The following is a 144,179-nucleotide window of genomic DNA, read 5'->3' as shown; positions in this document are numbered from 1 at the left end:
CAAAAGGGATACGAGAGGATCATGGGACAGGAGGTCCGGGAAGAAAGACAAGGAGGCGGCGGGGGGGGGGGAACCCAGAGGATGGGCAAGGGGTATATTCAGAGGGACAGAGGGAGAAAAAGGAGAGTGAGAGAAAAAATGTGTGTATAAGAATAAGTAACAGATGGGGTATGAGGGGGAGGTGGGGCATTAGCGGAAGTTACAGAAGTCGATGTTCATGCCATCAGGTTGGAGGCTACCCAGACAGAATATAAGGTGTTGTTCCTCCAACCTGAGTGTGGCTTCATCTGTACAGTAGAGGAGGCTGTGGATAGACATGTCAGAATGGGAATGGGATGTGGAATTAAAATGTGTGGCCACTGGGAGATCCTGCTTTCTCTGGTGGACAGAGCGAGATGTTCAGCAAAGTGGTCTCCCAGTCTCTCAGTTTTCGCAGACTGGGAGACCGCTTTGCTGAACACCTACGCTCTGTCCGCCAGAGAAGGCAGGATCTCCCAGTGGCCACATATTTTAATAGCAGACTGGGAGACTGGTTGGAGGAACAACACCTTATATTCCGTCTGGGTAGCCTCCAACCTGATGGCATGAACATCGACTTCTCTAACTTCCGCTAATGCCCCACCTCCCCCTCGTACCCCATCTGTTACTTATTTTTATACACACATTCTTTCTCTCACTCTCCTTTTTCTCCCTCTGTCCCTCTGAATATACCCCTTGCCCATCCTCTGGGTGCCCCCCCCGCCTCCTTGTCTTTCTTCCTGCATAGCTCTGTGTATCTCCTCTCTCCTCATTGTCGACTTCCCCTTAGCAAGATTCAACCGTTTGGCCACAGCTGCCAATTCCGCTTTCCTGGCATCCTCTAATGCCTCCAAGGTCGGCGCCTTTATAAATTCCTCAGCCTCCATTTCTGCTGTTTGTCTTTTCTTTCTTTCGGGAATTTTAACCCAATCAATTTACCCCGTCCCAAATTTAGCGTTCAAAATCGCAGATGAGAACCCCACTTATGTTACATACCCCGTAACTGGGTTGCCAAACCAGCAGAAATGGATCACTCAGTTGGAGTCTGGATTACTAGAACTAAGAAAGTTTTATTAAAGTAACAAGCAACACAGTACTCTAATCAAAAGGATAATAAATGCAACAGTTCAGCAATGATAAACACACACGTACACAGAATTAGGATAACAGGATCAATCAAGCTCTATCGTCGTCTAGGGGTAAATGACCAGTTTCAAAGTGACGCAAAGTTCAGTTCAATTGAATTCAGTTCAGTTCGCAGTATTCACTGCCGTGGGAGATGGACAGTGGGGGGAAGGAGAGAGAGAGCAAAATGAATGAATATTCAAACAGCTTCCACACAGACCTTCGATATTCTTCGCAGTCAGCTTTCGGGCGAGCCCTTTGTGATGTCTTCTGAGGTCACCGACCGTGACCCCTCCGTTTCCAGATACGATCGTTTCTCTGCGGTGAACCTGGCACCCAGGCAAGGGCGGACACACACACCAGGTTCCCACCGATCGTGCCTTTCCACCCTGTGCGTCTATGGCTTGGTCCCGCAACCAGCCCTCCAAAACTTCCCACCGACTTATGGGAGGCGCACCGCTTCCAGGGTCTCGTTACCTCGTGGTGTCGTGTGTGTCTTGCCTTAGCGAACCTGTCCCTTTTTATTCCCCTGCTGGGGTATCGCTTGTCCATCACTTCAAACAGTTCAGGGTTCAAAGGGGGAGCCGATCTTGACAGCTCTCCTTCCGTTAAACTCTCCCGTCCCTTCATTAACATCTCCAAATGCTGCTCCATTGTTTTCCTTATCTCTCTTTCTCCTGAAGACAGGTGGCAGACCAACTGCCGATCCTACTGGTGCCAGCACAGGACAGCTAACATCTTAATCTATGTGTATTCTCGTCACATCACTCTTCCTTTAGTTAGTCCTGACGAAGGGTCTCGGCCTGAAATGTCGACTGCACCTCTTCCTAGCGATGCTGCCTGGCCTGCTGCGTTCACCAGCAACTTTTAGGTGTGTTGCTTGAATTTCCAGCATCTGCAGAATTCCTGTTGTTTATGGAGGAGAGCTCCCTAGGTAAATAGAACGGATGGCATTTGACCATTAGTGGTCAAGGTCGAGGGACCACAAGTTTGACTGAACCGCCACATTGGAGCACAACTGAAGATTTCTCATGAAATACACACTTCCACCTTTTGCTTTTCCCGAATCAGCAGTTCAATCCGTTCTGTCAAGTGAGAAGCCTTCTGGTCTGATCACTGTATCTGGCGTGCTGGGCAGAAAGCCAAGTCTCACTCAGACATTGAACACAACACAAATAAGTTAATAAATATAATTCAAAATGTATGCAGTGCACATCACAGGTAAACAATAAGCAGTACAGTTAATAGTAAACAGCTTGGTATCCTAGTGATGGGACCTCAGTTATGGCAAGGTATTCACTAGTCTCACCGCCTGAGGGTAGAAGTTGTTACCCAGTCTGGTAATCCTAGTCAGGGTGCTCCTGTACCTTCTTTATGATGATAGTGGGTCAAAGGGATTGTGGAATGGGTGGTAGGGATCCTCAACAGTGCTTCAGGTCCTTCGTACACACTGTTCTCAGTAAATGTCACAAATACGGGTGCGGGAGACCCTGGTGATTCTTTCAGTGGTTTTCACTACCCTTTGTAGGGTCTTGTGGTCCGATGCCTTGTCGTTTCCATACCACACAATGGTGCAGCCAGGCAGGACCCTCTCAATGGTGCTCCTATAGAAAGTTGTTAGAATAGGGGCGGGGAGCCTTGCAGGCCTCAATCTCCTCAGAAAGTGTAGACATTGCCATGCTTTCTTGACTGATGAGGAGGTGTTGTCAGTCCAGGTTAGATTGTCCGTTATGTGCACATGAAGGAACTTTGTGCTCTTCACTCTCTCCATGGCAGAGCGATTGATGTGCAGCGGAAAGTGGTTGATCTGCACCTTCATGAAGTTGACAATCATTCCTTTTGACTTGTCCACGTTGAGACTCAGGTCATTGTTCTCACACCATTCGACAAGCCTCTCCTCCTCCTCTCTGTATGCTGATTCATCATTGCTGCTGACAAGGCAGAACATTGTATCAGCAGTGAACTTATCGACGCAGTTTGGGCTGGATCTGGTATGAGTCAGCAGTGAGGACAGCAGTGGACTGAGCACACAGCCCTAGGGGCATCAGTGATGGAGTGATGGAGTTTGAGATGTTGCTGACAACTTGGACTGACTGGGTTCTTTCTATCAAAAAGTCCAATTATCCAGTTACAGAAAGGGGTGTCGAGTGACAACAAGGACAGTTTACCCAACAGCCTCTGAGCAATGATTGTGTTAAACGCTGAGCTAAAGTCAATGAATAATGTCCTGGCATATGAGGCATTGTTTTCTAGTTGGGAAAGGACAGAGTGGAGAACCAAGACTATGGCATCAGTGGATCGGTTTGTACGGTAGGCGAACTAGAAAAGGTCCAATGTGAGATCTTATACGATCCATTACCAGATGCTTAAAGCACTTCATGATTGCTGAAGTCAGTGCCACTGGACAGTAATCATTTAGGTCAGTTACCGTCGTCCTCTTAGCTACCGGAATGATGGTGGCTGACTTGAAGCCTGCAGGGACAGAGGACTGCTGCAAAGAGATATTAAAGGTGACTGTAAAATCCTTTGTTAGCTGGGCCACACAATCCCTCACTCAGCACCTGACCAGGTATGTTGTCCAGCCTCACTGATGGCCCACCAATAGCCAAACCCTTCAGAGAACATCGTACTTGAATCTGCTAATTTGAACCACAGTCCTCCTGCAAGGTTAATGGTCACAGTCCTGCAAATGTGCATCCCATATAATTTCTACAGGCCCCAAAGCCTCAGAAATTTAAAGCTCTCTCTCTCCTGCGCCTTCTCTACCCCACACATTCATCCACTTTATCAGGATGGCACTGGGAGTAATCCTGAGGTCCTGCTTGCTAACCTCTTTCATCGTTACCTAAACTCTGTCTCAAGGACCTCACCCCTTTAGTTACCCAGTAGTTCTAATATGAACTAGGACTTTTGACATTTCATCTTATCATTTCAAGATGCTTTGCAGGCATTCTCTGGCATCCTTGGCCTGGCAAGAGAGGGGAGAACATACAATCTTGGAGTCACGATCACAGCCACAGAAACATCTTTGTATCCCTCTAACTGTTGGATTCCCGATCACAATTGCTCTTTCACTCTCCCTGCCCCTCTATGGAGCTGAGCCATCTGTAGTGCTATACCCCTAACTCTCACTGCATTTCCATAAGGAATCATCATTCCCAACTGTACTCAGAAAGGAAAATCTGTTCACAAGTGAGACCAACTCAGAAGGCTCTTGGACTATCTGTCTGCTCTCTCAAGTCTGACAGGTAGTCACCATGGCCTCTTTCCCATCTAGAAGTTGCAGTGAAGCACATTTTTGATGTTTCATTTTATTCTTGATAAATCAGCAAATTTGTAAACGCACTAGGTTTATAAACAATACACACTCTAAGTCTGGCAAAACATAATTTTGATGAAACTTCACAAAATGCTTACTTCAGTATTCAAACTTTAAACCTGTTTCCCAGATCATGAAGTTTTGTTTGGTGAACGGAGACAAAACAAAGTATTTTCGAGGGGGGAGAAAAGATAATGCAGGGTATAGCCAGCAGATCAGGCAGCAGTAATGGTGAGTCAAAGGTACCCTTTCTTGTATCAGACCTTTGGATCTAGTGCTTTCTCGGTGTATATGACGAATAAGCTCTTCTCGGGCTTCCAGCCGGGTATGGGCATTGACCTTAACCAATGTTTCAATGACTACCTCTGCCATCTTCGTCAGGGAAACATCGGGTAAAGTCGATAACTGTACCCAGCTGGAAGCCCGAGAAAAGTTTATTCGTTAGACCTTTGGCTTTTTCTCATTAAGTTCCCATCTGACATGATGAGTATTTCCAACATTTACTGGTTTTATTCAACATCTGCAGTGCTTTGCTTTTGTAATAAAAGCTTAATATATTAATTTTTTTAAAACAAAAACATTTCTGAGATTTGCTTTAATAAAGCAAGGTTGTGCAAATCGTGATGACAAAAGAATGGAATTGTTGATTGTCATAGTGACCATCTTAGGAGTTAAGAAGGTTTAAGCAACAAAATTTGTCAAGAATCCTTTACCAAAAAACTGAATGTTGAATGTTTCTCTGCTGTGGCTTTATTTATTTATTTATTGAGGTACAGAGCAGAACAGGCCCTTCCAGCCCTTCAAGCCATGCTGCCCAGCATCCCCTGATTTAACCCTAGCCTAACCACAGGGGGGTGCATGGGGTGTCTAGGGAGGGGTAGCACCTCTGGTGGGGGGCCTGCCGTGCCCTTTTCAGGGCTGTCCACCTTTGGTCCCCACCTGGCACTCAGCTCTCACCTGTGGCTCCAAGTAGCTGTAGCATGCGCAGCGGCCACACCCCGGTAAACCGTCTCGGCAGATGGGCCAAACCAGGTGAGGGTAGCCGACAGGTATTCGAACCTCGGTGAGGTTGGGGATTTGTCTATCCCAGCATGTGAAGTCTGACCCTGGCAGATGGAGCGGAGGAGACCGATTAATGGTCCAGCGGTCAAGAAGGCAGGCCAGCAGGCATTGGTGGAGTGCTAAGAGCACGGAAACGCACTTAGATGTCCTGGTCATCCTCCGCAAGAGGTGGTGACCTCTTTAAACTCCCCCGGCAGTAGGCAAAGGCAAACCACCTGCTGTAACTTGCCAGTACATAATTTCCCAGTATGTCAGAGTAGCGTGGAGGGAAATTATCCGCCAACTGGAATTTCCAGATGCGACCTAAAGCGAGCTAATCACAGGACAATTTACAATGACCAATTAACCTACTAACCAGTAGCTCTTTGGACTGTGGGAGGAAACCAGAGCTCCTGGAGGAAACCCACATGGTCTTGGGGAGAACTACAAACTCCTTACAGAAAGCATTGGGAACTGAACCTGGGTCACCTGAACTTTAAAGTATTGTGCCAACCCCTACGCTACTGGACCGCCCAATTTTACGTTAGGCTGGAGGAACACAACTAGATTAAATATTATTCCAGCCTCGCTAATCCACAGTGTCATGAGGGCATTGCCTAATTTCAAGTTGCTCTCATTAAAATCGCATGATGGAATGTCTATGAGTTCCGTTTGTCTCCACCAAGAAGGAGAAGCTGCTTAAAGCACCTTCGAAGCAGAGATGCAGGGCCTTTTGCATACTTCACTCATTGTCATTTGACAAATTATTTCTTTGGACTTATCTTGAAACATTTCCTTCTCATGCAGTGTTCACTGATAAAAGTAGAATCAGTCTTCTTTCCAGTATTGAAGTTACCATGGCAACTAATTTATAAGGCCATATTGTATACATTGAGCATCTGAGCCTGCATTTGAGAAGAAGACAGCATTGCTTCCAATTTAGATATCTGGATGTAAATCCTTATTTTTGTTTTGTTACTTATCCATTGATGCTTAAACTTCAAATGCATAAGGTTCTGTTAAAATGGCTTAGAACCTTTTTTTTTGCTTTCTGAGTAATTTGGGACTCCATATTTTCAGACTGACAGGAGAAACAGCAGTAGAGGTTTGAAAGGAAAATGTCAGAAGAAGGGACAACTGTGAGGGAAGGTGGGAAAAGAAAAGTCCAAGGGCAGACTCTCTAAAAGTATTAATAGATTTAGTAGGGTGGAAATAGGGAAAGGTTTTCTAGATCATAAATACAAAGATTAACATGACAAATATAATGTTAACTCTAAAATCTGTTGTTAGTCTGCCTCTTTACGTATTTTTCTGTATCCTCTGGGGAATAGATCTTCACAGGTTATTCAAATAAAAGATATGTGTGCTAGCAGTCTGAAACAAAACTTTCTAGTAATCTCGGAAACACTTAGCAGATCAAATTGCACTTAGGCAGATGATAAACAAATACAACATTTAAAAATTTTGCTCTTTTGGAGGTATTTTTATGACCTAGCCTGGTGGAAACGAACAGTGGGGTCTACAGCCACTTCCAAGCAAAGAGTACATTAAAAGAAAACAGTGGAAGCATGTGTCTAAGTCAGGTAGGTTCTTTAGCTCAATATGTGGTATCCTTTCAGTCTGATATGAACCTGAGATTAATTGGAGAGCCCAACAGCCCATGAAGTCCAATATTAAAGTTTCAAACAGCAAAATCAGCCAGCATAGTAGTGGAAGCCACACAGACAGAGGAGATTCAAGGTTGAACTGCAACATACTGTTCAAGTTTATTGTCATTCAACCATATCCAGGTATACGAAACAACGTTCCTCTGGACCAAGACATCAGTAATAGCACCACAAATAAACTACAAATAATAGGATATATTCCAGAAGATTGACATTTAGGCATAAGGTACATTCATGACATATTAAAAAGTAAACTGCATCATACTACTCCAATATCTTAGATTCCGTCTGGCGTGAACATTGATTTCTCAAACTTCCAGTAATGCCTCCCTTCACTATTCCCCATTCCACTGCCCTCTCTCAGCTCATCTCTTTACCTGCCCATCACCTCCCTCTGGTGCTCCTCCCCCTTCCCTTTCTTCCATGGCCTTTCGTCCACTCCTATCACATTCCCCTTCTCCAGCCCTGTATCTCTTTAACTAATCAAATTCCCAGCTCTTTATTTCACCAGTCCCCCCCCCCACAACTCCCAGTTTCACCTATTACCTTGTGTTTCTTCCTCCCCTCCCTGCACCTTCTGACAATGACTCCTCATCTTTCTTTTTCTCCAGTCCCGATGAAGGGTCTTGGCCTGAAACATCAACTGTACTCTTTTCCATAGATGCTGCCTGGCCTGCTGAGTTCCTCCAGCATTTTGTGTGTGGGTGTGTGTGTGTGTGTGTGTGTGTTGCTTGGATTTCCAGCATCTGCAGATTTTCTCTTGTTTGTGAGTGTAACACTACTGGTGCTCCATGTGTGATGAGACCTGGGTGGTGGCAGGGAGTTCAATACTCACAGCCTGGGGGAAGAAGCTATTTCCCATCCTAACAGTTCTTGTCCTAATGCTATGGTACCTCCTGCCTGATGAGAGGAGTCAAAAAGATTGTTGGATGGATGGGAGGGATCCTTGACAAAGCTAAACACTCTGCTTATGCAGCTCTCCTGATAAATATCTCAGACAGGTGGAAGAGAGACCCCAATGATTCTGTCAGCGTTCCTTGCAATCTTTTGTAGGGTCTTGCGGTCAGATGCCTTGCAATTCCCGTATTCAATGGTGATGCAGGACACTCTCAATGGTGCTCCTGTAAAAACTAGTTAGAATGGGGGCGGGGGGGACTCGTTGACCTTTATCTCCTCAGGAAGTGTAGGCATTTCCCCAGTGATTCCTGGGCACCTTTGTTCAAGGCTGCTCAAAATGGAGAAGGAGCATCCATTGAGAATCTCAAGGCCAAGCGTTGTTAACATACTGAAGGTCTGTGTAGATGGTGGAGGATGCATGCCACTCGCAGATTACCCACCTGCCTACACCATCGGCCATCTTTGACATGGCAGAGCCAAGGGTATAGAAAGGTTCTTTCAATCTGGCCATCTTACCATTTATATACAGTATTTTTTTCTGTATATTATGCAGTTAGCTGACACTGGGGTCTACCAATTGGCAAAATCCAGCCTCCAGTCTTCATTTTTCCTCAGATTTAGTCATGACGTTGGCTCAAATGGGCAAAATTTGGGTGGAATTGTGTCTTCTATCTGTCAATGAATCAGAGTTGCCATTTATCTGAACTTTTACACATGCATTGCTATAACCAGATTGCTTTCAGCTCTGAGGGGGTTAGCCTACGAGGAGAGATTGACCTGGGATTATACTAACTAGAATTCCAAAGAATGAGAAGGGATCTTATAGAAACATTTAAATTTATGAAAGAGACAGATTAGAGGCAGGAAAATTCTTTCCACTTGTAGGTGAGACGAGAACGAGTGGGCCTTGCCTCAGGATTTGGGGGAGTAGATTTAAGATGAGGAGAAATTGCTTTTCCCAGAGAGAAGTGAATCTGTGGAATTCTCTGCCCAAGGAAACAGTGCAGGCTACCTCATGAAATATATTTAAGACACAGTTAGATATATAGATTTACATAGCAGAAGAATTAAGAGTTATGGGGAAAAGGCAGGTGGGTGTAGCTGAGTCCATTGGCCAGATCAGCTACGATCATATTGAATGGCGGAGCAGTCTCAACAAGCCAGATGGCCTACCCCTCATCCTTTGCTTATGTTCTTGTGTATTCAGTCAAAGAGCCACACAACTCAGAAATATGCCCTATGGCACACCGTGCCTATGTTGATCCTTAACGTGCTAATTTCATTTCCCAGCAGTTGGTCAGTACGTACTATTCCTTGGTGACTTAAGTACTTGATGTCCTGATTTAGTCCTGATGAAGGGTCTCGGCCCAAAACGTCAACTGTTCACTCTTTTCCATAGATGCTGCCTGACCTGCTGAGTTCCTCCAGCATTTTGTGTGTGTTGCTTTGGACTTCCAGCATCTGCAGATTTCCCTCATGTTTGTGACTTAAGTGCTTGTCTTAATGCTTCTTAAATGTGAGAGCACCAATGTGTCTACCATCTTCTCAAGGAATGGTTTTCAGCAGCTCCCCAACCAATCATCTCTAATACATAGAAGCACAAGGACGGCAGGTCCACGCGAGTATTATCAATTCATGTTGCTCCCTTTCAAGGTTCTCTTGAAGAGCCTGACCTGGAGTTACTCTGACCTTTGGTTCTTTGCAGGAATGGGACCCGCTCTCGGGGCCCCATGACCGGCCACTTTTTGATATGCCAAGGATACAGCCTGGAAAACTAGCGCACCTTCAAGGTGCTGGAGTTTCTTAGCTCTGGAGACGGGCTGATTCAGGGCTAGTGCCCCCGACTAAGGCATTGCAGGAGAACATGGAAGATCAGAAGCAGTGGGCTAGCTGCCGTGGGCTGTGTTTCCAGAGAACTGAGTCTTTGGGCACAGAGCTCGGGAGAAGTGACACAACAGATTTTTAACACCATAAACCAGCGAGCTGTCTGTTACGTCTTCCCTCTCGCTGTGAAACGGGGACACCTCTTTTTCCCTTATTAGGGAGAGAGAGAGCCTGTGGTTTGTCGAATTACCGGGTAAACGAACAGTCTTTGGGGTACTGCAAGTCTGTGTCTTTATTGATGCTTTGCTGCACACTTGAGTGCTCATTGGAGAGTGCCGATGCTTTTTTGCTGGTGGGGGGGTGGAGAATCGTTAGGGTTCTAACATTTAACTGTCATTCATTCTTTGGGGCACTCCTCTGTTTTCGTAGATGTTTGCAAAGAAAAACTAATTCCAGTATGTATATTGTATATATTTCTCTGGCATTAAGTGTACCTAGGCTTTGAAACCTCCTCATTATCCTGGTTTGGAAATATATTGACATTTCTTCATGGTCATTGGGACAATCCTGGAACTCCCTCCTCAGTGACTTGATAGGAACATCTTCAGCAGATGGACTGAGGTTCAAAGAGGAGGGGCTCAGCTTCCAAAGGACTTTACAGATGGACAATAAATGCTAATTTTGCTGATATTGCCCATGGTCCCCAAAATACACATTACTCATACGTGCATGAAAACATACTTACAGGTGTGTGAAAATGAATAGATGCAAATGTCTGCGTTTATATATCCGGACATATGAATGTCATCGTCTGTACATTTATATATAAAATACTTATATGCAATACATAAACTGAATGACACTTTGCAATTGGGGTTGCATGGATCTGTCGGGCAGCCGCCGCTGCTTGGCGACATGCCGTAAAATGTGAGCGGTCGCTGAGGAGACGGGAAGAAGCCTCTTCTTCCGCGGTGCGGATGTTCTCAGTTATTGAGCGCAACATGTAAGTAAAAACGGGCCGTGGTAGCTGGTTTCTTTTCGTCATCCTCCCTCCGTCCTTTCTCACAGGGCGTGAAAACTGCGTAGTAATTGGCAGGCGGAATTCGGAGCGGGATGGGGGAGGTGGAAGAGCGGCCCGGCCCGGGTGGGCCCAGGGCTCCGCCAACCCTAGTCATTCCTTGGCTCCAGTTAGAATTATCCTTGCAAAATATCCTCATCTTCGGAGAAAGGCATCCCTTGTTTACGCGGTTGATTAGATTTAATTATAGTTCTTTATTTAGAAGCAGCTTAATAATATATTTGATGTGAAGGCTGCTAGTCTTTGCCCTTTGAACATGCCTTTGAGGGCTGGCTCCCCCAGATAACAGGACAAATGTGAATTTTGTTTTTAAAGTAACACTTGTATGCAGTTTCTTCACCCCTCTCCCCCCACTGCCCTTGATGGCCTATTTGTATTTTGTGTCTGTGATGAGCTTGTGTTTTTGTATTAATTATTTTTTTTATATATTTCTTTGTATGATAGTGTTTTGTGAAGAATAAGAGATGTTAAAGAAATATTGTTAAAATTGTAAAATTTCAAGTGGAATGAAGAAGCCAAACCAGTGATGCTACTAGCAGATATGCCTGGCTATTAGGAAATGCAGGTACATATTTGGCTGACAAGTGTCATGTCACCCAAAGTGATCAAATTTGACTTCTGGTGCTATCTGTATGTTAACATGTTCTCCCTGTTAATGCTTGGACTTCTTCCCTCATCCCAAAAATCTGGTTGTTGTTAATTGATATGTTTAAGTTGCTTGTAGTATGATTGGGTGGTACAGGATTTGGGAATCTATATGTCCAAGAGAAAGGGTTACAAGGAGAATATGATTACTCTGAAAATTCAGTGGGCCAGATGGTCCTCAAAGCTGTTAGAAAATATAAGGGTAAAACTTAAGGTTGATTGCAAGAGCCAAGGAAAACAGAAAAATAATTGTCCATAAGAGATACCTTTCTCTGTTCCAGCCACCTCTTCTTAAGCTCCTGTCCTCTGGTCTCTCCACCTTTGCCTTCAGTGATGGGGACAAGAAGTTAGCAGACAGGAAGATTGAGCCATAAATTCAGCTGAGTCTGCTGCATTGCTGCTAAATATTTTTTCACCCCTCCAGAAAGCACAGGATAAACTGGAATCTTTCCTTCCCCCAATGTAACTTTGTGTACAGTATATCAAGGGATAAGCTCAGAATTTTGCAAGGAGAAAGATGAAGTGGATTTTCAGGGAGGAGACACAAGAGACTGCAGATGCTGAATTGGGAGCAATATACAAAGTGCTGGAGGAACTCAGCAAGTCAGGTAGAATCTATGATGAGGAGTGGACCGTTGTGTTTGAGTCTAGACCCTTAATCTGGACTGGTTGTTCAAATAATGTTTCTCATGGCTTGGGGCATTTTTCAGTGTTCAAATTCAGGTTATCGTAGGAGATGACTGGATGTTCATACAATTCTGTAATCGGATTGACACTGTGTGGGAAATTGTCCTAAAGAGCAAACGATCTTCATTCAAACCAGCAGCAAATTTTCTGAGGTTTTTTATTTCACTGATACCACTCATCAATCCCAAATAATACAAACTTGATGGACCTATTATGTTTTGATATTTTTGTCTTTGTCCTTATCTAAATCATCATCATCATCAGGTGCCATGCCCAATTTGAGCTTTGACTGCCATGGCCCACACACTCCTGTTTCGGGTCAAGTGGATCAATTCATTGGTATTCATTTCCAGTTCTCTGGCTGCTGTCTCCATCATCATTTGTCTTTGTCTTCTTGCTTCCTTCCCTTCAATCTTTCCCATAATTTTCTAAATACAGTTCATTATATGCAACATAAAACTGTTGTGATTGCAATTTCACAATATACTTTCTCTTGTCCTTTTTCATCTGGAAAGGGAGAACAAAGCAGATAATGTAGAAGTGGGGGGTCAGGAAATTGCCTATTTAAATCATTTTCAAAATATACAGTAGGTTTAGAAATGTTGCTAAAAGCTAAGTTGGGCTGCAGTTTTATTTATGTTTATCCACAATTTTGTTTGTGCATTAACACATTATTATTTGAGTCTTGGCATACATTAGGAAAGCATTCTATATGATAATAGAGGTTCCTGTGGAGGACAGTTGGCTTCATCAGCATGGTTTTGGTTTAGACTTGCATTCAAAACAATGTTGAAATATGCTTGAAATAATTGAGGTTTATTCTCTTGAGCATAATACCTAATATTTGATTCACTTAAGACTGGCCGGCTAGATAGCAGAGAAGCTCACATCTAGAGCTCTGTTCAAGTGGAGTAAGTCAGTTCATTGCCCTCAGCATATCTTGAACCTGCTGTTCTCAAATGTATAAATGGATGTAGTTGTGGCTTATGTCCCACTTTTGTCTCCCAAGTGCACTGCTGCCCCTGTCCCTTGTTAATAATATCAAGAATCAAGGGAAAGTGGAGGTTAGATAGTACAGGAAAAAAAAGTACTTGCAGTTAGGGCCTTGGTTTGATATGCAGGTACTGTACTTGCAAGGCAAATCCTATTGAAATTAGAGGTTTTTTTGTACTGTAGGTAGATCCTGATATTGTTCCACACCAGGTGGCAACCTTGCCATTTCTTTAGCATTTGTCTGTTTTTTACGAGGCCGAGTTGCTAGCTCGACGCTCAACCCAGCACAGATGGGAAGTGTGCAAGGAGCCGGCCGGATTCAAACCCAGGACCACTCACCTCAAAGTTTGATGCGGATGCCACTACACTATCAGCCAACAATAGACCCTTGAAATATAGACTGTTATTCCAGACACGTTGAAGATACTGGAGATTCTCATTCATTGAGTACAGAGATTACACTGCCAGATTAGCTTCCATGTGTTTAGTTAGTTTTTTTTTTGCAGCTTTTCATGAAATTCAGCACTTCATATACTGTACAGATGCTAGAAATACAAAGCGACACACACAAATTGCTGGTGGAACTCAGCAGGCCAGGCAGCATCTATGGAAAAGAGTAAACAGTTGACGTTTCAGACTGTGACCCTTTATCAGGACTGGAGAAAAGATGAGAAGTGAGAGCAAGAACGTGGAGGAATGGGAGGAAGAAGTACAAGGTGGTAGATGATAGGTGAAACCGGGGGGGGGGGGGTGAACTAAAGAGGTGGGAAGCTGATAGGTAAAAAAGGTAAAGGACTAGAGAAGGGGGAATCAGATAGGAGAGGGTAGAAGACTTTTGGGGAAAAAAGGAAGGGGAAGGTGCATCAGAGGAAGGTGATGGGCAGGTAAGAAGATAAGGTGAGAGATGGAATAGAAGTCTGTTAGGAACAAAACTGACATTTTTAAACAATTTTTAAATAAATCTAGAATCGAGCAAATAAAATCTTTGTTGCTATCACATTAAAATATTCAGAAACTGTTAATCTGGCTACAAGGATAACTTTACTTTCACAGTCTGCATATTGAAAATGCTCATTGAAGAAAATGGCCTGGAGAAGGATTGGAGAAGTATTTTTTTTTAGAAGTATCTTTTCTTCTCCCCCTGTGCTCCTGTCCTCACCTAAGCACATTACTGAGGAGTCCCAATTGGATCAGACAACGCAACTGTATCTAATCCAGTGATGGACACAGTAGCTATCATTCCGCAAGTTTTATCTTCAGAGATGCTGCCTGACCTACTGAAAATGTTTAGTATTTTTTATTGTTATTACTGCTTGTGGTTCCGTAGTGGTTGCCAATTTGTTACCACATTTTCCAGTGCAGAATGAAGATTAATGCATTTCAGAAATCTGGCTCAATACACAAAATGCTGGAAAAACTCGGCAGGTCAATAAGCATTAATAGGAAATAGAGTTGAGTCCTGATGAAGGATCTCAGCCTGGAGTGTTGACTGTTTATTCCTTTCCATGGATGATTCCTGACTTGCTGATTTCCTCCAGCATTTTGTGTCTGTTGTTCTGGATTTCCAGCATCTGCAGAGTCAGGCTCTTTCATTTTATTAACACATATTTACTTACCTTTAATAAAATAATAACTTTAGTGAGAAGTTATTTGTTAGAACCATGGAAAAACATACAGGCCCTTCGGCCCACAAAGCTCTGCCGAATATGTCCCTACCTTAGAACTACCTAGGCTTTACCCATAGCCTTCTATTTTCCAAAGCTCCATCCTGGAGTCTCTTAAAAGACCCTATCGTTTCCGCCTCCACCACTCACCACTCTCTGCATAAAAAAAACTTACCCCTGCCATCTCCTCTGTACCTACTTCCAAGCACCTTAAAACTATGCCCTCTCGTGCTAGCCAATTCAGCCTGGGGCAAAGCCTCTGACTATCCACACGATCAATGCCTCTCATTATCTTGTACCAAGTCACCTCTCATCCTCCGTTGCTCCAAAGAGAAAAGGCCGAGTTCACTCAACCTATTCTTATAAGGCGTGCTCCCCAGTCCAGGCAGCATCCTTGTAAATCTTCTCTGCACCCTTGCTATGGTTTCCACGTCCTTCCTGTAGTGAGGCAACCAGAACTGAGCACAGTACTCCAAGTGGGGTCTGACCAGGGTCCTGTATAGCTGTAACATTACCTCTCGGCTCTTAAACTCAATCCCACAATTGATGAAGACCTATGCACCGTATGCCTTCTTAACCACAGAGTCAACCTGCGTAGCAGCTTTGAGTGTCCTATGGACTCGGACCCCAAGATCCCTCTGATCCTCTACACTGCCAAAAGTCTTACCAATAATACTATATTCTGCCATCATATATGACCTACCAAGATGAACCACCTCACACTTATCTGGGTTGAACTCCATCTGCCACTTCTCAGCTCAGTTTTGCATCCTATCAAGGTTCTGTTGTAACCTCTGACAGCCCTCCACACTATCCACAACACACCCAACCTTTGTGTCATCAGCAAATTTACTAACCCAACCCTTCACTTCCTCATCCAGGTCATTTATAAAAATCACAAAGAGCAGGGGTCCCAGAACAGATCCCTGAGGCACACAGTTGATAGATTTTGGCATGGTTCCAGAGGACTGGAAGATTGCAAATGTCACTCCGCTATTTAAGAAGGGGGCAAGGAAGCAAAAAGGAAATTATAGACCTGTTAGCTTGACATCTGTGGTTGGGAAGTTGTTGGAGTCGATTGTCAAGGATGAGGTTACAGAGTACCTGGAGGCATATGACAAGATAGGCAGAACTCAGCATGGATTCCTTAAAGGAAAATCCTGCCTGACAAACCTATTACAATTTTTTGAGGAAATTACCAGTAGGCTAGACAAGGGAGATACAGTGGATGTTGTATATTTGGATTTTCAGAAGGCGTTTGACAGGGTGCCACACTTGAGGCTACTTAACAAGATAAGAGCCCATGGAATTACAGGAAAGTTACATACATGGATAGAGCGTTGGCTGATTGGTAGGAAACAGAGAGTGGGAATAAAGGGATCCTATTCTGGTTGGCTGCTGGTTACCAGTGGTGTTCCACAGGGGTCCTTGTTGGGGCCGCTTCTTTTTACATTATACATCAATGATTTAGATTATGGAATAGATGGCTTTGTGGCTAAGTTTGCTGACGATACGAAGATAAGTGGAGGGGCTGGTAGTGCTGAGGAAATGGAGAGTCTGCAGAGAGACTTGGATAGATTGGAAGAATGGGCAGAGAAGTGGCAAATGAAGTACAATGTTGGAAAGTGTATGGTTATGCACTTTGGCAGAAAAAATAAACGGGCAGACTATTATTTAAATGGGGAAAGAATTCAAAGTTCTGAGATGCAACGGGACTTGGGAGTCCTCGTACAGGATACCCTTAAAGTTAACCTCCAGGCTGAGTCAGTAGTGAAGAAGGCGAATGCAATGTTGGCATTCATTTCTAGAGGAATAGAGTATAGGAGCAGGGATGTGATGTTGAGGCTCTATAAGGCGCTGGTGAGACCTCACTTGGAGTACTGTGGGCAGTTTTGGTCTCCTTATTTAAGAAAGGATGTGCTGACATTGGAGAGGGTACAGAGAAGATTCACTAGAATGATTCCGGGAATGAGAGGGTTAACATATGAGGAAAGTTTGTCCGCTCTTGGACTGTATTCCTTTGGAGTTTAGAAGAATGAGGGGAGACCTCATAGAAACATTTTGAATGTTAAAAGGCATGGACAGAGTGGATGTGGCAAAGTTGTTTCCCATGATGGGGGAGTCTAGTTCAAGAGGGCATGACTTAAGGATTGAAGGGTGCCCTTTCAGAACAGAAATACGAAGAAATTTTTTTAGTGAGAGGGTGGTGAATCTATGGAATTTGTTGCCACGGGCAGCAGTGGAGGCCAAGTCATTGGGTGTATTTAAGGCGGAGATTGATAGGTATCTGAGTAGCCAGGGCATCAAAGGTTATGGTGAGAAGGCAGGGGAGTGGGACTAAATAGGAGAAAATGGATCAGCTCATGATAAAATGGCAGAGCAGACTCGATGGGCCAAATGGCCTACTTCTGCTCCTTTGTCTTATGGTCTTATGGATATATCCCAGAAGAAGTATTCTAAAGGGAGGATGACTTGACTGTGGCTAACTAGGGGATTCAAAGACTGAATAAAAGTGAAGGCGGGGGGGGCATATAATATAACAAAAATTTGTGGGAAGTTAGAGGATTGGGAACTTTAAAAAAAAAACCAGCAGAAAGCAACTAAATTGCCACAAGGAGAGAAAAGGTACGCTAGCCAATAATATAAAAGGTACTGCACATGACATGCAGGATTGACAAAGGACGTCGTATACTTGGATTTACGAAAGGCCTTTGACAAGGTGCCGTGCTGAGGTGCTTAACAAGCTAAGAGCCCATGGTCTTATAGGAAAGATGCTAGCATGGATAGAAGGTTGGCTTACTGGCAGAAGGCAAAGAGTGGGAACAGATGGGGCTTTTTCTGGTTGGCTGCTGGTGACTAGTGGTGTTCTGCAGGGTCAATGTTGGGACCGCTTCTTTACATGTTATATGTGTATAATTCGGATGATGGAATTGACAGCTTTGTGACCAACTTTGCAGAACGATCCAAAGATAAATGGAGAGGCAAGTGGTGTTGAGGAAGCAGTGAGTCTGCAGAAGGACTTGGACAGATTGGGAAAATGGGCAAAAAAGTGGGAGATGGAATATAGTGTACGAAGTATGTGCTCGTGCACATTGGTCGCAGGAAAGAGGGCATAGATTATTTTCTGAGCAGGAAATAAATCTTTAAAAGTCAGAGCTGCAAAAGGACTTGGGAATCCTTGTGTAAGATTCCCTAACAGTTCATTTGCAAATTCATTTGGTGGTATGGAAAGCAAATGTAATGTTAGCATTTGTTTGAAGTGAACTAGAATACAGGTTTCCCAGCCATCCGAAGGTAGAGCATTCCTATGAAAAGGTTCGTAAGCCGGAATGTCATAAAGCGAAGAAGCAATTACCATTTATTTATATGGGAAAATTTTGTGAGCATTCGCAGACCCAGAAATAACCTACCAAATCATGCCAAGTAACACATAAAACCTAAAATAACAGTAACATATAGTAAAAGCAGGTATGATATGATAAATACACAGCTTATATAAAGTAGAAATACTTTTCCACAATCATTGCCTGAACTGTTCTCCGTAGCGAAAATCTCACGCAAGCGCCATCGGCAAAAACAGGTACAAGCGCTCTCCAGTAACATTTAAGATATGAAGCTGCCAAATCATACCAAATAACATGTAAAAATACACAGCCGATATAAAGTAGAAATAATGTATGTACAGTGTAGTATCACCTACCGGAATTGGGAAAGCACGGAGCACACTGATGATGGTATGTTAGACTGAGTCGTCGGAGTTTAGGTGGTGCAGTGGCCCCCACCGTCCAGGCAGCAAACCGATACTGATCCGCGAAGCGTGCAGCGGTAGCCGGGAGGCACACAGCACATCTTTAAGAAAAAAGCTGGAATAAACATGCTAATTAATTAGGTGCCGCCTAGCATGTAATTGTCGGCCCAGATCAGTACTGATTGCCAATTGCATCACCTCTGATCTGGGCCGACGATTACGTGTCGGGCGGCACCTAATTAATTAGCATGTTTATTCCAGCTTTTTTCTTAAAAATGTGCTGTGTGTCTCCCAGCTACTGCTGCATTCTCCGCGAATTGGTATCTGTCCGTGGCCTGGGTGTTGGGGTGGTGGGACACTGGGGTGGCATCTCGTCATCTGTTTCCATTAGAGCAGGCAGCTCATCTCCTATGACTGCCTGCCTCGATGTCGAAGGTTGAGGTTCGTCATCTGCTGTGGCTGAGTAGAAGGCTTGCTTGACTGCTGAGCCTCGTGCATTTTTCTATCATACAGTTCTTTGTAAGCACTCAAACCATCCTGCAAATATCCCCTAAACCGACGTACCCTTTCAAAATTAAAGTCGTACTTTATCATTACTCATTCGGTTTCGATTGTTATCCTTTCCTCTTCCAATTGCATCAGCTCTTCATCTATCAGTTCTTGGTCATGGGATACCAAAACTTGTTCAACATCATCTTCATCAGCTTCCACAAGCCAAACTCACTTAGTCCTTACTTCGTTCACCACGATCAAAACGCTTAATTATTTCTAGTTTTACGCTAAGTGTAACATCCTTACAAGCTCTTTCAGGCTTTTCCGATACCTTAGAACTCATCTTGCAAACAGCTGCTCACAGGCACGTGTTTAAACAATGCCGGCAAGAATGCAGTTCTGAATCCAGGGAAGAGCAGCTGCTTGGGGTGCGCGCTGCCTTTTATCGCGCGCTGATTTTTTTCGCGTGCTGCTTTTTTCGTAACAGTGAAAACACCTTCTGTTAGTGAAAACAGGGTACTAATGTAGGTAACACACATCAAAGTTGCTGGTGAACGCAGCAGGCCAGGCAGCATCTCTAGGAAGAGGTACAATTGACGTTTCAGGCCGAGACCCAGTCCTGATGAAGAGTCTCGGCCTGAAACGTCGACTGTACCTCTTTCTAGAGATGCTGCCTGGCCTGCTGCGTTCAATAGCAACTTTGTGTGTTGCTTGAATTTCCAGCATCTGCAGAATTCCTGTTGTTTACTAATGTAGGTCTTTCATAACAGTGAGGTTTTGTAAAGCGAACGTTCGAAAAGCGGGGGACACCTGTTCAAGACCAAGGATGTAATGCTGAAGCATTATAAGGCAATGGTCAGACCACACTTGGAGTATTGTCAGCAGCTTTGGGCCCCTTTAAGAAAAAAATGTGCTGACATTGGATAGGCCAAGAGGAGATTCACAAGATCGATTCCAGAAAGGAAAGGGTTAGTGTATAAAGAGTATTTGCTGGCTCTGGGCCTGTACTAACTGGAGTTTAGAGGAATGGGTGGTGGGGTGGGGGAGAGGATCTTACTGAAAGGCATAAATCGAGTGGCTATAGAAAGGATGTTTCCTATAGTGGGGGCGTCCAGGACCAGAGGGCACAGTTTTAGAATAGAGGGACATCAATTTAGAGCAGAGACGAGAAGGAATTTCTTTAACCAGAGGATGGTGAATCTGTGGAATTCATTGCCCCAGGCAGCTGTGGAAGCAGAGGTTGATAATTTATTGACTAGCCAGATTACAAGGAGAAGGCAGGAGAATAAGGTTGAGAGGGACAATAAATCAGCCGTGAAGGAAACACTGAGCAGACCTGATGGGTGAATGACATAATTCTGTCTTTAGTCTTATGGAGAGGTGGTAGTGAATTAGCAACTTTGCTTTATTAGCTATGACTTGAGATAAACATAGCGGTGAACTGGGATGCTCTACCTAAACTTGTGCTTGAAATTAAGATCCTAAAGGTGCATGCAGTTTGCTCCAGGTGCTAGGTAATTAAATATGAATAAAGGGTACAACAAAAATTACAGAAACAGATAACTTCCTTGCAATATTACTAGAGGCATGCACTCAATGGCGACTTTATTAGGTAGACTTGTACACCTGCTCGTTAATGCAAATATCTAATCAGTCAATCATGTGGCTGCCATTCAATGCATATAAACATGCAGACATGGGCAAAAGGTTCAGTTGTTGTTTAGACCAAATATCAGAATGGTGAAGAAATGTGATCTAAGTGACTTTGACCATGGAATGATAATTGGTGCCAGACACTGCTGTATCTCAGAAACTGCTGATCTGTGATTTTCACATACAATAATCTTTAGAGTTTACAGAGAATGGTGCGAAAAACAAAACATAAAATCAGTGAGTGGTAGTTCTGTAGGCAAAAACACCTTGTTAATGAGCAAGGTCAGAGGAGAATGGCCAGAGTGGTTCAAGCTGACAGGAAGCCAACAGTAACTCAGAAAGCCATGGGTTACAACAGTGGTGTGCAGAAGAGCATCTCCAAAATGCACAACACATTGAACTTTGAAATGGATGTCAACAGCAGCAGAAGTCCACACAGTGTTCCTTTCCTGTGGCCACTCTATTAGGTACACTCGTACAACTAATAAAGTGGCCACGGAATGTACGCTCCATTCATATCATTAACTGCCTTGTTCCAATATGATAACAACACTGGCGTGTATTCAATAAATGTGGAAACATCATCAAAGTGATGAAAAGTGTGGCCCACCTCTTACTAATCCTGTAATTTCTTAGCTCCAAACTCATCACAAACTGGTCAAGGTTTGGACCAAAGAATTGAGTTTCAGAGGTCAGTTGAGATGAATCTGCCTGCCCTGTCAGCAAAGCATTATTTGACTGCATGAGGTAGCATCAAGGGTGTGGTGGCATCAGGGAGGCTCATTAAAACTGAAATCAGTGGGCATTAAAGAAAAGGTGATTGGAATCGTAACCACTGTCACTTAACTGTCTTTCCAAATGGAGCTTTAATCAATGTTCTGGTAATATTTTGTAATTTAATATGGCATGTTTTCTGCACTTCCTCCAAACTCTACTATGCAGTTCTCAGCACTGGTGAGCCTCTAATCTTAACTGTTATTAGGAGAGAATCAAAGTGAATGGCTAAGGACATGAGTTAGAAAGCGAGCATAACTGAGGATCAAATTCAGATAATTACACTTAATGTTTTAAAAAATGTAAAATCAAAAATATGTGATATCATGCAATAATTTGTGGTAGGTAAGAAAGAAATGGGCCAAAATATTATTAAAGTAGTACTGATGCTCTCACTGGCATCTGCAGACAAAACAGACTGCATCATGCTTCTTCCCCTCATCTCCTTCCTACCCATTTTAGACTTAATGTGTGATGTTTGAGTTTAACCTTAAAACAGAAATAAATCCAGACTGTTAACTTCAGGGGATGAGTGCATTCCCCTTTTCTGCCACCTTCATCACAATTAACAAATCTAATTGTTCACGTTTTAATAAAAACAACGTAGCAATATGTGAGTCAACCATAAAATAAAATTATAAAACTTGTATTATGCAATCCAAGTTGTAGTAACCAAAAGGAGGTTATTCTTGATTGCAAACAGGAAGTTCAACAGATACTGGAAATCCAGAGCAACACACACACAATGCTTGAGGAACTCAGTAAGTCAGACAGCGTCTATGGATATGAATAAACATTCAACGTTTTGGGCTGAAACCTTTCTCTCAGCCTGAAACATTGACTATTTATTCATTTCAATAAATGTTGCTTGACATTACTGAGTGCGTCCGGCAATGTGTGTGTGTTATTCAGCCTGTTGAGTCTTTCATTTGTTCCTTGCAGACTGATCCTTTCAGAGCCATTCTTCCACACTTCCCCAAAGCCCTGCAAATTAATCTGTCAAATCCCCTTTTGGAAGATCTGATGCTCTTTCCATTAGCCTTTTGGGTAATGACTTTTAGATCATAACTGCTTTTTATGTAATTTTTTTAAAAAATCACTTTTTATATCTTTTTTTCAAAATTTTAAGCATGTGCCCCAGGTCCTTGTACTGAAACATTTTGTTCTTTCCCATATACTTCTATCAAATCTTCTATCTCAACCTCCTTTGATTCAATGATAACCAGTCCAGTTCTCTAGTCGAACCATAGAGCCAAAGTAAGCATTGGTTTATGATAATGTCAACAGAAGTACTAAATTTCACATTATTGCACCAATGATTGAGGAACAAATGAACCATGTACAGAGATAATATAGCTCTGATTTATTTATAGTTATCAGTTTCATTTGTGAAGTAAAGTAAGATTTTTTGCAGATTTTTCTTTCCTTTTATGATATTAGAGGCTCACTCCTGACACGATGCATTTTTATAAGACTGGCAGAAGGAAAGATGGGTTATGGTGGATGAGTGGTGTACAAAAACAATCTCATCTTGATTTGAGAATATTGCAATTGTGAACAGTAATTTCCCTTGCTGAAATTTCTTTTTTTTTCCCTCATGTCCCAGCATAAACCAGAAAGATCAGGAAAAGAATAGAAATGATTGGAAATTAAGCTGTTACTTGTTTTGATGCATTTTAATTTTTTTACCTCTTCTTTTGCAGACCTTTGAACAGGAAACAGTGGGGAGCTGTTGACCATTAACAGACGATGATTTGTTTGTTGTTTGCGAAGCCACATTTTCTCGGACTCCTGTCACTGAGAGAACATTGCAGCAACCTGCCTTGATGCCTATATTCCCAATCCCCCGTCGGGTGCGTTCCTTCCATGGCCCCCATTCTACATGTCTACATTCGGCATGTGGCCCAGTTCGGACAACGCACCTCGTCCGGACCAAATACAGTAGCTTCGACCTTTACTTGAAATCACGGTGGCTGTTTTGTTTCATCCGCTTCCTGTTGTACTTCAGCTGCAGCCTCTTTACGTCCATACTCTGGGTGGCACTGTCCATCCTCTTCTGTATCCAGTACTTCTTCATACGTGTGTCCCTGCGCTTTCAATACAAGCTTTCCATAGTGCTTCTGTTGCTGGGGCGTAGGCGTGTTGACTTTAACACAATGAATGAACTCTTTATCTATGGGATCCATGTGACAATGCTGCTAGTTGGAGGACTGGGCTGGTGTTTTATGGTGTTTGTTGATATGTAAATAAGAGTGCATGTGAGAAATGGTTTTGTGCATTATAGTGTAAAATATATTGTTTACAATCATGCAAAAAGATTATTTGATTTTTATTGAAAACAAAATCTTGCTATGTTAAAATATATGAATCATCAATCATTGCTTTGTTTCTTTTCCCACCTCTCACTCACTCTCTCCTCCCCGTCCATGGTATGTCTGCATCGTTTTGATGAAGCATTACACAAGCCAACAGTAAAATTACAGGAGTAAAGAAGTCTTACTGCAGTTATACACATCCAAAGCACCATACATGTTTTGGAAATGGTGGAGCAGAAGTTCATTAATTAATTGGATTAATATATAATAGAGGGAGTTGCCAAGTGAATGAAGTCAGAATAAAATAGCCTATGTTGTTCAGAGGTTTGAAGAAAGAGTGGTAATTGTATCCCACAAGGTTCTGATCAGGCATGATGAGGTGGATACTGAGGGCCAGTTTACTCTGTTGGGGAGTCTAAACTGGGGAATTTAGTCTAAGAGCAACAGGGTTGAGTATTTGAAACATACTTTCATCCAGAATCGTGAACATTTTGTATGTTGGGTGTCTACAGATGGTATATCAGGCTAGGTTGAAGGTTACAGAATTTTGGATTCTTGGAGAATCAGGGAATATAGGGTTTGTGCAGGAAAATGGAGTTGAAGTCATGGATTAGCTGTGACTATTTAACATTGGGCAACTTGAGGAAGCCAGGTAGTTGATTCCTATTTCTGTTTTTGTTTGGGTTGAAAACCCATCACTCTGTCTGGAGTTGAGCTCCATTGACGTAGGTGACACTTAGTATCCTTAGCTCAAATTAAATGATCTGATCTTAAAGCCTGGGAGACCAGACAGCTCCAAATGCCCTTGATAATCTATGATTCGACAAAGAGAAGATGTAATGAATCAAAGCCTCCCAATCTAAATGCATTTCAGTAAATGACTGTGCATCGAGTGAAAATGGGAGGGATACTCTTCTAATTCAGATAGTCTTTTTAGCAGCCGTAGGCTAGGCCTGGTAAGAAAAGAAAGGCTATTTAGCAACGAGTTGTTATGAACACTGGAAGAAAACTATCTCCTTAAAAGTAATTGGTATAAATGCTATTTAGATTATAAGAGCTAAGCTAGGGATTGTGAAAATGAAAGTGGAATAAACCAGCTCCAAGTGAGAAGGATTCAAAGTAATATGTGATTCAGAGAAATGGGAAAATTTGAGGATGTAGAAAGGATTCGGGCAGAAGATTAAGTACTGTTACCAGAGTTTGCATTGGATGCACTTTAAAAATATTAAAGATGCTAGAAGGCACAGTCGGGAATATTTTGAAATGATAATATAGAAGTGCGAAACATGAATACAATTGTCTTATGGTTATGTTGTGACACTGGCATCAATGACAGCATTAATGACTGAGGAAAATATCAGTAAGTTGCTTGTTGGATTTTCTAACTGGTTATTGGTGCCTTTAGAGGAATCTGCTACTTTGGGGATTTTTTGGTACATTTGTCTTCTGGAATCACAGATTCAATGGTTACTTTCAAATCAAAATTTAAATACTTGAAGTTAAATATGAACTATTGTGCTGATGGCCAATTGAATAGATTCTAGGGAAGTGTATGATCATGCACTTTGTTAGAAAGAATAAAGGCATAGACTATTTTCTAAAAGTTCAGTGAATTCAGAAATTTCAAGTGGAAAGGGACTTGGGAGTTCTTGTGCAGAATTTCCTGAAGGTTAAGTTGGTAGTAAAGAAAGCAAATGCATTTTGAGAGAATTAGAATATAAAAGCAAGGATGTAATGCTGAGGCTTTAGAAGGCATTGGTCAGGCCATATTTAGATTATTGTGAACAGGTTTAGGCCCCATGCCTAGGAAAGAATATGCTGGCATATGGCAGAGTCTAGAGGAGTCGAATAAGAATGATCCCAGCAATGAAAGGGTTAGTGTATGTGGAACATTTGATGGCACATGGCCTGTACTCAACTGTAGTTTAGAAGAATGTGGAGGATTTCATTGAAACTACCAAATATTGAAAGGCCTTGACGGAGTGAACAGGGAAGAGATGTTTCGAATAGTGGGAGAATGTAGGACATGAGGACACAGTCTCAGAATAAAAGAACATCCCTTTAACAAAGATGAGGAATTTGTTTAGCCAGAGTGTGGTGGATCAGTGGAATTTATTGCCCCAGACAGCTTTGGAGGCCAAACCATTTTGGTATATTTAAAGCAGAGTTTGATCGTTTCTTGATTAGTAGAATGTCAAAGGCTACGGAGCAAAGGTAGGCAAATGGCGTTGAGAGGGAAATAAATAAATCAGCCATGATTGAATGGGAGAATAACCTTGATGGGCCAATTAGCCTAATTCTGCTGCAATGTCTAATGGTCTCATAAAATTTGCAAGAATTGTGGTGAAAGTGTATGTCAGTGAAATTCATTGAAAATACTTTTAAAAAGTTGTAAATGCATATGACTTATGTTGTATGATTTTTTTTACTAGTCCATTCATCTGTTAACTTTAGGCATCGCAAGACATTTTAAACAAACACTGGAAAACTCTCCAGTGCTACGTTCTCTTGGAATGAAAACAAATATGATTGCTCTAGGTTGATCTATTTGCTGGTATTTTCTATACTGAGCATATTCAAAAGGGTAACAATTATACCAATGTCCAAGAAGAGTAGTGTGAGCTACTTTAATGACTACTCCAGCAGCACTCACATCTACGGTGATGAAATGCTTTGAGAGGTTGGCGATGGCTGGAATCAACTCCTGCCTCAGCAAGGACCTGGACCCACTGCAATTTGCCTATTGCCACAATAGGTCTACGGCAGACACAAGCTCAATGGGGCTTCACGCAGCCTTTGATCATCTGGACAAAACAAGCACCTATGTCAGGATACTGTTCGTTGACTATAGCTCAGCGTTTAACACGATAATTCCTACAGTCCTGATCAAAAAGCTACAGAAAATGGGCCTCTGTATCTCCCTGTGCAATTAGATCATTGACTTCCTAACTGGAAGATCACAATCTGTGTGGATTGGTAATAACATTTTCTCCACGCTGACTATTAACACTGGTGTACCTCAGGGATGTGTGCTTAGCCCACTGCTCTGCTCTCTATATACCCATGTCTGTGTGGCTAGGCATAGCTCAAACACCATCTATAAATTTGCTGATGATACAACCATTGTTGGCAGAATCTCAGATGGAAACAAAAGGGCGTATTAGTTGAGTGGTGTTGCAGCAACAATCTTACACTGAACATAAGTAAAACCAAAGAGCTGATTGTGGACTTCAGAAAGGGTAGAATGAGGGAATACGAACCAATCCTCATAGAGGGATCAGAAGTGGAGAAATTTCAAGTTCCTGGGTGTCAATATTTCTGAAAATCTAACTGAGCCCAAATACAGATACAGCTATAAAGAAGGCAAAACAACAACTATATTTCATTATTAGTTTGAGGAGGTTTGATTTGCCACCTAAAACATTTGAAAACTTCTACAGATGTACCATGGAGAGCATTCTGACAGGCTGCATCAATGTCTGGTATGATGGGTGGATGGGTGGGGTGGGGTGGGGGGGCTACTACATAGGATTGAAAGAAGCTATGGAAAGTTGTGAAATTACTTAGCCAGCCAGCTCCCTCATGGGTACTAGATATCCAAGACATCTTAAAGGGCAGTGCCTTAGAAAGGCTGCGTCCATTTTTAATGACAGCCATCACCCAGGGCATGCCCTCTTTTCATTGTTACAGTCTGGAAGGAGGTACAGAAGTAATTCAGGAACAACTTCTTCCTCTCGGCCATCTGATTTCTAAATGGACATTGAACTCATGAACACTACTTCACTTTTTATATTATTTGTTTTTGCACTATTTTTAATTTAACTATTAGACATACAGTATAGACTTAATGAAATTCATTTATTCATTTTTTATATTTCTCATGTATTGTACGGCTGCTGCTATGTTAACAAATTTTGTGACATATGCTGGTGATATTAAACCTGATTCTGATTCAACCAATTTCTGAATGCATCATTGAGATAGTCATCAACTAAAGTCTTTCATTTAATTTCATGCATGTACATTCAATTGCCTCACAGCTGAGTTTAAATACAAAATCAGAATCAGGTTTATTATCACTAATACTGTATATTGTGGAAATTGTTATTTTGCAGCAGCAGTAGAGTGTAATACATAAAATATACTACAAATTACAATAAGAGATATACGAGGGGTGGTGATAAGTTCGTGGCCTAAGGTAGAAGGAGTCAGTTTTAGAAAACCTAGCAAATTTATTTTTCAACATAGTCCCCTCCTACATTTACACACTTAGTCCAGTGGTCGTGGAGCATACAGATCCCTTCTTTGTAGAAGTCGGCGTCTTGAACCTCCAGAAAGTGGTCCACAGCAGGGGTGATTGATATGTTTGTGGCCTAAGGTAGATGAAGATGAGTTATACAGCTCTCGTTACATGCACATGCAGTGCAACTCCTTGAGTGATTATGCAGAAAGTTTGAAGTTAATAACTCATCTCCTACTACCTTAGGTCACGAACTTATCAATCACTCCTGCTGTGGACCACTTGTTAGTGATGGATGTCTCCATTTTGAGGCATCCCACTTTGAAGATGTCCTCAAGAGTGAGGAGGCTAGCATCCATGATGGAGCTGACTGAGTTTACAACCTTCTGCAGCTTTTTCCAATCCGGTATAGTGCTGGAATTCTGAATATATATATAATTTTTTTAAAATAGTGATCAGCACTGGCATACATTAGGAATCCAGATATTTCATGCTAGCTCACCTTTTGTTAAATGAAAGTAATTTGAATCTGAAAAAAAAATGTTGGAAATATTCTGGCTGAAGTAAACTCCTGTTTCTCTTCACAGATGTTCTCTCACCTGCAGACAATGTGCAGCATTTTTCATGTTACACTGTCCTTGGCAGTGACATCAACATGAAAGAATAATTTAAAAAATGTTTACAGTGTGGTGTGATCTATGTCACAGTTGATAGCTCTTTAATTTCTAAGTCAGAAGGACGTGGAACAGGCCCTTCAGTCCACGATGTTGTGCCAAACTACTTAAATTAGTAATCAAAATGCTCAAGTAAACAAATCCCTTTTTCCTACACAATCGTCACATCCTTCAATTTCCTGCACATTCATGTGTACTTGCACCACCTCAGGCAGTGTACTCCAAGCACCCACCACTCTTGGGGGAAGAAACACTTGCCATGCACATCTCTATTGAACATACCCCTTTTCATATGAAATGCATGCCCTCTGGTATTAGACATTTCACTTTGGGGAAAAGATACTAACTTTACTCTCTCTATGCCCTGCATAATCTTATAAACTCTTATCAGATCTCCCCTCAGCTTCTGCCACTCCAGAGAAACCAACCCAAGTTTGTCCAGCTTCTCCGAACACATGTCCTCTAATCCAGGTAAACTTCTAAAACATCCTCTCCAAAGCCTCAACATCCTTCCTATAATGGGGCAACCAGAACTGAATGCAATACTCCAGATGCGGCCTAACTAGATTTTTATATAATCGCATTGAGTATATAGTTAAATCGAACCATTGGAACCATTTGATTTGAATATTAGCTCTTAATTCTTGAACTCAGTTGCTCAACTATTAAAAGCAAGCACGTCATGTGCCTCCTCTACCCCCTGTCTAGTTGCGTAGCCATTTTCAAGTTTGGGTTGTTCACTGCTAACCTCAAATTGTGAGCCACCAAACCAACAATCTGCTTAGAGGAGCATGAAAGCTTCCATAGTGGTATTCTGGAAAAGTGCAGACAAGCCATCGATAAGGTTGAAAGACTACAAAGTTGTAGTCTTTCCAAGATTGAATAAATTAGGGCTTTATTCCCTGCAGAGTAGGGGATTGAGGGTAGAATTTATAGTGGTATACAAAATCATGAGGGGTACAGATGGGGTTAATGCAAGCGGGCTTTTTCCACTGAGGTTGGGTGAGACTAGATGTAGAGGTCATAGGCTGATGGTGAAAGGTGAAATATTTAAGGGGGAACTTCACTCAGAGAGTGGTGCAAATGTGGAACGAGCTGCCAGCAGAAGTAGTGGATACAAATTCAATTGCAACATTTAAGAGAAGCTTGGATAGAGTACATGGATGAGAGGGGTATGGAGGGCTATGGTCCAGGTGTTGGTTGATAGGCAGAATAACATTTCAGCATGGACCAAAGTTGAGCACTTTCTGTGCTGTAGTGCTCTAGGACTCTTAAATTATACCTGGCATGCTCAACACCGCCAAATTATCTGAACATCATCAAATTCCTGACTGTTGCTTTGTAGAAATTAGCAGTATAACAACCCACACGTTAAAACAATGACTGTATTCCAGAAGTACTTCACTGGTTGTAAAATACTGACATATCTTGAAAGGAATGTGCACATTACTGTACAAGTCTAAGTGTTTTTAACTTATTGTTCTCCCCTTTCTAGTCACTAGTCAAATTTCTCATGGTTTTTTTCTTTTTGGAGCACCAAGAATGTCTCCTTTCCTCTCATCTTCCCATCAACTTCACCTTGATTTTACAACCAACTACCCAGCTTAGGGGTAATTTAAATTAACTCTACTACTCGGCATGTCTTTGGAACTACATGGGGGAAATCTGGATGATCACAGGGAGGACGTGCAAACTCCACCCAGATATCAGGATTGAACCTGGGTCCCCAGTGCTGTGTGGCAGCAGCATTAACTGCAGTGCCACTTCACTGACCCCCTTTCTTATTCCCTTCGACATGGGAGGAGGCTATTGACCCCAGCAAGTCCAATGCTCTCAGAGGAACCCCCATCTGTGCTCATGCTTATGAACAGATAAAGCATACCTCCATGTATGACCTTGACCTCAACTCTGAACTGATCCACACCTATGGGCTCACCTTTTAAGGACTTTACAGCTCATTTACTCAGTAATTTTCTTGTTTGTTTATTCGTTTTGCACTTTTGTCCTCTGCACATTGGTTGTCTATCTTTGTACGTAGTTTTTCATTTATTCGATTGTATTTCTTGCTTCCACTGTGAATTGCTGTTCCTCTCCACACCTTTTGGCATGTCGGTTGGCAACCCTGCTGTTTCTTTAGTATTTGTCTGTCTTTACAAGGCCAAGTTGCTAGCTCAAAGCTCGACCCAGCACAGATAACCCGGGACCACTTGCCGCAAGGTCAGGTGCGGATGCCATTCGCTATCGGCTGGCATCTACTGTGAGTGCCTGCAAGAGACTGAATCTTAGGGTTGTATATGGTGACATATACAGTACATTGATAATTCATCTACTTACTTCAAGATACTGATTATGCTTAACTTCTCTCACCTATGTTTTATAGTTTTGCTGGCACAGTGCAGAATTTTATTGGCTTAGCTGCCATGCAATGTCCAGACCTGTTGAGTGTTGAATTTACTAATGTAAGGTTTCCTTTCATTCCAATAACAGCAACAACAGTTTTGTGATTTTGCAGGCCCTCATTCAGAACTCACAACATAAATATCAGCAAAATATCTTGTTATCGTAGAATACAGTGACAGTAGATTGCAGACGCTGGAAATCTGGCAGCAGTCCAGATGAAGGGTCCCGACCCGAAACGTCGACTTTCCTTTTCCCTCCACAGATACTGAATGACCTGCTAGTTCCTCCAGTACTTTACGTATCATTCACAAACATGTTCTTTAGCCTGTCTGTGATTGGGACCTTTCAGTCAAACTAATTTTTAATTAATTATAGGAAATTTTAGGTTTCTATTATAACTAGTATTTTATGATCATCTTTCACTGGCCTTCTTGAAATCCTTTAAAGTTCAAGCATATTCAGTCTAGACATCCCTTCTCTGAATGCTGAATATTTGCTCTCATTAAACTTTATGGCAACAGTTATGTTTATTTACTGCTTTTTAATCCTCTGAGGACCTTTCTAATATGTTGTGAATGTACCCCAGTGTAGCTCTCTCCAACAAGCAACCTTTGCCTTCATGGTTTCTATTGGTAATCTGCCGTTTCATTGCTTCTTTGTACATGATAAAAACAAGTATTACTCATGGGCATATAACTCCACCACTAAATGTTTAGGTGATTTCTTCCTCCCAGTCATGGTTCTGTTACATATGATATTTATACCATATGAAGTAATTGACTCTTGAGCAATTTGACTGGAGGGGTGGAAGGTACCTTTTCAACATGGCACAAAGTAACAGTTCATCAAGATGAATGCCAGATACTGTGTCCCACTAATTTTAATCTATGTGCAGTCGCCCTATTCTATAAAAAAAATTGCAGATTCATAACTCATTGATATTGTTTGACGTGCTTCTTTGAATGCAATCTCTTTTCCTTCTTAGTGTATCTGTTTTGCTCAGCTCTCCTTAAAGTTCTTTTAGAAGGTGTGTGAGATGACCAGCTGCATTGCATTCATTTGCCTTTCTGCCTTCTTTATCTGACCTCAACTCAATCTTTTTCCTCTTAGGAGATCCCTTGGGATCAAAGATGGCTTGAATGATTTTCAGCAAAATTTCATTCCTTACTATAGTGTAACATAATACAACAATATGTGATTGATGATCTCAAGTGCAATTGTGGCTCACAATGTTTCGATCTGTACTGAGTCGAACCCTTGTAATTCATGGGTTGTAATCTTTTGTGTCTGTTCCATATATTGATGATCCAATCCAAAACCACTTTATGTGCATAACGCTGCATACCAAAATATACAATGTATGTGTGTAGCATTTGAATCATCTACAGACAGCTGATTTTAGCTGTTTGCTTTATGCATGTGGAGTCTACTTGGGTAGTGCAAGTTGATTTATGGCCCATTAGACTAATCTAATCTCATTGTTCAATATCAGTAGAGCTAATGATTGACTCCTTGATTGGTGACATTATTACTTAAAACAAGATTGTCTTACAATGTTTTAATGGCTTGAGACTGCATTTCATAAGATGGTGGTCCTATCCAGCTTCAAATGTTATATTTTATGATTTGTCTTTTAAACAGACATACATAGACAAGATGCAATATGTCATAATGAAGAGAAAAGAATGCACAAAATTTGAAATAAAAATGGAAATTTCTCTAAATATGCAGCAGATCAGGCAACATGCCTGGACAAAGGACAGGATTATACTATGTAAGGATACATTCTACCTGAAATACTTGCAAACTCAGTTGTTATTTTTATTTATTTAGTGATACAGCACGATGATAGGGTGATCTGGCTATCCTAGCCCACACCGCCCAACCATGTGATCAATTATCCAACCAACAGGTACGTCTTTGGAATGTAGGAGGAAGCTGGAGCACCCAAAGGAAACGCACTCAGGCACAGGGAGTAAATGCAAACTCCTTTCAAACAGCAGCAGGAATCGAACTCAGGTCACTGGCACTGTGACAGTGTTATGCTAACTGCTACTCTACCATGTTTATCATCTTTTTGCTAAACATATAATTTAGAGGTTTTATTTTTATAAGATGTGGAGTGAAAAGTTAGAAGGTTTTCCTTAGGGTAGATGTGATTGGGAATTGCCGGTAATAACTAATGGATTGTTACACAAAGTGTGAGATTAAGCATTAAGTGTATAATCAGTAGACATTGCAAATAGAATTCAGAGTACTTTTACCAGTTGTTGATTATGTCCCTCCTATTCATTAATGACACACCTAACCTTCTGCCAGATGTGATTAGAGGTGTTTTTTTTAAAAATATTTATTCACTAAGCACCTCACATTTCTAATTTTGTAACAGACACCCTTCTCAAGAAAATGGCAACCTTTTGTTGTTTGCCAAGTGTCATTCTATCTTCTGCTTCACCTTATTTCAGAGGATCTCAAATGTGTCATAATCTGCAAAATTCATGTTACCTTATCTCTTTCTAAATCTCTATTTCTTAACCTTCTCAGCACCAAAGTTACTCTTTCACAGAGAACAGACATATTGACATTGCAGAACTTATCCTCCTCATTCAGCCTCCTGTATCCTCCTGTACCTAATAATAGATATTTTGATTTTTGTTTTTCACATCATTCTCTGTAAACTCTAGAGACTGACATATGTTGAAATCCCACAAGATCAGCAGTTTCTGAAATACTCAAACCGCCCCTTCTGGCACCAACAATCATTCCATGGTCAAAGTCATTAAATCACATTTCTTCCCCGTTCTAATGTTTGGTCTGAAGAACAACTGAACCTCTTGAACATGTCTGCATGCTTTTCTGCATTGAGTTGCTGCCACGTGATTGGCTGATTGGATATTTACCTTAACTAGCAGGTGTACAAGTATACTTAATAAAGTGGCCAGGATACGCTGGATCTCTAACGAACCTCCTCATTCACACTTAGTTCTTCTTTAAACTTAGTTTCCCTTCTTATTCTTCTTCGATCCTCCAAAAGGTGGGTTGAACCAAGTGGGTGTTGCTATTGTGTTCTAGTTTACCTCAGTTTTAACTTAAGCTGATGCCTCCTTAGCTCACTTAGCACCATGAATAGTAATTACTCTACTTTGCCAAATTTTGGAATAATGTGTCGAAAGGCACAACTGCCAATGAGCAAGTGATGAAAATCAAGAATGTGTAAGTTGCCAAATCTGTTTTTGGGGCCACATAGAACAGTAACTACAGGAGAGCTTTCACGATGCAACCCGTCATTTTTTTGTGTGTGTACCATACTCTGCCAGAGCCTCGGCGACCACTTTTCAAGTGGTTGTCTTGGAGGAAAGATTCTGTGAGTGGTCCCCCTTGTCCTTCTCACAGCGCAGTTTTTTATTTTTACGAGGCCGAGTTGTGAGCTCGACGCTCAACCCGGCAGGGATGGAAAGCATACCCGGGAGCAGCTCCACTGGGTTCGAACTCGGGAACCTTCGCTCCGGAGTCTGGCGCTGATGTCACTGCACCACCAGCCGGACCCCTCATTATTTCCTCTTAATCTTTCATTTTGCGAAGCAACATTTGCAAGGGAGAAAAAATTGTAATAATTATTCTTACTTGGATTAATTTCTTTATCATGTGTACATAAAAATATACAGTGAACTGTGTCATTTGCAAATGCAACCTAAGGATGTGCTGGGAGCAGCCCAAAAAAGTCGCCCCACATATCGGCGCCAATATTTCAAGGGGTGATTGATAAGTTCGTGGCCTAAAGTAGAAGGAGTCAATTTTAGAAAACTTAGCACATTTTATTTTCCCTCATTTACACACTTAGTCCAGTGGTTGTGGAGCATACGGATCCCTTCTTTGTAGAAGTCGGCGTCTCGGACCTCCAGGAAGTGGTCCACAACAGAGGTGATTGATAAGTTCGTGGCCTAAGGTAGAAGGAGATGAGTTATTAACTTCAAACCTTCTGCATTTTCACTCAAAGAGTTGAACTGCACGTGCATGTAACAAGAGCTGTATAACTCGTCTCCTTCTACCTAAGGCCACGAACTTATCAATCATCCTTGCTGTGGACCACCTGGAGGTCCAAGACGCTCTCGTTACATGCACGTGCAGTTCAACTCTTTGAGTGATAATGTAGAAAGCTTACCTCAGGCCACAAACTTATCAATCACTCCTGCTGTAGACCACTTCTACCAAGAAGGGATCCGTTTGCTCCACGACCACTGGACTAAGTGTGTACATGTAGGAGGGGACTATGTTGAGAAATAAATGTGCTCGGTTTTCTAAAATTGACTCCTTCTGCCTTAGGCCACAAACTTATCAATCACTCCTCGTATCATGCTTGGCAGAGCAACAGCAACAAAACAACAGTAAAGCAAGCCCCTTTCCTCCCTCCCTCCCACACAACCACCCACTCTCACAACAGATACTCCTCCAACCCCAGTGTAGGCCACCTCCAGCCTCCAGCCTCCATTAGACTTGTAGACTTATAGATGTTGAGCCTTTGATTTTCCCCAGTGGACTCGCAGACTCACAGATCCAGGGGTTTAGCCATCAGACCTTGACAGATGGACTTATGTGTTATGTTGAGGTTATATTGAGACAGATTAATACCTTGGCCATTGAGCTAAAATCTGTTGAATTGCCTTCAACATTCTTAGAATCATTGAAACTTAAAAGTTGTCTTCAGTTTAGAAAGAATGCTAAAGGCAGAAAGGAGAAAGTATTTTTCTGCACAATGTCTTAAAAATAGAAAAACCTAAGTATTACTTGTATTTTTTTGTCTAATTCATGCAAAACTCATGGCAGGAATGTCCATTGTAATTGTACTTTCTGCATAGATTATACACATAGAAAAAAACCCTTGCTTTGCCAATATAGTTAAATCACACTTTCTGTCATAGGGAAATGGAACCTTAAATGTGTGTTGATAGGTGATGAATTCAAAGTAAATTTATTGTCAAAATATGATTAGGTCACCATATACCAACTACCTTGAGATTCATTGGAAAGAGTTTTACATTGGCTGAATGACTTGAGGTTTAAGGAATGATTAGTAATGTCTTTGGAGAGTCAGTGCCATGGTCCTAGACTTGAATTCAGCAACAAAGTGATGGCAGTCATGTAGATCTTTAAGACAGCTGCCCACAATGAACTGGCGATGTCCTTGGCAAGGATTTCCAAGGATGTCAATTTTGTCCTGGCATCAGCAAAGGCGAGTCCCCATCATCCAGCAACAATGATGTCATGTAGTAGAATGAGGGGCCAATCACATTAAAGAATTCCCACGTATCGCTAACCTGAAAATGAATTCCAGTCTTCAACAAACATTCTGCAGAAAGTGAGTTGTGAAGGTGAATACGAGATCAAATAGAAAAATAAGTAAATGAAATATGAATAAATCAATGAATTTGGAAATAATTATTTTGAGGGAATAATGGTGCATTCGTAGTTGATTATTTTAAGGTCAGAAAACTTGTTCAACAGTAATTACTATGTCAATTAATCTCATTTACATCTTGTACAATAACCTTACTGCCCATTACGCTACTGGTGTTTAGGGCAGCAATGAAGGACCTCCGTCCCTACTGATGTTCAGGACTTCCTCCATCATATCAGAAGCTTCCTCTCAGTCATGCAAGTCCCAGGTGGAGACTCAGGAATACCATCACGCTCAGATGTAGAAGGATTTTTCATTGCTGTTTCCGTAACAACTTTGTTTTACCAGTCAGCGTTGTTAGCCCTGTGCTGAACCCTGGAACCTGGAGGATCACTCGTAGCCTGTCCTCTACCCTTTGACCTGTTTGGCCTGGGTGACCCAACCAAGAGCCTTGACTCCACCCACATAGCTCTCTGGGTCATTGCAACACGCAAGCCTCCAAACCAAATGGCAAGGTTGTGCTCCTCTTGGAGGAGTCCGACAAAGCATGCCATTTTAACTAGCATTCTCGTTTAGCAGGAATAGTTCTGAAGTATTTGAAATATTTGCCTAACCAGTGAAATCCAAATTATTCCCTGTTGTGGTAGAGCAAGGTATCACTGACAGCAGCTTCTGGGTTTTGTGGTTAACTGTGCATGCGCTGTTGCCAGAAATTACTGTCAGTTTCACAGAATATTAACAGCAATGTATGGTGGTTTTGTGATATTGCAGCCACAACTATAGGCTAATGTTCTTGATAAATGAGCTATTGTTTATTAAACACTGACTACATTTAGAAGTTGGTAATATGTCACTTTCATATTTCCCCCTGTATTGGTATTAAAATTAAAAATTAGTCCCTTGAAAGAATGGGGGGGCTAAATCTGATCACGGCACCTATCAATCTGACTGAGCTGGCTATCATGGTGCAGAATTCTCTCTGCAAATCATGAAGGGGAAACGATTCTAAAACAATGGACTACAGTTAACTGGGACATTGGTTAATTGGTGCAGGTGCTTATTTGGGACTACACTTAAAGAACAAAAACTAATTGAGAAAGTAGCTGGGATCCCTTTTGTTTATTTGGGACACTATGCTTCTTACTTGGGACAGGAGACTGTTGCCAACCATTTTCTAATTAGTGTCAGTCACCTGCACTTGTGTGGTCGATAGACTCCACACCATGCTTAAAGAGACCAGTTTTTAAAGGGTGCCATTTGCATGTGTTTGTGATTTTTGTCACTTACACAGTAGTTACAAGAAATAATTAGTAGGACAATTCAGAACTGTTTTGCTCACAGCACTTTCAAATATTCAGGCTTGGTGATACCAAGAAATGGCTGGGAATGAAAATGTAATGATTTCACCTCTTCAACAAGTTAGAAACTATGAAGAATTTGAAGGTACTGACAATCATTTTGAATGTTACAATGAAAATGGAAATTTGGAGAATACAATCATCCAAAGTATTGAATGAAGGCAGTCTATTATCTGCAATAGATGTCTGCACTGATTTTGTTCACTTACAGTCAATCAATGAACACAGCAGTATACACTGGGCAAACTCCTCCATTGGAAGTAATACAATGTAGGTTTTACAGGATTGTGGTAGTAATGTTAGTGCTCTAATTTGTTCTGAATTTCTTTCAAGTACATAATTTATTATTCATTTAAATGGTAGTTGGTCTTTTTATATAAGTTTTAAACTATTTCCATGAAACTTCGGCTAACCTGGACCCCTGCTTAATTGGGCCCAAAATGTACTGCCCCTGACGTGTCCCAATTAATCAGAATCCACTGTATTTTAAACAATTCACAGATTAAGACACATTTGTTGATCTTTCCATGGATGAACAGTGTTGGTGCTTTGGAATGCACAACATTGGGGATTGGATGTGACAGATACTACCTGGAGCATCTATAAAAAGTTCCAAACCAGGATGAAGAGACTTTCCCAATAACCACCAAGTAAATATGTAAATATGGTTATTTGCCTTAAAAAAAAAGAGAACACTGGAAGAACTCAGCAGGAAAACAGCATCCGTGGAGGCAGAAGATGTATGTCCTCATTTTGGGTTGAGACCTTGCATCATGGCTGAATGGGAGGAGGAAATACTGCTAGTGTACAGCAGTAAGAAGAGAAAACTAGGTGTGTGGGAGAATAATCAGGAGTGTGGGTTATCTGAAAACGGAAAAAATTCCGCCTTCATACCATTGTGAAGTAAGGTATTCAAGTGGAATATGAACTGTTGCTCAGCTAGCTTGATTTGACTCAGCCTCATGAACCCTTCCCAATATTCACGTGAGCATGCTTTATTCCTGAGCTGCTCAAGACAACTAAACCTGCCAGCAAGATGATTGTTTTATCACCATCCTCACTCTGAAGATTTATCGTGTTTCTCATCTTACTGATTTCATGTTGCTGTCGCTCACGTTCCTGAGACGTACCCTCCAACTACTAATGTGGTCAAAAGAACGGAAGCTTGGGGATAGATTGAAGCTTTTGCCATATCCATTTCATCTAATTACATTTCATAACACTCAGTGAGGAAAATGTGGGGAATTACATTTCTGATTCCATGAATAATGAATGGCACCTTTAACCAGTACTGACAAATCTGCACATTTACGGTATATATTAATGAAATTTCAAGATCTTTCTTTTGCATTTTGGAACAGGAATACAAAAATACCCACCATTCCAAATTGATATTTCATTGATTCTGTTATGGTTATCATACTATAGATTTATTGAGTATGCCCACAAAAAAATGAATCTCAGGGTTGTGTATGATGATATATATGTACTTTGATAATAAATTTACTTTGAACTTTGTTTAGATTTCAGTTAGTTCACATATAGGTTGAGGTAGAGGAGCCCATAGTGTGTAAGAAGCAGTTATGGAGAGGGTTCAAAGGAGGTTCACAAAAATGATCCTGAGATTGAACAGCTTGTCATATGAAGAGTGTTTGATGGCTCTGGATCTGTATCCACTAGAATTCAGAAGAATGAGGGCTGAACTTATTGAACCTATCAAATGGTGAAAGGCCTTGATAGAGTGGATGTGTAGAGAATGTTTCCTGTAGTGGGAAAATTTAAGACCGGAGGACACAGCCTCAGAATAGAAGAGTGTCCTTTTGGAAAGGAGTTAAGGAGGAATTTCTTTAGCCAGAAAGTGGTGAACCTGTGAAATTCGTTGCCACGGGCAGTAGTGGAGGCCAAGCTGTTATGTATATATAGGGCAGAGGTTGATAGATTCTTGATTGGTCAGGGCATGAAGAGATATGGGGGGAAGGCAAGAGACCGGGGTTGAGAGGAAAAATAGATCAGTGGCGATGAAGTGGCAGAGTAGACTCGATGGGCCAAATGGGCTAATTCTGCTCCTATATCTCATGGTCTAATGGTTATCTGCAGGATGGTGAAAACGTTTAGGTCAATGGCACCATAGTCATGCAGTTAGTTGAGTAATTGCACAAGTTCAGTCCAGATCTCAGATGCCGTTTGTATGGAACTTGCACATACTTGATCATATGGATTTCCTCTGGCACTCTGGTTTTCTCCCACATCCTAAAATTCTGTAGGTTAGTAGATTAATTGGCCATTGTAAATTGCCCCTTCTATGTCGATGAATGTTAACGTCTTGGCAGGAGGAATGCGTGGTGAATAAACTAGGTTATGGTAGGATTGGTGTACAAGTGAGTGCTTGGTGGCCAGCATGAACTCATGGGCCAAACGGCCTGTTTCCCTACAGTATCTCTCCGTGACTCCAAGAGTCTTTTGATCTGCAAATCATGGGGCTGAAGTACATGGGTTTAGCACTGAAAACTCTGAACTGGTCTGGCTCAAACTGCAGTTATGCTGCCCTCAGTAAAAGATTAAAACCTTAAAAGAAGGTTTTTTTGGAGATTTTCCAGGCATATTATGTGCTTAATGTCTTAAATATACAGTCCAAAGTGTTTTCTCTTGAAACTGAAACAAATAGCACGAGTTGGAATTCCAGTGTTTGCCAAACTGTCATGGAAATAGATGATTTGGTTTACATAACCCCATCTGCACTTACACACCAGAACATTTATTGATCCCAATTAATAATAATTTGCTACATATAGACATTAAAAATAATTTCTAGAAACAATTTTTTAATCATGTATTGAGGTTGAAAATCCAACTAGTTAAGTTTAATTGAACTGTGTATCCTACGGTAATAATTTGTTCATAATCTATTACACTGATAATATTTTAATGCAGACTGCCTTGCTCTGGAGCCATGTTGTGGTTCAGCATGTTGGAGTTACCGAAAACCTCACAATTTAATTGCAGGATATGCTTGTGAATCTCTGTAGGGCATGTTCCTGATTCCATTTGGATCACTGTTACTGTGTGTGGAGTGAAGGGAAGCTGCTTTCTATAAGCGAAAGGGAAGAAAGTCAGAGGAAGCCACCCTATTCCGAATGGCCACACCAGCACAATAGTGAAGTCAGCCTTGACATTGAGCACCAATGCTGAGAAGTTAAGATTCAAGATTCAAGGTTTACTGTCCTTCTTCAGTGTTCAAGTGTAAAGGAGGACAAAATGATTGTTACTCCAGATCTGGTGCAGCATAAAAAGAAACACAATATGTTCAAAGAACATAAAAATATAAATAATAAATGCAAGATACTCTACAAGTGCTGGAAATCCAGAGCAACAAACACAAAATGCTGGAGGAATTCAGCAGGTCAGGCAGCATCTATGGAAATGAATAAACGGTCGATGTTTTGGACCAAGACACTCTGTCAGGGCTCATTTAAATATAAATATAGATACATAAGATTGACTTATGTACATAGAGTGAAAGTGATGTTAGGTACAGGAATATCTGTACATCAGGTAACTGACAGGGGATGAAAACATAGAAACATAGAAACATAGAAAATAGGTGCAGGAGTAGGCCATTCGGCCCTTCGAGCCTGCACCGCCATTTATTATGATCATGGCTGATCATCCAACTCAGAACCCAGCCTTCCCTCCATACCCCCTGACCCCTGTAGCCACAAGGGCCATATCTAACTTCCTTTTAAACATAGCTAATGAACTGGCCTCAACAGTTTGCTGTGGCAGAGAATTCCACAGATTCACCACTCTCTGTGTGAAGAAGTTTTTCCTAACCTCGGTCCTAAAAGGCTTCCCCTCTATCCTCAAACTGTGACCCCTCGTTCTAGACCTCCCCAACATCGGGAACAATCTTCCTGCATCTAGCCTGTCCAATCCCTTTAGGATCTTATACGTTTCAATCAGATCCCCCCTCAATCTTCTAAATTCCAACGAGTACAAGCCCAGTTCATCCAGTCTTTCTTCATATGAAAGACCTGCCATCCCAGGAATCAATCTGGTGAACCTTCTTTGTACTCCCTCTATGGCAAAGATGTCTTTCCTCAGATTAGGGGACCAAAACTGCACACAATACTCCAGGTGTGGTCTCACCAAGGCCTTGTACAACTGCAGTAGTACCTCCCTGCTCCTGTACTCGAATCCTCTCGCTATAAATGCCAGCATACCGTTCGCCTTTTTCACCGCCTGCTGTACCTGCATGCCCACTTTCAATGACTGGTGTATAATGACACCCAGGTCTCGTTGCACCTCCCCTTTTCCTAATCGGCCACCATTCAGATAATAATCTGTTTTCCTATTTTTGCCACCAAAGTGGATAACTTCACATTTATCCACATTAAATTGCATCTGCCATGAGTTTGCCCACTCACCCAACCTATCCAAGTCACCCTGCATCCTCTTAGCATCCTCCTCACTGCTAACACTGCCACCCAGCTTCGTGTCATCCGCAAACTTGGAGATGCTGCATTTAATTCCCTCATCCAAGTCATTAATATATATTGTAAACAACTGGGGTCCCAGCACTGAGCCTTGCGGTACCCCACTAGTCACCGCCTGCCATTCTGAAAAGGTCCCGTTTATTCCCACTCTTTGCTTCCTGTCTGCTAACCAATTCTCCACCCACACCAATACCTTACCCCCAATACCGTGTGCTTTAAGTTTGCACACTAATCTCCTATGTGGGACCTTGTCAAAAGCCTTTTGAAAATCCAAATATACCACATCCACTGGTTCTCCCCTATCCACTCTACTAGTTACATCCTCAAAAAATTCTATGAGATTCGTCAGACATGATTTTCCTTTCACAAATCCATGCTGACTTTGTCCGATCATTTCACCGCTTTCCAAATGTGCTGTTATCACATCCTTGATAACTGACTCCAGCAGTTTCCCCACCACCGACGTTAGGCTAACCGGCCTATAATTCCCCGGTTTCTCTCTCCCTCCTTTTTTAAAAAGTGGGGTTACATTAGCCACCCTCCAATCCTCAGGAACTAGTCCAGAATCTAACGAGTTTTGAAAAATTATCACTAATGCATCCACTATTTCTTGGGCCACTTCCTTAAGCACTCTGGGATGCAGACCATCTGGCCCTGGGGATTTATCTGCCTTCAATCCCTTCAATTTACCTAACACCACTTCCCTACTAACATGTATTTCGCTCAGTTCCTCCATCTCACTGGACCCTCTGTCCCTTACTATTTCTGGAAGATTATTTATGTCCTCCTTAGTGAAGACAGAACCAAAGTAATTATTCAATTGGTCTGCCATGTCCTTGCTCCCCATAATCAATTCACCTGTTTCTGTTTGCAGGGGACCTACATTTGTCTTTATCAGTCTTTTCCTTTTTACATATCTATAAAAGCTTTTACAGTCCGTTTTTATGTTCTCTGCCAGTTTTCTCTCATAATCTTTTTTCCCCTTCCTAATTAAGCCCTTTGTCCTCCTCTGCTGAACTCTGAATTTCTCCCAGTCCTCAGGTGAGCCACTTTCTCTGGCTAATTTGTATGCTACTTCTTTGGAATTGATACTATCCCTAATTTCTCTTGTCAGCCACGGGTGCACTACCTTCCTTGATTTATTCTTTTGCCAAACTGGGATGAACAATTGTTGTAGTTCATCCATGCAACCTTTAAATGCCTGCCATTGCATATCCACCGTCAATCCTTGAAGTGTCATTTGCCAGTCTAGCTTAGCTAATTCATGTCTCATACCTTCAAAGTTACCCCTCTTTAAGTTCAGAAAAGGGAGTGGTGGTGGGGTGGAGTAATGGATGGAGGAGCTGATCAGCCCGATGGCTTGGGGAAGTAACTATTTTTGAATCTGGTGGTTCTGGTGGGACCACTTCCCTGATGGGAATGGGACAAACAGTCCATGAGCAAGGTGGATAGGATCACTTATGATGTTGCTGACAACTTTCTGTATAGATGTCCTTGTTGGTGGATAGGTTGATTCCCTACAAGGGAAGGAATTTGCTATTTTGCCTGTTTTAAAAGAAAATCCATTTTTTCATACATACATCGTTGAAGGAAGTTGACTGAATCCCATTAATTCAAAGATCTAGATAAGCAACCACAATTGGAACATGAACATCACTACAATGATTTGAGTTAAATGAAAAGTTAACTTGACTTTGTTGCTTCACACTCCCCTAAGCCACAGAATATGCAGGAGGCTGACCATCTCCTTGTGTCCTTAGCCTCAATGTTACATTGAGTGGGAAAGGGGCTTGTCTTGCAGTTTTTGTTGTTGTTTGTGTTGTTCCGTTGAACATTTTGGGCATGCCATGTTGGCACCTGAATAGGGGATGACACTTGCACAGGCTGCCCCAGCACATCCTTGGGTGTGTTGCTTGTAAACACAAATGATGCATTTCACTCTATGTTTCACTGTACATGTGATAAATAAATATGAATCCGAGTGCCAAATGCAGAATTGCTCTTTAATATCAAAGGAGAATATTTTACTTTTTTATATATGGAATGTACAAATTTCCTTCCCAAGGAAAGTATTGCGAATGATAGAAATTTGAGAATAAAAGTAGAAATACTGAGCTGGTTAAGCAACATCAGTGGAAAAAGAAACATTTAATAATTCAGATTTGCTGAATTCCCATCAAAACTAGCTTAGCCTTCTGTTCCTGCTCATGAGCTCTCTGGAGCAGTTTCTTGATATCTCATTAAGAAAATTCGGCTGTGGCTTGTTTACACTGAACTGCTGCTGTTGAAAAAGTTTTAAGGCATAAAATAAGACTGCTGAAGATATTGTATCAGTACTTGTGTTTTGTCTTATAACATGAGTGATTGCAAAAAATATACTTGTCTTTAATGATCACATCTGTACAAAAAGCTCCAGAGAAAATAAAGGTCTGATCTTCATTGGTGTGACAAATAGAATCAGAATCAGGTTAAATATCACTGCCATACTGTTAAGTATGTTGTGAGATTGTTGTTTTGCAGCAGCAGTACAGTGCAATACATAAAAAGCTATAAAAAGCAATAAAAATACTGTATATAAAAACAAATTAAATTATATAAACAGTGCAAAACTTGCTTACTGCCTGTTACATCTGCTGGCAGCAATGAAGGTCTTCTCTATCTGTCTGGTCTTGATCTTGGCAGGGTTCAGGGCATCCTTCATCGTGCCAGTAGCTTCCTCAGTTTTCACTGCTGTCAACAATGCAAGACCAGGGTGGAGACTGTGGAATATTGTTACACACAGATGTAGATGGATTCTACATTTTTGTTTCCATAAAAGTTTTGTTTGACCATTCAGGGTTGTTAGCTCTGAACTGAACCCTCCGAACCTGGAGGACCAGTGGACCACTCTTAATCTGGCTTCTACCCTTTAATCTGTTTGGCATGGCTGATCCCACCAAAATCCAAAGCATAAAGACTTGATTCCAGCCAGCATGGCTCTGCAGGTCATTGAGGTACACCAGCCTCCAAACTACAACAAGGTTGAGGCCCTCTTGGAGGAATTAATGCAAAAAGAGAGCAAAAAACAATGAGGTAGTGTTCATGAGTTGGTTCATTGTCCATTCAGAAATATGATGGCAGATGGGAAGAAGCTGTTCCTAAAACATTTTGTGTGTGTGTGTCTTCAGACTCCTATACCTCCTCCTTGATGGTAGCAATGAGAAGGTGGCAATGTCCTGGGAGATGGGGCGTTTAATGATGAATGCTGCCTTTTTGAGGCATCACCTTTTAAAGATGTCCTCGATCCTAGGGAGGCTAGTGCCCGTGATGGAGCTGGCCAAGCTTGCAACCTTCTGAGGCTTTCACCGATCCTGTGCAGGGACCTCTTCATACCAGATGGTGATGCAACCAGTTGAAATGCTCCACATGGTACGTCTGTAGAAGTTTTCTAGAGTCATTGGTAACCATCAGTTAGCATCATTTGATTTCTGTAGATGTGATACAGTACATGCTTGTTCAAAGTATATTTATTATCAAAGTATGTATACTATGTACAGCCTTGAAATTTGTCTCCTTACAGGCAGCCATAAAACAAAGGAAACCAATAGATCCCATTAAGAAAAGAAGACTATTATACACCCAACGTGCAGATAAAAATTGGGCAAACAATGAAAGGAAGCAAACATCATTCAGAACTAAAGTTCATGAAAATGAGTTCACAGCCACAAAGCCAGTCACAGTCGATCCAGAAGTCAGTTAGTTGCAGGCCACAGCCTCACTTCTGCACAGAGATGAGTAAACTTTGTGGAGTGGCAAGCTGAAGATGGGCCCATCCCTCACCTGTGACCCTGACACCATGACCTTTTCAATCTGGTCCAGCATCTAAATTGGTTAAACAGTGGATCGTCCCTCACTCTCGGACCCAGACCCTGCTGCTTCGATATGCTCTCGGGCCCTTAACCTGCGGCTTGATTCGGCCCATACCTGACCTTTCCAATCTGGCCCAGTGCTCAAGTCAGACAAAAATTGGCCCAATTCAATTCTCATGCCTGGGCCCTGCCACTTGATTCAGCACATACACACAACGCTGCAAAGGTCCTGCATCTTCTAGACTTCCAGTTCACACTGCAAAAAATGCCAAGTCATACAGGCAGTTCAAAACCTCAACTCTGAATGGGAAGTTACAGGCAGTGGTCATTTTTGAGAAACAATGTGATTAATAAAGTAATTCGTAGTTTTGTATGCTACCAGCAAGTCGATTCTGTGCTTCAGCAGCACAGTCTTAAACTGGAGGATTTCATTAAGATAAAAACCAAGGGTAAATGTTCCAAGGCACTGCTGTCTGATACATAACCAAACCGCCACCACATGAGTAATCATTAATTTTTTTAAAAAGGTATCATTGTTTGAGCACGTCATTTATGCTCTTATTTACACATTGTATGAAGGTAAACATGAATCTCCTTCCCTATTTGTTGAAGTGGTAAGATATAAAGTTTTTTAAAAATGTCAGTATTTTGATTATTCTAGATCCAATTTTTGGTGGTGAATGTAATGTTTATAAGTTATTCGTTAACTTACATCATTTGGTGTTTGAAATAATACTTCATACTTATATAGGTGCATATTGAGACAGCAATGCTTCTGGTTTGTTAACAATTTCTATTGGCTAACATTACTCTAAAAGTAAAATGCCATCAGTATACAGAAGTAAATATAATTCACTTGCATATACGGTGCACTTTTAGCTGGATACAGAGTTCATTGATTCATACAGCACAGAAATGGGCGTTTCAGCCCACCATGCCCATGCTCGGAACTCAAGCTCTCACTTACATGAATCCTGTTTTAGCCCCGCATTCCCATCAGCTTTGTCCAGATTCTACCACTCACTTGCTACACTAGGGGCAATTAACCCACCAATCTGCATGTTTTTGGGATGTGGGAAGAAAGCAGAGTGTCCAAAGAAAACCCGTACGATTACGGGGAGAACATACAAACTCTCCAGGAGGTTAGGGTCACCGGTGCAGCTCTACAATCTACACCACTCTCTACTCTAACTCTGCAACTAGCTTAGAAGATAAATGAAATAGTTTTACAATCATAAACAAAAGAAAATCTGCAGATATTGGAAATCCAAGCAACACACACACAAAATGCTGGAGGAACTCAGCAGGCCAGGTAGCATCTATGGAAAAGAGTTCAGTCGACGTTTCGGGCTGAGATGTTGCCTGGCCTGCCGAGTTCCTCCAGCTTTTTGTTTGTGTTGCTCAGTTTTACAATCATGACTTTTAACTGCTAGATTTTATAAAAACATCGTTGATTAAAGTGTAACAAATGTCATCAAGTTATATTAGTGTGGCAAAACATGTCTCTTGATCTTAAGATCAGAGTACTGCTCTGATTGAAATTGCTAGTGATTGCATTGATGTAAATTACATTAGCTTTCCTGAGTGTCTGATTAACTAATGGTGTTTCTATTGCGAATACTTAGAAATATATTTATCAACTAAAGACGACCAGCTAAAAAAGATATTTTATGCTTATTAAATGGAGGTAGTGTGAGCACGTGGCCAAGTGGTAATGGCATTGGACTAGCTATCCCTGAAGGTTGTGAGTTCGAGCCCCAGCCGAGGGAACGTGTTGTGTCCTTGAGCAAGGAACTTAATCACATATTGCTCTGCGACGACACTGGTGCCAATCTGTATGGGTCCTAATGCCTTTCCCTTGGACAACATCGGTATCATGGAGAGGGGAGATTTGCAGCATGGGCAACTGCTGGTCTTCCATACAACCTTGACCAGGCCTGCGCCCTGGAGAGTGAAGACTTTCCAGGCGCAGATCCATGGTCTCGCAAGACTAACGGATGCCTTATATAGTGTGTTCAAGAAGTCAAATTGTTGTTGCAGCTTTTAAAAGTGCATAATCATAGAATTATCTCAGTACAGAAGGGGATCATACAGCTAATTAGGTCCATGCTGCATCCAAGATTAAAAATGTCATCTGTCTTATTCTCCTACTTACCTTCTCATTATCCTGAATAAGATGTACACTCAGTAGTCACTTTATGAGGTAAACCGGTACACCTGCTCGTTAATGCAAATATCTTATCAGCCAATCATGTGGCAGCAGCCTAATGCCTAAAAGCATGCAGACGTGGTCAAGGTATTCAGTTGTTGTTCAGACCAAACATCAGAATGGGGAAGAAATGTGATTTAAGTGACTTTGACTGTGGAATGATTGATTGTGCCAGGTGGGATGGTTTATCTCAGAAACTACTGATCTCCTGGGATTTTCACACAGAGCTGTCTTTGGAGTTTACAGAGAATAGTGCAAAATGCAACGAAAAAAACAAAGCCCAGTGAGTGGCAGTCCTGTGGGTGAAAATGTCTTGCTAATGAGAGAGGTCAGAGGAGAATGGCCAGACTGGTTCAAGCTGAGAGGAAGGCAACAAATAACCATGTGTTACAACAGTGGTGCGCAGAAGAATATCTCTGAATGCACAACACGTTAAACCTTGAAGTAGATGTGCTACAGATGCAGAAGACCACTCCTGTACCTAATAAAGTAGCCTCTGAGTGTATTCTTAAACTGACTGGGAATTTCACTTAAGTGGTTGCTTGAAAACACCACGGAGGAAAAATATTGAAATTCTACTTATTTCAGACCTTGGAAGTTGACTTTTAACTGGTTGCTCGGTTAAAAAACCATTTATTTTATGTTAAAAATGATGGTGTTAGAAAGAGGCAAATCTTTTGGATCAGTTTCTTTGGCAACCAGTGATTTTTATGAAGTCCAAGAGTTTAATTCTGCTGATGCAGTCTGACATGTAGCAAGTAATCCATTAGGGGTTTCTGAATTGTGTTTATATAGTGTCCATTATTACTTTGCTGAAGGATTTCTATTTGTGGCATTTAAAATACATTTTATTTAATGTAGTCCATCAGCCCATCAGAGATCATTTTAACCTTTGCCATTACAGAGCAGGTATGATAGTATAATACAAGGCACTTAATTCATTAAGTAGTTTACTCTGTGTAAGTATTTGTGTATTCCTTGAGGAATGCAGTTTTGCAGTTTTCCTGATTAGATAAATATTTCTTTCTGTGATTCTAATGGAAGCAAGATTAGTTTTGTAAAATCAGAATTTTTCAAGGTTGGACCTGCATTTCAATCCTTCACCCTCTGAAATAAAAGGTTTCAAAGGTTTCAAAGATTTCAAAGGTACATTTAATGTCATGGAAATGTATACAATATACATCCTGAAATGCTTTTTCTTTGCAACCATCCACGAAAACAGAGGCGTGCCCCCAAACAATGAATGACAGTTAAATGTTAGAACCCTAAAGCCCCCCCAGCTCCCTCCCTCTGTGCGTAAGCAGCAGCATAGCAATGGCTCCCCCTCCCCCACCAGCAAAGAAAAAGCATCAGCACCCACCACCGAGCACTCAAGCGTTCAGCAAAGCAACAGCAAAGACACAGACTTGCAGTACCCCAAAGACTGCTCGTTCACCCGGTATTTGACATACCACAGGCTCTCTCTCTCTCTCTCTCTCCCCCTCCCTAATAAGGGAGAAAGAGGAGTCTCCGTTTCTCATTAAAATAATGGATCGACTGAGAGTACAGCAGCTAAATTAACAATCTCAATCTTAGGGCTCTGAAACAGCATTTGCCGCTAACATGTAGGGAATACATTTTATTTATTCAATCATTCGAGCTATCAGAATATCTAATAACTGCTAATTTATTCAGGAAATTGGATTTCTGTGTGGGAAACCATTGTTCAGAATCAGGTTTATTAACACTGACTTGTGTTGCAAAATTTGTTGTTTTGTGGCAACAGTACAGTGCAACACATTAAAATTACTCTTAAGTTTCAATAAGAAGTGTAGTAAAAATAAATAGAAGCGCAAAAAGTGAGCGAAATAGAGAGGTTCATGGACAGTTAAGAAATCTGATGGCGGAGGGGAAGAAGCTTTTTCTTAAAACATTGAGTGTGAGGCTCCTGTACCTCCTCGTTGGTGGTAAGAAGGAACGTCGTGGATGTTGAAGGTCCTGAATGATGGATGCTGCTTTGTTGAGGCGTCACCTTTTGAAGATGTCCTCGACGGTGGGGAGACTAGTGTCCAGGATGTAGCTGGTGGAGTCTACAGCCCTCTGCAACTTCTATCAATCCCGTGCATTGGACCTCCACACCTGGTGGTGATGCAACCAGTCGGAATGCTCTCCAAGGTACATTTGTAGAAATTTGCTGGAGTCTTTTGTGACACACCAAGTCACCTCAAACGACCATGAAATATAGCTACTGACATGCCCTCTTTGAAATTGTATCAATATGTTAGGCCCAGGATAAATACTCTGAGGTGTTCATGCCCAAGAATTTGAAGCTTCTCACCTTTTCCACTACAGACCCCTCAGTGAGGTATTATTTCATGATGCCATTTAGGATTTGAAGGCGTCTTCTGCCACAGGGGAACTTCTATATCTATATCCCCCTTGGTTGAGTGTAATTCCTATGATTAACAATGATGATGTCTGAAAATTACAGTGATCATACGCAAGGGTAGAGATATTATTTCACAAAGACAACTAAAGTATTTGTTACAATTTAATATCAGGTCCACTGTTGTTTGCCAGCTATACTGATGCTTTAGATGACTAATTTGTTAACAAGATTGGTAAGTTCATAGATGACTCCAAAATTGATGGTGTAGTTGTAGTAAACCATGTATATAGATTGTAACTGGGTTACCTGTCTGGACACGCCCCTCTGCTGACTGCTCCTGTGGCTCCTCCCGCAGGCCCCTGAATAAAGGTGATTGTGTCACTGCTCCTCCCTCAGTCCAGGACAGATACTCAGCATGGATGTTGGTCCATTTACTGTTAATAAAAGCCTTTCAGTATTTACTCTACTTCCAGTCTTTTGGAGTAATTGATAGTGCATCAGTAGTGAACAGTGAAAAAGGTTATTTGGCTTCGAGCCAGATCTGGATGAACTGGGGAATTGAGCCAGGCAATGGTAGATGGAATTTCACTTGGACAATTATGAGCTTTTGTATTTTGTTGAGTTAAAACAGGGTAGGGCTTGAAGAGTAAGTGGTAGGGCTTGATGAGTGTGGCAGAGCAGAAAGACCTAGGACTTTGAGGTATCTGATTTCCTGAAAGTAGAGACACAGGTAGACAGGTTGGTGAAGAATGCATTGGCCAGCTCTGCCTTCATCAGTCAAGGCACTGAGTATGGGAGTTAGGACATCAGTACAAGTTGCTAGTGAGACAACGTGGAGTATTGTGTGCAGTTCTGGCTGCCAAGCTGTAGGGAGGATACAGTTAAGCTGGGAAAGCTGCAGAAAAGGTTCACAAGGAAGTTACTTGGAATGGAAAGCTTGTTTTATAAGGAGAGGCTGGATAGGCCAGGTCTTTTCTTTTGCCTAGATCATAGGAGGTTGAGAAGTGACTTTACAGTGGCACATAAAAGCATGAGGGGCATATAAGGTGGAAGTATACAGTCTTTTTCCCATAGTAGAGGAGTCTAAAACTAGATTTGAGATGACAGGAGAAAGATTTAAAAGAAACCTGGCTGACAACTTTTTCATGCAGAGGAAGCTATGGAGGGATGTACAATCACAATGTCTAAGAGACCTTTGGTGCATAGATTGAAATGGCCAAGATGGACAGGGGCCAAATGCAGGCAAGTGGGATGAGCTCAGATGGATATCTTGGTCAGCACATTTATATCCTGTGAAACTCAATGTCTAAAAACACCATCAATCTGAACTTACAACCAATAAAAATTCTATAATTGGTCCATTCTATAATGGACCAATTGCTTTTCATTGATTCTGAAGAAATGTAAAAAATATTTTCAATTATTCATTCAAAGATGTCATTATTTCTGTGCAGCAAGTCAATAGATTTAATTATTTCACATCACTTTCAATTTCAATGTACATTCTTTCTGTGCACACAATTTTATTCAGGCAAACAGAGAGAAATTGTCCCCATAGGCAGGAGCATCAGCTTTAAGGTCCTTGCCAGAAGAACCACAAGGGAGATGAGAAGATGTATTTTTGTGCAATGTGTTGTTATGATCTGACATGTAGTAGCTGAAAGGGTTGTGGAATTAGACATATACGTGAAGGGAAAAACTGCAAGGCAATGGGAAAAGAGCAAAGGGATGTAGAATTAATTGGATTGCTTTTAGATGAATTGGCACAAGTCTGAAGGATCAAATAGCCACCTCCAATACTGTATGATTTCATGAAACTAACTCGGAGGAAGAAATAAAGTACTCAGCTGAATCTACTACAAAAGAATGCCTGAACTGTCTGGTAGATTTCACTAAATAGAGATCCAATCACATTTTTATAAGACTGCTCATCAGAAAAGTCAATGAAATCACTTTTATCTTTGATTCGGAAGATATTGCTCCTACTTTAATTAGAAATGGAGTGAATAATGAAACCTTGTGTTTATGAAGGTTTTGGTTTACTAAGCACGTCAGTTAATGGGAATGCTCTGAAAACAGTGATGTCTACATCATCGTTATTCATCTGAATTAATATGTATTCTCATATCCTGCAAAGGCAAGCTACAGTATTTGCATAATTATTGACCGTAATTTAGATACATCAGTGTATGGGGTAATCCTGTTAGAGTAGAGTAAAATCATTGACTTACATCTAATAGCTTTGGAATGCTTGTTTGATTTTGGAGTTATGCAATTTTTAAAAAAAAAATTAGGTAAAGGCATTGCAGAGGGTTGCATTCCTAGGAAACAGTCTTTATTGCATAAAATGAAGTGCGTCATTTACATACATGCCAAGATATGTGAGTTTAAAAAACGCTGTGTTTATTTATTTAGTTTTTATTTAACAGAAATTCCATGAGAGTGATTTTTTTCTGATTACGTTTTTTGGTTGTGATTTGTGAATTTTGAAAGAGTGAATTTCCATAACCCTAACAGCTGTAATGCGGGGATCAATGATTCTTGGAAGTATCTGTACTATCATACTTTAAATCATCATTTTAATATTAAAGTCCTAATCTGAACCAAGGTCTGTTCAGTCAATCTGTGTTTAATAATCTAATTCAGTGATCTAAAAATTGTCATCCTTGTTTTAGAATTCCTCCATGATCCACTGTTTATTGTAACTTCCTCTGGGTTCTACGCACCTCAACCATCCTGATTTGAATCACACCTCTTTTGTTCATCAAGCCAACATTCACCTGGACTTAAGTTCCATCTACAAATTTTTTCCACTGTCGACTTCTCTTTCTTTCTTTAAAATCATTACTAATTCTCCCTCTATCAAATATCTCTTTATCCATTACACAGAGACACATGCTATTGGTTAACAATTCATTGAAGATTTTGGGGCATCTCTGATTTTGTACACATTATTGTCTTGCTTACTGGAAAAGTTCAACAGAGATCCATAGCAGGTGCCCTCTACTTAAGGAATTCAATATTTGCACTGTAACTTTCACAATTATATTTGAAAGATGGATGCGGTCAAGAGTAATGTGTACCTATATATACTGATGATAATTATCATGTAAATTAGTAAACAGACATATTGTGTGATTAATTTGTACCTGCATTTATAGTGAAGACAGCAGATAACTTTCCGAGGAAACTAAAATTGAATTGGGGATGTGGACTTGCCAATATTAACATAAGCAAAATAACAACAATGAAGAAAAATATTGCCAGAAAACAGTGATAGTTGCCTTGGAGCAGGTGGTGTCCTTTCCAGCTTTTAAAGGAAGTAGGTTAAAACAATGGATGTGTTGCAACTATAATCTTCAAAACATTTTCTTGATTTGGAATGAGGCATTTCAGATTGGAAAAATGCACGTGATACTCCACAAATATGAAAGCGGAGGGAAACCCAGGACATTTATAGCCTACATCTTTTGCTAGGTAGTTACCCTCAGTGGCCACTTTATTAAGTACACCTGTACACCTGATCATTAATGTAACTGCCTAATCAGCCAATCACGTGGCAGCAGCTCAGTGCATAAAACATGCAGACGTGGCCAAAAGGTTCAGTTGTTGTTCAGACCAAACATCAGAATGATGTTTGATCTAAATACTGTAATTTGACCATGGAATGATTGTTGGTCCCAGACAGAATCTCAGAAACTGCTGAACACCTGGCATTTTCATGTACAACAGTCTTACTGTTTACAGAGAATGAGCAGCTGCATCACTGCCTGGTTCGGGAATTGCACTGTCTCGGATCGCAAGACCCTGCAGCGGATAGTGAGGTCAGCTGAGAAGATCATCGGGGTCTCTCTTCCCGCCGTTACAGACATTTACACCACACGCTGCACCCGTAAAGCCAACAACATTGTGAAGGACCCCACGCTCCCCTCATACAAACTCTCCTCCTTCCTGCCATCTGGCAATAGGTACTGAAGCATTCGGGCTCTCACAACCAGACTGTGCAATTGTTTCTTCCCCCAAGCCATCAGACTCCTTAACACCCAGAGAATAGACTGACATCTACATCATTTATTATTATATTGTAATTTGTCCTCTACTGTGCCTATTGTCTTGTTTATTAATTATTGTACTGCCCTGCACTGTTTTGTGCCCTTTATGTAGTCCTGTGTAGGTCTGTAGTCTAGTTTAGTTTTGTGTTGTCTTACGTACTCTATTGCAGCCTTGTGTTGTCTCACTTAGTCTAGTGTAGTTGTGTGTTGTTTCATGTAGCACTAGGGTCCTGGAGGAACATTGTTTTGTTTTTACTGTGTACTGTACCAGCAGTTTATGGTCGAAATGACAATAAAAAGTGACTTGACTTGACTTGGAACAAAAAACTAAAAGCAGCATCCAGTGAATGGTAGTTCTATGGGTGAAAGCACCTTGTTGATATGAGAGGTCAGAGGAGAATGGCTACACAAGTTCAAGCTGATGGGAAGGCAACAGTAACTCAAATAACTACATATTACAGCAGTGGTGTGCAGAAGAGCATCTCTGAAAGCACAAAACATCAAACCTTGAAGTGGATGGACTACAGCAGCAGAAGACCACAAACATACACTCAGTGGCCACTTTATTAAGTGCAGGAGGTAGCTAATAAAGTGGCCACGGAGTGTATTTGATGCATAATGAGGGATACTATAGCTAAACACCCTGAATATTTTTAGTTGAGTAAGAAGGAGCAACATCAGATCTTTAACCTAAACTTGATTGATTATTTTCAGCCGAGTTAATTAGGATCGTTCACATGGACTATCAAAAGCACTTGATGAAATACTACACAGAAGGCTTGTAGTTAAAGTTTAAAATTGTGGAATTGAAGACCAATTATTGGTCTGGTTATGAAACGTTCCCTCTGAGCATAGGGAGAAATAAACAGGTACTCAAACTGACAAGACATTTCATTTATATTGTCACTACTACCATTTTAAATAGGGCCCACATTACTCCTGGCCAATGTCTTCCTGTGAAGAAAATTATGTAAGTACAATGCTCAACTTTTCGCCATCTGTTTTAAAGACTGTGATTAAGGGATAGAAATCCAAATGTACAAGTTTTAAAATAATGCAGATAAGTGACATTTTGATATTTCTAGCTGGGTTTTTTTAAAAAATGGAAATACTGAACGAATACATAAGGTGACAAATGTAAAGGCATTAAATTTCAACACTAAAAATAGAATGGATGATAGTCTAAATATTGGTGTTGCATAGGGACCTAGTGGGGCCATGTACTTCGATCAGTAATATTTGAAGGGTTGTGAGTGAGGGGCCATTCATTGCTACTTCCTCATTTGACCCCTCCTTACTTTTACATAGTAAGCTCCACCTATGATTTATTCCCCTGATCATTTCAAAGCTTCCCGTGCCCTGCCCACGATTGAGACCACTCCTTGTCTGGACTTACTAAGCCCTTCATGTTTTCATTTATATCTATCTGAATCCTGTAACCTTCCCTCCACCAAATCTCTCTACCTTCAATCTTCTCCTTTCTGTTATCACCCTCATCCCATCAGTACCACTCTCTGATGCTCAGTTTTCTTCCATCAAAGTTCAAAGTGCATTTATTATCTAAGTATGCATACATTAAACAACCTTGGGATTCATCTCCTAACAGGCAGCTGCAGAACAAAACCCCAAAAAAGCCATAAAAAGATTGTCAAACATCCAACGTGCAGAGAAAATTAACTGAATCACGCAAATAATAAACGTAAGCAAATAGCATTCCAAACTGGTCCAAAAAGACAGTCCTGCCCATAGAACCTTAGTTCAGTGCAGAGTGGAGCAGTGAACTGAAATGGCCTATCCCTCACCATGAGTCTGAACACCCTGACCTTTTCAATTTGACTCGGTGCTTAAATTGTGCAAACAATCATACTGCCTGCTAACCTTCACTGTCTCTGACAGTATCCTCCTTTCTTTCTTGAACTCTCTAATGCTCCCATTCTCTGACACACCATTCCATGATTTTCCAACCCCTTCTGTTAAACTCCTCATTGCACTCAATTTCTTCTCTTCTCCTAGCATTCTCTTTGATCAACCCATAATCTTCCTGATCATCAATCCTCAAGTCAATAATGATTAGCTTCTGTCCTGGAGAGACAGGATTGGTTTGATGAGAATGACTTGCTTATTAAGGAGCACCTCAAGGAAGTCCTCAATCAAGGATCTGCTCTAGATATTGGTATTTAAGCCACAACTAACGATTCATTCCAGTCTGACCAAAAGGCTAGACCGATGAGGTTTACAAGGCCTTATGTTGAATGTAAAACAGGATTACGGGTGCACAGGGGTTCCCTAGAAGTTACAAAACTTGATATACTGGAACTTCTGATGCAAATTCACAGCCCTCCTCTGCCTTATGTAGGAAGAGGCGATATTCCAGGGGGTCTCAAAGAAATCATAACTGTAGCCATCTTCAAATAAAGAATCATTTGATTGCAATCACAGGGAGTTCTCCTGGGGAAGTCATATTAAGGATCCTCTGTGTAGTCAAAGAGCTACATCCTGTCCCTAATCAATTCTATCCATAACATGATCTTCACACTGTGCATATTTAGAGCCACAGTTGTCTGATTACTGGATACAAGTACAGACATTGCACAATACAGCTGCAAAGCAAGGTCCCCTGGCAACTGACTCCCACTGTGTAATATCACCTCCATAATCAGTATTCAGAATGAGAGCCAGCTCTCTGCAAATGAGATGCACCACAGTCTATAATGTGGCAACATTGTCTTTGTATGACTAAAGGAAAGGGTGTTTGAAGATCAAGGCCTCAGACTTGGCACAAAGGTCCTGGTATAGACAATAGACAATAGGTGCAGGAGTAGGCCATTCAGACTTTCGAGCCAGCACTGCCATTCACTGTGATCATGGCTGATCATCATGGTATATTAGACAGTAGTGGCCTGGCTTCCGAAATGGGGTGCCACGGTGGTGTAGTGGTTAGCACAGTTGCTTTACACCACCGGGAATCACTGATCAGGGTCTGCCACTGCCTGTAAGAAACCTTTACATTCTCCCAGCAACTGTAAGGGACTCCTCTGAGTGCTCCAGATTCCTCCCACATTCCAAACACGTACAGTTATGGTTAGGATTAGTAAGTTGTTGGCACTGGAAGCGTGGCGACACTTGTGGGCTGCCCCCAGAACAATCCTCACTGATTTGATTTGACGCAAGTGACGGATTTCACTGTGTTCTGATGTTTCAATGTACATGTGACAAATAAAGCTCGTCCTTATCTATAAAATCTTGAAACATGGACTACTCACAGTAGGCAGCAGAGAGGTAACTTGAACAGTGTCCCTGTAAAGCCCTTCATATCCTCAGGCAAAGCAACTCTGGATACCACATCTCTTGTGCATGAACCTTCTATATACTTGTGATTATGTACCATGAAAGCAGAATTCTCCGGAAGGTCAAAGTCAAAGTTGAGTTTATTGTTTTCCGCACAAGTACAAATGCAATGAAAAACTTGCTCACAGCAGCATCACAGGCATATATATCATATAAGCAGCATTCGAAAGAAAAAAGCATGAATTATACACAAACTTTACAAGAAAGAAATACAATTAGAATGAAAGAAGCTTGCTTGGAACATCACAGGCATAAATATCATATAAGTAGCATTCACAAGAAAAAAGCATAAATTATGCACAAACTTTACAAGAAAAAATACAGTTGGAACAAAAGAAAACTAAGTCCATTTTAGCGTAAAATAATCAGAGTGGTCATAGCCTACATAAACTGTAGTGATGATTAGGCTTTGGGCAGCTGGTTCAAGAACTGAAGAGTTGAAGAAAAGGAGCTGTTCTTGAACCTGGTGATATGAGCCTCATGGCATGGCCTGGATAGTGGGGATCCTTGATGATGGACGTTGCCTTCTTGAGGTGCTGTCTGCTTTTAATTCTACCGTTGGTTGGGAAGAACGTGCATGTCTAGTATTGGGCAGAGTCCACTGCCCTTTGCAGCTTCTTGTGCTCCTGCACATCCAAATTGCTATACCAGACCGTGATGCAACTGGTCAGAATACTTTCAAAGGTACATCTGTGGGTGTTTGTTAGAGTGTTCGATGACAAGCTTGAGCCTGCCTTAACCTCCTAAGATGCTGACTCTGTCCACCATCGATTCTCCAACATAGACTGGGACATCCTATCGGAAAGGAAGGAAGAAAGGAATGAACGTCGATTCAGACCATGAGAGGCCTGCATCGGGCATTCTCATGCCTTACAAGGCGCAGATTGGAAGTCTGTGTGGGGCGCCACTTCTCGCACAGGCATCTGAGCAATGTATGATTAAGTGCCTTGCTCAAGGACACAAACATGCTGCCACAGCTGAGGCTCGAACTAGCGACCTTGCGATCACTAGACCATGTGCCACGTGCCCACTATCAGAAAGAAAGGTTAAAACAATGCTTAAAACAGGCTAGTTGATCTTACGGGGAACATTTTCCATTTTGACATTATAGTAGGTGAGTTAGAATGCATTGTACAATCAATATTGAAATATTTCCGAACCGAGCAACCCATTTCTCATTAATACAGTGGTTGGATAAAAAAGGCCTTGTCTAGTTATTATCTTCTTTGGTGATTTCCGCTCTGTTGAATTTCATTTTAATTGCTTTTCTCTAAATTAAGAAAACCTGTTTTCAAACACGAATTATAAATAAATTCCCACTTCCCACTTGTAATTTCCTCAAGAATGTGTGAAAAAGTGATGTTCTGACAGTGACTGATCACAAATACAAACTCTCTGCTCTTACTCAATTAACTGGCTTAAAATGGATGTGGCACTTAAAAGATGAATTCATGTGAAACTGTCTTGTGAGTTCATCATATGACTGTTCTTCGAGTTGTCAGTCCTCATAGATACTGAGCTCTATGGTGCAAAGTTGGAGAATGAAACATTTATATTGCACAAAGCAGCTCTGAAGTGACATGTTTTCCGATAGCTGCTATTTCTAAGGTTGCTAATAAGCACAGCAGTTTGCTCCCTGATTCTTTTCGTGTAATTAATATTAAGCAACTTATTAGCATGGCAGCTATTTTAAGATTGCTGGAAGTAAATACCAAGCAATGGGAGTAGATCTGTTTCTAACAGGAACAAATGACTATCCCTTTACCTTTGTACATGAACTATGTATTGGTTGAAATAATGCCAACAGTGATGAAAGACAGTTGCAGCTTTATACAGACCTTTGACCAACTCCATACCAATAAAACCCAAGTGTTTTATGTACACATACTTTTATGACCAGGGAAGGTAAATGTCTCCGTTTACAATTAAAGTCACTTCCTGGATAATTAAGATTTTAAAACCAGGAGAGGAAATGTCAGGGGTAAGTTTTTTACGCAGAGAGTGGTGAGTGTGTGGAATGGACTGCCGGTGACAGTGGTAGAGACGGAAATGATAGGGTCTTTTAAGAGACTCCTGGACAGGTACATGGAGCTCAGAAAAATATAGGGCTATGGGTAAACCTGGGTAATTTCTCAGGTAAGGACATGTTTGGCACAACTTTGTGGGCCGAAGGGCCTGTATTATGCTGCAGGTTTTCTATGTTTCATATATATAATAATTTGAAGATCAGTATCATATCCCCCTTCCCATTCATTCAATGGGCTAGTATATGATAGGAATGTCATGCATATGGAGAAAATCTTCAAATTGTATAAGGAGAGTAAAAATATTTTGATTCAAATTACGTAAAAGGAGTTTATCTTGCTCATAGTGAGGGTAGTATCTGATGATAGGTTCCAAACAGTACTTTTCTTGATTTTTTTTGGAGTGTTTTTTTTGCAACGTCAGGTGTATACCTTCCTCAGAAACAATGCACCTGGAGGCAGGTACAGCAGTTTGATTGCCATGATATTATATCTCAGTGGTAATTCTGAGAACTTGTATTTCATGAAATCTGTAAATATGAAAGCTGGTGTCACTAAAGGGCAGTAGAGTGGCCTTGAATAAGGTGTAGCATCTGCTTAGCCCTCTGAACAGGGTCACGTAGCCATGGGAGCTGATGGTGCATGTCATAAGTCCTGGTTATCTGACCACTGACGCCAGGCAGGCAATCTCTGAAGAGTACTGATTATGGCTGAGCGTCACCCATCTTGTGAGGACCCTACCCAGAAGAAGGCAATGGCAAGCCACTTCTGCAGAAAAATCTGCTGAGAACAATCATGGTCAAGACCGCGATCACTCATGTCATACGACACTGCACACAATGGTGATAATTGCTATCACTAAAAAGTAGACACGAAGCTGTCAGTTCACTCGTAAAAGCCCTAAGATCCACTAATGTCTTTGGAAATGAATATCTGCTATTCTTACCCGAGATGGGTTATGTGTCACTCTGGTCTCAAATCAGAATGTGTTCATAAAAAGCAAAGCAGTCTTTGGAGATGGACAATAACTGACAACCTTGGCAACAATGAATATTATTTTAACCATGTATAAATGCATGTAATGTTATTTATAAATACAGTGAATCGATGCATCTTAAACATGCATCCTTTGGCCTACTGCAGATCAAATGCGTGGCAATTTGATTATCTGCCTATTATACATACTCTCTGCATCCTGCTGCTCAGCCAATTTTGCAGCTAAGTTGATACTTTTCCTTCAGTTCCATTAGTTTCAAGTGCAGTAAATATTCCTTAACAAGGTGCTTTATCAAATATCTGCTGTAAGTTTATATAAACAATGTTTACAAATATTACTCTGTTCAGTCAGTGAGATTATTCATCTCTTCAGAAAAAATCACTTTGGTTTGTCACACGTGATCTGACAATTAAAAACTGGTTCATATTCTCCATGATTAACTCTAAATGTACCTGATGGTTGGTCTCCCTGTTATTAATAGTATAGCCTAATAAATTACTAAGGGTAAGCATTAAGCTAAGTTTTATATATTCCCTTGGTTTCTATCTCTCACTTTTCTTAATAAGTGGCGTGCAATGCAGTTTCACAATTTAGAAGAATATTTCTCAAATTGAAGGAACTTCAGAAAATTAGTTCCAACATTTGCAGTTTATTCGTCTACTTTCTTTAAATCTTTGTTTGGAAATCATTGTCCAGATGTTTCTCTGTTTGTATTTTAGTCCAATGATTTCATTCTTTGGCCGATGAGGTGGTGGCATCCACACCAGACTTCAAAGCAAGTGGTCCCGGTTTCAAATCCGGCCGGGTCCTTGCATGCTTTCCATCCGTGCTGGGTTGAGCATCGAGCTAGCAACTCGGCCTCGCGAAAAACAGACGAACGCTAAAGAAACGGCAAGGTTGGCGCCTGATACGGCACAAAGCATGAAGAGGAACAAAAACTTTATTCTTTATTTGTCTTGATTTGTTAATTGTGATGTGCAAATATTTCCTCTACTTTAATACTAAGGTGTTCTGGACTCTCTTCTCTTCCTTTTCTTTTTAAGTACTGACACAAAGCAAGCCTTCAACAAGCCACCTATTTTCTTATTTGTATTTACAATATTCATTTTCGCATTAATCTGACCACATTCTTTTTGATCAAATTTATTGTGTTGATTTTCATACCTTTAAAAATGCTTTTCATGTTTCTTCCCTGTAGCCCTGTCATGTTGTCACCTTTCTTGTTCCTTGTAGCCTTCTCATTCTTGCACTCATCGAGGTTGCCTCTATCTTTAGCCATTGTGTACTGTATGCTTTCACTTCCTTGTTGGATCTTACCTTTTTAAAATTTGTTCTTTGGCCCTTGGACTATAAACAATTAAGCATCACAAATTTCTTTCAATTTTTACTATTAGGGCATTTGACAATTTCCTATTGAAAACCCTTGACACATCAGAAACCAAAATATTTTTGATAACTAGAATTTGAGGTGTTAAAAGAGACTTCCCTTTTGTTACACCTGATTTCTTCACTAATAATATTAAATATCTCGTTATCAATAACCTCTACCTTCTTTTGGCAGTGGAAGTCTTTGGCCTGGAAATGAATATCTGCTATTCTTACCCGAGATGGGTTATATGTCACTCGGGTCTCAAATCAAAATGTGTTCATAAAAAGCAAAGCAGTCTTTGGAGATGGACAATAACTGACGACCTTGGCAATAATGAATATTATTTTAGCCATATATAAATGCATGTAATGTTATTTATAAATACAGTGAATCAATGCATCCTCTCTTTTTCTACTCAGTCCAACATATCTTCCATTTTCACCTATCTGAAGTCATTCATCCTTGGTTGCTTTATAGTAAATTTCTTTCTGTAAAGGGTGACATTCATAAATCTTAAGATGAAGCAAATTAAACCAAATCATAATTGCACAAACAAGAGAGAATCTGCAGATGCTGGAAATCCAAGCAACACACACGAAATGCTTGAGGAACTCAGCAGGCCAGGCTGCATCTGTCTACTCAGGCCTGCTGAAGGGTCTTGGCCCGAAATGTCGACTGTACTTCTTTCCATAGATGCTACCTGGCCTGCTGAGTTCCTCCGGCATTTTGTGTGTGTTGCTCATAATTGTACACCAGCTTTTGGCGAATGGAGAAGAGGTGCTCAACAAAGCAGTCCCCCAATCTACGTAAGGAATCACTAGAGAGGAGGAGGCCACATCGGGAGCACCAGATATAGTAGACGGCCCCAGCAGATTCACAGGTGAAGTGTTGCCTCACCTGGAAGGACTGTTTGTGGCCCTAAATGGAGGTGAGGGAAGAGGTGAATGAACCAGCGTGGCACTTCTGTTGCTTGCTGGGATAGGTGCCAGGATGGAGATTAGTGGGGAGGGACAAAATGGACGTGGAAATCACTGAGGGAGTGATCCCGGCAGAAAGCAGTGAGTGGGGCAGACGTAAAGATGTGTTTGGTGATTTGGTCCCACTGAAGATGGTGGAAGATGCAAACAATGGTGTAGGATGCAGAGCTTCATGGGGTGGAAGGTGAATACAAAAGGAAATCCATCCCTGTTAAGGCGATGGGAAGATGGAGTGAGCATGAATATCAGGGAAATGGAGATGATGCAGGTGAGGGCAACCTCAATGCAGGAGGAAAGGAAAGCTTGCACTTTGAAGAAGGAGGACATCTCTGATGTCCTGGAGAGGAAAGCCTCAAACTGGGAACATATGTGGCGGAGACAAAGAAAAGCGAACAGCATTTTTACAGGAGAGTGTGGAAATAGGTATAGTCAAGGTAGTTGTGGGAATCGGTAGCTTTATAAAAGATATTGTACAGGAACGTACAGGAGCAAGATATATCAGCTAGTTGAGTGGTGTCACAGCAAGAACCATGCATTCAACATCACTAAGACCAAAGAATTGATTGTGGATTTCAGAAAGGGTAAGATGAGCGAACTCGCACCAGTCCTCACAGAGGGATGAGATGTGAAAAGGGGGAGCAATTTCCAGTTCCTGGGTGTCAACATCTCTGAGCATTTAGCCTCAGCCCAACATATCGATGCAGCTACAAAGAAGGCACAACAGCAGCTATATTTCATTTGGAGTTTGAGGAGATTTGGTACGTCGCCAACAACACTGGTAAATTTCTACGGATGTACCATGGAGAGCAGTGTAAGTAGTTATATTACCATCTTGTACGGGATGGGGCACCGTGCAGTATCAAAATCAGCTGCAGAGAGTTGTAAACTCAGACAGCTCCATCATGGGCACTAGCCTCAGTAGTATCCAGGATATCATCAAGGAGCAATGCCTCAAAAAGGCAGCATCCATCATTAAGGTACCTCTTCACCCAGGTCTTGCCTTGTTCTCATTGCTACCATCAGGGAGGGGGTACAGGAGCTGAAGGCACACACTCAATGATTCAGGAACAGCTTCTTGCCCTCTGCCATCAGATTTCTGAATGGGCATTGAACCCGTGAAAACTACCTCACTACACTTTTTCCCCTCTTTTTGCACTAATTATTTCATTTAAATTTTTAATATGCATATATATATATTTACTATAATTCAGTTTTTATTACTATATATTACAACGTACTGTTGCTGCATAACGAGTTTCATGACATATGCCCGTGATACTAAAGCTGATTTTTGATTCTGATACCAGTAGACATTTTATCTCCAAGATGAAGACAGGGAGGTTGAGAAGGAGTGGGGGAGAGGTGTCAGAAATGAACAAAGTGAATTTAAGGGCAGGATGGAAGTTGGAGGGACAGGTGATAAAAATTGATGAGTGCACGAAGCAGCATGAATGCAGTCGTCAAAGTAGTGCAGGAATGCACCGCCGTTTCATCTGCAAAAAGGGGAATTTTCCAGTAGCCAACCATTTTAATTACTATTCCCACTCCCCTTCTGACATGTTCGTCCATGACCTCCTCTTCTGCCATGAGGAGGCCACTCTCAGGCTGGAGGATTAACACCTCATATTCTGTCTTGGTAGCCTCCAACCAGATAGCATGAAGATTAATTTCTCCAACTTCCTCCTCCAGTTTTTTTCCTCTTCTTTAATTCCCAACTTTGGCCAATCCTCACCTGCCTATCACTTCCTCCCCTCTTTCCCTTTCTCCCTTGGTCCACTGTCCTCTCCTATCAGATTCCTACTATGCCAGCCCTTTGCCTTATCCATCTATTACCTTCCAGCTTCTTACTTCATCCCTCCCCTACCCACCTTGACTCACCTACCACTTCTCCTCCCCTTCTTTTTTATTCTGCGTTCTTCCCCCTTCCTTTCCAGTCCCGATGAAAGGTCTCGCCCGAAGAGTTGACTATTTATTTCCGCATATGCTGCCTGACCTGCTGAGATACTCCAGCATTTTGTGTACATTGTTCTAGATTTCCAACATCCGTAAAATCTCTTGTGTTTATGACTTACTCTGGCATTCTGTCATACACATTTAAAAACTCTTTAGAAACAAAATTACTCCTAAGACAGTGAATTGTTATGCTGTGAAACCCATCAGCCAATCTATTCCAAACTTGACCTACAATTAGAGTCACATTTATAATTACTGACCTATTGACGTGTAATTTGTTGTTAAAGTAGTAGAGTACAAAGTCATAAATTTGCTATAAATGCCTGCTTCGCTGCCGCTGCTACTGTGCGATCAAGAATCTCCAGAGACGAAAGCCCCAAATCCTCAGCTTTGCCTATTGCCTGTTGCCAGGGCTTGGGGTCGGGGCCGGAGTCGAAGTGCTCAGCAGAGATGGTGCTCGGTGCTCGGTGTCGAAGAGCTGGTCAGAGGCTTGGAGTTTTTCGGACGGACTCGGAGTCGGACTGTGGTCAGATGCTTCCACAATGCTGCATCGGCAAGTTGGCGGCGCTGGAGGTTTATCGTCTGCGTGGGATGATGGGACTTTCGAGAGACTTTTACTGTGCCATGGTCTGTTCTTATCAAATTACGGTATTGCTTTGCACTGTTGTAACTATATGTTATAATTATGTGGTTTTTGTTAGTTTTTAAGTCAGTTTGTCATGTGTTTCTGTGATATCATTCTGGAAAAACATTGTATCATTTCTTAATGCATGCATTACCAAATGACAATAAAAGAGGACTGTGTGTCATCATAATCATAATCATAATAATAATCATAATAATTACAAAATAAATATGCAAAAAGGGAATAATGAAGTAGTGCTTATGGGTTCATGGACTGTTTAGAAATTTGGTTCTTCAGCTAATTATGGACAGAGGTAAACAGTTCAAAGTGCTCAAGATGGTGCATAATAATTTCTATGTCCTTTAAGGTATTAACGTGATTTTTAAATGTCCATAGATGATTGATGGAAAGCAAATGGAAATCTTTGACATACACAACATTTATCATCCACAAAGATGCTTGTGATGGCCAGAAAGAACTACAATCTACAAATCTGTGAATTCAAATGAGTTGAGAACAGTGGAAGTTGACAACAAATTGTCTTTGTGCTTATCATGAGGTTGAAGAATTAAAGGCAGCCATTTGTGAAGCTGTTCTGTAACCTCAGTTTTGTGAGTTCTCTTGTGGACTGGTTTTGCTCAGGAATGGCTGTATTGAAGTACTTTAAAGTAGATGCAATGATGTTCCTGATAATCTGTTGGATCAGAGATCATTTATACTTTATACTTTATTGTCACCAAACAATTGATACTAGAACGTACAATCATCACAGCGATATTTGATTCTGCGCTTCCCACTCCCTGGAGTACAAATCGATAGTAAATATTAAAAATTTAAATTATAAATCATAAATAGAAAATAGAAAATGGAAAGTAAGGTAGTGCTAAAAAACTGAGAGGCAGGTCCGGATATTTGGAGGGTACGGCCCAGATCCGGGTCAGGATCCGTTCAGCAGTCTTATCACAGTTGGAAAGATGCTGTTCCCAAATCTGGCCATACGGGTTTGTGGGTGTGTGGCCAGGGATAATCGGGATGTGCCTAGGGTTTGTGGGGGTGTGTGCCCCCTTGGACATTAGGATTAGGTTTGAGTGTTGGGCTGGTGGATGTATATGTGTGAGTGGGAGAGGTAAGGCTGCGGAGTTTTGAGTGGTGAGGTATGAGGTGCTACGGCAGATAGGCGAGTCTTCAAGCTCCTGAGCCTTCTCCCGGAGGGAAGAGGGAGGAAAAGTGTGTTGGCTGGGTGGGTTATGTCCTTGATTATCCTGGCAGCACTGCTCCGACAATTCTTATTTCCAAATAAGAGGTTACTTGTGAGGTGCTCTTTGGTACAATAGAGCACGCAGGTGTATGAATGGGAGGGTTTGTGACTGACCTGCGTAACTCAAGCCTAGCACCTGGCTGGTTTGCTGTGATCAGAACAAAGAGACATTAATTACCAGTTATCATTTGCCAGATAGGGCAATAAATTGATGTTGGCTTGGACCCCAGCCAATAGGAAACTGACACACGCTAGCCAGATAGGGCAGAGCCAACAAGATTGAAACACAACATTTGAGCTGATAAGGAGAACAAAAGTGAGTAGCTTCAACTCTCAACAAAGCAGTGACAGCTCTCTGAAGACCAACCAACGCGGATATGGTGGACCCCACACGGGAGGAGGAATTCCTGGCTAGTGTCGGCTCTTTTTTTCCTGGTCTCTTTGACTGTACCGGAGGGGCAGGGAAAACTGTTGTGTGTGTGCACAGGTGTTCAATTGTGCAATCTCAAGTGTTTGTGAACTGAGCTAATAAAGGAATTTGTCAGTAAATTGAGATTCTCTCTGTGCCTCACCACCTTTATTTAAATCTTACATCCGTCCCACAACGCAAAGAAATAAAAATGTTTGCGTTATGTCTCCATCGCAATGTACAGACATGTGAATTTAAGAGTCTAATGGCTTGTAGAAAGAAGCTGTCCCGTAGCCTGTTGATCCTGACTTTTACACTGCGGTACCATTTGGCAGACACGAGCAGCTGGAACAGTTTGTGGTCGGGGTGAATGGTGTCCCCAATGATCTTCCAGGCCTTCTTTCTGCACCTGCTGCTGTAAATGTCCTCAACGGAGGGACATTCACATCCACAGATGTGCTGGTCAGTCCGAACCACTCTCTGCAGTGCCCAGCGATCAAGGTTGGTGCTGTTCCCCTACCAGGCGGTTCTACAGCCAGTCAGGATGCTCTCAATGTTGCCCCTGTAGAAGGTCTTGAGGTTTTGGGGGCTCATGCTGAACTTCTTCAGTCGCCTGAGGTGGACGAGACGCTGCTGTGCTTTTTTTTTGCCACACAGCCGGTGTGCACAGTCCAGGTGAGATCTCCGGTGACGTGTATACCCAGGAACTTGAAACTACTCACCCTCTCAAATACAGACCCACTGATCTGGGCGAGCCTGTCTCTGTTCCTCTTGTAATCCACAATCAGCTTTTGGACGTTACGGGAGAAGTTGTTATCCTAGCACCGCTGTGTCAGGGTGTTAACCTCTCCTCTCTAGGCTGTCTCATCACTGCTAAAAATAATGTTGTGTCACCTGCGAATTTGATCAGCAGATTGGAGCTGTGTATCGCAGCGCAGTCGTGGGTGTAAAGGGAGTAGAGGAGGGGACTCGGGACACCACCCGGGGGGGGGGGGCGCCTGAGTTGAGGGTCAAAGGGGCAGAAAAGCATTACAAGGGTAATCCTTGTTACACTTGCCTTGATCATCTAGTTTATTATAAGAGATTTTACAATTCAGTTTCAGAAATTTCCTTTTGTTTTATTATAATAACTCTTTGTTCTTTTATCGGCTTTGCCTATTAATGGAAAGGTATATGTAAATTTGTCTCCTTGGCCTTGGACATGTTTCTGGAATTAAAAAAAAATCTCTGTAAAGTAGGGAAAGGTTATAATGTTTTACATCGGTACCTGGTCATCTTTTAGCTTTCAGTGTCAAGAGGAATGTAGTAATATAGAGGTAGTTTACTTGACCTTGAGCTGTTTCTCCCATTTGACGACGACCTGCACTTGACTGTTCTAACACAAATGCTGGAGATCTGAAATAAATGTAGAAAATGTAGGAAATCGTTAGCAGGTCAGGTATCATCCATGGAAAGAGAAGAATTGATGATTCAGGTTGAAATCCTGCTGTCAGAACTGGGTAAGAGAGAAATAAGCGTAGTTTTAAGCTGCAAAGAGGCTGAGTAGGAGTGGAGAGGACAAGAGGAACATCTCTGATAGGGTGAAGTTAAATTATAGAGCCATATTGGATTAAAGGTGACAGATAGAGAATGAGAATACAAAGTAGTGTGAAATGTAGAATATGGAATGTATGTGGTATAGATTTCTAGATCAGTATTTTGAGGAAATGACAAAGCAACAACTTGAGTACACAAGTAAAGATGTCTTTCTTTCTACAATTATATTGGGCTTTAGTGAGACAAGACCTGAGTATTTTGTAAAACTTTGGTCTGATTGTGTTGAGGAAACTTGCTACTGGGGGAATTCACTGAAGGTTCACTAGATTGGGTCCCTGGATGGCAGGTCTGTTGGAGAAATTGAGTAGGGTAGGTCACTCATGATTAGAATAAGGTAAATTTTTTGAGGCATACAGGGTATATGTGGAAGGGACGTTTCCCGTGGCGAAGATTCTAGAAAAAAAATGGTTTCATTTATGATTGAAATGAAGAGAAATTTCTTTGCTGAACTGGTGGTGAATCTCATAATTCATGACCATGGATTGTAGTGATGGCCCAACCACTGAACACATTCCAACTAGAGACACAAGAGATTGCAGGCACTGGAATCTGGAATAATGCACAAAATGGTGGAGGAACTCAGTGAGTCAGGCTGACTGATCTGCTGAATTCCTCTTGCATTTCAAAGTTAAGTTTATGGTCATATGCACAAGAACATACTGTATATACATAGGTATAATGAAAAAAAACATTTGCCCCAGCAACAAAGGCACCTAGCATATTATACAAGTTAAGAAAAAGAATGAAAAAAGCATAAACCATTTACATTTTTACAGATATTCTGTGTATTGCTCCGCATTCCAGCCAGAGTTTGTTAAATTTAGTGGAAAAGTAGGGGCCTGGAAAATGGTAATGTGGTGAAAAATCGGCCATAATCAATCATACTAGTGCCCCTATTTCTCATATTCTTGCGATACATTGACACCTCTGCCTCCCCTTTCCGACACCTCCCGTCCGCACCTGGCTGGAGATAATAACGAAGCGACGCAGAACACGTTCAGGTCTTTGTTTACCAATGGGCGGGGCCTGTTGCTGGGATACTCGCATCACCCGCCGGTGGTGGTGACATCACGTCCGTTGTTAAGCGCATTGGTTTCCGGTGCGGTGCTAGCTGCGCTTGTTTCTCTAGCGCTCAGGCAGACAGTGAGAGGGAAGGAGGAAGGGCAAGAGGGACGGGCAGCGGCACTTTACGGGCGCAGAGAAGGTAAAGGAGGGTTCATGACTTGGCGGCGCTGGCCGCGGGGTGCTGGTCGAGGAGGAGGAGGTGAAGGGGTTGATGCTGTAGGCCGGGGGAGTTGCCGGGCAGTCACCTAGCGACGTGCAGACGGGACTTTTCTCCACCGATCAGACGCGCTCGGGTGTGGGCATTGCCACAACGAGCGAGCGCACCGTCCGACCAACAATTGGCGAACCCTGAAGTTTGTAATATGATGAACTTCAACAAAAGTTTCCTCCATAAATGCGCCCAACCTCCTGTTTTACAGACCCCGTTAGGGCTGCTGTAAATATTTCCGAATGCTGTAAATATTTCTGCTGTTGATCGAACTCTTCTCTCTTGCTATCACCTCCCACCCTGCTCTCGCTTCAGAAGTTACCCAAGTGCTTCCTGATCTCTGAAGCGCACTTGTTCAAGATCTGGGCATTTGTACGTTCCTGAGCAATACTAATTTTGAGGCAAAATATTTATTATTGTCAGCTTTTAAAGTCCTTTATCTCGGGCTTCTTAAAAGTGGCAGTAATATTTGGCTTATGAATCGAGGTATTAATGGTTTTTCATCGTGAAGGACCAACCATCATAACGCACGCTTACGGCGCCATACGGAGGAACTATTATTTCTTGTAATTATTATGATGGAGAAGATTTTAATTTTTATCAAGCTCGAAAAGAATGCGCACGTTCCAGTGCACGTACTTTAGCCATTGAATCACGTTTTACTGTAGTATCTGGTAAGGTCTCTTTTATAAATGACACTGACTTGATTTGTGCTAATGAAATACAGAGGAAAACTGACATCATTAACGTAAAATGTTGGAATTTCCTTTTACCATTATAAGGTATACCGTGGTGATCTGTTTATTCCTTTGTTGCTGACATTTAATTATCACTTTTGCGTTACGTTCCATTTGCTTAAAGTAAATTCATCAAGGTACTACTGTTGTAACATCATTTTAATTTGAGTTCTTTCTGTAATACCACCAGTAAATCACATGATGAGTGAGCCATGACGTTCTGTACTTCAAAGTCCAGACAACTTGGCTTTAGCTTCACTTAGATTTTCTGGCTTCTTCTGGTTTCCTTTAAATCACTTAAAACCAAAATGTGAGCACTAAGCTGGTTGTTACTCCCTGCCATAGCTTTCATTGTGTTTACTTTAACTGACCAATTAAAAAGATAAACCTTGGGACATCTTTGCTATAAACTGGTATCAAAATTCGCTTGTGAATCATTCCTTTCAGTTTACTGATATTATCTCTTCAGTTTTGTATGTAATGCTGCTGTGGGCAGGTTGCCATAGAATTGGGTTCAATACTTCTAGTGGATCTAAAAGGTGCAACTGGAGGTCACAGTGAATTTCCTTGGCAGAATGGTAACTGAGCTGTCAATTTTTACAAAATAGTTTTGCAGTTCAGTTTTGATACTGCGGCTGCAGTTTTTTTTCCTGGAAAGGAAGGAAGTTGCATTGACTAGACAGATTGGTACCAAGACTATAAAACTGTTTAAAAGCATATGCCTTGGAGATACTGAATGGGACTGCCTGAAAGATGATAGTACCTTGAGTTATTATCAAATCGCAAGAATATAAGAAATCTTAAAGGTAGTAAAAGGGCAGGTTTTAGCTCAAACTCCAGAGTTTTAATTGCAGTTTGAATAGCATTGGTATGCGAGTTATCTACATGTTGACATTTCTACGTTTTGAACAACATTTTAAAAGCCTCAGGTGTTAGCTGAGTATTTTAAATGAATTTTCTCCTCCGTGGATTAGTGACTTAAGAATTTGTACAATAACATTTTTATTAATAAGGAAGCTGCAGTTCCAAAAGCTGCTGATCGCAGGTGTTTCTGACTAAGCAGTCTACACTAGAGATGGCTTTCCAATTTAAATATTTCTGCATGTGTTATAGCCGAAATTTGAAAATTAAAATCCTCCAAACTGTATTAACACAGTGCTTAGATATGATGGGAACTGTGGGTCTTCATTCTAGAATTCATGAAGCTCTTGAAACCTTAAAATGAATTTATTTTAGGGATCATTAAAACATGCAAAAGACAGTATAATGTTAGAATTCAGTTCCTGGTGGAGGTGGTGTAGTTGGAAATGTGAAGTTTTAAAAATAATTTAATTTATTCAGTTAGTATTTTAACAGTGGGGAACATTGTTTTTCTAATATAAAAATTTGCATAAACTGCTGGCACCAACTTCAAGGCTTCTAGTTGAAAGTGTGTGCCTAAATATTTCCAAAAAAAAATTATTATTCTTTTCGGCATTCCATTTATTTCCTCTATCAGGCTCTCTTTCAAATGTTACCGTAGTTTTAAGTCTTTGTATTTGGGGTCATTCTTGCTGCTGTTTTTCCATCAACGCACACTTTTTTAAGATGTAGCAAGTATGTCTTGACATTTCCATCTGTGTACCACCAACTATTATTTTGCTGTTTTAATCACATCCCCATAGTTTTATGTTTAGCACTTCCAAGATTGTCTCCGTCTGTGAATAATTTGTCTTGCAGTTGTCTAGTTTACTGATCTTTAGCCCTCCTGTAAAGGGTTATCTATATGCTGGAACCCTTCAGATTAAGCTATTCCTGATGTGTTGGGTTGAAATTTTGCAGGCACACTACATGTAAAACAGGTTACATTTCACAGAGCAATGTTACTTTCCTGCCCTTGTCAGGACTTCAAAGAAAAAACAGTGCAAATTATGTTGAGCTCTTGACCTTATGAAAATTGATATGTAAATAATTTGAATGATATGAAATTTATCTTATTTCCTTATTAAATCCCACAAGTTCCCTGAAGTTTTTCAGAATAAATAGCAAGTTGTATTACATGAGATGATCCAAGTATTTTCTGTATTGTTTTCCACTTGGAAGTATAATACTTTTCATAAAATTTTGGCATGCATTTCAGTAAAATAGTTGTTTCAGCAGATCAACTGCAGAAATTTAGTCATAATACTCCTATATTTAGAGAGCAAAGTGCTGATACAATGATCTACAGCTAATTCTGTTGCAAAGACTTTTTTTAATGTTTGAATCCTACAAAACATCTCTGAATGTTATGATAGATGGAACCCATTATCAGTAGGAAGAGTGGTTAACTGCACTATGTTCATGTGGCTGTGTTGCTGTATGGTTGCTGTACTCTGTACTCAGAGAGAAATTGCTGCACAATTCCAGAAAGCAAGTTTAGTCAAATGTGTAACTGGCAAAAGCAAACATTCCAAAAGTGTCAAGTTTTGAGAAATGCTTCTTTCATTTTTCTCATTCATCTGCTTTCTGACCTAAGCTGTTGGAAATGCTGATGATTGGAGTTGTTTATTTTACATACAATATTTCATGTTAGTACAGAATTAGCATAGTTTAACTATAAAGAGCAGGTGTTGGGATGTTCTAAAGATTTTTATTGCCCTCTGCCTATACATGCTGCATAATACTGGTGAACTTCTTGCATCAAGAAAAATTCAAGTGAAAAACTCCTTGACAGATGTTTGACCGTATAAAATATAATTCTGAGTGGTTACTTTGTAAGACTTGAAGGTCATACAGGAGAGGGAAGGAAAGCTGAAGTCTTGTTTGCTCAGGTTGGTAGAATGGGCTTTGTAAAACTTGATTTTAGATAAAAAGAGAAATCTACGTTTCAGGTTGTCTGGTGAAGTTTTATCTTTAAAGTACCAACTTTTTAGAAGAAAATTATTCTTTTACGGGATGTGGGCGTTGCCAGCTAAGCTAGCATTTACAGTATTGTCCACCCCTAGTTGCCCTTGATAAGGCGGTGATGAGCTGCATTCTTGAACCACTGCAGTCCCTGAGGTGTAGGTACACCCACAGTGCTGTTGGGGAGGGAATTCCATGATATGTGTATACTTAAGGCAGAGGATGATAGATCCGTGATTGGTCAGGGCAGGAAAGGATACGTGGAGAAGGCAGGAGTTTGGAGCTGAAAGGAAAATTGGATCAGCCATGATGAAATGGCAGAGCAGACCTAATGGGCCAAATGGCCTAATTCTGCTCCTATATCTTATGGTCTTATTTTGACCCAGTGACAATGAAGGAACAGCGATCATGTTTCCATGTCGGGATGGTGGGTGACTTGGAGGGGGATTTCCAAGGACTGGTGTTCCCAGATATCTGCTGTTCTTGTCCTTCTAAATGGTAGTGGTTGTGGGTCTAGAAGATGCTGCCTTAGGAACCTTCCAACTGTTGTTGCAGTGCATCTTGTTGTTAGTACACACTGCTGCAACTGTTTGACGTTGATGGAGAATTGGATGCTTGTGGAAGGGATACCAATCAAGTGGCTGCCTTGTACTGGATGGTGTCAAACTTCTTGAGTGTTGATGGAGCTGCGCTCATCCAGCCGTGAAAGTACTTGAATTCAGGGACAGATAAATTGTTTAGTTATCCAAATGTTGCTGCAGACTAAGGTTAGGGAAGGGTAGTCAAGTCATGCCTCACTTGATCATCAAACTATGACTCATGGGTGATTATGAAGCTTCAGCTTGTAGCTGAGAGGATAGAAAGAAAGGGAAACACAAGAAACAGCAGGTTTATGCCATCTAGGCTTCTGCATTCTCTGCCATTCAGTAAGAACAAAGCTGATCCATCCTTGCCCTCAATACCACTTAATGTGTGCCTACTTTGTATGTTCAGTATGTATCGATCTCAGCCTTAAATGTATTAATGACTCACTCCACAGCTCTCTGGAGTGAAGAATTCTAACAAATCATGAGCCTTTAAAATTGCCCTTCCTCCATCTGAAATGGGTAACTCCTATTTCTGAAACTTTGCCTATCTATTTTTAGATGGCCCATCTGGAGGAAGCATCCCCTCATTATCTATTATCAGTTCCCCTCTGAATCTTTGTCTAAACAATCACGTTCTCCTAAACACAAATGAACTTGGGCCTAATGTATTCAACCTCCTTTTGAATGTCAACCCTTAATCTGAGGAATTAGTTTACTGAAACTTCTCTCCATTGCCTTGAGTAGAAATATCTTTTCTGTGGAGTTTAATCTTTCTTTACTCCATACACATTGCAATAGAGGCCAGCATACCATTAGCCTTATAACTTGATACAGGAGCCTGTTAACTTTTTGTTTGTGGTAGGGCCACCATATTCCTTTGTATAACAAGGTTCTGTGGTCTCACTCAGGGTAAATAATAACTGTATCCAAAGTGGATAACTTCATATTCTGCTGTCACTGCTTTGACGTTCGCTATATCTCTATTCCTTTTCACCTTTACATCCTCTTCACAGGATGCTAAACATCTATTTTGTTTCAGCAGCAAATTTGACAACGAGCAACTCTACATTATGTGGGTGAGGTGATATATTCCTAAGAAAATGCTTATTGTGATTATTGTCCATCCCCCCCCCCCCGCCCCGCCCCACCACCACCACCACCACCTGCGTGAAGCAGAGTTGTTTGAGCAAGTCTGGCTTAACCCGGTGTGTTTCTGTGAATTTTATTCTGAATTTAAAATGTGTCAAACTGTTGGGTACAGTAAGGTCAAATTTAGGTCGGGGATTTCCCAGTACCCCACATTACTTACTAGATTTGATTTTGGTTTCAATGTTGGAATTCTATCAATCTTTTAATAATCTATGCATTGAATGATATTTATTGTCAGCTGTTATATAAGGTTATGTAATCCAAAGTCTCAAGTAAAGGTATTTCATCATAAATTTAGGAATATTTGCCTTTATCAAAAATGTCCTATTCAGGAGCTGTAAAGTAGCCAGAAATTCTACTGTCCAGCAGTAGTCTTTGATGAATGAGCTGTATGTATTCTTCATTCTGCTGGCTTCTGGTAGAGATTTAAGATCCAATGTATTCAATGGGCAATTGTTGATTCTGTTGCGTCCTGGCTTGTACTCACAGCAATCATTAACAGTCCTCATGAAAGTGTATTTTTGTATCATATGCAGAAACAACACAATGCACTCTGGAAAGTATTTTTGTGATATATTTTGAATTAGCCTCTGATAGCCTGTGTTAAGTTTATAAAGTCTTAAATTACCATAGAGTAAAAGAATGCTTTAGTGATTGTGGATCTTTATTAAAGAAGTACAAGTCTTCCCTGATCCTGGTGTGTGAGAACATTAGGCAGTATTGATTTAATGTGTATATTTTTAGCAGAGCCAGGTCTAATGTTTTTATGTGAGATTGAGCTTGATAGTATGGCAGTTTCTATTTCCTTATACTGGTTGTGTCCTTGTGAAAAAAGATTAGTTTAGGTAATGGGGATTATTCTGGCTACTTGGTTGCAATATCAGGTATTTGGTGGTTGTCTTTCATATTCTCAGGCAATTACTGGGTGACTTGCTTGGTTACCTCTCTGCATTGGCATTTCAGCACTGCATTGCACACCTTTTAGAAGAGCTGTTAGTGTGACCTCTTATGTGGATATAATAAGTTCTTTGCCATTTTTTTGAAGAAAAGTTGTCTTTCTCCCTAGTGACATGGCTAATATTCATCCTCTTACATACTAAACATGATTTATTTTGTTTGCATGGACAGTCAGAAATGTAGGAGTCTTAGAATAATGTACACATTGACATCAGAGCACTGCCATAATCGGATGTGCAGGTTGTGATTTTGTTAAACCATTATAATTCAAAATTTATTAAAAATTTATGCCCTACTTTAGCTGATTTAGATATGAGCATACAGATTAAGATCCAGGTTTTAGCAAGAAGTTGCTTTCAAGTTTTATAGAGAAATTAAAATGACGGAATTCCAAGAAAATCAGCTGAGGTAAATCTCTTTAAAGTTCAAAGTAAAATTTGTTATTAGAATACATGCATACAACCCTGAGATTTTTTTCCCTGCAGGCATACTCAGCAAATCTATAGAACAGTAGCTGTAAACAGGATCAATGAACAACAAATTGTGCGAATACAATTATAAGTAAATAGCATGAAATAACAAGATAACACATCCTTAAAATGAGGTCATTGGTTCGAACACCAGAAATAGTGTAGTTATCCTCTTGTTCAAGAGCCTGATGGTTGAGGAGTAGTGACTATTCTTGAACCTGGTGATGTGAGTCCTGAGCCTCTTGGACTTTAAAAGAGCATGGTCTGGGTGGTGAGGATCTTTGATAGATGCTGAACAGGGTGTTTGGGAAGGCTTTTCTAGTGATATACTGGGCTGAATCCACTATCTTTTGTAAGATTTTCCACTCAAAGGCATTGGTGTTCCCATACCAGGCCGTAATGCACGCTGTTGTACACACAACTGTAGAAGTTTGTGAATTTGTCAAGGTTGTTGATGACGTGCGAAATCTCTGCAGACTCTGAAGAAGAGGCTTTACATCATTGTAATCACAGGCTAATTGGAATGAATGGCTTTAAATTTAATGTTATCACTAGAAGGTTACTTTATAGTCAGAGTTAGAGAAGCTAAAAATGGCATGTTTTTCTTGTGTGACTGTTCTATTTGGTCTTGTCTATAAATTGCTGTTCATTCTGAGCAGTATGGGAATCATCTGAATCTCTTGAAGTGACAGTCTGTTTTGCTGCAGATTAAACGTGCAGTCTTTTATTTGACTTCCCTGGAATAAAAGGTTAAATAAAATCTATGGATCCAGGAAGCTACCACAATTGGCTAGGATAATTTAAAAAGACGACAACGTCTCCCCTCCTGAATCGGTTTGCAACTTCTCAAATCAATGAAAAGTAACAGGGTGGTTTTAGTTTGAGCTGAAAATATCTTTTGCTGCTGGTTCTGTTATTTTTTTTAAAGCACACTGTGATCTGTTTAGATCTTTTGTAAGCACTTCCAACTTCCATCATGCAGCATAGCAAAAGTAGGGTTCATTGTTGACTATTAATTAACAGGAATTTGTATTTAAGATGCAGACAAACTGATAGAGGGACTTAAAGAGGTCAGGCAGCATCTGTGGAGGAAAATGAACAGTCAATGTTTTGAGTCGTATTTGACATGTCCTTTTCATAAAGTCCTTTCAAAACAAAAATTGCATCTCTTTTAACTTCTTGTCATTACTTGTTTCAATTCATGTTGATTATTGGACATATGCCGCCCAAAAATCTTAATGTTTTTGAAGAGGAGGTAATAAAGCAGTCACGGTGTACAAGATCATCCATGGGTGATGGTCTAGGAATATGTTTTTCAAATGAGATGCTGATCAGTACCATGTTGAAATAGTGTGTGGGAAAGAACAGCCAGTAAAGCAACTCTCAGCAGTTTTAAAATTTTTATTTAGAGATACAGTATGGTACAGGTCCTTCCAGCTTAAGGAGCCGCAAGGCCAAGCACCCACCTATTTAACCTTGGCCTAAACAGACCTGTTAGCCTACTAACTGGTATGTCTCTGGACTGTGGGAGGAAATCGGAGCACCCGAGGAATCCCATGTACACACGGGAAGGATGTATACTACAGTAATGGAAGTATCTATTTAGTAAAATGGCTGAAGAGCCATGATGTGGATTTTATATATGAAGATGTTTCCAGGTAATCAGTTTTCCGGAGAATATGCAGCACAGTATTTGACCATTCTGCCTAGTTGGTCCATGCCAGAGTTTATGTTCCACACAAGCACCCCCCCCCCACTACTTTATCTGCTGCTTCTTTCAGCATATCTGTGTAACCCAGTTTCTTTTGAATGTTAAATTAACAGCCCTTAATTGCATCTGTTTTTCAGCATGTCCATTCTGGAAGTTAAGTGCTATGTTAAAAAAATTTCTTCCAACATTTAAAAAAATTTCGTAAGTATCCTCTTGCTGGCAATTTATTTTATCCATCCAAGTTTCAGATGTTCATTTATTATCAAAGCACTACTCTGACACCGTGAAAGTCATCCAGAAAGAAACATCAACTCTTCCCCCCCCCGCACTAAAAAGAACGGCATCTCAATTATCAACTTCCAAAATTCCCCTCCCCCTGCAAAAATGGAACAGAAAACATCAACCCAAAAAACAACTCCTCCCCCACACAAAGAATCTAATGGAACACAACAAAACACCAGCTAACAAACAGCCTCCCCTCATGCAACAAAACAGAAAAGGAATGGGCGATTTAAAAAAAACACAATATTAAAACCGTAAGTCTGAAAAATTCCACAGTCCATAAACTCAGTCATCCAATCCATAAACACAGAGATACCACAGGAGGCAGTGAGCCACATGGCGATTGGCTGCTAGCAGACTCATTCTCTAGCAGTGATCAAAAGGAAGACAGTCGTCTCGATGTCTCAATCTTCCTTGATGCTTTAATCAGTGTTTATTGGATGCTTTAATTGGCAAAATGGAGTCGAACATTGGGTTGCACCCTGTTTCGAAGTCTCTTCGCACTGAGGGTAGTCCGAGTTTCACACTGGTTTCCAGAGACGACAAGGCGCTGGATGGCTCAGTCAATCTCTAAATTGTAAATCACAGGCTTTACCAGTCTCAGAAACACATTTAAGGTGAAAACAAATGTAAAAGAAGTTTTTTAAAAAAGATATTTTTTGTGGGCTATCTGGAAGATGTCAACTAAGGGAGCGTTGTTCACTAGTGCTATCTTGACCGGAAGTTCCCCAGTTGTCTTCCCCATAAAATCCCCTGTAATTATTAAGGACTTCAGTAGTATCATCCTTTAACTAAAAGATCAAAGCAAATTTATTAGCTACATATCTATATGTCACCATATACTACCCTGAAATTCATTTTATTGCAGGTATTCACAGTAGAACAAAGTAATACAATAGAATCAGTGAAAAACTGCACACAAAGACTGACATGCAAGCTGTGTGCAAAAGAAGATAAACTCAAATTACAAAAGAAATAATATTACAGAGAGCATGAGTTATACAGTTCTTGAATGTAAGTCTGTAGGTTGTGGAATCGATTCATTGTTGAGGTGAGTGAAGTTATCCACACTGGTTCAGCAGCCTGATGGTTGAAGTTTGTTTTTAAGAGATGTCTTGACCTATCCAATTTTTCTGATGATCTTAAAGTTCTGACATCTTTTTGAATGTTGTTGCGTTTCCTATGTTTCTGTATCACTTTTACAGTTTAATAACTAGTATTAAGCTCAGTACTCCAGGCATTGCCTAAACACATGATGTGTGCTCCCCTTTCAAGATGGCACCAGTGATCAATGGCAGTGTGTTGCAGAAAGCTCACAAACCACTAAATACTGTATTTCTAGATATACTTCTGATCTGCAATTGATTGCAGCCTGTAATTACCCTTTTAAGAATGTACTTTTGAGCCAACTAAAAGATCTGGTGCTTTTGTGATCTCCAGGGGGATTTGGTGAGCTCGAATCTCAGGAGTGCAAGTACAGACGGCGGGGGGGGGGGGCGGTTGTATGCTGTATTGTTGCCCGATGGTTGAACACGGATCCATGGTTGGCTCCATTACTCCATGGCGATAAAAGTGTTGAGCACAATTAAAATAGTCAAGGATGAGAGCAAAAACGAACGTGTTCAATGCCGTCTGCCTGTGTTTACCGGTCTCCCTCTTTTCTGTCTACTGCTATCTGGTAGAAAGTGCAGAAGTCTTGGATCCCACACTACCAGGTTTGGCGGTAGGTGTTGCCTTGTCACCATTAGGCTCCCGGGTGGGTCTCACTCGCCTCAGCGCTGAATGGGCTCCGCAGCTGTGGGCTCACTTTCGGAAATTCTGCAGTTCACGTTCTGTGCGTTTTTGTTATTTTTTAACTATTTGCATGATTTGATCAAGGTGAATGGACTCTGCAACTATCGGCACTTTCTTCAGTGCTGACCTGTCTCCTGGACTAGCTTCACTCGCCTCAACACTGAACTAGCTCTGTGGCTGCCAATTCACTTTTGAGGACTCTGCAGTTAATGTTCTGTGTTATTTGTTTACGTACTGTTTGCACAATTTGTTTTTTTCCCCCCCACACATTTGGTGGTTGACGGTCTTTGTGCTATTTTTGAAAATGGGTTCTGTTGTGTTTTTTTTTGTTGCTGTGTTCAAGAAGACACATCTCAAAGACGAATATATACTTGATAATGTACTTTTAACTTTTCAGTTCTAGTTAGTAATTTTCTGGCTTTTGCCACCAACTTCCAATAAATATTCCTGCAAAATCAATTCATATTTTCCTTGGGTTTTAATTTTTGAAAATTTGTGTTTACAAAATAACCCTCCAGGACGTTTGTGAAAGGGATCCTGTAATGTGATGAAACCAATCAAGATTGCTCTTCCCAGTACCTGTTATGGAAAATGCATCCAATTGCTCTAATTTATACTTAAATCTAGAACAGTTAATGCCAAAATAAAACTTTCACAGGCCATCTTGGGCATCCTTTTATCTGGGATATTTTTTCACCAACCTGTTCCCACCCTAATCTTATCTCTACTTCTTTACAATGCTGTAGTTTTGGTTTTATATATTTTTAAAAAATGGCTATTCTGCAAAAATTACCACTGGCCTCACTGACAGGTAATTACTGCAGCATGAATACTTTCATAAGTTAACTATATATTTATATTCACCCCATCACACAATTAATATCAATTGTAATCTGTATATATGAGATTCCCACAACTTAGAAAAGTTCTTGCACAGTTCAGAGCTAAATTAGGAGAAATTGTCATGGCTACATGAATTCTAGCTTCCATTCAGTATTCTGCCTCAGAAGCACTTTCTTAATGTTAATCAGTGTTCTTTGACTGAGGTAAAATCAACTTAATATCCATACATTTTCTCATTGCCTCAATTATTTGAATGCTTGGAGCAAGGAGAAGGCACCTGCTATATTTTTGGGGAATTTTCAATCCATTCACTCAACTGTTTTGCCTAAAACAAGTTTTTTTTTAAAATGCAGGGAAGTTAATAAATAGGGAACATTTTGTTATTTGCTGGAAGTATTAGAGTTGAGTGCAAAAGAAAAGATACCACCCGGAAGACTACCTGACATTTGTTGCCTGGAGGAGTAGTCATGATAGAGACCTTTCTTATAGTTTAAGGTATCCGTTCAAGTACCTTTTAGGGACTACAAACCAAGATGAGGAAGTGAAATTAACCTAGAGTAGTCCATGTTTTTAAAAAAAACTGAATTGAGACTGGACAGACTGGCTTCTGATAGAGGATACCATGTTTTCGATTTAATGACTGAAATTTAGTTTTAATGGATTGTCAAAAACGGGTCCTAGAATCATTGGATTATTAAGATGATTTAAAGAACTCACAGAAATAAAGGCTTTTGCAGATGATCAAATTAGAATAGACTGCTTTCAAGCCAAAAGTGTGAAATTTAAAACATTTGAGCCAATTTAAATTGAGATGAAAATGAGCTGTTGTGTACATGTTGTTGACTTTTAAAGCCCTCAAAATGGACACTAAATTCTTGGAGTGAAGAGTCATACAGTATAGAAACAGGCCCTTTGGCCCACCATGATCATGCTGCCCATATGGGTCAACAAAATCTGTGAAATTTTATTCCTGCTCTTCCAAGAAAGGAATTTGTTTTTCTATTATTAAAGCAAATGCTCAGTGAACAATTTCCAACAATAATTCTAGCTTCCATCCTGTATTCTGCCTAAGGGGCATTTTCTTAAGTCTATTCAGTGTTGTATGACTGAAGCATGGTCCTGGCAGTCTTCTGTTACGAATTTTCAATCTTTTGGTTATAGGCTATATATTTTAAAAACCTTTCTGCATGAGATCCACTACAGCTTTAGTTTAAAATATTGCGTTGCTCATAAAATCTGTGGTACTTGTTGACCCGTTCTTTTTTCCCCTACACAGTGTTCTCTTTTAAGATAAAATTTATAATTTTAGTTTACACTGGGGAAATATATGATATTAAAAATGGAGCTTAGTTACAGGTATTTGACATGTACACGGTGAGCAAGAGGGTTTTTTAGCTATACGTATATCTCCAAAACTAAATTTTCAAATATATTAGATGTAACAATTCCATTTCTCAATTTAGAAGTGATAAAAGTTGTAAACTTCAAATGTGGTTCTATTTGGTCTAGAAATGCTGCTTTATGTGTGGGGATGTGGCAGTGGTAAGACTGTCCTGAATAATACTCTTAAAGATAATGCTCTTCTAAAAGATAATGTCTGAAGAGTTAATGTTAATCACGTGATTAAGCCACTGCCTCGTATAATTTTAAGACTTCTCATTTTAAGCAGTAATTTGGCTTATGGCTATCACAGTAAGTACTTTAAATGTACATTTTCTGTCAAGATTGAGCAGGAAATGACATTTTCTATAATCTTGAGAAACCTGCATTGTTCTTTTTACGCGATTTTGTAATTTATATGCTGTATACTTCATGTGGGGTGAAAGTGTGGTGAATGCCTGTCTCAGTAAGTTCTTTGGCACCAGTGTTTATGACGAGGGGCTTTTGCTTCTGCTTTTTTTTCCAGTAAATGTCAGAAAGTTTCAAAGTTTTGCTTTTATTTGCAAAGCATCATTCTAATTCTGATTCATTGCTGAAATTAATTGCTCCACCATTGATAAACTTGCCATCAGCTGCAAGGTTTTAAATGTTGGAATTCCCTTTCTAAACTTCTCCACATTTTTCTTGTCTAGTAATTTTAAAAGTAACCTTTTTGATCAAGCTTTTGGTGATCTGCCGTAGTATTTCCCTGTATGATTCAGAATCCTTGGGTTTGGGATGCACTGCTGTAAATTGCTGTATGGGTTTTGCTATCTTGAAGTTGTATTTAAAATTTTTGTTAATGCTTTGCTCTGGTATTCAAATATAACACTTAGTTGGAGCAATGTTTTCTCCTTGTTAAGCTGGAGGTGTAGTTTCAGAGAAAAGGGTGTGTTTTTAAGAAAAGATCAGCCCTTCCTCAAGGGTTTAAGTGTCTTTCCAGTTGTCCAACCAATTCAAGGCCGAGACTTTTGTCCCATAGTGTAGTTGAGGGTTATGCAAAATGGTAGGAAAGTAGAATTGAGGTCCAAGTCAGACTGCATACTAAGAAGTAGAACAACCTTCAGGGGTTGTGCAACTACTGCTTCCATTTATTTTGTAGAATGGGGAATTTGACACTGAAATAACTATTAATCTGTGAATGAAATAACATTGGAAATTTCATACCTGTACTAAAGTTTTAAAATCCTTAATGTTCTACTCCTGTACTATCTTTGCCTCAATCCCAACCCTCACCAAGCAATTGATTCTTATTGTTAGGTGGCCATTTAAGTTCAGGAGTGTTTCAGTATCTTGATATGCACACACACACAAAATATAACATGCCTACAGATTCTGTAAATTAGTGTATTGCTTTACAGTGCCAGTGATCACCGGCATGTTCTTGTCATGAGTTTCCTCCCACATTCCAAAAGACCTTCTGAAAGGGGTAGTGGGTTATGAGCCTGTTTATGTTGATTGTGGAAGGGTGTTGGCACTAGCAGGCTGTCCTGCACAATCCTCACTGATTTGATTGGATGCAAATGCTGCATTTCACTATGTTTTGACGTAGATGTGACACATAAAGCTAATCTTTAATATAAACACCTTTTCTGGTTATTTTTTTGGTATTTCTATCAAAGAATACAGTAAAATTAAGGAGTTCTACAGTATTTTTTTCTCCACAATGAACCTACAAACATGTCATATCAATTTTAAATTACAAATCTATATGAGTTGTTCAATGGCTCTGTATCCCAAGTTTAGAATATGTGGTAAATTGGAAGGAACTTTCCTATTGGATCCTGCATTTCCCTTGATTATGAGAATAAAATTGTGCCATGATTTTGTTGCTCTGTTTACCCTCTTACAAATTACACACACTCGGTGGCCACTTTATTAAGTACACCTCATTAATGCAAATATCTAATCAGCCAATCATGTGGCAGCAACTCAATGCATAAAAGCCTGCAGACAGAATCAACGGGTTCAGTTGTTTTTCGGACCAAACATCAGAATGGGGAAGAAATGTGATCTAAATGACTTTGACCGTGAAATAATTTATTGTGCCAGGTGGGGTGGTTTGAGTGTCTCAGAAACCGCTGACTGTTGGGATTTTCATGCACAACAGTCTCTAGAGTTTGCAGAGAACAACAAAAAGAACATCCAGTGAGTGGCAGTTCTGTGGGTGAAAAAGTCTTGTTAATGAGGGAGATCAGAGAATGTCCAGACTGGTTCAAGCTGACAGGAGACAACAGTAACTCAACCACACTTTACAACATAATGTATGCATGTGGTGTGCAGAAGAGCATCTCTGAACACACAACACATTGAACTTTTGAAGCTGATGGGCTACAACAGCAGGTGACCACATTAGGTTCTACTCCATAACCTAATAAAGTGTCTATTGAATGTACAATAGCCTTTTTTGATTCACACTCTTCAGAACATGAACCATATGGGTTGTACAAACTGCTTTCTAATTAATTAGAAAGCTAGTTGTTTGTTGTGCAGTGTTACTTTCACCACAAGTGATGAGGGAATTTAGTTCTAATGACCTTTGAATATGTATAACATTTACAGAATAAAAGGCATTAGTTTGCAGAATCTCTGAAGGAATAGTATGAATCCATTTGATAGTATTTAATCCAACATAACCTTGTGTCGCTAAAAACTCTGGCAACTCCTCCATAACATACTTTTGGGCAATGCCTAAATAACTAATTTGAAATTGCCATAGAATGGAACTATTCATTTACCAGCCTCTAAGAAATCTGATTTAGTCGTTACACTTTAAAATTTGATTTCACATTGATAATTATGAAAAATTTAACTATTGTTAGTAGGACACAATTTCTAACTCCCCTATTTCCTTCCTAAAGCAGCCTGCACATTTAAAGCTTCATCTCTATGTCACCAAAGCTCTGTGCTTTGATTTATTTCCTCAACTCCTTTTAGTTGTGGTGTTTTGGATCTTTGCCCAAGTTTATAATTTAGAAAAAATGCCCAGTTCATGAATAATTCTGTGACTTGAGAATTTTTTTCTTGCCTGCATTGAATGCTGGTTGAGAAGGGAATCTGATGGCATGGTGTCAACTGCTCTATCCATTCTATTGCAGGAAAAAACTGCATCCTATATATCTGATTTTTTTTTTAGTAATCAAAACATTTACATAATGTATGCATGTAGGCTATATGTTGCTTGAATTTCCAGCATCTGCAGAATTCCTGTTGTTTATTACATCTAATGTATTTTGCACATTTTTCTCAATTTCTGTTTGCAGCTATAAAACACTTAAATTATGTTGACATGTATCTTGGTCTGACTGTATTGGTAGAGCATAACATTCATTTAGGAGTTTCTCCGTAAAAGTGCATTAGTGTTTTCTGAATAAAGTCAGTTCCCTTCACACTGTAGATGGGCTGGAAAACTGCAATCTGTGCCAGGAACCCCATAAAATCGATTTGCCTAATTCAACAATAAAAGCGTAACCAATCAAATACTGCAGTATCGCCGCCATTAAACTTGCTTGCAGCCATTTGACTATCCTTATAAACTAAACCAGTTTGAGATTAATCTTTACCAATTTTTAAAAGACTGCATTTTTAAGTTCCTGAACTTTGCATGGTTTATTTCTCTACCTATGATTTAGTTGTTAAGTTCCCTTCTCACAAATGCTTTGTTGCACTTTATTAAATTTTCTCCCTCACTTGGAGTTTGACGACTAGCTATTCTATTACTGTGACTTTTTAAAAATTTTAGTCTATTTTCATTTGCACTGTACTTTTAACAGTATTTGCATTCCTTAAAGGCTTTTAGTTTGACAGGCTGATTTTGTGACTACGACCTGAATTATAATTTTTTTGATTTTTTTGTTAACATTTGAAATTGCATAGTTCAGTGATTGTGCTATTGGACTTGGGTTTGGTATTCATTCACAAACACAAACCAGAGATTTTTAACTAATGGAATTATATGGAGTGTATTTTTTAAAATCATTTTTGACCCTGGAGGAGGAAATACAAGTTTATTTATCATTGGAAGATAACATATGCAATGTTACTATTTAAGAAAGGACAGAGAGCAAAGTGGGAATTACTGACCAGTTATTAGTAGTAGGAAACACTAGAATCTGCTATTCAGTATACAGTAATAGGTACATAAAGGATTGTGCAATGGTAGCAGGGATTTACAAAGGGAAATCTTTGAGCAATTTATAATTTTTAAAGATTGTGAATGAAAGGATAGTTCTCTGGCTAAATTGGAAACAAAAAACAAAGCAGTTTGTTTAAATGCTTAGAGATTGAAGAGTTGGTGTCTACGTGTTTTGTGAGTATTAACATGCTGTGGAGCAAGCAAATAAGCAGCCAAAAACTGAAAGTGCAGACTCTTCAATTGTAGTGAAATAGTTTCCTGTTCTTTCAGCACCCTGGGACATGCTTGATTTTTAGCCATCTTTGGGATCAATTCCATGTGGTTTGGAAAACCCTGTGCATTGTACGTTTGTATATCTGAGACAATATTTTTGCAGTGGACATGGTGGCATTATTTAATAACTAATAAACGTCTTGCTCTTTCTCTTATTTTAACTATCATGGTATATTGTAAGAGAATTTAAGAACAGGGATAAATTACTTTAGGCCTTTGCAAGATTGTACCTGGAATATTGCATTACATATCTGCCTCAGCAAGGACCTGGACCCACTGCAATTTGCCTATTGCCACAATAGGTCAATGGCAGACGCAATCTCACCACAGTTCTGATTGATAAGTTACAGAGCCTCTGTACCTCTCTCTGCAATTGGATCTTCAACTTCCTAACCAGAAGAGCACAATCTGTGCGGATTGGTGATAATATCTCCACCTTGCTTACGACCAACACTGGTGCACCTTGGGTGTGTGCTTAGCTCACTGCTCTGCTCTCTCTATAACTACGCCTGTGTGGCTAGGTATAGCTCAAATGCCATCTATGAATTTGGTGATGATGCAAGCATTGGGGGTAGAATCTCAGATGGAGATGAGAGGGCGTACAGGAGAGAGATGTACCAGCTAGTCAAGTGGTATTGCAGCAACAACCTTGCGCTCAGACAAAAGAGCTGATTGTGGACTTGAGGATGGGTAAGACAAGCGAACACAAACCAGTCCTTATAGAGGAATCAGAAGTGGAGAGAGTGAGCAATTTCAAGTTTCTTGGTGTCAAGAGCTCCTCTTGGTGGGCCATCTCATCATTGATGATGAGCCCCACCACTATGGTGTCATCGGCAAACTTGACAATGTGAGTACTTGTGTTTGGTTGTGCAGTCATGTGTGAGGAGAGTGTACAGCAATGGGCTCAGTACACAGCCCTGGGGAGCACCCATGTTGAAAGTGTTGGGGAGGGAGGAGCAGTTGTACTAACTATCTGAAGTCTGTTGGTTAGGAAGTTCAGCACCCAGTTGCACAGTGGTGTATTTAGACCAATGAGTAGGAATTGGTTCACCAAGGTCCATGGGGCAATAGTGTTAAATGCTGAATTGAAATCCAGGAACAGCATTCTGACACAAGTGTCCTTGTTTTTGAAATGTATCAGGGTCAGCTGCATGACAGATACTATGTCATCTTCTGTCGCAGAGCAATTCTGTCGGTAAGCAGAATGGTAAGTGTGCATTGTGGCAGGAATGGAGTTTTTGATATGTGCGTTACCAGCGTTTACAGCACTTGATTGGCGACAGTACCACCTGGCATTGGTTGGTTAGTTCTTTGGTACAGAGATGATGGTGGCTGATTTGAAGTATGTGTGGTCAGCAGCCTGGATAAGTAAAGTGTTGAAGTTGTCCGAAAAGACGTCAGTAAACTGGTGTGCATACTTCCTGAATGCTCAGTCTAGGATTGTTATCTAGCCCAGCTGCCTTATGGGGGTGTTTCTGCAGAGTCTGTTGCTCTTTGGGATGGGTGGGGGGGAGGGGGTTAGCTCTCATAGCCACAGTTTGATGGGACCCCGGTTGGACTTCCTCGTCATCCAGAATAAGTTTTTTTTAGGAAATATAATACCAGGTGAAGTTTCCTTGATCTATTTTTTTTCTATCCTATTAACATTAGAAATTTCTTTTGATCTCCATGTGACTTTAGAAGTCAATGCTGTTACTTCCCAACTCCAGTGTCTCAGATTCAGTCCAGACCTTGGCAGCTCTTCGTAGTTTCCTCTGTTTTCCTCCAGTATCCTAAATAGTTCTTTGTAGTTTAGTTGGCCTTTGTAAGTTAACATTGGATGTTGGTAAGTGATGAGATGAATCAAGGAGTCGTTGATGACAAAATAAAAGGGCGGGGGGGAGGGTGGATAGGAGTTGATTGCTGTCCTGGGAGCCAACACAGACCTTTGTCTTCCTGTGTCATTTGTAAACATGAAAAATAAGAGCATTTTCACTTCTGTTCAAAATTTATCTCAATGTACAATGAGAATTGGTCATTTTGAAAAAGACTAAAAGTACAAAGTTTATAGAATAGTGAAGTTTTTGCTTGGTAAGTAGTTTGAATAAAGGAATCTAAATATTTCTCGATGGCTATGGAAGAGAATCCCATTTTCCATTTGAAACACAAATATGAAAAGTGCTATGTAGTTCAGAGCTTTTATAGGCTCCAATTTCAAAGCGAGATGAATGGTAATTTAAAATGGGATTTTGCTCAGTTGATCAGCAAAATGTTTGAATTTTATTAAGGTATTTCTGTTAGTCGGGTGGACTGTATGCAATTTATTTGCTGTAACCTACTTTCTCAGTTTGAGTGTTTTCGATTAAGTACAAGTTTAGATCTTAATACACTTTTTCATAAGCCTTGTGGGCTTCTTCCAAACCAGTTTCAGACAGAAGCAGAAAGCACTTGAAATACAAACAGGAGAAAATCTGCAGATGCTTGAAATCAAAGTACAGTCAGCCCTCCGTATTCGCGGGTTCCGCATCTGCGGATCGAAAATATTCAGAAAAAAAATTTCAGAAAGTTCCAAAAAGCAGAACTTGAATTTGCCGCACGCCAAGCACTTCACTGAATCCAAGCGAATGAAATGATGTGTAGGCATGCCCTGCTGTAGCCTCCCACCATTTCACAGATCCTCAGTCTCTCTCCAGCACTCGTTTGAGCATTTTTCACCTCGCATCTCGTTCGTTTGCTACTTGTGTTGTGAGCGAGAGGAAGGAGTTTAAGGCTAGTAAGGGATGGCTGGCTAGCTATGTGAAGTGTTACATCCTCAAGAACTTAAAGATCACGGGAGAATTGGCATCAGCGTTCCCAGAAGAGCTACGATGGTTGCGTTTGTACTGAACATGTACAGACTTTTGTTTTCTTGTCATTATTCCCTAAACAATCCAGTATAACAACTATTTACCTAGCATTTACACTGTTTTGGGTATTAAAAGAAACCTAGAGATGGTTTAAAGTATACGAGAGGATGTGTGTAGGTTATATGCAAATACTACGCCATTAAATATAATAGACTCGAGCATCCGCGGATTCTGGTATCCGCGGGGGGTCCTGGAACCATCCCCCGCGGATACTGAGGGATGAATGTAATACACACAAAATGTTGGAGGAACTTAGCAGGCTAGGCAGTATCTATGGAAAAGAGTAAACAGTAGACGTTTCCGTCTGAGATCCTTCATCAGGACTGGAAAAAAGAGATGTTGGAGTTAGGTGGGAAGAGGGGAGGAAGTAGTACAACTTAGTAGGTGATAGGTGAAACCGGGAGAGGAGGAGGGGTGAAGTAAAGAGCTGGGTAGTCGATTAGTGAAAGAGATAAAGGACTAGAGAAGGGTGAATTTGATTTGGGAACACAGAAGGCCATGGAAGAAAGGGAAGGGGGAGGAGTACCAGAGGGAGGTGATGCGCAGGTAAGGAGATAAAGTGAGAGAGGGAAACAGGAATGATGAAGAGGGTGGAGCAATTACCGGAAGTTTGAGAAATTGATGTTCAGGCCAACAGGTTGGAGACTACCCAGATGGAACATAAGGTATTTCTCCTCCAACCTGACTGTGACTTCATCGCAGCAGTACAGGAGCCCATAAGCTGACATGTCGAAATGAGATTGGGAAGTAGAATTGAAATGGATGGCCACCGGGTGATCCCACTTTTTCTGGTGCAGGTGCTCAGCGAAGTAGCCTCCCAATCTACATCGGATCTCACCGATATACAGGAAGCCACACCGGGAGCACTGGCTACAGTAGATGACGCCAGCAGACACGCAGGTGAAGTGTTGTCTCACCTGGAAGGACTCTGGGAACCTGAATTATAGTGAGGAAGGAGGTTAAAGGCAGATGCAGCACTTGTTCCACTTGCAAGGATAAGTACCAGAAGGGAGATCAGTGGGGATAGACAAATGGACAAGGGAGTCGTGTAGAGGGTGATTCATGCGGAAAGTAGACCAGCCCTTGATCTCTTACACTTTGCAGCACTTTACTTCACCCCTCCCCCTCTCCCAGTTTCACCTATCACCCTACTACATTGTACTGCTTCCTTCCCTCCCCCCCACCCCCACCTTAGTGATTTCTCACCTTTTTTCCCAGTCCTGATGAAAGGTTTTGGCCCAAAACGTTGACTGTTTACTCTTTTCCATAGATGTTGTCTGGTCTGCTGAGTTCCTCTAGCATTTTGTGTGAAGTACTTGAAATACCCCCACCAGGCATCACATGTAGACAATGTTGATGGATCACTTGAGAACGTCAAAAGAAGAGATGAGGAATTGAAGTGTGCATCATGCAGGAATTAGCAAAAATAATAGAAAATCATCTACCATTTTGGAGGCAGTGATTCAAGGTAGACACTGAGGCAAAACTGGGCAGCGTAGGCATCCACTACAGAGAAATCCTTAGCTATGGGAGAAAGAGAATGTGGATTTAAAATAGGAAAGGAAAACGGGTTGTCAAGTCTAGCTTATTGTGATTTCACTCTATACGTATATACCGTTAAACATGACAATGTTTCTCCAAACAAGGGTGTAAAGCACAGAAGTACACAGAGCACACAATAACTTATGAAATTAACGATAAATCTACAAATGAATCTCACATAAATAACAAACCAAAGTGCATAAATTAAATACTATAGGGGACAAAACAGATTGACCATGGCATTTCTAATGCAATGCAACAGGGAGTTTAGAAGCCGAATGGCCTGTTCTTGTTTTTATGCATTGGAGTCTCCTGTTTGATGGTAAAAAATCAGAGGATGCTGGCTGGATGGATAGGATCCTGAATAATACTAAGGGCCTTGCATACACAACTTTCCTGATAAGTGTCCCTGATGGATGTTAGGGAGACTCCTATGATCCCCTCAGCCATTCTCACAGTCCTTTTTAGGGACTTCTGATCCGATGCTTGGCTGCTCCCAAACCAGTTGGAAGTGCAACTTGTCAGGACGCTTTCAAAGGTGCTCCTGCAAAATGCAGTGCAGATGGGTGGTGGGGCTCAGCCTCAATCTCCTTAGGAAGTGACGGTGCTGCTCTCCCTTGTACAGGGAGGTGATATTAAAGGACCAGGTGAGGTCATCGAGATGTGAACTCCCGGAACTCGGTGCACTTGTCTCTCTACAGAGGAGCCATGTATTTGCAGAGGGGGTGGTTCATCTGCACTTTTCTGGAGTCCATGATGATTTCCTCATCTTCTCCACGTTCAGACTTGTGTTGTTCTTTCTTCTCAGACCAATTTGCCATCCACTCCACTTCCTCACTGTACTCTGTCTCGTCATCGTTGTTGATGAGGTCAACCACTATTGTGTCATCCGCAAACTTAATGACAGGGTTTGAGATGAATCCTGTGACACAGTCATGCGTCAGCAGTGTGAACAGCAGCTGAGCACGTGGTACTAGGGAGCTCCAGTGCTCCGCGTAATGGAACTAGAGACGTTGCTGTCCACATAGACTGACTGTGGCATATCTGTTAAGTCCAGTATTCAGTTGCAGATGGAGGTGTTGAGACCCAGCGAAGACCATTTCCCCCCCCCAGTTTCTGGGGTACGATGGTGTTGCACACCACTGGAGTCTAGAAACAGCACACTGTCATATGAGACTGCATTTTCCAGGTGGGACAGGACAGATTGGAGGAAATATAGATCTGTAGCCTTGAATCCAGGTTCACTAAAACACAGCTGTGTTCCTGGTGCTTGTCTTGGTTTCTCTGTGGAGAAGAATGGGTCAAGCTTATCAGGCCATCCTAGCTTGAGAGGGTTTTGGTCTGCATTAAAAAGTTGGAAAGTTCATTTTGGAAGGTCAGTTAATTTTGGAGCTGAATGTCATTGCAGATGGTTGACTTTCTAGGTGCTCCATGATTTGCATAGTGACTTTGCTTAAAATTGCTTCTGGCAGCTTATTAAAGTGTCATTTCCAACAGAAAACAAGGTAAAGGTGTCATTGTTGCTGTTCCACTTAACTCATTGGCATGTACAAGTATACACTAATTGGTTTCTCTCTTTCCTCCCCTTTCCTGCTTTCCTCTGCATTCAGAAGCATGCCTTTTATTTGTTTAGGTGGCTAGACCGGTAAAGTTACAAATGAGATAGTTGATATTGGGGACAATTTATTCTGCTGCATTTAACTAGTATTAATTTTAAATTAAGTTTAGAAGTATGGAGCTCCTCATTTGTTTTGGCTTAGCATTGAATATGTTTCAGCCTGCTCTCTCCTTTCTTATTGACTTGCTGCAGTTGGCAGCTTCTGGGATTTCTGTTGGAATATCTCAAATTTTCAACAAATTCAGCATCTTATCCTGGTTAACAATATGATCTGTAATTAGTAATTACTAGGTCCAGCTAATCTTTGTTTTTAAACATGTCCTAAAGCCTTGTAGAGTTTCCTTAATAGATTAAAGCCTAGGTTGGATCGGACCTGAGTGATGCTGTGTGATCTTTGTGAGATTTACCCTAACATAATTGTTGCAAAATCCAAGTTATTATAAAGACTGCTTTGTGGTCTTGTGTGATGAATTGCAAGGTATTTTTTCCAATATGTTATGATGGAAGCTGGTTTATTATTGTTACATATACCAAGATACAGTGAGCTTGTTTTGCATACTGTTCATAAAGCTCAAATCATTTCCACAAGACCTACTGTAGGAGCAGAATTAGGCCATTTGGCCCTTTGAGTCTGCTCTGCCTTGTGATCATGACTAATTTATTTTACCTCTTAATCCCATTCTCTCTCTCTATACCCTATGATGATCTTACTAATTAAATATTTTCCAACCTCCGCTTTAAATATACTGTGACTTGGTTTTCATAGCTGTCTGTTGCAGTGAATTCCACAGATTCACCACCCTCTGGCTAAAGAAATTCCTTGTCATCTATCCTAAAAAGGACATCCTTTTATTGAGGCTGTGCCCTCTGGTCCTAGACTCTCCCGCTATTGGAAACATCCTCTGCATGACTACACTATCTAGTGGACCTTTCTGTATTTGGTAGGTTTCAGTGAAATCATCTTTCATTCTTCTAAACTTCAGTGAGTACAAGCCCAGAGCCATCAAGCACTTCAAATATGTTATCCTTTTCATTCCTGGGATCATTCTTGTAAACCTCTGGGTGCACTTCAATGCCAACAGATTCATTCTTAAATATGGGGTCTAAAACTGCTCACAATACTCCAGATTTGGTCTGATTAATTCCTTATGAAGTCAGAATTACATTCTTTTATATTCTAGTCCTCTCAAAATGAATGCTAACATTGCACTTGCCTTTCTTATTACCAACTCAACTTGTAAGTTAACCTCCAGGGAAGCGTGCAATAGGACTCCCAAGTTCCTTTACACTTTCGGTTTCAGAATTTGCCCCCTGCTTAGAAAATAGTCTACACTTTTATTCCTTTTACCTTACTCTTTCCTACACTGTATTTCATCTGTCAATGCACCCATTCTCTTAATCTGTCCAAGTGCTTCTGCAAACTTGCTGCTTCCTTAGTTCTACCTGTCATTGGATTATCTGGGGGCTTGGCCACAAATGTATCAATTTTGTCATCCAGATCATTAACATATAATATGAAAAGTAGTGGCCCCAACACTGATCCCTGTGGAATACCAATAGATACCAGCAACCAATCAGAAAAGACTCCCTTTATTCCCACTCATTGCTTGCTGCTGGTCAACCAATCTTCTGTCCATTCCCATTCTGATATGTCTATCCATGGCTTCCTCTACCGTCAAGATGAAGCCACACTCAGTTTGGAGGAGCAACACCTTATATTCCTTCTGGGTAGCCTCCAACCTGATGGCATGAACATTGACTTCTCTAACTTCCGTTAATGCCCCTCCTCCTGTTCTTACCCAATCCTTATTTATTATTTTTTATTTTTTCCTTTTTTTCTCTCTCTTTTCCCTCTCTCTCCCTCTCACAATTACTCCTTGCCTGCTCTCCATCTTCCTCTGGTGCTCCCCTCCCCCTTTCTTTCTCCCTAGGCCACTCATCCCATGATCCTCTCCCTTCTCCAGCCTTGTATCCCTTTTGCCAATCAACTTTCCAGCTCTTAGCTCTATCCCTCCCCTTCCTGTTTTCTCCTATCGTTTTGGATCTCCCCCTCCCCCTCCCATTTTTAAATCTCTTGCTATTCCTTCTTTCAGTTAGTCCTGATGAAGGGTCTCAGCCAGAAACGTCGACTGTGCTTCTTCCTATGGATGCTGTCTGGCCTGCTGTGTTCTACCAGCATTTTGTGTGTGTTGCTTCTGTCCATTCTAATCTTTCTTAGTAGCCTCTTGTGTGGCACCGTGACAAAGGTCTTCTGAAAATCCAAGTAAATAACATCTTTTGTCTATCCTGCCTGTTGTTTCCTTAATGAACTCCAATAGATTTGACAGGCAAGATTTCCCATTAGACCTGACTGACTTTGGCCTATTTTTATCATGTGCCTCCACTGAGCTCAAGCTAACTGACCTATAATTTCATGTCTTTTGCCATCTGCCCTTCTTAGAGTGGAGTGAAATTCCAGTCCTCCAGAACCATTCCAGAATCTTATAATTTTTGAAAGATAACTACTAATGTCTCCACAGTCTCTTCAACTACAGATTACAGAATCCTGAGATATAGTCCATCTGATCCAGGTGACTTACCTACCTTCAGATCTTTCAATTTCACAAAGCACCTTCTCTTCACTGCGTTGAGGTCGTGCAAAGTAAAGTAATAACAGAATGCAGAATAAAGTTTTAACAGCTACAGAGAAAGTGCAGTGCTGGTAAACTCATAATTTCAATCATCCTTAACAATAAAGAGAACATTTCATTAACAGCTGCTAAAATCTAATTTCTCAGGACTTTAGGTAAATTTATACCTTTTTGTTTCTGGCATTAATGTTTTGATGCAATTTGAGTTTTTATAATCCCCATGTATTGCTATAAGGCTATGTATTGTATTAAATTTTGTAAAGCATTGGATGAATGAATAATTTAACTCTTTCTGAACTCTTAGCGTGTGGGTCTGTTGGTGAATAATGTTTGCAGAATGTCTGGACGAGGTAAACACTTAATGTCTGTAGAATGTTTGCTGTTAGCAGCTGGATTCTTTCTTGGTCTTGTACCATTAACACGAGGATATCTATTAATGACTATATGTCTGGTCGGTTTGAAACTAGGTTGATGGATTCTTTCTTGGTGTCAGTCAAGTTGGCTTGATGGATTCTTTTTTGGATTCAGGCTTATTGTTTATATGTAACGTCCTTTTGTGAGTCTGAGGAATGTTGTGTCTAAAACATTGGACTTGTGGATGAGGAGTGATCATTAAAGTGTCTAATTGATTTATAAGGGAATGTGGAACACTGTGATTGACATGTTTGAATGAAATAAACCAGGCTGAGTTAATGGTATGAGCACAGAAGATCAAATTGTCTGTTTCTGGGTCTCCCTGCTTTGTGACGCTTGTAAATATGTTGAGCTGCCTTTCCTGGTTTATTGGGCTGTGCATGGACCAGGGATCGCAATCAATGCCTGGGACCCATGTGTGGTTTCATGAGTGAGTCGGAATTTGAAGTTCCCAATTAAGTGGTGACTAAAAAATCATGAGCCTGGAAATCTTTTTGGCTTGCTACGTAATATTTAGTGTAGTTTATTTGTGCTTTCTATTTTATGATAAATTAGGTTTTTAAGTTGCTTATTACCACATCTCCATCTTGGGCACTCACCTCCATGACATCTTCAAGGAGCGGTGCCTCAGAAAGTTGATGTCCATTATTAAGGACCCCATCACCCAGGATGTGCCCTTTTCTTATTGTGCCTTCAGGAAGAAGGTACAGAAGCCTGAAGGTGCACACTGAGCAATTCAGGGACATCATCTTCTTTTCTGTCATCTGAATCCTAAGTGGACATTGAACCCATGAACACTACCTCACTTTGTTTGGTTTTTATATTATTTCTGTTTTGCACTATTTTTAATCTATTCTCTATATAGATATAGATTTATTTGTTTATTTAGATATTATCATGTATTGCATTGAACTACTGCTGCAAAGTTAACAAATTTCACGGCACATGTTGGTGATGATAAACCTGATTTTGATTTTCTGGACACTCAAGTAGTTTGGGTCTGATCAACCCAACCCATTACAGGCTAATGAAGATTTTAATGCATTGCATTCAAATGGATTTCTTTGTGCTTGCAACATTTGTAGAATACCGTAGGTCATCTGAAATTCATGAAAGCTGCTGCCTAAGATTCCTCAGCGCATTTGGCCATATTGCCAATGAGTTTTTTCGTCAATAAGTGTCCAGTTCCCTTTGAAAGTACTTACCAATTTTACCCTCCCCCCCCTTTAGGAAAGCGCATTCCAGATAATAGCTTGCCTTTGCCCTCTGATTCTTCAGTTATTTGGAAAGCTTTTTCTGTTAAACCTGCAGTAGAAAACATAGAATCTTGATCTACTTAATTTCTTAATATTTTTCTTGGCAAGACTTTATTCACCATGTACTTACTTGTTCCCTGCTATGCATTTCTTCAAACACATTTATCCCTCGTGGTTCACTATAAAAGTATTAGTGTACCCTGATGTGATGGTTGTAACTCTGGACTAACAATTATTGTAATCCTGGTAATTTATGATTTAACCAAGTTGCCAGATAACCACAGTCATAAGCCCAATTGATTCACTCTTATTCCTCCACCCAGTTCATACCCAGTTTGTACAATGTTTAAATCTTACTGCCCTTGGCAAGACTGCTGGTTGCATTTTGAGAATAAGTGTCTTTAAAAAAAATCAATAGATACTATGAGTAGAATATTCAATGAAAAGGAAAAAAAAATCAACCATTGTGAAGACAAGTGGATGCAGAAATAAAGTACGTTACTTCTTCCCTTTCAAAAGATTAAAGACCTTGGTAAACCTACAAGACTGCAAAATTCACATCAGATAAACAACGTATAAATTGAGTAAAATAGAAAAATGATTGGCTTGACATCAACTCTGAAATATTTGCTTACCTAGCATTCTTAAAATTTGGAGAGGGTTTCCTGTAGCTTCAACAGAATATTCCTAGAAACACCATAATGATTTGTCTGGAAAAATCCAAAGTTAGTTGAAGGACATTGGATAGCCTTTGAGCATTGATGTTGGCTTGTTCTTTTGGGAAAGAGTTGCTCATCCATGTAACTTGCCCTTGTTTGAAAGGTGCTGTTGCAGAGGTCTGGATTTGTGGTAAAAGTGACTATCAACAACAAACCTAATATACTGCTTCACTGGAAGCCTATAGCTGAACAACCTTGCTTACGTTGACTTGAAGTAGTGGTTCAAGAAATGTATTGGCATGAATGTGCTTCCCTGCCCCAACCTTCTTACTCTGACTCCTCACTTTTTTTCTACAGTCCTGATGAACTGTCTCAACCTGAAACGTCAACTGTACTCTTCCATAGATGCAGCCTGCCCTGCTAAGTTCTCCAACATTTTGTGTATGTTGCTTGGCATGAATGTATTGAATTATTGTCATATGTTTTTCTGTTAACCAGGTTAATATACTCAGTCAGTTCCAAAGTAAATGTTCCTCTTGTTTATGTAATCCTGAGGTTTACAAAATGACTATCACATTTTGGCAGCCAAAATTAAGGGCCTTCATAGAGGATCTTAGTCTTGTTGAGTGCAAGACCTATCATCTTGTACTTTGACAAATCAAAGATGTCTTGGAACTCTCCATTCAAGCATGCACAATTATCTGCATTTTGAGTGCTGAGGTTGGAATTGCCTTCGTTCTGGTGGTAGGTTGTGCAACTTCCTCTTCGTCCTGAAGAATTCTTTCCACTTCCATGGAAAGTTTGTGGAGACAAGATTGATAAAGCATTTTAAAAATGTATTAAGATAATTGGATTGTGTGGATGGTCAGAGGCCTTTTCCCAGGGCTGAAATGGCTAGCATGAGAGGGCACAGTTTTAAGATGCTTAGAAGTAGGTACAGAGGAGATGTCAGGAGTAAGTTTTTTATGCAGTGTGTGGTGAGTGCGTGAAATGGGCTGCCGGCAATGGAGGTGGAGGTGGATACGATAGGGTCTTTTAAGAGTCTCCTGGATAGGAACATGGAGCTTAGAAGAATAGAGGGCTATGGGTAACCCTAGGTAATTTCTAAGGTTAAGGACATGTTCAGCACAGCTTTGTGGGCTGAAGGGCTTTTATTGTGCTGTAGGTTTTCTGTTTCTACAATGATGCTGCTTTATTGGTCTTCATAAATATTTTGTTGCATTACTGACCCATTGGTTAGTATTATGGCTTGCCTTCTGTTGTGGAAAAATGCAAAGTGGAGGCAAATTTCTGTGGACAACCTATTTTAGGTTGTCCAGTTCTTCCCACCCCCTACCCCTCTCTTTCCCAATGAAATCAAAGACTTCAGTGAGGTTAGGGGAAGTAATGCATAATGGGTTTTGAAATATCATTTAGTGAAATTTATTCCAGATAAATCATCTAGCAGAAGTAGTCATCTGCTGGTGGTGATGAGTTTAGAAAAGGGCTCTGCCATAAACCCACCAAGTAGTATTCTCAAAATAGTTTTGTTTAGGATCTGCTCAGGATATGGAACTTGTCGTGACCATCTTTTATCAATGGGATCTGTTTCAACTGGATGCTGTTATGGCACTGCTCAGGAATCACTAGATGGAGTTATATGAAAATCATCTCCTTTTAGGTCTTTTAAAAGTTGCCCATTCTCTTATCCCTGCGTATTTTTACTGAGTTACACAAGTCTTTAGAATGGAACTTAAAGTTGTTGAGCTATGATTTAAATTGTGATTGTTACGGACCAATTCAGCTTTCATTGTCAGGATACATCCAGCAATCTCGGTTGGATTAAAGCAGAATTATCAAATTATAAGCATGTGGCTGCTGAACAGGGCACAAGTTTTAACTAAATTTGGGTTTGCATTGTAGTGCTGCTGATCACTGTTTAGCACTTGGATGTTAAAAATATTCTTTGACAGCCATTGAAGTTAGTTCTCTCCCCCCCCCCACACTGGATTGGGACTTTCCCTTGTAAGAAATACAGAGCACTTAAAAGAGGAGGATTATTCAGCTTGATTTCATCGGTCTTAAAAACACCCAAATGTGACGATGTGCTGAGCAAATGGAAATACGCCTGTTAAATATCCTGCACATAATTAACAGTCTTTGTGCTTCATGAATGACTCTCATTTTTCTTTTATGAATCAACAAGAATTACAGTACATCTCTTGATGTTGCAATGAATGTCAGAGGAAATTCTGGTTTTGTGGTTGAATGTGTTACCATGTGTGTTGCATTTGATTTGCAGAATGGTTGAATATGGAAACTTTTTTCCCTCTTTGCACTATTGGGTTTCCTAGTACAAACAAGTGGTTTAGTTAAACCTCATTGATGCCTTGAAGCAGACACATTTTAGCCCTTGTTAAGAGTGTGAGTGTCTTCAGGTTTCTGCAGCAGCTCCATGACTGGAACATTGATTAAGGTGTGATGCTTTAATTGACAAATAGATTTTAAAGTATTATAGTAACTCGATATCACTGGAGTAGCTTAGTTAATTTTCCTCCCCGTATTGAAGTGTTCTGCAAGAGTACTGTCAAAATCATTGCCGAAACCACAGGTACACAATGCCTGAGCTTGTCTTCATCGCCCTGGTTAGCTGTAACATTATAATCTAAGATGAAGCATTACTTATCAAAGTTCTTTTGTGTCTAGCTGCTTTGTTTGCTTCCTGCCCGGACAATGGTTTACTTTATTTTTTTAGTGATCTTCCCGTGTGAGCTGAGAAAATATTAATTTCAAGTCGACAAGGATACTGCTATTGACACAAGACGACTGAATTAGCTGGTAAGGGGTGGGGGAGGGGGGGAAACTGTACTGTGTGAAGTTGTACATTGCTGAGCCAGTCCGATTGGAGCACAGTCTTCACTAAAGGAAGCCCAGTAATGATCAAAATGACAGTTAATCCTGTTGTCATCCTATGATTTTTCATGCCAGATTTGTCTGTGGTGGTGCAAATTCAGCATGAAAATGGCTGAATTGCATTCTAACTCAGCTGCACATCTTTCAAAAAGACCCACTGAATAGGCACTTGCATTAGTGGAGTATTGAGTATAGAGTCGACAGGAATCATCCATTGACAAAAATCATTTTGGGCTGTGATGGACCGTAATGTTGCTGCTTTAAGACTATTTATCATTATCTAGTCTATCCTCTGAGTAAACCTTATTATTATCTTAATTGGGTATGCAATTTTGCCATTTTCAATGTCTTTTAAAAATTCAAATTTATGGTACTTACTCAAGCTACATCAATGTCCTTGTTAATGTGCTTTTTGGAATAGTGACCAGTTCAGGTAAGTACAACAGCTACGAATTGAGAATTAGTGGAATACCTACAAAAAAAAACAAAGTGTTTATTGGATTTTGGTGACCTTGATATTTTTATTAGCAGATAGATCTACCTTAACATACTTTAAAAATGAAGTAGAATTCAACTTTTAAGTGTTGATTTTGGTTGTGCCTTTCTTGAATATAACAGACTTACAGTTGGTATTCAAAACTATTTGTAGTTCATTATTTTACACAAGATAGGTGTAGCAAAAGAAAAGAGGACTGAATGCTGATATGTTGTACTAGTAAAACTCCATTGTAGTGTAAAACATTAAGAATGAAGTGTGAGCTTTTTGCTTTATGGCATATACTTTCCCCAGAAATGCCTCCAGCTCCTGAATGATTGAATAGAAGGCAACACCATACAATTTTATTTCATTTGTAGATGCTTTCATTTCATGTAGATCATACTTGGCTGAAGTTTCTGCTTGCCCGCAATTACTGATCCAGACCAAGCTGTGCCAAAATGATGCTGGTATTTTTGACTCCCACATCTCCCTCCCCATTTTTATGCTCATTTATTTTCAGATTGACAGGTATAAATTCAAATACACTGTGTCAAGTAGACAGTATTATTACATTGAGTTTTTTTTTAACTTCTGTACGTGGTACGGGTTTCCCCCGCCAACCGAAGGTAGAGCATTCCAATGAGACGGTTCGTAAGCCGGAATGTCGTAAAGTGAAGAAGCAATTACCATTTATTTATATGGGGAAAATTTGTGAGCGTTCGCAGACCCAAAAAATAACCTACCAAATCATGCCAAATAACACACAAAACCTAAAATAACAGTAGCATATAGTAAAAGCAGGAACGATATGATAAATACACTGCCTATATAAAGTAGAAATACTTTTCCACAATCATTGCCTGCACTGTCCATCATAGCAAAAATCTCACGCAAGCGCTCTGGGCAGAAACATGGCGCAAGTGCTCTCGGCAGAAACACTGTCTCCAGTAACCTTTAAGCTATGAAGCTGCCAAATCATAACAAATAACACATAAAAATACACCGCCTATATTAAGTAGAAATAGTGTATGTACAGTGTAGTATCACTTACCGGAATCGGGAAGACAGCGCCAAGCACACTGATGATGGTATGTTAGGCTGAGTTGTTGGAGGTTGGGGTGGTGCAGTGGTCCCCAACCTCCAGGCCGCTGATTGATACCGATGCGCGAAGAATGCAGCGGTAGCCGGGACGCACCCAGCACATCTTTAAGAAAAAAGCCGAAATAAGCAAGCTAATTAATTAGGTGCCACCTGGCACGTAAATGTCGGCCCAGATCAGAAAGCGCCTCTGATCTGGGCTGACATTTACGTGCCAGACAGCACCTAATTGAACTAGCTTGTTTATTTCGGCTTTTTTCTTAAAGATGTGCTGGGTGCGTCCTGGCTACCGCTGCATTCTTCGCGGATCGGTATCTGTCCGTGGTCCGGGGGTTGGGGTGGTGGGACACTGGGGTGTCATCTCATCATTGTCTGTTTCCATCAGGGCAGGCAGGTCATCTTCTTCTATATCTGCCTGCCTTGATGTCGAAGGTTGAGGTTCGTGGTCTGCTATGGCTGGTGAAAAACAACAGTATGCTTGACTGCTTAGCCTTGCACATTTTTCTATCATACAGTTCTTTGTAACCACTCAAACCATCCTGCAAATATGCCCTAAACCTACGTACCCTTTCAAAATTAAAATCGTACTTTTCTGCAATCATTGCAGCGAAAATCTCACGCAGTTGTTTCACGTTCAGTTCCTGGACGACTTCACTTTTGGTCTGTTCACTACTGCATTCGGTTTTGATTGTTATCCTTTCCTCTTCCAATTGCATCAGCTCTTCATCTGTCAGTTCTTGGTCATGGGATGCGAAAACCTCTTCAACATCTTCATCAACTTCCACAAGCCAAACTCACTTTGTCCTTACTTCGTTCACCATGATCGAAACACTTAATTATGTCTAGTTTTACGCTAAGTGTAACACCCTTACGAGCTCTTTTAGGCTTTTCCGATACCTTAGAACTCATCTTGCTAACGGGTGCTCAAAATAAATCGAGATAAAGCACAGATGCTCACAGGCATGTGTTTAAGCAGTGCCGTCTAGAATACAGTTCCGGGGGGAGGAGCTTGGGTGCTTGGGGCGCGCGCTGCCTTCTTTCGTAACAGTGAAAAGACCTTCTGTTAGCGAAAACAGGTAACTAATGTAGGTCTTACATAACAGCGAGGTTTCGTAAAGCGAACGTTCGAAAAGCGGGGAACACCTGTACATGTTACAGCAGTACATGTAGCTGAAATGGGTTTATTGTCAAAAGCATTTTAAATGGTGGCAAGTTCGCCATCTTCATGTAATGCAATTTTAGTATAGGATCCTTGTAGGAGGCTTTTAAAAGTGAGATGGGGAGAATTCAAGACCAATATGTTCCTGGCGTTGTGAAGTGTAAGGCTGGCTGGATTAGAGAACCCTAGTTCATGAGGGATATTGAGGCTCTGGAGAAAAAAAATTCAGTTATATGCTAGATATATGCAGCTGGGATTGGCAAATCCCATGAGTAAAAGGGTTCTAGGACTACAGGAGGGAAATGAAGTGGATAAAATGAGGACACGATAGCTATGGCAGATAAGGTAAAGGAGAATCCCAAAAGATTCTGTAAATTTATTAATGGCGAAAGGCTAACTAGGGAGAGATCAATATGAAGCTGTGTGCAGGGTGATGTCTTAAATGTCTATTTACCGTGGAGAATATCATAGAACCCTGGGTATTCAGGGAGGTGAATTGTGATTGCTCTTTGTCCAGTGTGGATAGTACATTTCAAAATTTGCCTGGAATATTTATTGGGATGCCTCAAAGTCAGCAAAACATGAAAGCTATTCCTCACCCGGCCCTTGCTCCTTTGCTGTCACTGCTGTCAGCTACCAAGAATCTGCCAATATGCCAAAACCTTAATGAAAATCTTCCATTATATCATCTTTCACAACTCATTCTGCATTATTGGCCATTAGTGTGAACTATCTCCTTTACCATCCCTCACAGAACTACTACAGGATGTTCAAAAAGTTCAAAGTAAATGTATTATCATAGTACGTATATGTCACCATATTTACCCAAAGTCTCATTTTCTTGCAGGCATTCTCAGTAAAACAAGGAACCTTGCTGTTTTTGAAGTCAAGTAATTGCCTTCAGAAAGACCAAAACATACAAGGAGGATTTAAGAATTGAAATGTTTTGTGATTGGATGGTGCAGGAGCTTTAACAAATGTTTGTGCTGAGTATATAAGACGGGTTCTCAGCCTGGGGTCCACAGACCCCTCGGCTAACGGTAGGGGTACACAGCATTAAAAAAAGGTTGGGATCCCTCTGATATAAGGAAATAATAGAGCAGTTGACCAGAGGTTTCAGAGTCAGGTTTGTTATCACCGGCATGTGACGTGAAATTTGTTAACTTAGCAGCAGCAGTTCAATGCAATACATGATATAGAAGAGAAAAAAATACATAAAATAAAATAATAAATAAGCAAATCAATTACTGTATACGTATATAGAATAGATTAAAAATGGAAAAACAGAAATAGTATATATTTTTAAAAAGTGAGGTAGTGTCCAAGGGTTCAATGTCCGTTTAGGAATCAGGTGGCAAAGGGGAAGAAGCTGTTCCTGAATCATTGAGTGTGTGCCTTCAGGCTTCTCCTACCTGATGGTAACAGTGGAAAAAAGGGCATGCCCTGGGTGCTGGAGGTCCTTGATAGTGGACGATGCCTTTCTGAGACACTGCTCCCTGAAGATGTCCTGAGTACTTTGCAGATTTCTTCGGGCCTGTGCGGTAGCTTCCCCGTACCAGACAGTAATGCACCGTCAGAATGCTCTCATGGTACACCTGTAGAAGTTTTTGAGTTTCCTCAACTTGGAGCAGGGGATGAAAATATTATATTCCATTACTTTAGATCAGTATCTTCAACATCCCATTAATGAAAAAGTTATCTGTTTGGTAATATATAATTTAGGTTGCTCTTCTAAAGCTATCTTTTAATATTGAACTTGATGTTAGATTTCATGCCCTCTGTTTTCTGTACTTCGTTTGATTTGGAACAGTTTCAATAAAGTGCCCTGAACTGCTCACTTGGGTAATTGCAAGCTAATTTAGCATCATAAAGACACTGCTCTTGCTGGTTTTAGATTACGAAATGTTATTGTTCAACTGGTAGAAATTGTTGTTCATTCACAGATTCAGTAGAATTTACCTCTACCCAAGTACAATTTTTGATGTTACTTACCCAGAACTCAGTCGTGGCAGTTGATCACCCTCCCCCAGTTACTTTAAGGAACTCAACGTTCTAACTATATGTGCTGCTAGATAGGATAACTATTATGAATTACTTGAAGAATTTAAGCTCACAAAATGTATGACATTCACTAAATCCTGATTGTAAGTTTCTGCCTGACTATAAATTTCTGTGTGAGTGTAATATAATTTGGACAACTGGAAAACTCATAAATGTCTTAATACAGCATAATGAAGTTTTTTTTAGGCTGCTTTGTATTCTTATTGTTAATTACAACTTAACCTTAGTTCGGAGAGCTCGTTCCCAGCATTGCTGACCACTGCATAGTTTGAGAAAAGAAAAGGCATTGAAGGGGAAATGTTTTTTGCAACATGTCTTGAGTAGTAATTGTGCAAACTGGCAGATAAAAACGATCTGCAATGGAGCACAAAGGGGGAAATGTGTACATGGCACATGTCCCAGCCAAGCTCTGTTTTCACAACATTCAATGCAGGATAAATGGGTACTCTGTCCTGATGTTCTCATGTCCAGTAATGCTGACTCAGGCTGATTTGCTTATAAAGTACCAGGCTGTGTTGCCATAAATGGTAATGAAGCAATGAAAGTGACAAAATCTGATTCACTGATACTAGTTGCTCATTGACTCATTTTAAAGCTAAGTTTAAGAAATCAGTCTCCCGAGTAATACAAGATGAGCATTAAGTTGAGGAAGCATTGATTTTTTTTAAACCGATGGACTAGTGATTTATTTCACTAGTCTGTACCACATGATTGGATTGAACACGTTAATGGGTTGGAGAGTTTTCAAAAATTTAAAACAATGAGCAAGGGAAGGTGTATGAACAACTTGTTCATTGGTTTTTAAAGTTGACTGAGAGTTGGCTTTAGATGCTATAATATGTATGATGTATTACAATAATTTTCCCATCTGGAAATATTAATATAACTGGATGAAAAATTAAACAGACAATATATGATTTCCAGTCCTCAAAATTGTATGAAGTCACTCAATCCATTGTTTAGCAGGACTTTTGCATAATATAGGCAGAAATCATGAAGAAATTAGGCCAAAATAATCGCTGATGCTTCAAATCTATTTCTTTCCAGGCTACACATGAATCTGAAGCCTTACATATGGCTTTATTTCCATTTATTGATTCATTATGTTGATAAGTAGCATGGGTTTCCACCTAACTTTTTTAAAAAAAGCTAATATAGAGCTGCTTTACTATTAAGATTAGATTGCCTACTTGGTCTAAATCATTCTATTTAAAAGTAAAGCTAAACTGATCTCTATATTGCAGAGCAGTTGTGCAATATCTAACAGACAATTACAATAACTAATCACTTTCATCAGTTTTGGACGTGGAATGCAAGAGGTCATAGATAATTAGGAAAATAAATCAAAATTTAATTTTGAGTACTGAAAGGAAAAATTACTACATTCAACTAAATATTTTTGAAAGGTAGTGTATCCTCCAAGATTCTTGCTTCAGTTTCAACACTTACTTTGCAGTTGGATACCAAAAGCATGTAACCTATGTCTTATTTATTTACTGAAGGTTTTGTGATCTAACACAGTGCTGGTGAATTAACTTTTTCTTCTATTTACAGTGTGTTTTTGCCCCCTTTTTAAAGACGAAGTGAAGGTGTTTGTTTTCTCATTTCAGCCCTCTGTTTTCATAGTCATAGTCATAGTCATAGTCATACTTTATTGATCCCGGGGGAAATTGGTTTTTGTTACAGTTGCACCATAAATAATAGATAGTAATAGAAATACTACTATTAGAAAATAGTAATAGTCATGGAAATAATAAATAGTAGTAGAATAGTAATTTTTATGGTCATATAAACAAAACTCTTTCCATATCTACAGTTATTTAATCAAGAATTTTAAAAATTGCCCTTGTATATAGCTAATGTTAAGTTTCCTCTATTAAATTAGTTTGAAGAAATACAGTGTAACAGTGGTGGTTGATTTACATTGAAAGGAATGCTGGTTTGAAACCTCCATCTTCAGAATCAGATTTATTTACAGGCTTTGTAGATTTGCAGAACCAAAGAAACCTGTACTGTACATCAAGTAGAAGAAAACCTTTCTATACCACGCAGCAGTTGGCTCCAGAGTATAGATTAATAGAAGTTGATCATTATTTTGGACAGAAGACCAGAATGCAACGTAATATGTGATTAAACAAATTGTAATGGAGACAAATCTATTTCTAAGCTCCTGCAAAGTATTTGGCTATTCACAAGATCATTTCATGACTGCCAAGTATTAGAAGCCTCTCTCCATGAAGGAGATCAAAATACATTAAGCCATATTTAAGTTTTCAGTAAAGTTGCAAAACTTCTAAATGTAGTGTCATGGCATGTTCCCAGAAGCTGCAGACATAATGTAATCTCCTATCTTCAGATGACAAAACAATCTAACTTGCCAGAGTTTAGAAAGCTACCCTTGGATGCCTTGCTGTTGTCTGAAGCAGCTACTCTAATGCAACACCATTACATGGAAATGATGTTGTGTGGAAGAGGCATTTTTGGATGAAGCATTACTGTACTATTATTTCTATTTTCCCCATGAGCCTTTCTGTGTAATAATTTTTGAAAATACTTTTCATTAGTGCTTGATACTAGGTTAATGCCATCCGAACTACATTCAGCTTTCACAAACCAGGAGTTGTTCTGTAAATAATTCTCCAGTGCATCTCATGTTCAGTAAATATAGTAGAATCATTAAATGTTATAGCTCAGGACCAATTTATTCAATATAGTGGATACCAATTGATCCCTTGGTTAATTGGGGCAGCTGCTCATTTGGGCCAACTCTTCAAGAACAGAAACTAATCAAGAAAATAGCTGGGATTCCCTTCATTTACTTGGGATGCAATACCACTTAATTGTGGCAGCTTCTAACTAGTGTCAGTTGCATGCACTTGCGTGATACTACGCAGTGCTTAGAGTGAACAGTTGTTAAATAGCGTCAGTTGTGTGTGTTTGTATTCAAAAAGTGCTGATTTTTGTCGCTGATGGTTGCTGAGAAATGAGCAGTATGATAATTCTGAACTGTTTTGCTCACAGCGTTTTCACGCATTCAGGCATAGAGACGCCAGAAACAGCTGGGAGTGAAAGTGAAACCATTTCACTGCTAGAAGTTGGAAACCAAGAAGAATTTGAAGGTATTAACAATCATCTTGAATGTTAAGTGAAAATCAAGATTTGGAGGATATAGTCATTGAAAGAAGTCAATCCAAAGAAGATGGCAGCATACACTAGATTAAACACTAATAGTTTTATAGTACTCTAGTAATATTGATAGTGCTCTTATTTGTTCTATTTGTCATTTAAATACATACTTTATTACTCAGTGAAGTGGTAGTTTCTCTTTTTTGTACCTTTTTTATGTTTTAAGTTTCCATTAAACTTTGGCTAATTGGGCCAAAATGTACTGGTCCTGATATGTCCCAATTAACCAGAATCCACTGTATTCCAAATTTGTGCAACCATCCAGTCTAGCCACACTCTTTAGTACATTTGTCCATTTCAAACTAGGGTGGCCTACTTTCTAGGAAGCGGTTTTTGCTGGGCTATTTGTTTAAAGAAGAGTTCCTGTTTCTAATTGTACTCTTGTGTAAAATTCTCTTTCACTTTTATTAAATCTTTTTGCTCTATTAATATGCCTTTTCAACTGACAAAGTCCATCACTATTTATTACCCTTCATCCTTTTTCTTAAACTTCTCTATCTCATCCCTCAACATTTTATTCTCTACTGAAATACATCTTTAACTTCTAAGGTCTCTCTTTGACCTTTTATGCTTCAAGTTTCCATTGAGCTTGTACCATTTTGCAGTGGGCCACACAGTATTTCCTATGTGTTCTTGCTAAAACCTTTTACCATTTCAAGATTGTCCTGATTTTTATATTCAGTGTTGCTATTTATAAAATCTAAACCATACAACATGGCAATTCATATTTCCTTCGACTGTCTTTGATAAATTTCAAAAAGGGGATTCCTTGAAGGTGACATCCCTCACCAAAGACCCTCTCCACCCAGAATATACCATCGTATTACTACCATTGAGGAGGTAGTACAGGAACCAGAACACCTGCACTTAATGATTCAGAAACAACTTTTTCCCTTCCACCAACAGATTTTTGAGAGGTCCATGAATACTATCTCATTTATCCACCTTTTAGCACTATTTATTTATGGGTGTTTATAATTTTTGTCTTTGCACTGTACTGTTGCCAAAGAACAAACTTTGTCATTTAACTAACTGGTAATCTAATTCTGATCTGCACAAAAATTGTGCATTCAATTTAAAATCTTTCTTTGGATAATTTAGGAAGTATTGGACCAATTTCAAGTTTTCACATTTTTCACTAATCATACATATAGAAACCTACAGCACAATACAGGCCATTTGGCCCACAAAGCTGTGCCGAACATTTCCTTGTCTTAGAACTACCTAGGCTTACCCACAGCCCTCTGAGGCATTATTGGATCTGAGTTAGAGACATAAGCTTTCATTTATGGTTGATTTATTATTCCAGTCAACCCCATTCTCCTTCCTTTTCCCTATAATCTTTGACGCCCTTACTAATCAAGAACCCATCAAGCACTGCTTTAAATATATCCAATGACTTAGCCGGTACAGTCATCTGTGACAATGAATTCTCAGCATTGCCACCATCTGGCTAAAGAAATTCCTAATCTGTTTTAAAGGGAAGTCCTTGTATTCTGAGACTGTACCCTCTGTAGGTGGTTTTCTGATGGCATAAGAAGACATACAGCTTATCAGGTCTGTGCCAGCGCTCAAATCAGCCCCATTTATTGCACCCTCAATTTTTAATTCTTCTTTGCCATCAATTTGACCCTGAAATTTTCCTGCCACCTACCTACTTAGAGGCATATCTCAGAAGCCAATTAAGTTAACAGTTAACCCCTTTGAGATCTGAGAGGAAACTGGACAAGCTTGGGACAACTTGCACAATCATCTGAAAGAAGTGAAAACTACATGCAGCACAGAATTGGGATCAAATCTGGGTCACTGGAGTTGCAAAGCAACTTCACTAGCTGCTCAGATATGAGGAAATCTGCAGATGCTGGAAATCTTGTGTGCGTTCACTAACTGTTGATCTATTTGCTTTTGGATACTCTGTCTCTGCAATTATCCTAGCCATGCAAGTTACTATTTAAATGCAGAAAGCAAAGTGCTGGAAGTACTCTGCATTTCGTGAGGTGAGAAATTGTCGTTTTGGGTCAGTGATCCGTATTTAGAACAAGAGAAATGAGGGGCGCAGATAAGTGTTTTAAATTGCAGACGTGGAAAGTACAAAGGGAATGATTGTGATTGGATAGAGATCAAGTTTGTCCCATACCTTTAGCGCTATCCAGTTGATTAGTGAAAGCAAAGAAAGAATTAAAGTAATAACCAAGAATATGCTGGAATTGAGAGGCAGGGCACTGCAGTTGCTGGAAATGCCCAGCAGATCTGGCAGCATCTACAGTGAGTGCATGACCAACTTTAGTCAAACAGCAAAAGCTAGTTATCTGAAATACTGTAATTACACACACAAAATGCTGAGGAATAGTTGCAGAAAATTGTGAAATTATTCAGCTCCATTATGGGCATCAGCCTCTGTAGTATCCAAGGCATCTTCAAGGAGTAGTGCCTCAAAAAGGTGACGTCCATAATCAAGGTCCTCCACCACCGAGGTACTGCTGCCAGACATAAAACAAATTTCACAACATATGCTGGTGATATTAAACCTGATTCTGAATTCATTGTTAACCTCTGATCTTCAATGTGAATGAATGGAAGAGGGTCTTTGGCTAGAAAGTGTTGGAGCCCAAAAATGCAAGAATGGCAGTGGGATAGAGTATTAATGACAGGTGATTGACACCCGTTGCAGACTGAACAGAATTACTCTGCAAAACAGACAGTCTGCTTGATTTTTTTAAAGAAAAGACCACATGATCACATGCCATATACTAGATTAAAAATGATGCAATCACTGACATAATCCAATCTGAATTTGAAATTACTTCCGTATTTGACTTGACCCGGTGGATTTTGTAAAGTAGAGAAATAACTTGCAATGCTGTACCAATGTTGGTCTTCACAAATATTGGGGCACCTTCAATGCCCTGATAGGACCCAGTCAGGCCAGCAAGATCCAAGCTGGCCCAATCTCTAAATGTTATTGTAAAAAGTACATGGAGCTTAGAAAACAAGAAAAAAAAATTAGAAAAATAGAGGGCTATGGGTAAGCCTAGTAATTTCTAAGGTAAGGACATGTTTGGCACAACTTTGTGGGCCGAAGAGCCTGTATTGTGTGTAGGTTTTCTATTTTATGGCAGAATGTACACTCAAAGTTGTAAAATTGGTCGTCTCCATCTTGGGTACTAGCCTCAAGTAGTATCCAAGACATCTTCAAGGAACAGTACCTCAGAAAGGTGGTGTCCATTATTAAGGACCCCCCTGCCCCAAATCACCCAGGGCATGCCTCTTCTCATTGTTACCATTGGGAAGGAGGTGCAGAAGCCTGAAGGCACATACTGAACAGTTCAGGAACAACTTCTTCCTCTCTGCCAAATGGTTCATAAATGGACATTGAACTTGTGAACTCTATCTCACTATTTTTAATATATTATTTCTGTTTTGCACTATTTTTGATCTAAGTATTTAATATACATGTATATACTTAAATTGATTTACTTATTTTTTCTTTATATTATTATGTATTGCACTGTACTGCCTCTGCTATGTTAACAAATTTCACAACATGTGCTGTTGATAATAAACCTGATTCTGTTTCTGATTCAGCCCAAACCAGGCAATCGTTGTCAAGTCCAAATAAGCTAACCATTGAATTTGCACCGCATTGTTTGTATTTTATAGTTGTTTGTTTCTTCCAGTAATGTACTGTGTATTAGAATCAAGTTTATTATCACTGACATGTGTTGTGAAATTTGTTGTTTTGTGGCAGCGATAGAGTGCAAGACATAAAAAAAATTTACTACGTTTCAAAAAAATAAATAGTGCCAAACAGTAGTGAGGTAGTGTTTGAGGTGTTGAGAAATCTGATGGCTGAGGGGAGGAAGCCATTCCTAACAGAATGTGGGTCTTCAGGCTCCTGTACCTTTTCCCTGATGGTGGTAATGAAAGAGACATGCCCCAGGTGGTGTGGGTCTGCAATGATAGATGCCACCTTTTGAAGATCTCCATTGTGGGTACATTAGTGCTCGTGATGGATCCAACTGAATCTAGAACCCTCTGCAGCCTGTGCATTGGAACCTCCATACTTGGTGGTGGTGACGCAGCCAGTCTGAATGTTTTCCATTGTACATTTGTAGAAATTTGTTAGTTTTCGTGACATACCAAATCTCTTCAAACTCCAAAATTAATTTGTGACAACTTAATCATAGTGAACTATTTCAGAATAATTCACTGTATTTAGTTTTATTGCATATCAATCTTGATTGTAATGAGATGATGCTGATATCTGTCCTTTGGTCCATTTCAATTTAATGATGTGGTGATACATGCAAATTAAAACAGTGTGATATGTTAAAGCTATCTTGCTTTTTAAGAAAATTGAGAGGTATTGAACTTCCAAAGTTATACATTCTGATAAAGTGAATGCAGTGAAAATGTTTGTGCACCAGCAAAGAGTTTAACATAAATGACAAAAATAAGAAGAGCAATGAGAATTTTAATGATAAAACCTATCTTGAATATTTTTCAAAAGCATGCTGGAGCATATTAAAAATTTACTTGGATATATACTTGGAAAAGGGGGGCGGGGGAGAGAAGTGTGATTGGATATCTTTACAAGAACTGCTGAGCTAAAGTTCCTAATACTGTGAATCATTTGAGATAAAGCTAACATCTCAAAATTCCTATACTGCCTTTTCAACAATTGCAATACAGTTTAAATTATTCATTAATGTTATTGTACTGCATAGTTATTGAATAATTTGAATTATTGCTGCATTTCTTTGACAGCTTGCTGTCTGGCAAGACATGTGACACCTGTAGTTTAGATGTGTTTAGATATTTAGCTAGGTCACCTACTGTCTGTTAATACCAAAAAAGTTCGGTAAGTAATCTTTGATTCATCTATAGATGAATCGCTGAATTATTGTTAGTTGTCATTCTGTTAGCAGTTACATTTAATGCTATTAAAGATAAAAAGCCTGTTGGTCTAATATTTATCAATATATTGGAAAAAAATTGTGTATGGCTCTGTTGACCATACTGTGGTGGAAGCGCTAGGATGCATGCATAATTCAGAGCTATCTCTTTCTAGGCATGGTATACTGTGCCTATTGCCATCCATTGCAATGAGTCATCAGACTACAGCTTGTACCAATGCAAAACTTCACATCCGCAACAAGTTAACAGTACTGTGATTAGAAGTCTCATTTCTAATCTGGTTGGCATTTAGCTGCATCAGTCAAAAGGTTCATTCATTCAAGTGTACAGCCTGAATGTTAATAGCTATCCTGCTCATTTGTATTCGGTGCACAGCAGTACAGGGTCTTGACTTGTATAGATTGAGCTGGCTAAGAAGGGATTTTATCTGTTTTAAATAAAATTATAGGTAATTTGTGGTGTCAAGTTTTAAAATATTGAAACAACTATGCAAGATTTTGAAATTTTTGCTTTTCTGTCTTAAATTGTAGTGTAGTGTCAGCACTGATCTGTTGGTTTTCTTTCTTCCTTTGCCATTTTCTCTTTCCCCACCCTATCTTCCCAACTCTTTATTTGCAGTTTTGTTTTGATGCTGTCGTTGTGAGTCTTGCAAGGACCAGAACTTCACCTTTACCATGGCTCAGATCCTCCATCTTGAAATTCCAAATTTTGGGAACAATGTTCTGGGATGCCTGAATGAGCAGCGGTTAATGGGGTTATTTTGTGACGTCTCCATTGTGGTCAAAGGTCAAGCCTTCAAGGCACATAGAGCTGTGCTGGCTGCAAACAGCCTCTATTTTCGGGACTTGTTCAGTGGCAACAGTAAAAATGCATTTGAGCTACCTGCCACTGTGCCGCCTGCCTGCTTTCAGCAAATCCTTTCCTTCTGTTACACCGGCAAACTTACCATGGCAGCCAGTGAGCAGCTGGTGGTGATGTACACAGCTGGTTTCTTGCAAATACAGCGTATTGTTGAGAAAGGGACCGAGCTGATGTTCAAAGTGAGCTCCCCACATTGTGACTCTCAGACAGCCTCCACTGAAGATATTGGCTCTGAGCCGCAAAGCCCTTGCCCCCTCCAGCCGCCTGCTACCTTAACCGTTGTGTCCCCGGCTTTACCCATTCCACTGCTTTCCCGGGTGAAGAGCGAGCACTGTGAGCCAGATCTGATGGCACCTGGTATTCATGCTCTCTCAACAAAACGTTCACTGGAGACTAGCCAGCGTGAGAGTTCCAGTAACCAAAACTGTGCCACTCCTTTGAAGTTACCCAGAGTTTCCTATCCTGGAACATGGGGTGCTACAACTTTTGTACAACCAGTAAACTATGCTCCAGCAGAGCGCACAAGCCCAGGTGGAAGCAGTAATCAGACAACAGATAGTCCAACCTCTTACCATAATGAAGAAGAGGATGAAGAGGATGAAGCATATGATACGATGGCAGAAGATCAGTATGGACAGATGTACATCAAGGCATCAACAGCATACCATGGTAAGAAACGCTGTCTGGAACTAACTACGTTTGTTGCTAATTTGTTCATTTAAACTTTCTAGTGCTTTCCCGTATTTAGCAATTTCCTATAATTGCTGGGCTAAGAATGGAGTACTAGGCACACATCTGAGGAATACAAATAAGAAACAAAATGAAGAACATTTTTCACTAAAAAGATTGTTATATGTGGAGTATAGAATATGGTTTTCTGTAGAATATGAAAAGCATTCATAATGCTTCACATGAGAGAAAGCAGGAAAAATGTTTCATGTTCTTTCTATCTGATTAACAAAAAATCAATTGCTTCATTAGTTTAAGGTAAAAGTAAATTCACTCTTTGGTATTTTACAGTAGAAATGATTGATGTCCAGAGAAAGGATAAATTCTGAATCGCATGACACCAACATCCTTAAAGACTTGTTATAAACGTATATTCCGCATAGCTACCTGGCATGAAAAACATGAATGGAAAACGCATCTCACTCAGAAACGAATGAAATGGGAGATAAGATGTACAGTGCCCATAAAAAGTATTCATCTCTCCCCCACCCTCGGAAGTTTCATGTTTTATTGTTTTAAAACGTTGAATCTCAGTGGATTTAATTATGCTTTTTCAACACTAATCAACAGAAAAAGAATCTTGTGTCAACATGAAAACATCTCTACAAAGTGATCTAAGTTAATTACAAATATAAAACAGAAAATAGATTGCATAAGAATTTACCCCCTTTAATATGACACAACAAATCATCACTGGTGTAGATTTGTTTTAGAAGTCACATAATCAGTTAAACTGAGATCTGGTTTTAGAGACCTGTGTCCAGTCAAGATGTTTCAATTAATTGTAGTAAAAATACACCTGTATCTGGAAGAACCAACTGCTAGTGAGTCAGTATCCTGGCAAAAACTGCACTGTGAAGACAAAAGAACATTCTAAGCAACTCTGCTAGAAGGTTATTGAAAAGCACGAGTCTGGAGATGGATACAAGAAAATTTCCAAGACACTGAATATCCCTTGGAGTACAATTAAGTCAATCATCAGGAAATGGAAAGAATATGACACAGCTGTAAATCTGCCTAGAGCAGGCTGTTCTCAAAAACTGAGTGACTGTGCAAGAAGAGGTCTGGTGAGGAGGGCTACCAAGAAACCTATGACAACTCTGGAGGAGTAACAGGCTTCAGTAGCTGAGATGGAAGAGACTGCGCATACAATTGTTGCCGGGGTGCTTCACCCATCACAGCTTTATGGGAGAGTCGCAGAGAGAAAGCCACTGTTGGGGGGAAAAAAAACTAACCTGAAATATTAGCTAGAGTTTGCCAGAAAGCATGTGGGAGACTGAAGTCAGCTGGAAGAAGGTTCTATGGACTGGTGAAACCAACATTGAGCTTTTTGGCCATCAGACTAAGCGCTATGTTTGGGGTAAGCTAAACACCACACATCATCAAAAACACACTCTCCGTACTGTGAAAGCATGGTGGTGGCTGCATCACGCTGTGGGGATACTTCACTGCAGCAGGCCCCGGAAGGCTTGTGAAGGTAGATGATAAAATGAATACAGCAAGATACAGGGAAATCCTGATGCAGTCTGTAAGAGAATTGTAATTTGGGGAATTTGTTTTCTAGCAAGACGATGACCCCAATCGTAAAGCCAAAGCTGCACAGGAATGGCTTAAAAACAACAAAGAATGTCCTGGAGTGGCCAAATCAGAGTCCAGACCTCAATCCAATTGTGAATTTGTGTCTGAACTTGAAAAGGGCTGTTCACTCACGATCCACATGCAATCTGACAGAGCTTGAGCAGTTTTGTAAAGAAAAAGGGGAAAAATTGCAGTGTCCAGATGTGCAAAGTGATGGAAACGGATCTGCGTAGACTTAGGCTGTAATTACATCTTCTAAATTCTGACTTGAAGGAGGTGAATACTTATGCAATCAATTATTTTGTGTTTTATATTTGTAATTAATTTGGATCACTCTGCAGAGATCTCTTTTCTCTTTGACACATAAGAGTCTATTTCTGTTGATCAGTGTTTTTTTAAAAAAAGCCAAATTAAACCCACTGATTCAATGTTGTAAAATAATAAAGCATGAAAACTTCAGGGGGTGGGGGGTGAATACTTTTTATAGGCATTGTATGTTGAGGCTTATATTAAAAAAAAGTGTTCATTGGAATTGCAGCATCTATCTTTGGTATACATTTGCAGAAATTGTTAATGCATTAAGTTTCCAAAATTAGCTTAAAAAGTGTTTTTAGAGTTGAAAATTTAGCCACTCAAAGAATAGATGCTGCAAATGCATGCTGAGAGGAGGCTCATCTGAAGTATGAATGCCAGAATGATCCGTATCTACACCATAACTCTATGCAATACCTAAATCTGAGTAAGATTATATTGCAACATTAATTGTTCTTTTAAAATAAAACTCTTGTCGAGAGAGACGTAGAAGGCTTTTGAGATCTGGGAGCCATAGGAATGCTTTAAATTTCAGTCTTGTGGGCTAAGATGCTTTTGAACTCGTCTCTTCCAAATACAATTAGAATAGTGGAAATAGAACCTATCAAAATTGCCCTTTGATATGCACTGGTTGGACATGTGGAATGCAAAAAAGAAAAGTAGAAAAGTCAAAGTTGCAAAGTTATGACGGTCATTACTGCCTTAATCACAAATCTACAATAAATTAAGGCATATAGAAGGAATAGATCTTCAGTATCTTGACTTGAATATTGTACTTTCTGCACATGAAAGTTTTGTATGATAAAATGTTCCTTAAATATTAAATTGTACCTATATTCTTCAACAAATGCTAAGAACAGAAGAAATAAAGAGCAAAGGTCCATCTGGCTCTTCACCCCTGACCTACCAGTCATTAAAGTCATGATTGATATTTTTCTTCAGTGTCATTTTCTAGCTCGGATCTGTAATTCTTGATTCCCTTCACATCATAAAATCTATTCATCTTTGTTTTGAATGGATAGTAATAGAGGCTGCAGTGTTTTAAATCCACACAGAATTCTGTGTGAAGAAATTTCTCATCTTTGTCTAAATTGTCCATAAGGCATAGAAGCAGCAGGCCATTCGGCCCATCGAATCTGCTCTGCCATTCCATCATGGCTGATTTATTATCCCTCTCAACCCTATTTTCCTGCCTTCTCCCCATAACCTTTGATGCCCTGATTAATCAAGAACCTCTCAACCTCCACTTTAAATGTCTCCAAAGACTTGGCCTCCACAACCATCTGTATCCATGAATTTCACACATTTACCACCCTCTGATTGAAGAAATCCCCCCTCATCTCTGTTCTGAATGGATGTCCCTATATTCTGAAGCTCTGCCCTCTGGTCCTAGACTCACTCACTATAGGAAGCATCCTCTCCACGTCCACTCTATGCCTTTCAATATTCGATAGGTTTCAATGAGATTCCCCCCACCCCCCCCATTCTTATAAACTCTAGCAAGTACAGGCCAGAGCCATCAAACGCTCCTCAAATGTTAACCCTTTCATTCCTGGAATCATTCTTATGAACCTCCTCTGAACCCTATCCAAACACAGCAGTCTATTCTTTGATAAGGAGCCCAAAACTACCCTCAATCCTATGCTTGCAGTCTCAGCAATGCTTTATAAAGTCTCAGCATTACGTCCTTGCTCTTGTATTCTAATCCTCTCGAAATGAATGCTAACATTGCATTTGCCTTCTTTACCACTAACTCCACCTCCAAGTTAACCTTTAGGGAATATTGCATGAGGACTCTCGAATCTCTTTGCACCTTTAATTTTATAATTTTTCTCCTCATCTAGAAAATAACCTGTGCCTTTTTACCTTCTACCTAAGTGCAATGCTATACACTTCTCTACACTACATTCCATCTGCAACTTCTTTGCCCATTCTCCCAAACAAAGTCCTTCTGCAGACTCCCTACTTTCCTAACACTAACTGCCCCACAACTTATTTTTGGATTGTCTGCAAACTTGGCCACAAGGCCTTCAATTCTGTCTTCCAAATCATTGACATATAATGTAAAATGAAATGGTCCCAATACCATCCACTGCAGAACACCACAAGTCACCAGCAGCCAACTAGAATAGGCCCTCTTTTTCCTACCCCTTATTCTGAAATTGTCCTCCCTGTTAAAAGACTCCTCAGACAGAGGAGATGTACTGCATCTAGCCTGTCAAACCTTTCAGCAAATGTACCATCCCTGGAACAGGTGTAGTGATTCTTGGCTACACACATTCTTTGGCAATACTATCATTTCTTTGTTAAGTTAATCAAAACTGCACATGATGGTCCAAGTGGGATGTCAATAAAGTCCCATACATTTGTAATAAAGCTTGCCCTAGTATTCATATCCTCTTAAAAATAAAAGATGTCTGCCTTGGTGGTTTTCAGCAGCTTGTCTTACAGCAAGTAAGCTTGTTTTAGCATCACTGCTAGCCAATCTTTCTCACTTAACAAATACTTCAGTTTTCTAATGTACACCAATCTGGTTTGCCCCACTTTTTCCACATTATATTCCATCATCTTTGTAATCACCCACTCTTCAAATTCAAAGGTTCATTTAATATCAGAGTATGTATACAATATACAACCTGAAGTTCGTACCCTTCGGACATCCACGAAACAAGAAACCTCATTGAATGAATGATAGAAACTTAAAGACCCCTCCCCCTTCCTTTTGCACAAGCAGCAGCAAAAGCATTGATGCCCCCCCCCATGCCAGCAGAAGCGCCAAAGCCCCAAAGAGTTCTTGACCCAGAGTCCATCAAAACTACGGTTCACAAACCAGTACTTTGGTACCTCAGTTGAGAGGAGGTGAGATTTTCATGTCTATACATTATGAAAAGCTAAGCCCCAAGCACTGATCCTGTGGTATCCAACCAACTGCAGCCTACCGACCTGAAAATTCAGTTGATCGCCCTTTTTGCTTTCTGCCTAACCATCAAACCAAATCCCAATCCACGTGAGTATATTGTCCCTAATTGTATTTGCTTTGACTTAGAGCCACACGGAAAGGTGGTTATTAAATTGATTACCACCGTAAAATCCAAATACTGCATTTCTGCCAAATATGAACTGTATGCATTGTGGTCAGTTTCAGTTAAAACACTTTGATATTGATCTATTAAGAGTCAGGCAAAAACTTAGAAAAGCCTGACCTAAAGAGGCAATTTATTAAATGCAATGACATTTTTTGGTTCAAATTGTGCAAGTACTGCCAATTTCTATGCACTTCAGTATTTCATGCTGAATGAGCTGCTGTGGATTTTAGAATTAATAGCAAATTTCAAAAATGGTAATCATTTGTATAAAGCTTTTAACAAACTTCCAGTGCTGACTTTATAATCTATCATTGAAATAATTGAAATAAAAAGTTAATCAGACATGTCCTTGCAATGCATCCAGCCTAATTGCATGTTCTGATTAAAACATAACTTTCTTGTATAATGGCTAAAAATGTAAACCAAATTACATGGTCTAAATAAAACAATTATTCCTGCAGTCACATGCAAATGGAGATTAAGATACAGGTACAAGTTGAAACAATGGATGATCAATTTGACACAACTATTTGGTAGTTAACATGTTTTTGACCTACCTGTTCCATCTTGTTGCTTTCCTTTTCCTTTAATCCTCCATTTGACCTAAGCAAAATATCAGAACCAATTGTTGGAAAATAACCTAAAAGTATAAAGGAATCATGCATTTCATTAAACTTATTAAAATTTATTAAAATTTTCTTTTAAAATTTGATATTTATAGACTGGAGCAGAATTAGAAGTAACTTAGATAATTGGGGGTGTCTTCGATTCTCAGAAAGTTTCAGAACTAGCTGTTTGCTCCCAGCCAGTGACAAAGGAAGGCTAAAGATGAATTCTGAGATCTAATGACTACCCAGAACAATTTGGATATAAACCAATCAAATTTGGTGTAAACAATGAACAATAGTAATTTGTGATCAAGTTGGATAAATAGAGAAAAAACTATTTCTAATTCACAGGCATCTTTTCATTTCTGTGGATTGTGAGGTCTTGATGCACCAGAAAATGCATGAGCTTTAATCTTTTTCTTTAATCACTGTTCCAGTAAATTCTAGGTCTTAGTCAAAAGACTGGACTTAATGAAGTTTTCATCAATCCACAGTTAACTTGCTACAGAATTTCAAGGTTATCATCGGAGTGGTAAATTATTAGCATCTGGGACTGACAGTGTTGTGGCAAGAATGGTAATTAAAAGGAATTTGCTGTGCCTCTACTGTTTTTTCTAATAGCTCTTCAAAAGCCAGTGAGAGAAATTTGTAAACAAAGAGGATGGACTTATCCTAAGCATTACAGATACTTGCTAGCCCCCGTATAGCTGGCACTGCATGTGGCCAGTCTGGATCCCATTGGGCTTTGGAAGCAAAATATTAGATTGGGAACCACACAATTTCTTAAAATTATTTTGAGAATGCTAGTTGCCATCCCTGGATTTAATCAGAAGGTAATATCCAAATTAAATAAAGGACTTTTTTCCCTTTCTTTTGAAGTTTCTTCAAGTTGCATTTTTTTAGAGAAAAAAAAGCTTAAAAATGGCAACTTAGTAATTTAAGTCCTCTATTTCAAGTTTTTGTTGCATCATGCAGTAAGTGGATTATAGGAGAAAGTGAGCTAATTTAGGCAAAGCTGGAAAATATATTTTGTAACTATTTGTCAATGAAGAGATGCCATGATGCCATAATCTCAGTAGAAGCTCAGGAAGGAAAAGCAAGGAATGAAGTCAAAGGTTGTTAGGCAGTTGTGCCCCTGATGAGGTCAATTAGTCTAGATTGGGTGCTTGAATTGTTGAGACAGGTAAAGATGGAGATTGCAGAATGATTTTACTGTAGCCTTCAAATTCTCCAGAGACAGCATGCCGCATTTGCTTTTTCCAAAAATTAAATCTGTCAATTAAATCTCTAGTTGTGGAGATGTTTCAGTTAGTAAAGGAGTAGTATAATTTGTAAAAGGATTACATTTGACTGACATGAATTTTTAGGAATAACAGAAGTTTACTGAGGGAATGTGGTAGATGTCACTGTGGGTAAATTTCAAAAAGCACTGACATAAATCCATAAAAAGCTGGTCAGCAGAATTAAGGACTGCATTAAATGTGTTAAAGGAGCATGATTAAAAATTGGCTTAAGGACAGATTTTTAAAACACAATCCAGTTTAATTCTCCTTTCCAGCTATTGGTCCATGGCATTTCAGGTGTATGTCAAGACAATAGATATGCTTGTCTATATCTGTAGTACTTTAGACAAAATGTTCCCAGCTCCCACAACCTTCTAGGGTTTTTTCTTGTGGATGTTTTTATAATTTAGATTTTGTTATTTGTCCAAAGTGAGTGATTTCCTAGCCAACTTCAGGGCATATTTTGCAAACTTTATCTGATCATGAGCTAATTTTGTAATCTCATTCCATATTACTAATATTACAATTCTGTAATCACCTCCTTAATCCCTTCCGCTATCCTTACCTCTCCAATCTGTTGAAGTTTTTATCCAGGATTTAGGTTTTGTCAGATTTAACTGTTCCAATGTTTTCTTGCTGGCCTTCCATCTGCCATCATTAACCATGACCACATTAGTTGTCTATGGCCTCTATCCTACTTTGTATGGTCTCCATCCATTACCCCTTGATTTGTTGGCATTTGATCCAATTTAGCAATGCAATTCTGAAATGCGCATCTTTGTTCACATTTTTACCCATACCTCCTTTGTAGTATCTTTACAACCCTCCAGCTCCTCACTGCTTAAATTTGATTTTTTTTTCCCCCTGTGTTTCTGACACCCTATGCTCCATGTCTGTAGTTTCCAGTAGTCTAGGCTGAGAAAACTGGAACTCTCTCCCTACATTTCATTTTCCCTCTTCTTTTAGTGCTGCTTTAAAATCCATCTCTTTCACTAAGCTTCTAATCACCATCTCAGTTAGGGAATTGTCCCAAGGAGTTTTGTCAAATATATTAACAATGTTAGAAATGTTTGGGTGGGTGAAAGTAAATTCCTTAATGGAAGGAATTGAAATGTATATCCACTACTGCCAAAACAAAATTGAGTTTGATTTTAAGGAAAAAGTACATGAAGTGGAAAGAATAAGCTGTGGGAGCTGCGTGTAATACAGGTAATGGAAACATAGCTGAATGTTTCCTGTGCTATAAGCATCACTAAATAGCTTTACACAATATTGGTCTTTCAATAATCAGCTCATTTGTGGCTAAACATTTGCAGTAATTTCAGAAAATCAGTTCTTGAATTTCTGAATGAATGTGGTCAGTGGATTGTTCTCTTGAGCCAGGGGCTCCCAAGCATTTTTTATGCCATGAACATCTACCATTAACTAAAGGGTCCATGGACCCCAGGTTTAGAATCCCTGACTTCAGCTAACTATTTATTGGTTTGGCAGACTAAGTTTAGTACACTTTTAGCATTGGCAGAAAATATCTGAGCAAGAGGTGTTCAACCTGAACTTTCAGCTTACCATAAAATTATTTGTGAATGACAGGATGTGACTCAATGGAACATAAAGTTGAATGCCATCATCAAACTGAGAACAGCTTATACCTAATCATTAATCTCAAATGGATTTAACTACAAATTTTCATTAAGATTTCTTCAAGAATATCTTTTTTCCAGTTTGTTTAACATTCTTGTATTTCAAGGTGATTGAAAAACAAACTTAAATATGCTTCTGCATCCATTCCACTTGTGGAACAAATTGAATGTCCTATCTGCTTTATTATCATGTATTGTAGTTTTAACCCTGCAGCTTATTTCTATTTCTTGTAGCGCAAGAGAAAGTTGGGCAGTTAACAAACCACATGACGGTAGAAAATCGCTCTTGTGTGCTTGTTCGTCGTGATTTAGTTGCACTTCCTGCTAGCCTCATCAGTCAGATTGGTTACAGATGTCACCCAAAGCTTTACTCAGAGGGTGACCCTGGTGAGAAATTAGAACTCGTCTCAGGTAAGAATGTAAAACTTTGATTGGTCAATTGTGAAGAAGGTACAGGGCTCAGTAAATTATTGAAAAATAAGCTATCATTAGACTGCTAATTAAGTTTTGGGAAGTTTGTTTATGCTATAGCCATTTCTGTAATCAGTTAGCTTTATCAAATGAGCCCTTTTTTGTTTTTTGTTTTTGTTCCTAACTGCTATAAACTTATGTGAGTTCCAAATGAGGAAGAGATCCAAGAAATGGAACTGCTGAGAATGGTGATTGCAAGGTCCACATTGATCAGAAATTTATCCTAGATTTATTTTTCCCTTAACGTGAATGCAGTGATTTTCAATCCAATCCAGAGTTGAGTTGGTCATTTATGTGGCCTAAACTAGAGCTTGGTTCAACATCTCAGTCCTACTTGTAGTTCTCTTTGGCTGCAAGAGGCTGATTTCATTCCATTTGAATCCACACAGGTCTCCATTGCCCATCAAAGTCTTTCCCTAAAAGAGCACAATGATTCTAAATTCTCGTTACTCTTTCAACTTTGTCCTTTGTTCTTTTTCTTCAATTTACTTTGACTTCCATGCCTTCTGTTGTCAAAAAGTGTGGTTCAAAAATGCTTTAGAACTCCCTTCAGAAATCTACTTATTTTTCTGCCTGCCCTGCATAAGCTGCACCTACCTTGACCTGAATTTCAATTGCCCATACTTAGTCTCCTAACGGTGTAGGGTCTAAATCTGAGTTTCCATAGGATAATCTTTTCCATATTAAAAATATGATATGAATGCAAGTTATTCTTTCAAACCTTTTATCCAGGCTCATGAGGCTGTTTCTGAATATTTTGTGGAGTTTCTCCTGCAAATTTTATCACCGTAGTTTCAGCACAAGGTTCCTAGAACTAAAAATAACTATTTTGTGTTTGCACAAAGAATACAAAATTCTAATAATCCTGGGCAACTCTTTGACTTTTGTATACTGGGTGGTTAACTTTTTTTTATTCATAACTTTCCTTTACCAATGATTATTTCAAGGGACAGGTATTTCTACCAAGTGGAGATGAGAATCCTAGTCTGTATTCCACTCAAGATAAGAGGAATTAAGAAATTATCATTTATGTGCAATACAAGTATAGATCTGCATCACCCTAGTGCGATATTTGTGCTATTCTTTTTTGGTTTCAGTGGATTAAATTATGATCCAACAGAGGTTAAAAAAGCAAATGAAAATGTACTTGACTTTGTTTTGAGTTTAAAAGGTTCCAAGAGCAAAGTGAACATTTGAAAGCTGGAATAATTGCTATTTATATCTTTTCATACTAATTAGCAAGCACCTGCAAGTTCATGGGCAATATCTTTAGGCCGTATTTGTCTAGATCTCTTGTACCTCTTGATTCCAGGCAAGCTTAGTGCATCAAAACACTTCAGACTAGAGTGTGTTGTACAAAAATCATTTTCATAATTAATTTTAAACATGTTGTAGAAGTGTGTTAGAATAATTATTTTTAATTGTTATACGGTAATCTGATTTTGTCATTTAAATCAGTTGCTTGAGCACAGAGTACAGTAAGTTTCAAATCCCCTTGTAGTTTAGCTAGTTGAAAGGTGCAACAGACATCACATTGTTAGATTTTAAAAAGTGCTAAATACTGAACATCTATACTGAATAGATGTAGTAGATGTTTATTAAATATCCAGTTGATGAGATTTTACTTAATTCAAGGAATCTCTGGGGTAGCACACTTTCAATTGCCTGCAAATCTTTCACCTTACTCCTCGTAACTTTTTTCTTGCTTTTCTTGTATGGATATAGATTTCAGTAGTGAAATTTCTAACCTTAAAGGAGGCTTTACATTTATTTTCTCTGTTGGCTCCTCAACAGTAATGGAATTTATGACCTGGTGGATGTTAAACATTCCACATAAAGGAAAAATACTACAAAGCATACATGCCAAGCCATAAAAACTAATTTTAAAAAAATGCTTTTCTGACACATGAAGTTGAGGAACACTTCTTGAAATATTGCAATTTTAAACAAAGTTTTTTTTTGGGGGGGAAGAAAATGTGCAGTGAATAGGTTATTAATTTAATCTGAATTGCAATGTTGTGTTATCTTGTTTACATTTTTTAAATGGTTGTAAAGCCTGTTAGCATATTTTAAATTAGCAAACCAAGTCACACCAATACATTTTTACATTTGCATATAAATAACAAATATGTCAACTCATGATTCAACTGACCCACCCACCAGTACCATGTAAAGGACTCACTAAATGGAATGTTTTCTAGTTGTCGCGACTGTGCAATTGCATCCATTCTCTTTCATTTATTCCAGGTCTCAACGTTTCTCTTGATTGAAAGATAATTTAAGGCGTTCATGTTGAAGGAAGCCAACTGGCTCTCATTGATGTGGTGTATATTATATGCAGAATGTAATGGTTGCTTTGATAACTTACCAAACCACACCCTACCCACAAGAAGGGAAAAGTTAGTGAGAGCATGGGAGCACCAACTTCTAAAAGTCACAAATAATCTCAATTTTAAAATGCTGACTCCAATTGCTTCATAGTTATTGATTCACAAATCTTCAACACTTCTTGCTAAGAGCACTTTTGGAATTCCTTTAAAGGAACGCCGTTGTTACTTGAGCAGTGGTGTGCAGTGAATGTCCTCAAGTCCTCAGAAAAAGGTGATAGGTCCTAGAGCAGAGTAAGCCATTTGACGTAATGCTTCACTGGGACAAACACCAAATCTATTTGGCCTTCCCTGCCTGGTCCCTCATACATGCTGAATTCTCATTACTGCAATCTGGTCTTAAGGTGGAAGGAAATGTTGCAAATGAGACCATCCACCTTTTTCTGGAATATACATTTGCTAAGTTATTCAGGAAACGTGTACAATGGTCTCTGTCAAGATTCATCCTGAGCAGATGTTTAACACCGGGCCCTTGCTGCTGTAGATTTTTCAAGGTGAAATCCCATCCAATTACTGACTTGGTCTTTGTCTACTCAAATGAATACTTACAGGGAACATAATGAGAACACTTGAATCATGGCTCCTGACCTTTAAAATCTACTCCTCAGCTTTTTTTCTCTAGTCCTGCCAAAGGGTTTCAACCCGAAACACCAGTTGTACTCTTTTCCATAGATGCAGTCTGGCCTGTTGAGTTCCTCCAGCATTTTCTGTGTGTTTCTTGGATTTCCAGCATCCGCAGAATATCTCTTGTTTATTGATAACCTTTACTTATTTATACCTTGTCTTTTTAAAATCAAATAGTAACAGGTTTAGAATGACTCCTATTGTAATTATTTGTAGTTAATGTCTGAGCCACATTTAAGTGATCTCTTGGGTTAAGGTGGACAATATTGCATCAAAGCACTGGCAGTCAGCTTCTGTGCCAACCCTGCTGATTCTCCTGTGTCTGCTCCCTGTTGTCTCTAGTTCCCAGTGTTGGCTCTGCAAACCTTCGCGAGACCCTGTTCATGATGAAAAGGATTGGAGGGTGAGAGAAATGTGTTCCTGCAGAAGGGACTAGTTTCCATGTGCCATACCTCCTATAACGGGAGGTTATTTATCTTGTGTGGCACATCTCTGCTTGTTTCTGGAAAACAGCCTGTTAATGTGCAGCACCTGTTTGCTCCAAGACAACCACAAGTTGCTCTTGTGACATCCACATTTCCATTTAGTTATGACTGGCATTGAACTGCTATCTTATGACATATTGCTGTTACTTCAAAGCTTTAAACCTTTCTCTTGCAGATTAGGCAGATATCCAGCTGTGTTAGAGCAAGAATGCACAGAAACAAAGATTTGATATGGCCTCTGAGCCAGTAAGTGCTGAGTGAAGGAAATGACACTCGCTGGTCCCTACCACAATATGTATCGCATCCAGAACGGAGCTCTGTGTCCTTGCTCAGCATACCAACTGCCAGAACTTGGATACCCTCCAAATGGATGTGCGTTTTTGACGCCAGCCTTAACAATGAACTATCTTGTGCATTCCTATCTGCTTTTTTTTTACAAGTGCATCCAAATTGTGGCCCTTATTTGAGTCTGGTCCATGACAGATATTTGCATCCTGCATTCTTCCCCCTTCTTCTAACACCAAGACCAGTCTCCATCCCAGCTTCCTGATGCCAGTCCGCCAGCTATTTTGCTCCTCATTACTTGTTATGTTAGTCTGTGGGGTGTTGGATGTGGTGCTGCATTGTACTTTTCTTCAGTTGTTTCTTACACCTCCATTCTCTTCTTTATCCCTTGCTACTCCACCCCTCTCTGTATTTTATGGGGAGAGAAATAGTTGAGCTATCCTATAAGAATGAACTAAGTGTTAGTTCAAAGTTAAAAGTAAAATTTATTATCAGAGCACCACATACAACCCTGAGATTCTTTTTTCCTGCAGGCATACTTATCAAATTTATAAAACAAGATCAATGAACAACAAACAGTGCAAATGCAAATATAAATAATAGCAATAAATACTGAGACAATGAAATAAGATAAAATGTCCTTAAAGTGAGATCATTGGTTGTGGGAATGAGTATAGTTTTCCTCTTTTGGTCAAGGGCCTGATGGTTGAGGGGTAGTGATTGTTCTTGAGCCTGGTGGTGAGAGTCCTGAGGCATCTATACCTTCTACCTAATGGCAGCAGCGATAAAAGAGCATGGCCTGGGTGGCGAGGATCTTTGAAGCAAGCTGCTTTTCATGTAGATGTGCACAATGGTTTGGAGGACTTTTTAATTATATAATTATAGTGATGCAAGTTTAGATAGTAATAAGGGGCACTTGCTGTTGATTTTAAGTTAGCGAGGTAGCAATCACAATGAAACATTATTAATGACCGTATTTCATAGATTACGGGTGACTGGCCTTCAGTAATCATTGGGTGCAGGATATTGATTTGGGTGGTTGTTGTATTCATGAGGCGCTCCCAACTCCTGCCTCCTTGCCTCCTATGTAGCTAACTTTACCTGAGGCAAGTGATGATGGATATTGGGTAAACTTATCATTATCTATTTTGAGGCTTGACCTCATAGGGCAGATTCTGAAGGGGATTAAATTCAAGGTTGGATGAAGGTGGAGCATATTCTGCCTTATTACTTTGGGAATACCACTCCTAGCTCTCATTATCCCAGTTATTGTATTTCAAGGGAATTGTATGGTGTGTTATCTGACTGTGTACGACTTAGAGGTGCCTAAGTGAGTTTTTTTGCTCTTTTTAAAGAAAACGAGAAATTTTAGTTCATTTGAGGTAATTAGTTCTCCTATAGAATACCATGAAACATCCTGATAATCTTTCATTTCAGTAGAACATTATCTGTGTCAGTTGTTTCTGGAACAATTCAACCACAAGTAAAGCTATGGACTACAGTGATTTAATGCATTTCTCTCTTGGCAGGTTCTGGAGTTTATATCACCCGAGGTCAACTGATGAACTGTCACCTGTGTGCTGGGGTCAAACACAAGGTTCTCCTCCGCCGCCTACTTGCCTCATTCTTTGATCGGTGAGTAACAGATTCCTGACCACGCCATCTGATTTAACCTTTCCATGTTTGCTTAGCCAGCAAACTTTAGGTCTTCTAAGGGTAATCAGTTGGTTTTGATTATTTTGCAGCAACACACTGGCAAATAGCTGTGGGACTGGAATTCGCTCCTCCACTAGTGACCCCAGTAGAAAGCCTTTGGATAGCAGGGTCTTGAATGCAGTGAAATGTAAGTAACAGTCAATAAATTATTCTTAAAATGAAATGAATATTCTTAAAAATGAAGGCAGGAAATGTACTCAAAGCTGTAGGGTTTTATTTATATATTTACATGATATATTTACATTTTAATATAATATGTATTTACAATATTTACATTAATATTGACTTAAAGAACGAGAATTAGATAATTATTTTGTTGTACATGCTTCAATTTCCCCACCCCAGGTTCTTTTTCTACTACTTGTAAGGTCTGTAGGTTTGACTACAGTAACACGAGGACTCCCATGTCTCTTTGCACCTCTGATTTCTAAATTTTCTCCGCATTTAGAAAATAGTCTTCACCTTTATTCCTGCCATCAAAGTGTGTGACAATATACTCCGACACTGTATGCTTTGCTAGTTCTCCCAGTCTGACAAAGTTCTCCGCAGACTCCCTGCTTCCTCAACACTACCTGACCTTCCACGTTGTCTCATCCACAAACTGTCACAAAGCCATCGATTCCACCATCCAGGTCATTAACATGTGAAAAGTGGTAGCCCCAATGTCAATCCCAGAACATCAGCAGCCAACCAAAAAAGGCCCCCTTTATTCACACTCTGTGTCTTTTGCCAGTCAGTCAATCTTCTATCTATGCTAATACCGTTCCTGCAAAACCACGATCTCCCATCTATTTTAGTAGCTTCATGTGTGGCAACCTTGTCAGAGGCCTTATGAAAATCCAAGTAAACTACATCCACTGACTCCTTTGTTTACCTTGCCTGTTATTTTCTCAAATAATTCAGACAGATTTGTCAGCCAAGACCTCCCCTTAAGGAAATGATATAACTTCTGCCTATTTTATCGTGTGGCTCCACGTACCCCAAAACTTCATCCTTAATAATGGACTTTAAAATCTTACCAATCACTGAAGTCTGGCTAACCAGCTTACAGTTCCTGTATTTCGCCTTCCTTAAAGAGTGGATGCTTTTCTATCTATGGAATGCCTGTCGAATGATACTATTAAGTTTGTGGATAAGATGCAATCTAATGAACTGAGTAAACGTGATTTTTATGCACTAGAAAGCCATCTTTTGACTTGGAACCCATTAGCAAGCATTAAGGAGTCCTTCATGTTATAGTATGGGTTCAGAGTTCGCAAACAAATGAATTCTGTATTTAAAACAATTTTTATTTTTCTCGTGCTAAATTGTTTCCTTAATCATACTTTTTAAATCCTGTAAGTTTCGGTATTTTATGTTAAACTAAACTGCTGATTCTATGCAGACAGAATGTTTTTAGAGGATAATATTTTGCATTTTTATTCACTATTTCTTTACTATTTTAACAGTATATTGTCAGAATTTTGCTCCCAATTTCAAAGAAAGCGAGATGAATGTGATTGCTGCCGATATGTGCACTAATGCTCGAAGAGTTCGCAAGCGCTGGTTGCCCAAGATTAAATCGATGCTGCCTGATGGGATGGAAGTGTACCGCACCGTTATTGGAGATGCTGGTGGCGGAGACAGCTTGGACCCAGAGCTGTATGGAACTGGACTGGCATTTGAGCAAAGTAGTCAAGCTGAAAAACGTAGTGATCCTGGGACTGTACTCAGTGAAAGAACAAACCCTGTAAGCATAGATGTGGAGTCCCCCAGCTCGAACCAGTCCTGTGAACAGACTGAAATGGCAGAGTCAGTAATAAGAGAAGCCACTGGCACTAATAATTTGGCCTCTGACACACCCAACACAGGTTCCACTTTCGATGAAGATGAAGCTTCTTCTAATAATAGATCTGAAACAGCAATGCGAAAACTGGATGGAGCATACGCAGGGACCGTGTGAACGTTTTCACTGTCAAAAGAAAGCGCATCATGTTAATTGAAATGGCTTGCATGCATACTAACCCTCTCAACATTTGGCAGTGTTATTAAGCCACTGACCTGTACCTGTTGCCTGAACACATGACTTTTACCTTACCTGTATACAAGTTGCCATGAAGGAATGAAGACACCTTTTTAACAGTGAAATGGATGTTTCTAATTCAACTCGTCGGGGTGACACGAGGATGTAGTCTCTCCCCACTGAAGACCATAATTATGGAACAGCAGGGTGGTTTGAAAATTACCCTTATTGCTGATATATATATCTGATCCTGATTGTTTTAGCACTGTTAGTCCATTAACAAACTCTTACATGGAACTGACCTCCTAAAAACACACTAACTTTGATGGGATTGAAAAGTAGAATTTGAAAGAAAATAATGTTGTCATCCATGTATCAATATCTGCTCTTTCAAAACGATGATGGCCAAGGTTACTACCACAGTGTGCACTAGCTTAGCTAGCTGGAGTTCAAATATTTAGTATAATCTGACTGATTATATTTTTTTCAGACACTTATATATAAATATATATATATAGCTATAAGTGATGCTGTAAGAAGAGTGACTGAATGACATTTGGCTCTGAATGAATCTTGAAGATTCCACTGATTGCTGGTAACGTTATGGTCATTTTTACCCTCTCAGAGGGCAGCTGTTTCAGGAACGCGGGTTGGGCTTTAATCCTTCAATCATTCCTTGAAGTCAGGAGGTACTTGCTTTTGGGGTTGATTGTGGGAGATGGGGAAGAACGCCAAACAGAACCTTAAAAAGAGCATACGAATACGTTGCGTAGGGTGTTTGCATGATGTGATAAGACTGAACATTGATCATGCTTAAGACATAGATTGTCATAAAATGTTACTTAGATTGTAAACATGTGGAACCATGTGCCTTAGACATTTGATTTACTTTTTCTCCCAAGAAAGAATGATCTCATCATATTTTGCTGATTGTTTTGTTAATTGTAAAAGAGCACCCATAGTATTTAAGTGACTTAACAGTATTTACGTATAAATACAGATTTGTTCACCAATGTGTGAATTTTCCAAATAGCTCCTCACTTTGTTTAAGTAGCACTGGCGTGAACAATGCCGTTAATATGACTGTTGGCTAAATGCACTTAGTGGAAAATATTTTTGTTTTTCTTTTGATGAAATTGATCATTCCCTGAACAAAAGATTGCAGAAGTGCCATTTGAAAGTTTGGCTACATAACCCTTACAGCTTGAATACTGTATGTTGGGTTACACTGTTTTGATGCACTTTATTGTACATGGTAAATTATCAAAAGTTCTCATCAATCCAATATCTTCTTAAAATAGTAATATTCATAGCCTCTCTACTTTTATTTCTGAAAAGCAAGTTGATTAATTCATAGCTTTTGTTTGCATTACTAAAACAAGACTTTGTCATTTCTCCATAAGGGGATAGCAATGATATCACTGCTTGAAGTCTCTTCCGAATACAGGTTTTTTTGCTTGTGGTTCATTGACATGTAATAAGATCCTTCTCCCTCCAGGTTCATGTTGTTAGATCACTCAAAGTCATGGGGCAGGCCAGTACATTTTCTTCACTTCTCTGCTCCTTTCCTGTAAAATACTTAAAATCACTGCATATGATCATCTGTTACTTTAAAAGCTGTTGCCCTTTTCAGTGTTATTCAGCCTTATCTTATTGAGCACTTCCAGTCAGTTGCTGCTACAACACTGCTCCAAAAATGTCATATTTTCAATGCCACTCTTTTTGAGAGGAAAGACTGAGCTAGTGTTTCATCCTTCCATTTCGAACTGTCAGAATCTGCCACAGCCTCCACTTCTTCTCTTCCCCCTTCTCTTTTGCCCCACCACACCCCTCCCCCACCCTTGGGAGTAGAGATTGAAGAAGGGACGGATATCTTCCTGCTCTTGTCACTTCAATTGCTTGGAGTGATTAAGCTATCCAGTCCTCTGTTCTGGTGTTCATCTTTCAAAATGACACTATTTCTACTTGGGATAGCGCCATGTATGCACTGTTGATTCGGTGATTGTGAATATACAGTGAGTCTGAATTAAATGAGCTGCTGAGAAGCCCTGAAGGTTCCATTTGGAAAGTCTGTGGGTAAACAATTCAACTATACACCCTTCTATTTGAATAGGATGAGCACACAAACTTGGAATTGAGAGTTTTTTTTTCCAGCCAAGTTGAATTTAATAGTCAAGTAGCAAATTGCTTTTGGAATAAACCATTTGCATATTTTTTTAAAAGTCTCAAAGGAGAGGAACTTGCACTCAGCAGTGTGGAACTTTTCCTTTGAGCTTGTTGGAATTGTCCGTTATCCACTTCACTTCAGCTTCCTCCCATCGATACAGTGGTTTAACAATCGCAGTTCCTTTTATAAGATGTTGATAACTCTAAAGCTGATGTAACTCATTTCTTTAAATTCTCCCCTTTCTCCTTGCCAACTGCAAACATCACCACAATCCCAGCATGAAAAATACATGTTTCAGACTAAATTGCTGATGTTGATCTTGAGCTGAGTTGCCCAGCGCAATAACAAAATCTTAATCTCTGGAGATAAAATTTGTGGAACTTGCCATTTTAAAAAAAAATGGGTAAATGATGAAACAGCATTGTCAGAAATATCACCAAGTATAGACACTGAAAATTTCAAAGTAAATGTTATGCCTTAATCCTTTGTGCTTGCATTCAGTTCAATGGAAAAGGAAGAGCTGTTTCATCTGGAGGAACAAGTTGCCTCCAAACTATAAAGTACGTGCTTTCCAGTTTCAGATTTGCACAGTGCCTGTGTTCAACCATTAGGATCAACAAGGCACCTTCACTTTTCCAAAGGATAATTTGTTGGAATTGTTATTGCTTTGACTTTTGTTTTGACAATCTTGAACTTTTCTGTAATACTGAATAGCAATGAGATAATAGAAATCAAATCATAAAAGATGTATATCTGAAAAATACATGAACTGCTGAAGACAGTTAGTTTGTCATTTCTGGCTACACTGTTCAGGAAGGTGATTTGGCCCCATACTTTATCCTTTCGGGCTTAATAATCACATGTTCACTGGGGATTTTTTCAGAGAAGTGTGTTTTTCAAAGAAATTATTTTGTTATAAATGTGCCTCCTTTTACTGACCTGAGGCAAGCAGTCTTGTATTACATTTTGAAAAGGGAGAGTGTTCTGGTTTGGATGGAGCTTTTATGTAGCTCAGTGGCTTACAAGCACCTTGTCTCCAAGAAATTCCTGTTGTCAAAAGTTTTGAATTTAAATGGTGCCTCACTATGTTGGGCCTGAATGGATATGATAATTTGATCCATAAACAGCAAGTAATTTGAAATATTAATTTAAAATATCAAAACAAGTGCCACTTGGTAATCATGAATTGTGGTGTAGGTGGTTTAAAAATGTATCAGTATCACAATACATTTGATAGCGCTGAAGTATTTTGGTGGTTATGCTGAAATGTTTTAGAAAGACATTAACTTACAGTCATTTCTTAAAGTTGATTATTGGGAGTAGTATTAGCCTGATGATAAAAAGCAACAGTTGAAGTGGAATTAATGCAGCTCTAAATTTAGTGACCTGAGTTTTGACATGAGGGTTTTTGTATCCTTGAATCCCAAGTGTAAGAAAACTGATTTTTAACAAGAATTCTTCAGTTAACTGCAGAGAAACAATGAAATTACACTAATTAAACTACAGTAATCATGGATGAAAATTAAAACTGAACAGCTTCAAATTTCTGGCATTAAATACTAAGGATAAAATTTTGGAAGGAATGGAGGCAGGAGTGACATGGCAGATGAAGAATGAAGAAGCAAGGAGCATTCTGTGGACTTCAAAAAATAACAAAAATTAGGAGAAAGTTTATTGTGAATCACCTGAACTAGCATTTTCTAACTGTCCTACTACTGACTAATGCTGCTGTCAGTATTCTGTTGAAAGACTTCTTTGATTCTGACATTTACAGGATCTAAAAATTGTCCCACTTAGTTTTCTGAATTCACCACTCAAATTTCACAAGTCTGATTCAGAAGAGAAGTATTTTCTCATGCTGTGAAAAAGGGTGCTTTTTTCTGCATGCACTTGTGAAGCATGTGAACCAACTAATATCTTTAAAGTTTATCAAATTTCACATGCTGGTTTGTCAGGAAGGTGAAAATGTTGTGCACAGTTTTATGCTTCTCTTTTTGCTCTACAATTTTTTAAAAAAGTAAAAATCATAGATGACATTTATGAAATTAAATGCATGTGTTAGATGATAACCCATGTATATACTGTATCTAAGGACTTTGTCTTCCAGGAATCTTTAACTTTAGTAGGATAGCAATTTTGCCTATATTAATTATCAAGCCTAGGTCTGTTTCCATCATTTGTCAGTAATTTCCATTAGGGAACCATTATATTCCTACAAGCAGTTGGGAACTTCTAGCCTTTTGAGAATATGTATGCATGATAGCATTTCATTTGGCATCAAGAAGCACTACTCACAAAGACTTTTTTAAATATTTTGAAATTACCTTTCATATTTTTGACAGCCCTAATGGGACCTTAAACTGGTCCAATTCCTTAACTGCTGGAATTCTGTACTAGGTGTTAGCAGGCATCAGACTGCAGTTAGCTTTCATTCACATCACTAATGTGTGAAACACAAACTTTTTAGTGATTCTTCTATCATTTCAAAAGTACAAGGTGCAGATGCTTTTGACTTAAGACTCTCAAATATTACTGATTTGAAAGTTTTAAATGTACTATAGATGTAATGAAAAAATTGGTGTCCTAAGGATTTGAATGGTCAGGATATGAAAGCTTGAAATTGTGACCGTAAATCTGTTTAATGTGGCTTTCAAATGCATTGGAACAGGGAAACTTCCAAGATGACAGACTTAAGAAATCTCTAGATCTGCTGAATAAGAAGGACTTAAGAGAAGATATGCTGTGAAATCTAATCACTTAGATTAGTTTGCTGTTGAATTATTTGACAATTTTTTCTCCCTTTTGACCCTCTCTGGGCAGCTGGCATCTTCTCGCATGGCCAATATCCATGTGCAGAGCTGAATATCGAAAGCTTCAGGTGCATGCTTGTTACCACTTGACATCAATTCTCTGCTGAAGTGAGTTCAGCAGGAATCCTCACTAATCATTAACCTTGTTCCTCCCTGTCATGTGGACACAAGGCAAGCCTACTGTCATGGCTGAGTGAGCAATTGAACGCAGTCCATTAGCAAACATGCATCTCATTCCATGTTCCACAAAGAATAATTTGAAAAACTGCCCTATCATTAATATGAACAGGTTTAAGGAACAATTCAGGAAAGTAATGATCTCCAAAATCTTTAAAGTGCATGGGGTAGAGAAGTAGCCTGCGAGCTATTTTTATTTAATACTAAGCTTGTGTTTCTACTGAGGCGCCTGTCACCACACCTCCAACCAAACCAGTTCTTTTATTTAATAACTGCCTCTTGTGAACTGAGTAATACTTTGTCCTTGTGCTGCAGTCAGTCCCTCTAATCAAAGTAAGTTTGATTTGAAAACTTGCCTTTTTCTTTTATTTAAATGACCCTAATAATACACCTGTATAAAAATGTGTTAGTATGAAAATGTTCATCATATCAGCAAAAATATAATTAACTTTTCTATTTGGGAATCAATCATAAACCCTTCATGGTCTCAGAGCATGTCTTCTATAGGTATGTTTCAACAGACTCGTCCAAAACCTCTTCCCTGCCCATAGTGCAATATCTGACTGAGCAATGCCACGAGAGAGCAGTCAAACAAAATACTTAAAAGACTGAGTGGCAACAAGATTATCGTCTGTTGTAACCTTCTGACACTCCAGTGCAATACTAAAGGACTATCAGAAGTACTGTTTTGCAGAAAAGGCTTTAAAACAAACCTTTGTTTAATGTAATATTCTGAAATTTTATTTCTATTTTGTGCTACTGTTTGGAAGAGGATTCAATTTTTATGGAACATTTCCCATGTCTTGAAAAACTTTCAAAAGCACTCATGCGAATCTGTTTTCATTTTGCTCACCCTGCCTCGAAGTTGTGAAGCAGATCTATCCAAATACGAAATGCAGCTTTAATAGAAAGGTAATTAGAGAAACCCTGTTGCACCAAAGCAAACAATAAAGGCTTCAAGCTTGTGTTAACAAGCTTATCACGATGAAAGAAATGTTTTGTTTCTGTACACTTCTCTGGTTAAAGATGGGAAAGGTATTCATTGTGCACAAATGCAATTTGCCTGACCGGGTTTGTGAAAAATAGTTATTTTTAAATTACACTGTAAAATGTCTGAGCCATTTCAACACATTTGCACCTTTGAGTTCTAGGAAAGATTGTCTAGGTAGAGCTGCCTTACTGAAAATGGCACTGATGGGACTGTTACTCCAGCAAGATGACTGTTAAATTCTGGGGCTGTTTCTAGATTTGGCCAAGATTTAACGTGTTCAATAAAAGTAACACACTTGAAAACTGTTTTTGTCACTGTCATACTTTTGGGCTGTTTGTTTTTATCTAATCTTTATAGGTTCAGCATGAGATTTCATTTTCAATTGCATGGATTTCAAAGGGGAAAAAGTCTTTGCAGTTTCATTGTGTTTTTGTAAATCTTTTTAAAATTGGAGGTGCTTTATTTCCACAAACTGCCTACAATTTTAGAACTGACTTGTGTTGACCTTGGATCAGTGGTAACACCATCCATGAATCAAAAAGTGCATGCCAGAGACATGGGTAGAATTCAGAATAATGTTCCACTGCACTATTAAGCACTGAACTGTTGGAAATTGAATGAGACTTCAGGCTAAATCCCTACTTCCAGGGAAGTTGAAGAGGAAAGCGCTACGAATCTTTGAACAAATATTTATTCTGTGATTTATTTATTTTGTGTTTATGCATATTTGCCACAATATTTTTCTACAATTCTTCACACAGCGACTTGTTATAATTTTGATTTTAGTGTGGTGAAGTATCCCAAAATGTATCATTGCAATATAACCAGAGGAAAATTAACCCCCAGCCACATTTAGATATTCAGACAGATAACATTTCAGGGACACAGATTATGAAAGAAAATACTCTGCCTAAGTTCCTCTTCTGTTTCTGATAAAGTGTCAAGAGCTTGTCATTTTTAGAACTTCTATTTATGACTTATGATTTGTAGTCTCTACACTTAGAGTACTTTTTAAACTTCAAATTTATGAATAGTATACTGACTAGTCTGTTGAACACCCAATCTATACACCACACCATGATCAAGATGTAAACTCTTTCTCTCAATAGGTGTGGCACCTTCCCAGCATTTCATTCTCGATTGCCAGAATCCACCACTTTTTTTAAATGAAAAGCTGTATTTGGTCAGAAGAAGAGTGGGCATGCCTGTCAATCAGTCTTAATTATACTGTTCAGTGACTGCTCTTTAAATGGACTGCTATCAAAATAAATTTACTGGTTGCTGCATGTTACACACCCTGCCCCATCTCCAGTGTATGGCCTAGCATATGGAAAGAGGTACTCTCCCATGTTGGTTAAATGAAACTCGAAAGTGGCAACTCAGTAAGATATGAAAGTGCCAGATTATATTTACAAAGGTTAAAGGTTTTTAAAAAATATGAACAGTTCTTAAGGGATGCTGAGATTAGTACATGTTTTTATATGTAATTACAGGAGTTTTTGTGAATCAGGAGGCACCAGAGAAGTTCAGACCCAAGCCTGAACAAAAAATGCACATAACTGAAGAGCAATTGGGAGTGAGAGCTCTGACTGATCTTCGAACACTGAGAACAGTCTCGTTATGATTCTGCTGTTCTTTTAACAGGCCTTAAAGTTAGTTGTATTGCATGGACACAGCTCCTTCAGCTCAATTCATCCATGCCAAGTTGTCTGCCTGGGCTACTCCTGTTCGCCAATATCCCTCCAAGCATTTTCCATCCACATACCTGTCTAAATGTCTTTCAAACATTGTAATTGTACCCATCTCATATGCCTGCTACACAGACCCCTTAAATCTTTCCCCAACTTTAAATCTGTCTCCTCTTTAGTCTCTCCTATCCTTGGGAAAAGAATGATTATTCACCTTAGCTATGCCACTCGTGATTTTGTATACTTGTGGTTCTTGACCTGTTATCATTGCCTTTCACGTTGCACTATCATCCTGTTTGTCTCCTTTCATCTTTTGTCTCATTGTAAGTGTTTCTGTTTATTCTTTCCTCAGCCCCTTCCTCATCTGAAATGTGTCTTATCTGTCATCTATTGTTCTGCTGAAAGTTTATTGACCTATAAAATTCATTAGTTTCTGTCTTCGCTGATGCTGCCTGACTTGCTGGATATTTTCACCATCAGATGTCTGTCACCTGCAGCATGTTGCTATTATGTGGTTTATAAATATCTCTGCACCTGATAGCTATGCAAATCTTGTGTATAATGCAAATCAAGTGAGAGCTGTATGTGATGGGTTGTTTCAGTGATACAGACTGGCAAGTGTCCAGGTCACAGCACGAAGGAACAATGGTATGGCAGATTTAACGTTAAAATTAGTTGAGTTCCAAGCCTACTTTTGCATTCAGTATCACCTTTCATGGTAGTTTAATCTCCTTTTCAATTGCTTCAGGATTAAAGATTGTATATCAGATGGTTGGATTTGATCAGAGCAAGATCGTTATTTAAATAAAGCCCCAAAATTATAACTTCACTAAGTCAGTCTGTCAGGTCTGTACTTAAGGCACATTTGAGGGATATCTATTTGGATCTTCCCCTCTGCTTTGTAGTTAAAAGTGCTTTATCAGCGATGTGAAACCGCACTGCAGTGTTCGAGATGGATGTAATCTGCAAGTAAAATTCCCAGAGTAATAGAGCTGAAATGGTGTCAGCAATATTCAAAGAGTAAATCAGACCATAGTTTGAAATGAAGCTATGGAAATGAAGTTCTGCCCATGCTGAATTCTTAACCTGTTAATTAGTTTATATCAGTTAATGGAGTAGGAACTGTTAAACCTGCTTTCCAATAGGTGATTGCACTGGGGAGGGCAGGCTTTCAGAATCAGGTTAATTATCACAGACATGTCATGAAATTCATTGTTTTGTAGCAGCAGTGCAATACATAAAAATACAACAAGAAATGTGAAAAGTAGTGTCAAAGCAGAGCAAAATTGTGAGCAGCACACAATGCTGGGGGAACTCGGGCTAGGCAGAATTTTGATTTGGTGTTCGTGGATTCATGTAGAATGTTCAGAAATCTGATGGAGGGGTAGAAGCTGTTACTAAAAGGTTGAGTGTGTCAGGCTCCTGTACCACCACCTGAAGAGAACATATCCTAGATGGGGAGGGTCCTTAACGATGGATGCTGCCTTCCTGAGGCGCTGCCTTTTGAAGATGTCCTCTATGATGGGGAGGTTAGTGCCCATGATGGAGGTGACTAAGTCCACAACCCTCCGTTTTATCTGATCCTATGCATTGGAGCCTCTGTCAGAATGCTCTCCACAATACATCTGTAGAAATTTGGTAATGTATCAAATCTCCTCAAACTCCTAATGAGTATAGCAGCTTTATACATTTAAAAAAATGTGTACAGGATCTCCCAGTTGTTGCATGGATTTACGAAATATTGGCCTGGATTTCATCATCTGAATACACAATGACGTTGAATGGAAAATTGATGTGTTAATGTGGAGAAGTAGGGGTGGGGGCAAAATATCGTTCGCCTGCAATATTGCCATCTCCCATTATGTGATCTTGCTGACTTCAATTGTCCATGTTCCAAAGAATTCAGAGATAATAAATGCTGTTAGTGTAACTCAACACCTTAAAAATATAGTAAAACAAACTTTTTAAAGTGATGAAAGATGTGACATGTTATTTAAGTTTATAAGGGAAATAAATTATAGTCAAACCATTCAAAGCCACACAGCAATGCATTTCTTAAATAGATGCTTTTTATTAAAAGATGTGTTTTAACTGTTCATTGCAGGGATGCTTTAGCTCACAGCACAGATCGGTTGTTTGCACACACAGTGGCCACTTTAGTAGATGTATCCTGTGCCGAATAAAGTGGCCATTGAGTGTTTGTTCATGGTCTTCTGCAGCTGTAACCCATCCACTTCAAAGTTCAATGTGTTGTGCATTCAAAAATTCTCTTCTGCACACCATAAAACTGTAAGACCTGGGAGCAGAATTAGGCCACTTGGCCCTTGAGTTGCTCCACCATTCTATCATGGCTGATTTATTATCCCTCTCAATCTCATTCTCCTGCCTTTTCCCCCGTAACCTTTGACACCCTGGCTAAGCAAGAACCTATTCATCTCTGCTTTAAATATACTCAATGACCTGACCTCCACGGCTGTCCAAGGCAATGAGTTCCACAGGTTCACATGTGCTAGCTAAAGAGATTCCTTCTGAAGTCTGATCTAAATGGACATCCCCATACTCTGAGGCTGTACCCTCTGGTCCTAGGCTCACCCACTATAGGAAACATCCTCTCCACGTCCACTCCATTGAGGCCTTTCAGTATTTGACAATGAGCTCCCCTCTCATTCTTCTAAACTCCAATCAGTACAGGCCCAGAGGCATCAAACACTCCTCGCCCTTTTGTTCCTGGAATCATTCTAATGAACCTCTGGGGTCCTCTCTAATGGCAGCACATCTTTTCATAGATAAGGGGCCCAAAGCTGCTCACAATACTTCAAGTGTGGTCTGACCTCGGCTTTATAAAGCCTTGGCATCACATTCTTGCTCTTACTTTGTAGTCCTCTCAAAATGAATGCTAACACTGTATTTGCCGTCTTTATCTCAAACTCAACTTGCAAGTTAACCTTTAGGAAAGCCTGCAAAAAGAGTCACAAGTCTCTTTGCTCCTCATTTTTGAATTTTCCTTCAGTATAGTAAACAGTATATGCCTTAATTCCACTTTCTACCAAAATGCATGACCATATGCTCCCCTACACTATATTTCATCTGCCATTCTTGCCCGTGTTCCCAGTCTGGCCAAGTCCTCTGTTGACTCCCTGCTTCCTCAACACTATCTACCCCTCCTCTTATCTTCATATTGTCCACAAACTTCACCACAAAACCATCAATTCCTTCATCCAAATCATTGGCATTCAACATGAAAAGAAGTGGTCCCAATACTGATATCTGTGGCACACCACTAGACACCAGCAGCCAACCAGAATAGGGCTCCTTTATTCCAACTCTTTGCCTCCTGCTAGCCAATCCTCTATCCATGCAAGTATCTTTCCTGTAATACCATAGGCTCTTATGATGTTTAGCAGCTTCATATGCAGCACCTTGTCAAAGGCCTTCTGAAAATCCAAGTAAACAACA

At 39.9% G+C, this 144,179-nt stretch overlaps 2 protein-coding genes and 1 long non-coding RNA gene across 9 annotated transcripts; all 3 read left to right on the top strand.

Annotated features, from left to right (window-relative positions):
* The first annotated feature begins 10,742 nt into the window (after positions 1 to 10,742).
* Positions 10,743 to 27,100, top strand: LOC134359625 (transmembrane protein 250). 2 transcript variants are annotated; one of them, XM_063073125.1, is made up of 3 exons: positions 10,802 to 10,894; positions 11,414 to 11,534; positions 23,329 to 27,100. In XM_063073125.1, exon 3 carries the CDS (start codon positions 23,452 to 23,454, stop codon positions 23,869 to 23,871), a length of 420 nt encoding a protein of 139 aa, XP_062929195.1. In that variant the 5' UTR covers positions 10,802 to 10,894; positions 11,414 to 11,534; positions 23,329 to 23,451; the 3' UTR covers positions 23,872 to 27,100. The 2 variants fall into 2 exon arrangements, with proteins under 2 accessions (XP_062929194.1, XP_062929195.1); XM_063073124.1 differs by lacking the exon at positions 11,414 to 11,534 and having other exon boundaries at positions 10,743 to 10,894.
* A 33,112-nt stretch (positions 27,101 to 60,212) lies between these two features.
* On the top strand, positions 60,213 to 66,293 carry LOC134359624 (uncharacterized). The gene is made up of 3 exons (XR_010021153.1): positions 60,213 to 60,306; positions 62,066 to 62,242; positions 66,057 to 66,293. It is a non-coding gene; the product is annotated as an uncharacterized LOC134359624 (long non-coding RNA).
* Positions 66,294 to 70,608: 4,315 nt separating this feature from the next.
* Positions 70,609 to 139,327, top strand: LOC134359854 (nucleus accumbens-associated protein 2-like). 6 transcript variants are annotated; one of them, XM_063073597.1, is made up of 8 exons: positions 70,609 to 70,737; positions 101,767 to 101,849; positions 109,742 to 109,839; positions 115,442 to 116,353; positions 125,155 to 125,331; positions 130,702 to 130,807; positions 130,918 to 131,015; positions 132,337 to 139,327. In XM_063073597.1, the coding sequence occupies exons 4-8, from the start codon at positions 115,498 to 115,500 to the stop codon at positions 132,828 to 132,830; spliced, it is 1,731 nt and encodes a 576-aa protein (XP_062929667.1). In that variant the 5' UTR covers positions 70,609 to 70,737; positions 101,767 to 101,849; positions 109,742 to 109,839; positions 115,442 to 115,497; the 3' UTR covers positions 132,831 to 139,327. The 6 variants fall into 6 exon arrangements, with proteins under 6 accessions (XP_062929667.1, XP_062929670.1, XP_062929672.1 ...); XM_063073598.1 differs by lacking the exon at positions 70,609 to 70,737 and adding an exon at positions 70,910 to 71,480; XM_063073600.1 differs by lacking the exon at positions 109,742 to 109,839.
* Positions 139,328 to 144,179: the final 4,852 nt, after the last annotated feature.

The sequence above is a fragment of the Mobula hypostoma genome, chromosome 21 (genome assembly GCF_963921235.1).
Source record: "Mobula hypostoma chromosome 21, sMobHyp1.1, whole genome shotgun sequence".
In the NCBI taxonomy this organism is placed as follows: Eukaryota; Metazoa; Chordata; class Chondrichthyes; order Myliobatiformes; family Myliobatidae; genus Mobula; species Mobula hypostoma.
Note: the sequence above shows the minus strand (reverse complement) of the source record. Positions and strands in the feature narration are given on the sequence as shown.

Bases quoted from the DNA above. Each gene is read 5' to 3' on its own strand.
- LOC134359625 (XM_063073124.1), top strand. From the start codon at position 23,452: ATGCCTATATTCCCAATCCCCCGTCGGGTGCGTTCCTTCCATGGCCCC.
- LOC134359854 (XM_063073600.1), top strand. From the start codon at position 115,498: ATGGCTCAGATCCTCCATCTTGAAATTCCAAATTTTGGGAACAATGTT. The intron at 116,354-125,154 runs GTAAGAAACGCT...TATTTCTTGTAG, and splicing joins GGCATCAACAGCATACCATG to CGCAAGAGAAAGTTGGGCAG. The intron at 130,808-130,917 runs GTGAGTAACAGA...ATTATTTTGCAG, and splicing joins CTTGCCTCATTCTTTGATCG to CAACACACTGGCAAATAGCT.